This window comes from Pinus tabuliformis, chromosome Q (genome assembly GCF_031772625.1).
Source record: "Pinus tabuliformis cultivar Carrire ecotype Pingquan chromosome Q, CPIR1, whole genome shotgun sequence".
In the NCBI taxonomy this organism is placed as follows: Eukaryota; Viridiplantae; Streptophyta; class Pinopsida; order Pinales; family Pinaceae; genus Pinus; species Pinus tabuliformis.
Genome location: NC_142296.1, coordinates 1,377,428,545 through 1,377,572,723, shown reverse-complemented (window position 1 = coordinate 1,377,572,723; position 144,179 = coordinate 1,377,428,545).

The window sequence follows — 144,179 nt, the reverse complement described above, 5'->3', positions numbered from 1 at the left end:
AGGTATGCGGCGCATTTAAAGGAACAGTGCATGGATACGCAGTGCAGTTCAAGGCTCTCTGCGGGGATACGCAGAGGTGCAGAAGGTGAAGTGCGTAGCAACACATGCCAGATAAAGAAAAACTGTGGATCTGTATTAAGGAATTTATTTGACTGACTTTTCTCTGTTGATAAGGTGTTCTGGGTTTAGTTTACTGTTACTATTGATCTGGTTACTACAGTTGACTGGGTGATTTACTTGTACTTGATGATCATTTGATGTTCATGGATCCAGTTTGAAAATTTATGAAAAGTGGTCCTTGAAAGAAAAGAAGTAGGGGGTTGTAGCTCCCTTCCAGGAGAGACTGGAAAACGAGAGAGAGAGTTATAGCTCTCTGCAGGTTGTAGCCTGCGTACTGGTAAAGGACTGCACCAGTACAAAATCATTATAAAATACGTTTCTAATTGAAAGAAGATAGAGACATATTGCAGCAGGTGGTTTTCACCCACATTGGGTTTCCACCTTACATCTGGTGTTCTTTGGTGTGACTATCTATTTTTCTTGTTCATGCTCATTGTTTTATGGTACTAACATACAAGAATAACTCAAAGTATAAATAAGGAAGATTTATTAAAAAGAACTTGATGATACTGATTCACCCCCCCTCTCAGTATTATTTCCAACAATTGGTACCAGAGCAGGTCCTTCAGAGAAGCTTGATCGCTTGAAGGAAGATCATTCATCATGAGCAATTACGAGAGGGAAGCATCAATCAAGCCACCAATTTTTGATGGGACAAACTTCAATTATTGGAAGGTAAGAGTTACTGCCTATCTTCAATCTCTTGGTACAGAAGTTTGGGATATCATAGATACAGGCTACACTTTTCCTTCAGCTACTCCTACAGATTCGGCCGAGAAGAAGAAATATGAAACAAATGCTAAAGCAGTCAATACTCTGCTCGGATGCTTATCTCAAACAGAATTCGTGAAGGTTATGCAATATAAATCCACAAAGGAAATATGGGACAAGATTGTCTTGAGCTACGAAGGAGATGAACAGGTAAAGCGTGCTAAACTTCAAACCCTCAGGATTCAGTATGAGAATCTCAGAATGTATAATGATGAAAGCGTGGCTAACTATTTCCTTCCGGTAGATGAGATTGTTAATTGCATGAAAAACTTGGGTGAAGAAATAAAAGAGGTTATTGTGGTTGAAAAAGTTTTAAGATCATTGGCCCCCAAGTTTGAATCTAAAGTGCCTGCAATAGAAGAAAAGGAAAATCTACGAACTCTTACTATGTCTCAGCTACACGGAATTCTAACTGCTTATGAAATGAGAAAAGGAGGTCCATCAGACAGGAGAGAGGTTGCTTTCAAGGCTTCAGGCAAAGGAGACTACTATGAAGCAAGTCACGCGCCAGAAGAAGAAGAAGAATCAAATTTTGTCAGAAATCTTCAACGGGGTACTGGAAGGTTCAGAGGTAAGTTACCTTTTAAATGTTTTGCTTGTGGAAGAGTAGGTCATTATGCTGCGAAATGTCCTCATAAGGATAAGATTGACAAAGGAAAGGAACTTGCTAGATGGAACAAGAAACAGAATGAAAATAATAAAAGCTACTACACCCATGAAGATAGTGATGGTCTATCAAATAGTGATGAAGATGAACGAGGTAATGACTATAAACTTTTAATGGCATTTGAAGATGATGATTACATGGATGCTATAGATGTGGATAGCCTTTATGAAGAAATTTCTAGACTCAAGAGATGTATAGAATAAAAGAATATGATCATTGATACTCTACAATTTCAAATTGATGAAAAGGAAAAATATCTTGAAAAATTAGAAGGTGAAATTGTTGGTCTTAGAAAAGAGATTGAGAAAACAAAGGCTATTAATCTTAAGTTTGTCAAAGGATCTGAAACTCTGGATGAGATCATAAATGTACAATGTTCTCCACTAAACAAGACAGGTCTGGGCTATAATGGAGAAACTTCTCAAGCATCCACCTCAAGAAGTTATCTTGATGCAGCAAGAAGGAATGAGAAAAAGCACAATGGAGATCACCAGGTAAAGCAGGGACGAATTGCAAACAAAGAATATCAGGGGCAATCCATCTTAAGGGTGAACAAAAGATACAATCAGCCACAGGTAAAATCTTCTCAATTTGGTTCAAGAATGGATGACAATAGAAATTACAATCATTTGACTGGTAGATTTGATAACCGCAGAAGTTTCTTCAATGGACAATGTTTCTCTTGCCATAACTTTGGTCACAAAGCAGCTCAATGTGTTGCATATAAAACAATCATGACAAGAGAAGCTCAAAAACAAAGAAGTATGACCTGGATTACAAAAAGGACCTATAACAACTTTTCGGCTCTTGAAAATGAATTTGAATGTTCTATTTGCAATAACTTTGGTCATGAAGATTCTGAATGCAGGAGCAGGTTTCAGCAGACAAAGGAACAAGCCTCAAGCACCAAAACATGGAGAATAAAGGAACCACAAACAGAAAGATGTGGGATAGCATTTTATGCAGAGGGACAGGAAAATCTATGGTACATTGACAGTGGATGTTCGAAGCATATGACAGGTGATAAAGAAAAACTTGAATCATATTCTGCTTTAGAAAAGGGAAAGAAAGTTTCTTTTGGAAATGATACTCCTGCAGCTATAAAAGGAAAAGGCACTGCTCAGGTAAAAGAAAAGGTCAAAGCTAGAAATGTTTTGTATGTTGATGGATTGAAGCATAATCTTTTGAGTGTCAGCCAGATGTGTGATCAAGGAACCGAGGTGATATTTAGATCAAATGGATGTCTTGTTCGTGATCTTGATACAGGTAAAATAGTGATCAAAGGTGAAAGAACTCCAAATAATTTATACATATTTGAAGAAGGACAACAACAATGCTATCTAAGCAAGGATGATGAACACTGGTTATGGCACCGGAGGTTGGGGCATCTAAGCTTTTCACAAATAAGGAAAGCATGCAAATATCAGGCAGTTCGCGGTCTTCCAGATATCAAAATTCCAGACAACACCATATGCAAATCATGTCAGTTTGGAAAGCAAACCTGAACTAACTTTCCAGAGAAGGAAGGATCAGCTAGCATGCCTCTTGAGCTAGTACATACAGATGTATGTGGTCCATTCAGGAAAAGGACACCTCGAGGAGAAGAATACTTGATATTGTTCATTGACGATTTCTCCAGGTTTGTCTAGTTAGGACTTATGAAGCACAAAGATGAAGCATTCGAAAAATTCAAATCCTTTAAAGCCTTGGTTGAAAATGAATCAAGATACCAAATTAAGTGCCTCAGATCCGACAGAGGTGGGGATTTTACCTCAAATGAATTTTTCGATTTCTGTGAAGAACATGGGATAAGAAGAGAATTCTCTACAGCTAGAACTCCTCAGCAAAATGGAGTGGTGGAAAGAATGAACAGAACAGTCCAACAAATGGCTCGTGCTATTCTTGATGAGTCTGGAACTCCCGCAACTTTCTGGGGTGAAGCAGCATATGCTGTGGTTGTTATTCTCAACAAAACAAATGTCCGGGTGAATAGCACTCAAACCCCTCATGAGCTCTGGTATGGTGAGACTCCTTCGGTAAAGCACTTCAAAATCATTGGGAGCAAATGCTATATTAAGAATACTGATGAGCAACTTGGCAAACTTGAACCTAGAGCAGATGAAGGCATTATTCTTGGTTATTCTCCACACAGCAAAGCATACAAGTGCTACAATAAAAGACTTGGAAGAATTGTTGATAGCATTGATGTAGTGGTTGATGAGAAGGGATACATTCCTAGGCAAGTAAATCATGAAGATATCGAAGAAGATGAAGACTACCCTCAAAGACAGAATGATGAAGAAAAAGAACCTCAAGAAGAACCAGAGGAGCAGATAAGGATAGAAGAGAAGACTCCATCCAGATATGTTCAGAAGAATCATCCAGAATCTCAGATTTTGGGGCAGAAAGAAGCAGGTGTACAAACAAGAACAACAATTGCAAAAGCTTCAAGCTATTTGGCATTACTCTCTTCCACTGAACCACAAAATTTGAAAGATGCATGCAAAGATGAATGTTGGGTCAAATCAATGGATGAAGAACTTGAGCAGATCGAAAATAACAACACTTGGGAGTTGGTTCCTAGACCAAAGGATAAGAATGTTATAGGGACAAAATGGGTCTTCAAAAATAAATTGAATGAAAATGGAGAAGTAATTAGAAACAAGGCCAAACTTGTTTGTAAAGGGTATGCGCAACAAGAAGGAATAGATTTTGAAGAAACTTTTGCTCCTGTTGCAAGACTTGAGGCCATCCGAATGTTCCTTGCTCTCTCAAGCTTTCAAAACTTCAAAGTATTTCAAATGGACGTGAAATCAGCCTTTCTGAATGGAGACTTGGAAGAAGAAGTATACATTGAGTAGCCAGATGGTTTCATTCTTGGAAATGATCCAAATCTTGTATGCAGATTGAAAAAGGCTCTCTATGGTCTCAAACAAGCTCCAAGGGCTTGGTACTATCGTTTGGACAAATATCTTCATCAACAAGGTTTTTCAAAAGGATCAGCAGATAGCAATCTTTATATAAAAGTTGAAAATGACAAATTGCTAATACTTGTTGTGTATGTAGATGACATTATCTTTGGCAACAATGAAGAAGCTATGAGTCAAAGCTTTGCCTTGGTAATGCAGAAAGAATTCGAAATGTCCTTACTGGGAGAACTGACATATTTTCTTGGTTTGCAAATCCAACAAAAAGAAGGAGGGATCTTTTTGTCTCAAACCAAGTATCTCAAGTAGATTTTGAAGAAATATGGCATGGAAGATGCAAAACCAGTATGTACACCCATGGTCACAGGATGTAGCCTCAGTGCAAATGATGAATCAGCAGCAGTGCATCAACCAACCTACAGATCTATGATTGGAAGTCTACTTTATTTGACAGGTACCCGACCAGACATAATGCATGCAGTAGGAATAGTTGGAATATTTCAGGCAAATCCAAAGGAAACTCATCTTCAGGCAGTAAAGAGAATCTTCAAATATCTTCAAGGAACTCAAAACTATGGCTTATGGTATCCTAGAAATACAGATCTCACACTTCATGCTTATACAGATGCAGATTGGGCCGAAAGCGTGGATGACAGGAAGAGCACAAGTGGTGGTGCATTCTTTATGGGTTCCAGATTAGTATCTTGGTTCAGCAAGAAACAGAGTTCGATTGCCTTGTCTAAAGCTGAAGCGGAATATGTTGCTGCTGCATCTTGCTGCACTCAACTCCTTTGGATGATGCAGACCTTACAGGATTTTCAAATCACTTGTATACCACCCATCTCCATCTTATGTGATAATACAAGTGCAATCAGCATTTCAAAGAACCCAGTCATGCATTCAAAGACCAAGCACATACCAATCAAGTATCACTTTCTCTGGGAACAAGTGCTTGAACAAAAGGTCAAGTTGGAGTATGTTCCTTCTAAGGAACAAGTTGTTGATATACTCACCAAACCATTGCCCAGGGAGACTTTTGAATACCTCAGGCAAAAGCTGGGGGTTGTTGATGCATCATCATGTTGTTGAATCTCTTCTGATTATTGGTTGTACGCAAGGCTCATCTGGGGTATATGCGTACATGTGCTGGGTTGCGAATTGGTCGAAGATCGAATGGCACAGGTTCAGGGGGAGCATATAATGCATTGTTGGCATTATGAAGGAAGTACAGAAGGAGATCATGGATGCTGGTCTGAATATTGTTGCAATATGTCTCTTTCATGATCATTTATGGTGTTTGGTGGATTATGGTTCTTCTTTGCAGATCTGGTTTATAGTCAGGGGAGGATGTTCTTAGGGGGAGCATAACCCTTTGCCCTTGATGTCAAAGGGGGAGAATGACGTTGAAGATCTTGAGGTTGCCATCAAGTCCAAAGGGGGAGATTGTTGGCATTATGATTCTGGTATGGCTCTATGTTACAGGTGTTGTACTTGATGGCAACTCTCTTATGTGGCAATGCTCTGTTCAGGCTCTCAAAATATTGGAAAATAAGAGGTACGCAGGTACACCGTACAAAAGCTGTGGACCCGCAGGAATATCATAGATAAATCGCGTACATACCTGCAGGTTACCCGTTCATGAGGTGCGGACCCCCAGTTCACTCACTTCAAGGCAAAGAAGCGTGCTCACGTGGGGTTTCTTATGTTTGGACCATGGTATTTAGCCCGTCGTTCTTGATTTTATGGTTTTGGCCTGTGGTATAGGATCTAATTTAGCCCCGGTTTGGATCCCTTGTATTGGTTATTGATGGTTTTGTCCCATGGTGTGAATAAGGGCTTGACTATAAATAGGGAAGGAGATCACTTGGCTAATGTATCTTTTAAAAAAAATGGAATATCTTAAGATCTGAAATATTGGGTTATCGGTTTAAAAGCTTGATCCATATAAACGTGAAGTTGAAAGTGAATCTATGAAGTGTGATCTCTTGGGCGCATGATCAGATCTGGGCATCTTACTATCTGTGGCACATGGTGGACTGCCAATTTGGCCCTAATCAGAGGTTCGCAAGTGATTAACGGTGCAAGTGCAGGGGTACGCAGAGCAGAAGAAGGCGCAGTGCGTGGATACGCACAGCAGAAGAAGGCGCGGTGCATGGGTACGCAGCGCAACAGAAGTCCAGGTGCAGTGGTTCGCAGTGAAGAGAAAGCAGAAGTGCGGAGGTACGCTGTGCGACAGAAGCCGCAAGTGCGGAGGCACAGTGAAAGTACGCGGCGCGATAGAAGCAGTGGGTGCAGGGGCACAGTATAGGTACGCGGCGCATTTAAAGTAACAGTGCGTGGATACGCAGTGCAGTTCAAGGCTCTCTGCGGGGATACGCAGAGGTGCAGAAGGTGAAGTGCGTAGCAACGCATGCCAGATAAAGAAAAACTGCAGATCTGTATTAAGGAATTTATTTGACTGACTTTTCTCTGTTGATAAGGTGTTCTGGGTTTAGTTTACTTTTACTATTGATCTGGTTACTGCAGTTGACTGGGTGATTTACTTGTACTTGATGATCATTTGATGTTCATGGATCCAGTTTGAAAATTTATGAAAAGTGGTCCTTGAAAGAAAAGAAGTAGGGGGTTGTAGCTCCCTTCCAGGAGAGACTGGAAAACGAGAGAGAGAGTTATAGCTCTCTGCAGGTTGTAGCCTGCGTACTGGTAAAGGACTGCACCAGTACAAAATCATTGTAAAAGAAGTTTCTAATTGAAAGAAGATAGAGACATATTGCAGCAGGTGGTTTTCACCCACATTGGGTTTCCACCTTACATCTGGTGTTCTTTGGTGTGACTATCTGTTTTTCTTGTTCATGCTCATTGTTTTATGGTACTGACATACAAGAATAACTCAAAGTATAAATAAGGAAGATTTATTAAAAAGAACTTGATAATACTGATTCACCCCCCCCCCCCTCTCAGTATTATTTCCAACATTCTTCTGGTTCATAGAACAGCAACATTCCTTACATGGGAAGCACTGAGATTCCTTACGAGAGTGTGGGGGCAAGTCTCTTCAAATACTCTGCTTTAATGGGTACCTTTTCTCTCCCACTTGTGAATGTTCATTCGGTTAATATGATCTTAGACTCTATGGATCCTTGGGTTATCCCTACCATTAATCAAATTGACTCATTTGGAAATGTTATGCCTTTACGTCCATTGGATATAAATTATCAAGATGTTTTCTTAGCTTCAATGGCCGCTTCAAAAATTCATACTGTCTTCAGTATGAACTTGGACACTTACATGCCATCTCCTTGGCTGGGTTCTTGGGATTCTCCGGATTCTTTGAATGAGACATTCCCCACTGATGATAGTATCGTTTAGGTCATGTCTCTAGATGAAATTCCATGGAATGGTCTACCTCATCGTTCTTATTTTCTTCCTAGCCTCGATAAAATGTCTTCCTGTCTTGAAGCATCTGTTTCTCATTATCCTACACCTCCACTTCAGACACCTGTCCTGGTGCATGAATTCTTGCCAACGAGTAATATGGGGAACATCACTGCAACCCAGCCATTGACATTTCAGTTCACCCTGAAGTTGTCAAGATCTTTCAACTGCGGGCACCTTTTCCTCATCATGAGTTGAATTTTTTCTTGCCTCTTTTTACTATATGTTTTCACTGAGTCTCTACCATTTTCCCATTATTGCAATGGGGTTTTCATCTTATCACTCGTAACCCTCACTCACCCAGGGGGCATGGGGGCATAGCCTTTTATGAGTTTTACTCTATTGTTTTGATGATTCGATGCTTACATGTCATGTCAATGGTGACACTTCGGTTTTATTCTTTGTTGATTGATTAGCTGAGTCTGAAAATGGACTTCGTCAAGCAGTATTATGCGTGAAATTTGTGTAATAACTTTTTTACGTTAGTGTGTTAATTCATTAGTGTGCGTTTTGATTTTTGGTGTGTTTGTTTGCTTTGCATACATGTTTTTCTGCTTACCATGTGTTCCACTTAGTTTGCAGATGTCATCAAGCCATTGCGTTGGTTTTGCTGATGGTGCTTGTCGTAGCACACAGAACCTCTCTTCCGCAGCATGGGTACTCTATGTCTCTAATGGCAAGCTGATTAAATTACAAGGTATCTACCTTGGTCAAACAACCAATAATATTGCTGAATATAGTGTAGTTATTGAACTCTTGTCAGAAGTAGTTGTTCTTGGCATTAGGGATTTAGTTGTCACGTTAGATTTGTAGCTCGTTGTGTTACAATTAAATAATCATTACTCAGTAAGAAATCCACAAATATTGCATATGTATCTACGTGTTAGATTGTTGGAAAGAAATTTTGATTACATTACATATCAACATATTCCACGTAATTTAAATACATTAACAGATGCATTAGAAAATTTTGTTCTTGATAGGCATTTGCATCATTTATAAAACTGAATCATGTTATGAAAACATAAGTAGGAACAAAACATGCATATATATATATATATATATATAGATATATATATATATATATATATATATATATATATATATATCGCGTCTGTCAAATCAAAATGTCAAAAAATAGAGTGTTCTGAGATGCTTGGCTTTCAAAGCCTACAAATCTGTGAAAGACCTAGATAAACTATCAAATTGCATGGTGCTCATGATAGCACAAGACCAACCTGATCACTTGGCCTAGCATCCGAAGTAGTCTCACAGAGACTCCCACAATGTGTCTCTGCCAATGCAGTGGAACATCATCGATAGTGGCATAATCTAGAACTCCTCGAGTTATTGCCTCCAAATTGTGCTCCATCTCAACTAAGGGGTCAGCCCCTTCTTTGTAGTTCGCACCCACTATTGGATGAGAATCTCATCGTTCTATTGGCGACATGCCTGGTGGTCTCTCTGGTCCCACATCTGCACATTTATCATAAGTTGAGTCTCAATTTACACTTTTACAAAAAATCATAAAACTTGAAAAAATCCAAAAAACAAGTTTTTACCTGCATCAGTCCATTGTTCGCCTGCTGACAAAGGTAGATATGGATCCCACCTAAAAACTATGCTAGCATAAGTGCATTCATCTACCACAAGTATTTGGCTTTCTAGCCAAGAGAAAAATTGAGGTGGATAATGCATATGTTGACCCGTGCCTCCTCGAGGCATGAGCTGGCTCCATCTCATGAGTCTCGGATCTCAGGGGGAAGGATCTGGTACCTCTTCCCACTGATACCGTAATAGGGGCACTCGCTCCAAAAATGAGGTCACCAGTATGGAACTGAACCCAAATTGCTTCAAGTGTCCATGCTTCCCCTTGGTCAATTGATGTTTCATGTTTGCCAAAAGGCCTCCACACCAGTTGAAGATGGTGGGGGTCAAGCATGCGATAACATATTGGAACTGGGATTTTGAAGCCTCATGCAAGGCTTGCATGCTGGATACACATGCCATAGTGAACAAAATCATTCTCGAAATGAGGTTGTTGGTGATTGTCGCAATCTTCACCTTACCTCCATTGGTTATTTTGGCACCAAGACAATACCTCTGGACTAAACCCCTTGTACTCTCACCTCCTTGGCGAGATCCAAAGAGTTGAACTGCTTCCTCTCGTCAGTACAATCCCATGATGAAGTAGATATCCATCTCCTCCAGTTCTTCTTCCTGGCCTTTTATGATGAAGATCTCTCAATCTACATCCCAGAGACTGATTAGATAGGGCAGCGACTCTATCTTAGACCTCAACCCTATGGTCCTAAAAAATTTTAGCAACCCTCAATTCCTCAAAGCATTTATGCATTCCGGATCTTGAGCTTCTTGAAATTCTTTGGCCTCATGGCCTCTTTCTTTCCACTCCAAGACCATATTCTCCTGCAAAACAACATTTAAACACTTATTAATGCCTTTTCCATGGATCAAAATCATCATTTTTTTTCTTAAAAAAGAGTTTTATTTCTTTAAAATCCGCCCTCGGTGCCATCGTCTATTTTTAAAAATAGTGTGATGGCATCGTGCGAGCCTTTAGCCTTGAGTGTGATCATCTTGGGTCTGATGACCATACCCGCGATGGTCATCGGTGCCCTAAATTTTTAAATATCCTTCTTTCTAGCATAAAAATCACCATTTAAAGTGCATAAAAAGATAATAAAATGCAAGAGTAGTGATGAGGCTCTTACCTGTTGCAGATGGTTCATTAAACGATACCCTGGATCTCCCACACCAACCACTGGAAAATCAAGAAAATTAGGGCACAAAAGGACTTTCAGAGCTCAGATTGGTAAAATAGTAAAAAATGAAATTACTTTTACCTATTTATAAGTTTTTAAGTCATTTTGTCAATATTTTTCATAATATTTTAATATTTTCTCTTGATATCAGTGATGTGTGTGTTTCTTGTGTAGTTACAGGTGCCTTCAATGTGAACAGTGATCATTATTGACCGATTCTAGGAGTTTTATTTTATCTCTTTTTCGGACTCATTAAACAAACGAAAAAGGAACCCCCCTGGAGTCATCTTTTAGCTCTTTTTTGACTCTCGAAAACTAAAAATATTTTCGAGTACTTATCATTTTGAACTCATTAAAGTAAATGAATCAACATCACCTTAGTATATGTTTACCCCTTTTTCAGGCTGAGATTGACTATTTACGAAAACAGTACACCTTGGTCAACATGGTCAAGAGGTTACCTCGGATATTGTTTTCTACCTTTTCGGGTTCAAGGGACAAATTACGAAAAGTGACATGTTGGAGTTTTCTTTTCCGTTTCTTTTTCAAACTCTCTAAATGTGAAAAAAGATACTGAGTTATTCTTGTGTCGAGCTTGTTAAACTTTACGACGAAAGATTCGTCACCATGATGAGACTAAGCTTATCCTTCCTAGGGCTCGTAAAACTTACTAGGATGGATTCATTCAAAGAATGAACTTACATGACAAGCATATTTTATCCCCTTCAAGCTTGTGATAAAAATAATTGGGGTACTCACTAGAAATAGTGGGGAAAAATGAAGATGAGACATCCTTTGTATAAGCAGCATGTCGCTCTTGAATATGACACTCTTCTACTCTCGTGTCCGATTTGGGATATCCTCACTGAGTCACTTGTCCTCCTGGGTTTGGGTGATCCATTTTTCCTCTCATTTGACTATTCCACACTATCATCATGACCTTTAGTCCTATGCTGAGTCAAATACTACCACACTCTAGAGTCGTGACACCAATATGTTCAAGAGAAGTCCAATCTGCAGTTATTTACCTATACATTGTTTGAGTCATTTCTACAGTCCTGAATATTATTCCACTTTATTCCTTGTTTCGTGTCAATGATGGGGGATTCATCATTACCCTCCTTCGATGGGTCACTTCCTGTCAACTTCACCTCATTATCCAAGAATATGACTTAGGAACTCCCTTTCAGTACCTTAGAGTTGGAATGCCCTAATGGTCAGTTCTTCGCATCCGACGATAGGTCTTCATTATTGTCTTTCAATCAGGTTATTCCATGAGTGTCTAACCTCAGCTTCATTATCACATTCATGGATTGTACTGTTGTACCATGAGAACCATTTTCATTATTGGTGGTTTCTCTCATACCTATTAACTGTCCACATCATTGGCCGGTAATCAGGTGGTTTTCTAGCATGTTTAACTTCAACATGTTTATTTGCATGTTAGGATTCATACATTGATTGGATCAAGATGGAGGGAAAGACCCTGAGTCTTGTCTATTATGGCTCAAGCTGCATGGACTTATATGTCATTCATGATTGTACACATGTTTCTACTATACAGATGGTTGTGACCATACCATGAGACTTTATATCTATGATGATCCTTGTTATCTAGATGGTTGCGCCCATACCATGGATCTTTTCATATAGTCTTCATCATTCGAATGGTTGTTTCCATGTCATGGATTCATGTCTTGATCTTAGATATGTATATGTATATGCACCCTTTATTTGCAGGTCTCCTGACAGTGCGTGTCATCGTCCTTTCCAAAATCTCATAAAGCATCTCAGCCATCACTCCTCGTTGTGCCTTCATGCTTTAGGGGTCATCTGTTACATAGTAATTTGTCACGCCTCCTGCACTTCCCTCTGACATACCCTAAAGTGCCTGAAACATGATTATTATATAGTATACTCATCCATGTATACAGCTCAGATCCCTCCTTTAACTTTGCTTGGAAAATCTCTAGAGCTTTCTCTGAAGAAATAGCTCTTAAAACACTAAAATGAAGATCATCGCCCTTATGAAGCTCAAAACCATGATGATCTCCTATTGCATCGTGTTAGGCTAGTGATGGCATCACTTTGTTCCCTTGCATGCCCACGATGGTCTCAAAATGGAATTTTTCCTAAGGAGGATGAGAAGCTTCATGATCTAGAAGCTGACAGAGCGGCGAGATGGAGGTGGTTTCGCATAGATGAGGTTGAATCCTCCTAATTTGACCTCTTGGTCTCATCCCTATGAGCTACCTCCTTGAGATGTTGGCATAATCCTATCTTTGGAGGAGTCATAACTCCCTCTCCCAGCCTATAAATTCCTCCTCTCCCATTCCCAAATGGTTTTTCTATGTCCATTTGCACCCCTATGTTGAGCTTGTTCTTAGAGGCCATTCGTTAGACTTGGAGAAGGAGTGTTTGGAGATTTTCTTGGCTTGGATTTGGATTACCACTCAAGGAGAGCCTTTCAACATCAAGGCTATGGTTGTAAGCTTCCCTTTATTCTTTAAATAATATACAATTGTTGGTTCATCTTCCCAAAATATATATGTTCATGTATGTATTATCTTGGCATTCCTTGATTAGTTAAGTAGGTTATTATTGGATTTTCTATTGGTTTTTGGCATGCTTTGTTGTATCTTGATCACTTGTGTAGGTACATAAGCACTGAAAGAAGTAGGAACAAGTCTGTGACATAAGTTGTTTGAGGATCTCAACAAAGGAAATTGGAATAGCATTAGAGCGAGGTAGGTCATCTCTCTCATTCTACTTTTAAATTATAATATAGGAAGATGTCTAGTTGATTTTCACTTCAGTTGCTAGACCCACTCATTGGGCTAGAGCGATTGCCTTTGTCTGCAGAGAGGATTAACCTTGTCAACAGAAGGAAGGTGAAAGGACTCAACATGAGCTCCTGGGGTGAGCCCAAGTGCTTGCGAACATCAAGTAAAAATCCAAGGGAGGCTCCAAAATTGGATGCAGGCCAAAATTTTGGAGGGTGTTGCAATCACTACAACACTTGGCGACACAGTGGTTGAACTCCAGATTCTTTGTTTTTGTTCATTGACAGCATAGGGCCTTGGTCTTTCAAGGAGTACTGAATCATTGTGTGGGTTACTTCGGCTTTCCCACTTACCCCATGGAGAAATATGGTTAACCTTTCGCCAACTCAGTCAAACACAACAAAATGTTTCAGCGTGATCACAGTGTTTCGAAATCAGGAAGGGTAGTTTGGTTCACAAGTTAAAAAAATTCAGAGTATAATTTTTTATCTTTGGTGTTTCTCCGCTGCTAGCAAGCCTGGATAGTACCCCGGCAAAGTCATGTAGGAACACACACATTACTCCAATGCCAGCGAGCTTGGTCAGTACCCTGGTGGAGTTTCATGCTTCACCTCTCTGCGCAGGAAGCCTTTCTCTTCTTTCACCTTTGTATTTTTTAAAGAGGACTGTGCATAGGTACTTATTTATTTTTTGGGGCGGAAGAGGGATCCCGACTTATTGATAGCAGAAGAATTTGTTCCTTCAGAGAAGCATGTAAAACCTCTGACATAGGTTTGCTCGTTTAGATTTTCCCCTTCTCTGTTTCTACTAGTTAGATGAGCTTAAACACACAGTGCAGAAGGTTGAGTACAGGCATGGAGTTTCCCAGTGTGGTCACAGGTTCATGGTTGGACCCAAGCTTCCCTTGTAGACAGCTCGTATTTTTCGTCTAGACTTCATCAGCCAAAGGTTATAACCAAGCACAAGGAAGATGGACACAGGACTGGACAAGTGCTACAGTGTCACAACACTCTTTGGATCTCAGCCACATACTCATTCAAAACCCAGAACTCAATAGAGGGAAACACTTATTTACAAAACTAAAAATAGCATGATACTAGGCAAACAGAACAAAACGAAACAAAAGTAGTAAGCGAAAATGAAAACGCAAAAACAATAAGCAGTAGATAGACTTATGTACATGGCACGGGGCATGGCCCGCCCTACTGAAAATAATGTTTGAGATCTTGGTCGTTGACAGGAAGATTGGAAATCCTCCCGTCAAGTGATTGCAGATGGTGAGTGTAAGGGCCAAGCTTCTCGTGGACTGTGTACGGACCAATCCACAGGGACTGAAACTTCGTATGCTTGCCTTTATCTTCATAGGGTTTATCCCATTTCAATTCTAAGTCACCAACATCGAAGTTAGCTTTCCTCGCAGAATTCTTGTCGAACCATCTCTTGATATGGTTCTGGTGGAGTGTAAACTTTTCTTTTCCTTTCATCCTTTCTTCCTGTAGCTTGTGAAGTGTATCCATCCTACGGTGAACTAGCAAACAAGGCTTGCCTTGGGATTATTGAGACAACTGAAGCGCAGGCAAGTAGATGTTGGGTAGTAGGATGGCTCCTTTACCATAGACTAGGAATTATTGTGAGGTATTCAGAGAGGGCTTGGGTGTTACGTGGTCATCCCTTAAAGAATTCATCAAGGTAGAGTGCCATTTATGCTGCTCAGAGTAAACGACCTTTTTAATTATTTGGATAAGGTTTTTGTTTGTGGATTCTGCGAGATCATTTCCCTGTGGGTAGTAGTTAGATGAATGTTTCAACACAATAGCATTTTTCAATGTAAAATCATAAAGATTTAAAGATGAAAAGTACGTTGCATTTTCAAACACAAGTGATACCGGGACGCCAAAGCGTGAGATGATGTTCTACTGGAGGAAGCTGATGACTTCCTAGTCATTCACTTTCTTGAGTGGAACTGCTTCTATCCACCGTGTGTAGTAATCAATTGTTGTCAGAATGTAGTGGTGTTGTTTCGACGAATGTGGGTAAATTTCCTCGATGATGTCCAGGCCTCATTGTTGGAACAGTTTAGTCACTACAATTGGGTGCAATGGTGCTGCTGACCTTCTTGTTATGTCGTTGCATCACTGACAGACTGGGCACTTACGGGCATAAGCATGTGCATCCTTGAATAATGTGGTCAAGTAGAAATTGGCTCGCATAAATTTTTGTGTTGTGGTATTTCCTGCAAAGTGACCCCCAGCTGGTCCATCATGCAGTTATTGAAAAATATTCTCTGATTCATGTGCCTCCAGGCACCTGAGAAATATTTTGTTACTGTGCTTTCTATAAAGCACTATGTGCATCAACTGATAGGATAAAGCTTAAGGTGCAATGCCCTCTTCTATCTTATGGAGAAGTGAAATGGTATGGTGTCGTGCTCAAGGTACTACTGCATATCTTTGTACCAAGAGTTTTCATTTACAGTGGATGGTGCTCGCACTACATTATACATTTCAATTTCTAGCTCCCATTCAGCGAGATTTGCCTCCTCCTCCTATGTGTGTATTGCCTCAGCTGCTTGTCTACAAATACCATGACCCTTGATAGTGTGAACTGGCTTGACGTCAAGATCATACTCTTGCAAGCCTGCCATCCAGTTCGCACGTCGTTCACCCAACTCTAGTTGTACAAGCCGTGAGCGGATTGTTGGGTGAGGCACATACACTATGCAATGGTTCTTCAACAAGTAGGGTCTGAAGTGTTTCACCACCTTGTATACTGCATATTTTTGTTTTTCAACGACGGGGTAGTTGAGTTTGAGTCCCTGCATTCTTTCACTCATGAAGGAGATGGGACGTTCATCATTCATTCCATCCTTCTGAGTGAGTACTCTAGCGAGTGAGTTGTTGGAGGCAAAGGCATATAGCAAGAATTCTTTGTTGAAATCTTGGCTGTAGAGTGCAGGCACTTCTACAATAGCCTTCCTAATATGGGTGAATGCATACTTTTCCCTCTTTCCCCATCTATAGAATGCATCCTTCTTGATCATGTCTTGCATTGGTTTTACTATTTGCGCATAGTCTGAGATGAACTTCCAGAGGAAGTTTATCTTTCCCAAGAAGGACTGCATTGCTTTCTTGTTGGCTAGGTGAGAGATCTATGTAATAGTCTAGACCTAGTCTGAATCAATCTTGATCCCACTTTTGGCAACGATGTCTCTAAGGAGGTTCCCCTCAGACACTGCAAATATGCTCTTTTTAGTATTCAAGCAAATCCCATATTTCCGGAATCACTCAAATTTTTCTTCAAATGGCATATGTGGTCTTCCCATTTTCTTGAAAACACAGTCACATCATCGAGGTACACCACTATGCTTTGTCTGATGAGTCTGTGGAAGGTGATCTCCATAGCGCATTAAAAGGTCGCACCTGCATTCACAAGCCCAAATGGAATTCGTCTATATGCGAACATACCCCACTTGGTACGGAATGTAGTTTTGAGTATATTAGGTTCCCCTACCAGGACCTAATTATATCCTTAAAACCCGTCAAGTAAAGAAAACATTTGTGCTCTAGATAATGTTTTCAAAATGTGCTCTATAGACGGCACAAGGTAGTTGTCTTTGTCCGAGGTGCGGTTCAAGTTCCGGATATCAACACACAAGTGGATTTCCCCGGACTTCTTACGTACAGGAACAAGGTTTGAAACCCATGGAGAATGACGAAATCTGTATATGATTTGAGCATCCAACAGCTTTGTGAGCTCATTCTATATGAGGGGTTCAAGTGACGATTTTACTTTCCTCGGCTTCTGCTAATATGGCTTGACCCCTAATTTGATTGGAATGATGTGTTAGATTATTTGCATGTCGTAAGTTTTCAAGTCATCATATGTCCATGCAAACACATCCCAGTATTGTTTGAACAAGAGGACAAAGTCTTTCTGCTCCTGTTGTGTGCAACACGTACTGAGGTTGACGAACTTCGAATCTTGTTATGTTCCCAAGTTAATCAGTTTGTGCATCATGGTAGAGTTGTGGGTTTTGTTGTTCCTTAGCCCTTGAAAGTGTTCTTGCAAGTGATAGAGCTTTTCCAAAGATACCACACCCTTGGGGATGAGGTGGCCATTCTTGATATCTGCCCCAGCTTGTGAAGATTGGTCGTGCTCATATTTGTCTATCGCTGCATCCTTGAAGATATCAGTGTTGGCCATGAAATGCAGTATCTGTTGATCATCATCAAACACACGTAAATTATTTATGTTATACGGGATAGACGGTCTATACAAAATTTGAACAGTAAATCTATCCCTAAGTAGTGTGTTAGGCCCCTATACTACTAGTGTAACCCCTTATTATTATTAGTACAACCAACTTATTATATTGATGTACCCATGTAGTGCCCAAATTGTTACTATTATGCCCCATAGAAGCCCACTATTGTTATTATTGTGCCCTTACATTATTATTGTTATGTCAGCTCTGATTATGTTATGACCCCTTAGACTCCTATATATAGAAAGGAGGTCTTTTCATTTGTATCATCCAAGAATTTTTCATTTATGTAATGTAAAGGAGGTTTCCCCCTTGAAGAGGCTGAATTCTAAGGCGTTGATCTATCTTTTCTATCTTTTTGTGAGCTGGTTTCATAACATTTGGGATCAGAGCTTTGGATTCTAGGGTTTCGCTGCTCCAAATAGGTCATCGTGGCATTTTCGCTATAACTTTTTTTCTGCGACGTTTCAGAAGCTAAAAAAAAAAAAACCCATTTGAGAAGAAATCGTGTTGAATCTTGGGTCCGAATTTTAGAGCTTTTTTCCCTATATTTGCGGAGATATGATCTGAGGAAGTTGGTCTTTTTGCAAACTCCTGAATTACATTCCAAACAGGTGACCTGGGGAAAATCGTCATAACTTTCTTTCTGAGCATTGGATTGAAATTTCGTAAAAGAGTATAGAAAGAGGACGGACTTTAGTTTCTTGTATATATTTTTTAGAGCCAAAAGTCGAAACAGTGACTCGTGGCACGTCGTACAAGTTCGCTCTACTGAACTAGTCTATAATCAGGTCACTGTGGGAGATTGTGCATAACTCTTTCTTGGAGAATCCAATTTGGATCAGACTAGTGGCATTGAAAAGAGGGCACAGAGGGCTACTACAGGTCACAATTTTGGAACTTAAAGATCCGAAAGTACAGAGTTATAGTCGTTTCAAGATCGAGCTCCTAAAATCAAGAAAAAGCAAGATGAGGAAGTTTGATGGCAAGGATCCGGTAAATTGGATACTTCAGATGGAACAATATTTTGATCTACATGGTGTACCACTATTACAAAAGGTATGTATTGCATCTTCATATTTAGAACCGGATCAATTTTTATTGTATGAAGGGCTTTGTTTTCGTAAAAAACTTGTTACGTGGTCAATTTTCACGGAGGAAATGATAGCACATTATGAGGTTACAAAGAGAAACACCTTCTTTAGAGCAACACCACAACAATTGGAAAGAGTAAAAGGGCTTTGTGACATAGTGGAAAGAAAAATTATGGAAACCAAGAAGCATACCCCTCACAACTATAAAGATGGAAGTGTTGTTTCTCCTAGCCTTCCACAACCTACAAGGGTTACACCACAACAATTGGAAGAAAAAAGAGAAAAATGGCTTTGTTACAATTGTGATAGCAAATGCACTAAAGGTCATAAGTGTGCTGAGAAGAAATTATTTTACATAGAATATGAAGAGGAGGAAGAAAAGGATCAAGAAACATCAAAAGAAGAAGATATACGCTAGGACCCCACCCCAGAGAAAGAAGAAATGAATCATACCATATCTTGTAAAGCATTGGCAAGAATTACCACTCCTCAAACTCTCAAGATAGAAGGCCATATCAAGAAGAAAAAGTTGCAAGAAGTGAAAGATCACATCGAGAAAGAAGAAATGAATCCAACCATATCTTGTAATTCATTGGTCGAAATTACCACTCCTCAAACTATCAAGATAGAAGGACATATCAAGAAGAAAAATGTTCAAGAAGTGAAATATCACATCGAGCATCAAGAAATGAATCTGACGGTATCTTGTAAAGGATTGGAAGAAATTACCACTCCTCAAACTCTAGAGATAGAAGGACATATCAAGAAGAAAAGGGTTCAAGCAGTGAAAGATCACATCGAGCATCAACAACAAGTTCTCCAAATTTTAAAGGATAATGCCACTTCGGTGAAAAATCAAACGAAACAACAGGTAGATCAACATCGTAGTGAAAAATATTTTGATTTGGTGATTTGGTATTTTTACTACTACATCTCAAGCAAGCTATTTATGAGAAGGAAATGTTGACAATACTACATGCACTTAAAAAATGGCGACCTTCCCGAATGGGAAGACTCTTCAAGGATGAGGATGTGGAAGCATTGTTTTGTGTTATTTCTATTATCCAACCAGATTGGATAAACGAAGCAAGGGATGAATGGAAGAAGGACGAATAAGTATGGCCACTTATTCAAAAGTTGCAAAAGATCCCAATTCAAACAATATTGCCAAAAATTGAAGAGGAAGGAAAAATCATATTGGAACCTGGAGCAATCACAGAAACAAGAACCCGACAGCTACGAAATCGATCAATTTCAAAGTATCTCATCAAGTGGAAGAAATTACCCACTAAAGATTCCACATGGGAGGACAAGAATTTTATACAGAAGCATCAAGAACTACTCAAGCGTTGAGGACAATGCTTTTTGAAGGAGAGGGGCATGTTAGGCCCCTATACTACTAGTGTAACCCCTTATTGTTATTAGTACAACCCACTTATTATATTGATGTACCCATGTAGTGCCCATATTGTTACTATTGTGCCCCATAGAAGCCCACTATTGTTATTATTGTGCCCTTACATTATTATTGTTATGATGGCTCTGATTATGTTATGACCCCTTAAACTCCTATTTATAGAAAGGAGGTCTTTTCATTTGTATCATCCAAGAATTGTTCATTTATGTAATGTAAAGGAGGTTGCCCCCTCGAAGAGGCTAAATTCTAAGGCGTTGATCTATCTTTTCTATCTTTTTGTGAGCTGGTTTCATAACACAGTGACATTCTAGAAGTTGTGTTTTCCAGAGCATTGGCAGCTGCATTACGCATTCTTGGTACATCAGTGATATTAAATGCTTGGAAGTTAGAGATCAGTCGCCATACCTCTTGTTCATAACTTTTTAGATGAGGTGATAAACAGTTAATGGTGTTACGTACCTACCGTGCCACTATTTTTGAATCACCTACCACTTTGAGCACATCCACATTGAGGGTAATGGATTTCTACAAACCTAACACGAGTGCTTCGTATTCACCAATGTTGTTTGTGCAATCGAACTCAAAGCGGCTTGAAATCAAGACACACCCGACTCCAAAGCCATCCTGTGTCTTTGATCCGTCGAAGAACATGGTCCACAACTCATTTGTACACTGATCGTTCGACACACTTGCACTACTGCTAATGCTACTACTACTGCTACTAATGTTACATTGCACTGTACAGGTTTCATTTCCATCAATTAAGTAAGGAAGGAGACCCAACTGCATTTTTGGTGGGGTTGGAGCTGGTCATGAGGGATAACACCCCAGCGTTGTTTGCAAGAGGCAGTTGTCGAACATGAGATCTGCGAAGGCCAACGGTTCATTCTCTCCATTGATGGGAGTGACATTGTGCCTCATGTATCTCTCATATAACACTTGGATTTGATTGCTTTTTCCCTTGTACGAAAGCCACGTTTCCTACCATTTTGTAGCAAAGTATCCATTCAACTTGTTGGACCAATCTCTACTGAGTAGTAATCCATACGCTTCAGTATGTGCACAACAATAATGTTTATGCACTGGTGAACTCAATCGTCATGAGATAGTTGGATGATCACATCCCAAATTTCACCAATGGCTGGTACGAATGTCCGATCGAGTTGGATGATTTGCGTGGATGTCTTGCTCCATTGCGCATTGATATTTTTGGAAATGGAGAGTAGCATGACGTTGGTTGTCGCACCAGAATCAACCAAACAGTTGTGTATATTACAGTTAAATATTTCGAATGAAATAAGGAATGGAGGGAAAACAGAGTTTTCTTCTTCCATCCAAAGTGTGTTTAGCACAGTTGAAAGTGATTTGGGAGGTGTGCTTTCTCCCTTGTTGGTAGAGGTTGCGCTGCCCATTGATGTCTGCCCCAGTGCGTGCAGCAAGATGTCACGATGACTCTGGATCTTAGCCAACTCAAACAAACTGATATTTGCATGATTTTTCTTCATGTCTTCCATAATGTTGTAATCCAGAGTGGGTAAACGCACCGAGATGTCTAGGGTAAGACTGGTGTTCGTGTTGTCCGGTGGAGTGTTCTGTAGTTTGCTGCTCATGGACGTACTCTTGTCAATCATTGTTTTCCCATGCTTTCTTTGTGTTTTCTGATTTTGGACGACTAGTGGATCAACCTTCCTCAGCAGTTAAAGATTTTGTTTCATTCCCCAAGTGTAGGGGGATCCCCCTTACTTCTGAGACTGTAATGATCATTTTTCTTTCGAGGCTACTTCTCAGTGTTTGAATTATGCACTGCTTGTGAGCACTGATACATGTTCACCACTTTCCCAGTGCTTGATGCCTCATCAGGTGCAACATCTTCGTCACCATCCATGTCTCCCAGCTATCCCTATGCACTTCTTGCTATTTCTAGTGCGTGGTTTCATACTGAGCCTACAACTCACTTCCAGTCCGAACAAGACCCATCCAAGATATCATCTTCATGAAACGAACAAAATTCACTGTTTGTGCACTATTCGAGCTAGAACACTAAGCCCTGTGTAGTTTTAGTCGGGAAGCGATTGTTGCCTGATGACATGCCTCCTTGTCTTTGTCTGGTTGGTCGGCTACTCACAGATGTGTCAATTATTCATTTTTTGAAATCGAACACTTTTGTTGTCAGGTTTTTTACTAGACGAGTAAGGGTTTCAATATCACTTGTTTCCTTTTCCTTACCCTTTCTCAACGTAGCCTGGGGCTTCCTGCTCGCATCTCTAGAGTCCTTCGTTGGTTCATCATCCTTGATGACTCCAATTGTGCACAGGTCCTTTTCAATATTGATTTCTTCTTTGTAGTTTTCTAACAGTGTTGGTTTCGTAGCTCATTTGATGAACAGTGCAATGTTGGTTGGCAGTGCATACATGTAGTAATCGATAGTGATGGAGTCATGAGGTTTCGTGTTCGCTGCAAACTTATTCAATATACACAGAAACCTCTAATTGAAATCTTTTACCTTTTCTTTCCCCCTCATCTTTAGGCTTCACAATTCTTTGAGTAACATGGCTGGGGTCTTATCATCAACAAAATTTTCCATAAACATATGTTTGAACGTACCCCAGTTATGGAGGGAGTTGACAGGAAGCTTTTGATACCATGTTGTTTCATGACCATCCAAGGTATGTTGGAATATTCTACATGCAACGTCATCGTATCGTACCTCAAGTGTCTGTAGTCGTTGGTAGAAATTGTCCAAGTGATCTTCTGCCTTCACTGTACTGTCAGGGTCAAACTTTGTAATCATTCTCTTCGATCACTTGGGCATCTTGTGCAAAGCACCCGGGAGAGCCAATGGCCCCTGAGTCATCCATTCTAGATTTTGGTCAGCCATGTCTTCTTCTTCTTCGTCCTCCTCTTCTTCTTCAGAATTTGATGGTTCTGACTCTGAGTCTATTGGTTCATCTTGGCCTTAGCCTCCTCTGTTGCCTTACCCTCTGCCTCTTGTATTGGAGTCTGAGCCCAAGATCACAAGGGTGTTTTATTCTCCCTATTTCAAGACCGGAGGTTCCTTTCCATTCTCAACAGCTTCTTCCAAACCTTCAAGTGTGGCAAGAACTTATTCTTCCACCAATGATACAACAACCCCTGTGGGAGTGGTTTTTGGCTTTTTTGATGTGTATGGATGATGTTGAATTTCTGGGATCAGTCTGACTACTTTCGCAAACTGACGGGTGATGGGACAGATGGAGCAAAGGTGCAGATACGAAATTTCATGTTCACGTCTGGGCAGTGAGAAGTAACCAACTTTAGAGTCACGCGTAGGTGAGTGGGAGTGAGAGTTACTGCCTTGACCAAATGATTGATGAGTGGGCATGAGAGGACATTCAACCATAAACAAATGGTGGCCCTCCTTCTAGCGCGAGAAATGTTGATGGTGTTAGACCCACCAACATTCAAGGGATCTCCTCGGTATGAAGTCCCAACTATACCTCACACCATTTGGTGTAGGAGTCCCATCATGTATGATGGCCCAATTACCATTATCTTAAAAGTTTTCCTTAGCTCTTACTTGTCAACACATGATAGTGGTCTCATTTGTCTTCGAAGTTCGTGTGCCTGGTGAGTGCTAATGTTACTTGTGTCAAGGTTCTTTCACCACAGAGGGAGAGGGTGGAGGTGAGTCTCTAGTCGAAAGGGAAGAAGTCCCAACTCTGTCAGAGACACACAACATGTAGGAATTTACAGGGTAAGTTCCTCAGATAGAACACCAGAGGACACCCTGTTGAAAATAGCAACAAGAAATGATAAAAATAGAATCTAGAATATTCCAATTTTAATTTGTCCTTGAATTAAAATTGTGAATTAAATTCAAATTTATTCTCACCAGCTATTTGGAAATAATTAATTCATTATGGATTAATTAGTTGGAGAAATTCAATTTAGAAGTCTTTTTGAAGTCATGCAACATTTATCCCTTAAATTAAGGAGATTATCCCTTAATTAAGGAGATAAGATTGATTTATATTTGATTTGTAATTAGTTAACTCAGTTTACTGAGTTAAGTCCAGTTAAATTAGTTCCAAATTGTTTGAGGAACTAATTGTGAGTTATCAGTCAGTTGATGCATGCATGCACTCAACCAGTGTACTCCAAATAACTGAAGATTCCCTCATCAGTAACTCATGCATGTCTATTCTAAGAAAGACCCAGTTGAACTAAATGTCAAGGACAGTGTACTATCAGTTGCATGTTTTCTCTTATAAAGGAAACTCATGCATGCAGTAAAGGTAAGGTTCCTTGAGGATTGCGCAGTTCTGACAGGTTGTAGGATCTGTGTGAGTGATCAATCTTCCACTTGGTAACAGGAGGATCACCCAGGAGAAACAACGCAAGGAAATAGGAGCTTGGAGGGCAGAGGAGAAGGTTTATGAGAAATTTTGATTGCCTGTGAGCATCCAAGAGGATTGTATTGAGAGCTAACTAGCTATGAGAGCTAAGGCTTTGTATAATTCTGATGTATTTCTACCTTGTATGATAATACAGATAGTGGGTTTTTTAGCTGGGGCTTTCCCCCTGCGTATTTTGTGTTTCATGTGCATTGATTCTTCTTCTTCTGGTGATATGTGTTCAACTCGATCTTGCTCGATCTTTAAGCTTCCGCAAATTGATAGTAGAAGTAGGTTATAGTATTTTTCTTTGGTTATATTACATTATCGGGTTAATCTACAGTCAGATTTTCTACATGGTCTTAGAATGAGATTTGTAGAGAATTTGCAGAATTTATACATGGTATAAGAGCTATTTGATCTATAGAGAAATTTCTACATGGTATCAGAGCTGAGTTTATTGGAGCTGTGAACAGTATACAGAGAAGAGAATTCGAAGTTTGATGTTCGGGGTTGCAGGTGCAAATCGAATTCTTATCATACTTCAAGGTTTACCAATGGTGTTTTATGGCTTGAGACTTGAGTATTCCTTGGAAGGAAATTCGAATTACATAGCGTGGAAAGATCGCATGGAGGCTGTATTAAAATACAATGACTTGAAGGATTTCATTGATAAAGAAATCTCAAAGCTAGGTTCAACTAATGCACAAGAGTTGGCCGAGTGGAAGAAGTGTGTGGCGAGGGGGAGACGGATCATCCTTGAGGGAGTTTGAGACCATATTGTCTCGAGTCTCCATGGGAAGGATACTCCATATTCAATGTGGAAGACATTGAAGGACCTCTACCAGAATAGTAGCGACCAGAGGAAATTGGCACTCAAGTATAAGCTTCGAATAATCAAGATGGAGAATGGCAATACTTTTTCCACATATCTGAACAAGCTCACCACCTGTAGAGATGAGCTTGGAAGTGTGGGAATAACTACTACCAATGATGATATGGTGAGCCTCGCTCTCCTTGGCCTTCTAAAGAGCTGGAATAGCTACCAGGACTCTGTGAATGGAAGGGAGAAACTACCGAATTTGTAACGACTGTGGTCAGATCTCATGCAGGAGGAGATCAGGAGGAGCACATGAGATGGTTCTTCATCCAAGGATGATGATGAATAAAATTTGGCCTTAGCAAGTAAGGCAAGGAAATGGAAGGGGAAGGCGTCCCATTCAAAATTGAATTCTTCTCAAGAAGGGAAGAAGGGTGACAAGTCTAAAGTGAGATGCTTTAATTGTCATGAGATGGGACATTATGCGACTAATTTCCCATCGAAGAAGTCCAAGAAGGGATCCTCGGATGGATCGGAAGGTGAGGCATTAGCCTCTCAGTTCAAAATGGACTTTACCCTCATTGCATGCATGGTGTCATCGATGATGGGTTGTGGTTGGTATCTTGATAGTGGAGCCTCATTCCACATGACCAGCGATAAAAGTTTATTCAGTACCTTGGAGGAGAAAGACCTAAAGATGCACATAGAGATGGGTGAAAATGAAAGGTATAGTGTTTCAAGAGTGGGCACGGTTGCTTTTTAGAGGGAGCATGGACCTCCTATCACCCTAACCGATGTGAAGTATGTTCCTGGACTGAAGAAGAACTTGGTATCAGTCGCGATGTTAGATGACAAAGGCTACAATGTTGCCTTCAGTAAGGGAAAGGTTTTCCTTAGACACATCACCATGAGATAGGTGAAATAGATTGGTTCATGAGTCAAGAACCTGTATGCTCTTGAGATTCAAGATGCATGAAAAGCCTTGAGGAGCAAGGAAAATGTTGGAGACTTGGTGGTTGAGAGGGAGAGTAAATTGCCTCTCAATATGTAGTCCCAGAAGAAGTATCAGACAATTGTGGAGGAGCCATAATTGGAGAAGTGGGCAGAGGGATCACATCCAGCCATACCTCGAAGTGTGAGGTGGGGCGATGTGAAGTGATAGTCTCAAGAATGATGAAATATGGGTAGGATCCTTGAGGTACCCAGCCTCTTTTATGAGACCTTGCTACGGGAGGCCCAACAAGGAGTAGCAGGATTGGCTAAGTGGGTAGAGACAGCTGCGAATGGAGTGGCAGAGGGAGCTTCAGCATCAGACGGTGTTTCTAGCACAACACGGAGGTCAATTGGGAGATCAGTTACTTGCTTCTCAGTAACTGAGTTGCAATGCAACAATGGGTAGCACGATGCAACATGATGAGAGGAGGTGTAGTGTGGATGCAATGTTGGGTGAAAGGACCAGCAGCAACATGGATGCAGCGGGAGGAATCAATGGGATTGATGTAGTCAGAGATCAAAGTGCAAAGGCTAGAGTAGTCAGATAGTGAAGAGTGCAAAGAAGGATTGACAATAGTGCAGAAAGGCTGAGTCAGCAGAAGCACAAAGTTTTCAGTTGATAGAGGCAATAGCAGTCAGAGACTTTGATGACAGATGCATCATACTGATTTAGGTTGGATGTTTTTTTGTTTTTGAAATTGTTGTAGCAACAACACTAGAGAGAAGTGTTGCATGCAGAACATTCCAAAGGTTAAAGATTAGGATCGATTTGAATTCCTTTCTTGTTGAAAGGGAGTGTTGAAAATAGCAACAATAAATGATAAAAATAGAATCCAGAATATTCCAATTTTAATTTGTCCTTGAATTAAAATTGTGAGTTAAATTCGAATTTAGTCTCACCAACTACTTGGAAATAGTTAATTAATTCATTATGGATTAATTAGTTGGATAAATTTAAGTTAGAAGTCTTTCTAAAGTCATGTAATAGTTATCTCTTAAATTAAGGAGATTATCCCTTAATTAAGGAGATAAGATTGAGTTATGTTTGAGTTGTAATTAGTTAACTTAGTTTACTGAGTTAAGTCCAGTTAAATTAGTTCCAAACTATATGAGGAACTAATTGTGAGTTATCAGTCAGTTGATGCATGCATGCACTCAACCAGTGTGTTAGCGCTTGAAATTTCACCTCAGGCTGAAAAAGGTAAACTCCAAGGCAACATCAAACCACTTAGCCTCGTAGCTAGCCCTACGGGGCAGGAGAGGGCTCTCTCCGGTCTATCTCGGCAAAGAACTTCAACGGGCAGAGATAACCAATAAAGAACACTGAATTTAGGCTAGTAAACGGATAAAAAGGTTTGATTTGGGATTTTTAGGGTTTTGGTGGAAAACTGGGGAAAGGCAATTTTGGGTGCGGGGATTGGACACAGTTTTCGCAGGGGGTTCTTTGGGACAAGGTAGGAGACTGTATTGATGCCTTTGAAAGATTTGTATGGATGAGAATTACTGGTGAGGAGCTAAGGAGAGCAAGCAATCACCTTGAATTCTCCTTAAACAGCTGAAAACATTGATATTAAGCAAACTTAAAGGCAGAGCATAGCAACCATGAATTCTACCTTAACACTTCATTTGCCTAATTTGCAGAAGATAAAGTAAGAAGATGATTCACATAAAAAATTTACAAGTACAAAGAGAAACACACCATCAATACATGTAACCACAGGAATCCCAAAAAGGACTGCAAAACCCTGGTCTTCCTTTGCCAAAAATTGCAGAGATACAATGAGTAATACAATAGAAGCTTTCTCCCTCAAGAGTCCAACCATGAAAATGACCAAGAAAGTACATAATATAGGAAATCTAACATCTTTTCTTGCCTCTAGGGGTCGAGCTCACTATCCTTGGAGCTGTTTCAACCAATTCCAAACTGAGCACTAAAATCTAGGCAGTCAAAACAACTTGCCTCTATAAGCTAGGAAACCAATTCATTCATTAAATTTTTGCATATTTCATGAATGAATCTTCTAGAAGAGATAAATAAGTGTCAAAGTATCAGAAAATTACATTATTTACATCAAGGAGGATCAAAATCCACTCCAAAAATTCAAACCTAGTCAAAACTGCGTTTTGTTGAGCTGTAGGTGCATTTCTGTGAAAATAGCCTGATGCGTAGCGCCCTGAATCTCAACGCGTAGCGCGCCTTTGGGCTTGCGTTTGAGGCACTTCTCGGAGTCAAAATGAGGCAAAAGTGGGCTTGTTGGAAAGGTTGGGATGTCTACTTTCCAACCCAAGTCGAATTTCTGAATTTGGTGACCATTTGCCCCTTCAAAATTGCAATCTCCCAAGACTGCTTCCTGTGTGTCAAAAAAGTGGCAGAAAGTCATTTTTTGCATCTTTTTTGACCTTCTGGAGGCTCAAAACTTGGTGAAATTTCTTGGAAATTGCTGAGAAAATGTGTTTTTGCATGAAAAATCCAAAAATGCTAAGTTTTCATGAAAAGGAGTTGCCCATCTTCAGGGTAGCGCGCGGCGCGCTACGCGTTGGGGAAGAAAACCTATTTTTTGCCCAAGAAATTCACAAATGACCAAAAATGCTCAAAATTTTTTGAAATTTGTGCAAAAGGTAAGTCATTTAGCAGCATGCTCCTTCAAGGAAGCCTCAGCCAAGATGTGGAGGGGATCGGGCCTTTTTCTTCGTTTTAGTGCCTTGGCCAACCGTCCTTTGAGCACCTTCATTTTTGCCTTACATACGTGCATTCGAGCCCAATAATGGTTTTTCATGTTCCGGAGCATGTCCTTATCTTTGTTAGCCTTGGCCAGAAACCTCTCCAAATGAGCATTGACCCGGAGAAGCATAGCCTCTCGCTCAATGGGTACCAAATCAGCGGGTCTCTTACGAGCCAAGTTGCGGTCTTCATGGATCCTCCGCAACTCATCGAGAGTGTGCTCATCCTCTAATTGCTTGTTGCGCTGCTCTAAATATGTGATTTTCCATTGTGCCCTCTCTAATTTTTCTTGCAACAAGCGATTTTCAGCCTCCCGTTGCTGAATGATCTCCTTAAGCTCCGAGCTAGGAGAACAGGTGTCAAGATCAATGATGTCAATATCTGGATCACCTGACAATCCCTCCTCAATCATGGGTTGCTTTCCCCTCTCTGATACCTGTGCTGCTGTCGAAAACGACGCCCCTTCCACCTGGTGTGGAGATAACACTCGTGGTGCTGATGAAGAAGGCGAGACCCCTTCCACCTGATGTGGAGAAAATACTCACCGAGCTGATGCAAATAAGGCCCTGTGGCCTCTCTGATATGTGACCAATGGAGGGGAGCTGACATGTCTAGGCTCAGGGATGTCATACTGCTGTGAAGGTCCTCCCTCCTCATGAACAACCTCAGGGGGTGGTGGCGATGTGAAGAAATCTGGAGAGATGAAATCCTCCCATGGAATACCCTGCTGGGCCAACTGATGCATGACCACAATCTTGATCAAAGCATAATGGTAGATGCTCCTGTGTTGCTGTGCTGGGCTCTTTCTCTGCACCAAGGGCACCATCCTCTCAATATTCCGGCACATGAAGAAAGGAATGTTCATCATCCGTACCCGTGTGAAATGCATCAACAAGCGGATATGATACGAATACAAACCTGAAAATCTGCCCTCACAGGTGAAATAGCAAATGATGAGCCTCATCAAGGGCGCATACTCATCCCTCAAGAATCTGAAAGGAAACACACCAGTTAGGTGCCTCATATATACAAGTTTAATGTAGGGCTCATACTCGAATCTGTCCAACAGCTGGCGCTTATTCCACTCTTCTCCAACATTGGGTATCCCTGTTGCTTGAGCAACAATCTCGGGTGACAATGTAAAATCCACCCCTGCAAGATTCACATGCCCGTTGTGCAAGAAAATCCAAAACAAACAAGCGGACCAATTCTCTGTGGTGCTGAATTTGGGAAATTCTCTCGCAATATCCATAGCATGATTGATGACGGAAACATGTGACTGCAAGTGGACAAGCTTGCAAATAGGCCAAAGAGGTGGGCTCCTCTCTCACATGCTGACCACCCTTACCACCCCTGTGAGGCCTCCTTGGCACCTCAACCTCCGGTGTTGACTCACGGTCATCACTTTGCTCATAGTCTGTTTCGGTTTCTGACATGGTTTCAAGAGCAAAATGGCTGAAATGTACTGCTGCTTCTGCACAAATGACCTGCTGTTTTGACTGTTTGAATGCTGCTCCAAGGGGACAAAAAACACAAGGGAGATGTTAGGGAGGGGGACTTTTGAGGGGATTTAGGGAAAATATATAAAAAAGGGAATTTAGGGAAGGAATTATGACACATACATCATCACATAATCATAATTTGTAGGGGTTTGATAGGAGGTAGGATTTAGGGAGATTTTATTGAATTTTAGGGATAGGGGTAGGGTTTTAGGGCTTTTGATATTTTTGTTAGGGAAATTGTGTGAAAGTGACAAGGGAAGTGATAATGGGAATGTGGGGAAATGAGGGAGTGAAAAAGATGACCTTGGGCAGCGAACTCAAAACCCTAGCTTCACTTGCAATTTGAAATTTTTAAACATAATATATATGAATTTCATGCTTCACACTTGATGGCATTTGACACATTTTCCATGCTTATTTTTCTTTAGCAAGCAAAAAACATTGATGATTTGAGGCCTACCTGTAAAACTTAAGAGATTTTAGGTCGTTTTGAAGCTTGTTGGCAATGTGCTGTAGGTGAAACCCAATGCGTAGCGTGCGGGCCCTGACGCGTAGCGCGCGCCCAACGCGTAGCACCCGGCCAATTCTTCCACTGCAGAGTGTGCCCTGACGCGTAGCGCACAGGCTCTGTTTCTCAATTCGCCCAGTTTCACACTAAATCGCCTTTCACACTTGCTCTTGGAGTCTTGGAGGCAAATGAATGACAAAATGAAGAGAGAGGGGCTTTTATAAGCTTGATTTAAATTTATTTCCCCTCAAACTCACTTTATAATGTTTATAAAATGACACTTTTTGAAACTAATTGCTGCTAACTTGTGGTTTCCTTTTTGACATGAAATTGGTTGAAATGATGCTTTTTCTTGCAAATTTTTGCAGGGATAGATTCTGAAGAGTCTTGGCAAAGGAGACCAAGGCTGCATGCCAACTTCTGGAGAGTTTGAATTTTTTACACATTTTTACAAAAAATGAGAAAATGACCTTGCCTTCAAAAACAGGGTTTTTGAACTCAAGGTAAAAATTAGTTGTACAATATGAAATCATTTGAAGTGATGCTTTGTTGGACATCCCTCTGGCCTGCTGGGCATTTATTGACCTCAAAAGACATGACCTCAAAAGACAAAATTGGACTAAACCCTAGACCTAGGACCTTGATTTCAAGACAAGACCAATGACCTTGTAAGGAATTTATTGACTGAAACAAACTTGATCCAGCAATGACACAAGCCCCTCCATTAGGGTTATGGCATTCCTAATGGAATGCAATAAGATGACACTGATGAGACACCTACTTATGCAAATTCAAAGAGCTTTGATCGCTGATGGAGGGCTACTAGACCGACTCTAACATTGGCTCCAATGGGGATGGTAGCTCCTTGGAGGTGCCAAGAACCTTAGACCTCTGGGAGAGCAGACCAGTTCCTTTTCCATTGGGCAATGGAGTCAAAAACTCAAACTAAAATTCATGATTGAAAACTGGCACAAACTAACTTAACAACAAGACTAAAAATTGACTCACAAAGGACTCATGACTCAACTAAGAACTCACTCGATACTTAAACACAATCGACCAACTGAAAATGATGCTCAAAGTGGAGATTATTCATCACAACCTACTCTAACAGTTTCATTCATCACCTGATCAAGTGAAATGAAACAACCAATGCAACCAAGTAAGTATTTCGTTTGCTGTTCGAATTCTCCGCAAGTGCTCACTTATGAACAACAAGAGAGAACTACTGAAACGAAACTCCCATGACAACTTAGAAACAAATCCGTTGAATGATATGAATTCTCTCTCCACCTCCAAAAATGCTGCATAAGGATCTTGAAATTCAAGCACACTGAAACTTAGCTCATCCAATGGATTACTTCTCTTTTCCTCATACCATGTATGCAAACTTTGATCTAAGCCTTGTGATGAGACCTCTGCTGAAAATGAGAAAGAAACTGGCTACCGGATCAAATTCATATCAGCACATGTTTCAAGCTCACATGTAATCAATGGAGAAAGACTTTGACTGCAAACCTCATCCAAAACATCAGCTATTGGATCATGAAAAACTTGAAAGGACTGCTATAATGTATCCATTGAAAATGTATGACATCCTTCTAGCTGTTCATCTTTTTGTTGAGAGATTTTACGAATATTCTGCCTTATAAACTGAAATGCTTCGAAACAAAAGGGTATAGAATCTTCCTGCATCATCAAATCATGTATTTCGTCTTCCACAGCTTCATCTGTAATCTGCCCTTCAATTTCATTTGTTGGCTGCAAATCTGATGCTACAAGCTGCTCAAGAATTTTGTTATCTGTCTCATCCTCAACATTAACACTGAGAGATTTTTGATTTGTTATAGGCTGTTCATTTGAAGATTTACTATGCAATCTACCCTTAAAAAACTGAAATGATTCAAAAAAGAATGGTACAGAGTCACCTTGAATCATTAAATCATGTGTTTCCACTTCCAAGTCTTCAACTGCAACTTGACAATCAATGGCTTTCGGGGGTTGCAAATCTGAATATGAGAAGTCTTGAACAAAATTTTCATTGCTCTCAAGATGATTCAAATCAAGACTTGTTGACATTTGATTTCTGATTGCATGGTAGTTATCTCTGATGAACTGAAACGAATCAAAACAAAAAGGCAAAGATCCTTCACTTACTTCAAACTTTGCTGCACTTTCCTCATCATTGTCATAGCTCATATGAATCATTTGATCATTGCACTCGAGCTGCTGTAAGTGAACTTCTTCCTCCCACAAACTAGATGCTTGTTTGATTGCAAGATTAGCTTCTGTTTGGAGAACATAATCATCATCATACTGATCAAACTGAGGCAAATCATCAGTATAAAACATATCATCAAGCATGCAGGTCATATCAACAGTTCTTTCTTCGCCAAGGTGATCTACAAAACAATCATTATCAGATCTATGACAACTAGGATAAGAAACAAAATGTTTTGGATCAGCAACTTGTTCTTCTTCAATCAACGAGCCATGAGCTTGAACATCATAATCATTCCTTGCGTTGATCTTGTCCATCATCTTTTCCACTGCACTTACCAAAATGTCAAGCTTTACCTCTAGAGATGTTGATTTTTCCGGATCTATGTTTTTCATCTCTTCTTCCTTCAACCTTGCCCTTCGGATCAGCAGATGAGCCTCTACATTTACTGCACTGTTTTGCATCTCGTGAAGTGTTGCAATATCCCTTTCTCTCAGCTGAAACTCCATCTCCGGATCAAAGGCACCTGGATAGTGCAAGAGAGCCGATCTAGGAGTAGGTCTTATATCAACTGGCATCGAATAATAAACTTGATTAAATCTGGCATAAAATTGTTGTACTGTCTCCCCTGGTAGTCTTTTCAGCTGGTTGTACTCTTCTACAATCAAGAAAAGGTTCTGCCTGATCATCCACCTGCCGAGAAAAAATTTGATGAACTGCCGGAAATCTGAGATGCTCGCATCAGGCAGGGCTTTGAACCAACTCTTCACTTTGGCTTGCAAAGAAAAAGCAAAAAGCCTTATACTAACATCTTCGCTATCAACTTCAAAAAGGTCTAGAAAAGACTCAAAATTCTGCACATGTTGCTCAGCGTTGACATTCTTACTTTCACCATCAAACCTCGGCAAGTATAGATCATAGTTTTTGGGGAAAGCATGAAGAACAGAAGGTAAAACAAGAGGTTTATACCGATCTGGAATTTTACAAGGTGTAGGGGTATGTACAACAGGTATAGAATTAGTCTTGGTTGCTTGGGGCTCATCAATTTGAAGATGGTCATCACAAAATTTGGAAAAAGGATCTTGATCAAGCTCAAAGGTATGCAAATCTTTGGTATTCACAATCTTCAAAGGGAAAGAATCAACTGCAGGTCGAGGATCTCTTCTCAAATACAGTATACTTTGCAAAGCCTTCTTTACATTCTCAGGAAAAGAGAAGAAATAATTTAGAACAAAGAACAAAATGTCTTGGATGAAATTCCAACTTGAGTACCTGATCTGTCCATGTTGTCCTTTCATGTTTTTGCTGGTCGGGATCATCCTCCAGTGGAGTCTTTGGATCTGATCTCGAAAATGATTTAGAGTCGCTAGGTGAATGATTTCAGCCTTGCCAGTGTCTGATCATTGTCCACCATCAACAATCAGATCTGAACTTGATACATGTACTGGGGTAATTCACAAGTTAAATGTCACATTTACAAGCTAGACCGGAGATTGACTGAAGCAGCATTTATCTACTTTCGCTAATGCAAAGCAAAATCGTTTTGAAGGCTACCTGGCATAACTTCAGGCTCCGTATGTAGCTTATAAAACAAATGACATTAACCAGCAAACCATTTTTTCATCCCCAGTATGGTCTCCAGTATGTTAGCGCTTGAAATTTCACCTCAGGCTGAAAAAGGTAAACTCCAAGGCAACATCAAACCACTTAGCCTCGTAGCTAGCCCTACGGGGCAGGAGAGGGCTATCTCCGGTCTATCTCGGCAAAGAACTTCAACGGGAAGAGATAACCAATAAAGAACATTGATTTTAGGCTAGTAAACTGATAAAAAGGTTTGATTTGGGATTTTTAGGGTTTTGGTGGAAAATTGGGGAAAGGCAATTTTGGGTGCGGGGATTGGACACAGTTTTCGCAGGGGGTTCTTTGGGGCAAGGTAGGAGACTGTATTGATTCCTTTGAAAGATTTGGATGGATGAGAATGACTCGTGAGGAGCTAAGGAGAGCAAGCAATCACCTTGAATTCTCCTTAAACATCTGAAAACATTGATATTAAGCAAACTTAAAGGCAGAGCATAGCAACCATGAATTCTACCTTAACACTTCATTTGCCTAATTTGCAGAAGATAAAGTAAGAAGATGATTCACATAAAAAACTTACAAGTACAAATAGAAACACACCATCAATACATGTAACCACAGGAATCCCAAAAAGGACTGCAAAACCCTGGTCTTCCTTTGCCAAAAATTGCAGAGATACAATGAGTAATACAATAGAAGCTTTCTCCCTCAAGAGTCCAACCATGAAAATGACCAAGAAAGTACATAATATAGGCAATCTAACATCTTTCCTTGCCTCTAGGGGTCGAGCTCACTATCCTAGGAGCTGTTTCAACCAATTCCAAACTGAGCACTAAAATCTAGGCAGTCAAAACAACTTGCCTCTATAAGCTAGGAAACCAATTCATTCATTAAATTTTTGCCTATTTCATGAATGAATCTTCTAGAAGAGATAAATAAGTGTCAAAGTATCATAAAATTACATTATTTACATCAAGGAGGATCAAAATCCACTCCAAAAAGTAAAACCTAGTCAAAACTGCGTTTTGCTGAGCTGTAGATGCATTTCTGCGAAAATAGCCTGATGCGTAGCGCCCTGAATCTCAACGCATAGCGCGCCTTTGGGCTTGCTTTTGAGGCACTTATTGGAGTCCAAATGAGGCAAAAGTGGGCTTGTTGGAACAGTCTGGATGTCTACTTTCCAACCCAAGTGGAATTTTTAAATTTGGTGACCATTTGCCCCTTCAAAATTGCAATCTCCCAAGACTGCTTCCTGTGTGTCAAAAAAGTGGCAGAAAGTCATTTTTTGCATTTTTTTTGACCTTCTGGAGGCTCAAAACTTGGTGAAATTTCTTGACAATTGCTGAGAAAATGTGTTTTTGCATGAAAAATCCAAAAATCCTGAGTTTTCATGAAAAGGAGTTGCCCATCTTTAGGGTAGCGCGCGGCGCGCTACGCGTTGGGGAAGAAAACCTGTTTTTTGCCCAAGAAATTCACAAATGACCAAAAATGCTCAAAATTTTTTGAAATTTGTGCAGAAGGTAAGTCATTTAGCACCATGCTCCTTCAAGGAAGCCTCAGCTAAGATGTGGAGGGGATCGGGCCTTTTTCTTCGTTTTAGTGCCTTGGCCAACCGTCCTTTGAGCACCTTCATTTTTGCCTTACATACGTGCATTCGAGCCCAATAATGGTTTTTCATGTTCCGGAGCATGTCCTTATCTTTGTTAGCCTTGGCCAGAAACCTCTCCAAATGAGCATTGACCCGGAGAAGCATAGCCTCTCACTCAATGGGTACCAAATCAGCGGGTCTCTTACGAGCCAAGTTGCGGTCTTCATGGATCCTCCGCAACTCATCGAGAGTGTGCTCATCCTCTAATTGCTTGTTGCGCTGCTCTAAATATGTGATTTTCCATTGTGCCCTCTCTAATTTTTCTTGCAACAAGCGATTTTCAGCCTCCCGTTGCTGAATGATCTCCTTAAGCTCCGAGCTAGGAGAACGGGTGTCAAGATCAATGATGTCAATATCTGGATCACCTGACAATCCCTCCTCAATCATGGGTTGCTTTCCCCTCTCTGATACCTGTGCTGCTGTCGAAAACAACGCCCCTTCCACCTGGTGTGGAGATAACACTCGCGGTGCTGATGAAGAAGGCGAGACCCCTTCCACCTGATGTGGAGAAAATACTCACCGAGCTGATGCAAATAAGGCCCTGTGGCCTCTCTGATATGTGACCAATGGAGGGGAGCTGACATGTCTAGGCTCAGGGATGTCATACTGCTGTGAAGGTCCTCCCTCCTCATGAACAACCTTAGGGGGTGGTGGCGATGTGAAGAAATCTTGAGAGATGAAATCCTCCCATGGAATACCCTGCTGGGCCAACTGATGCATGACCACAATCTTGATCAAAGCATAATGGTAGATGCTCCTGTGTTGCTGTGCTGGGCTCTTTCTCTGCACCAAGGGCACCATCCTCTCAATATTCCGGCACATGAAGAAAGGAATGTTCATCATCCGTACCCGTGTGAAATGCATCAACAAGTGGATATGATACGAATACAAACCTAAAAATCTGCCCTCACAGGTGAAATAGCAAATGATGAGCCTCATCAAGGGCGCATACTCATCCCTCAAGAATCTGAAAGGAAACACACCAGTTAGGTGCCTCATATATACAAGTTTAATGTAGGGCTCATACTCGAATTTGTCCAACAGCTGGCGCTTATTCCACTCTTCTCCAACATTGGGTATCCCTGTTGCTTGAGCAACAATCTCGGGTGACAATGTAAAATCCACCCCTGCAAGATTCACATGCCCGTTGTGCAAATGCAAAACAAACAAGTGGACCAATTCTCTGTGGTGCTAAATTTGGGAAATTCTCTCGCAATATCCATAGCATGATTGATGACGGAAACATGTGACTGCAAGTGGACAAGCTTGCAAATAGGCCAAAGAGGTGGGCTCCTCTCTCAAATGCTAACCACCCTTACCACCCCTGTGAGGCCTCCTTGGCACCTCAACCTCCGGTGTTGACTCACGGTCATCACTTTGCTCATAGTCTGTTTCGGTTTCTGACATGGTTTCAAGAGCAAAACGGCTAAAATGTACTGCTGCTTCTGCACAAATGACCTGTTGTTTTGACTGTTTGAATGCTGCTCCAAGGGGACAAAAAACACAAGGGATATGTTAGGGAGGGAGACTTTTGAGGGGATTTAGGGAAAATATATAAAAATGGGAATTTAGGGAAGGAATTATGACACATACATCATCACATAATCATAATTTGTAGGGGTTTGATAGGAGGTAGGATTTAGGGAGATTTTATTGAATTTTAGGGATAGGGGTAGGGTTTTAGGGCTTTTGATATTTTTGTTAGGGAAATTGTGTGAAAGTGATAAGGGAAGTGATAATGGGAATGTGGGGAAATGAGGGAGTGAAAAAGATGACCTTGGGCAGCAAACTCAAAACCCTAGCTTCACTTGCAATTTGAAATTTTTAAACATAATATATATGAATTTCATGCTTCACACTTGATGGCATTTGACACATTTTCCATGCTCATTTTTCTTTAGCAAGCAAAAAACATTGATGATTTGAGGCCTACCTGTAAAACTTAAGAGATTTGAGGTCGTTTTGAAGCTTGTTGGCAATGTGTTGTAGGTGAAACCCAACGCGTATCGCGTGGGCCCTGACGCGTAGCGCCCGACCAATTCTTCCACTGCAGAGTGTGCCCTGACACGTAGCGCGCGCCCAACGTGTAGCGCGCGGGCTTTGATGCGTAGCGCGCAGGCTCTATTTCTCAATTCGCCCAGTTTCACACTAAATCGCCTTTCACACTTGCTCTTGGAGTCTTGGAGGCAAATGAATGACAAAATGAAGAGAGAGGGGCTTTTATAAGCTTGATTTAAATTTATTTCCCCTCAAACTCACTTTATAATGTTTATAAAATGACACTTTTTGAAACTAATTGCTGCTGACTTGTGGTTTCCTTTTTGACATGAAATTGGTTGAAATGATGCTTTTTCTTGCAAATTTTTGCAGGGATAGCTTCTAAAGAGTCTTGGCAAAGGAGACCAAGGCTGCATGCCAACTTCTGGAGAGTTTGAATTTTTTACACATTTTTACAAAAAATGAGAAAATGACCTTGCCTTCAAAAACAGGGTTTTTGAACTCAAGGTAAAAATTAGATGTACAATATGAAATCATTTGAAGTGATGCTTTGCTGGACATCCCTCTGGCCTGCTGGGCATTTATTGACCTCAAAAGACATGACCTCAAAAGACAAAATTGGACTAAACCCTAGACCTAGGACCTTGATTTCAAGACAAGACCAATGACCCTGTAAGGAATTTATTGACTGAAACAAACTTGATCCAGCAATGCCAAGAGGGGAATAAATGACACAAGCCCTTCCATCAGGGTTATGGCATGCCTAATGGAATGCAATAAGATGACACTGATGAGACACCTACTTATGCAAATGCAAAGAGCTTTGATCGCTGATGGAGGGTTACTAGACCGACTCTAACACAGTGTACTCTAGATAACTGAGGATTCCCTCATTAGTAACTCATGCATGTCTGTTTTGAGAAAGACCCAGTTGAACTAAATGTCAAGGACAATGTACTATCAGTTTCATTTTTTCTCCTATAAAGGAAACTCATACATGCAGTCAAGGTAAGATTCCTTGAGGATTGCACAGTTCTAACTGAGTGTAGGATCAGTGTGAGTGATTAGTCTTCCACTTGGTAACAGGAGGATCACCCAGGAGAAACAATGCAAGGAAATAGGATTTGGAGGGCAGAGGAGAAATCTTGTGAGAAGCTTTGATTGCCCGTGAGCATCCAGGAGAATTGTACTGAGAGCTGGCTAGTTGTGAGAGTTAAGAATTTTTATAATTATGATGTATTTCCACCTTGTATGATAATACAGATAGTGGGGTTTTTAGCTGAGGCTTTCCCCTTAGTATTTTCTATGTTTCATGTGCATTGATTCTTCTTCTTTTGGTTATATGTGTTCAGGTCGATCTTGCTCAATCTTTAAGCTTCTGTAAATTGATAGTAGAAGTAGGTTATAGTATTTTTCTTTGGTTATATTGCATTATCGAGTTAATCTACAGTCAGATTTTCTACATGGTCTTAGAACGAGATTTGTAGAGAATTTGCAGAATTTCTACACACCGCTCACAAACATCTCACAAATCGATACACCAGTATTCTTGACGTGGATAAAACCCTGCAAGAGGGAAACAGTCCATAGCCAGAGCCAACACGACCACTTCAGGAAATTTATTAATAAGAGAATGAAAATTTACATAAGCTTCTCCCATGAACGGTCACCTTACAAATGACCCTCCATGCTCTTTAAATAGAGATCATGGACCAAGCGGGTGTTAAGCCATAGATCAAGTGTCGGTAATACCAAGGAGAGAATGAACCATCGAATCACTTCATGTCTAGAACATATCATGACCGTCGGATTGTAAGTTACAAAAGTACATAGTAAAGAAACACACTTTACCTAACTCTATACTAGACCAAGTTATACTTAACTATTTCTTGTGTGTTGGAATATCCTAACATCCCCCTTAAGAACAACTTGGGATAGGATTGAAGGATGTACAAATATGACACAATAGGAGAAGGAAGGAGGCGTTAGAGCCTATCCCCCCTTAGTGACAACTTCCTGAACTCCAACCATAAATCGAAGTTTAGTAAACTTCACCCCTGTGAGAGCCTTTGTAAATATGTCTGCAACTTGATCATTGGTTGAACAATACTACACTTCAAGAACATGGTCATGAATAAGCTTTCTGATGAAGTGCATGTGTAGTTCAATGTGTTTTCTGTGTTGATGTTGGACTAGATCTTTGCATAGTTGAATGGAACTTTTATTATCACACCAAAGTGAATTCGGATGTTGCTGCTAAAAGCCAAACTATGATAGGATCTGATGAAGCCACAGGGCTTCCGTACTAGCTTCTGCAGTGCCACAATACTCTGCTTCTACTAAAGAAAGAGAAATGACACTTTGTTTCTTACAAGCCCATGTAATAGGTCCAGAACCAAGAGTGAAGAGATAACCTGCAGTAGACTTTCGATAGTCAGGGTCACCAGCCCAATCAGAATCAATGAAACCAACCAATAGAGGAGATGCTTCTGCACTGTAATGAATCCCAAATTGAACTGTACCTCGAACATAATGAAGTATTCTTTTAGTTGCTTTCCAATGACTTTCATGTGGGTTTTGCATAAACCAATAAATAATGCCAATAGCAAAGGAAAGGTGAGGACGAGTATGGGTCAGATACAAAATTTTTCCTACAAGTTGATGGTATAAGGTAGCATCAACTTCATGGAAAGTACAAGTGACTGAAATTTTGGCTCCAAACTAAAAGGGAGAAGGGGCTAGCTTACAGTCTTCCATGTGAAAGTGGCATAGAAGATCATAGGCATACTTGGACTAGGAAAGGGAAATACCTTCCTTGGATTGCAAGACCAAGAAAATAATGCAAGTGTCCTAATTTTGTCATTTCAAACTACTTTTTAAGGTTGGACTTCACATGGTTTATAAGGTTAGGATCACTACCAGTAAGGATAAGATCATCAACATAAAGAACAAGAATGATAAGAGACTTACACACTTTCTTGGTGTAGACAGTATTATTAGAATGACACCTAGAAAATCCAGTATCTAAAAGAAAGCTATCCATTTTGGCATACCAAGCCTGAGGGGCTTGCTTGAGACCATAAAGGGATTTCTTAAGCTGACATACAAGGTTAGAGTCTATTTGTATAAATCCGGGAGGTTGTTCCATATAGATTTCTTCATGAAAGTCCCAATGCAAGAAGGTGGATTTAACATCCATCTAATGGACTTCCCATTTGAAAGAGGCAGCAAGGGAAAGAACAAGGCAGATAGAGTTCATTTTTGCAATAGGGGAAAAGGTTTTAGTATAGTCAATGCATTCAACTTGTGAAAAATACTTAGCAACAAGATAAGCTTTATGTTTATCAACTTTTCCATCTGGTCCAAACTTGGTTCTGTAAACCCATTTGCATCTAATAAGTCTTCGTCCCTTTGGAAGAGGAACAAGATCCCATGTATAATTTGCCAATAATGAACGATATTCTTCATTCATAGCTATGTCCCAATCTAGATGGCCTGAAGCTTCTGCAAAGGTGTCAGGATCATAATTCGTTGAATCTTTAGCCAGTAAAGAATAGGCTCTATCAAACTGAGAACGTGTACATTTTTTATCTGTAGGATCACCTGCAAGAGCACCTGCTGCACCTCGAGTAGCATAGACCCATTTTGAATGCTGAGGAGTTGAAGGAGGATCCTAAGAAGGTGGGGGAGGATTGTCATCCTCGTTGTCATGATATGAAGAAGATTCTGTAGATTCTTATCACATGGCCAAAAACAGGACATGCACAGCTTCCGGAGGAGCATTCCACACAGATGCGGCAGTCACAACACACGAGAGAAGATAGCATGTACAACACCTGGCAGGGTAGCCCGTGCTAGTGTGATGATCATTATAATAAGTTTATGGGAAAGGTTTTGTCTGATGTCTGGTGAGGCAACCCATGCGAGCAAGACAATGTTAACAACTTATACAACAAATTTTCATCAATATATGTTTTAGAACAACCGAAAGATTTCAATTGTTTAACACAGGTTAAAGCAACATGCATTACAAGGGTTCAAGATTAGTCTTACAAATAGTCACAATACATGTGTGAAAACGTGTTGGCCTGTTATCAGGATTTTGAATTAAGCGAATGTTCCAAGACACATTGGTACACCATACGTCACTGACCCCGTGAAAGGGGTGTTGGAGCCACTACTCACTCCTCAAAGAAAACACTACAGACTCTCAAGGCTATGTTGGAGGAGCCAAGGTGAAAATTCCCTTGCATGTACAAATGAGGGGATATTTATAGCCAAGGGTGAAACTGGCCCTTGTGACCATTTGACTTCCCTCATGATTGTTTGACTTATTTGACTCTTCATCTATACATGACTCTTCATATGACATGTGTGTCTCTTGGACTTCCACGTTACATTACATTGATTTACACAATATGGCCCACAGTAGTGATGTGGTCGACATGACTCATGACATGACTTGAAATGATAGTGTTGGTATGTCCATGCTGTTGCTGGTGTGCATGTCGAGTTGTAGTGCTGCTGAGTGATGGGTGTGCTCTTGGTGTATCACAGCTTCACCTCCACATAGCAAGGTGTGTGAATCCTTCGATGGTCTTGGTGTTTTCTTGATGTTGCATGTGCATGTCACTCCTTTGCTTGTTCTTTGGCATGCTTCACATGTTCATCCATTCGTGAAAAAACCCCTTGCATACATCGTTTGTTCCCAAAAAAATATCCTTGCATGCGTCATCTATTCACGATAAAACCTCCTCACATGCATCGTCCCTAACTTGTCCCACAAAGCCTTCGCCGTGGCTTCCCCTGATACAATCAACAATACTAAATCTGAGACACACAATCGTATTGTGCTCTTTGTCTTCTGATCTAACTTCTTCCATTCTTCATCGAACACTCTCATTGGTTTATGACCTAGATCTACCATGATCCACTGATCTTTATCCACCAACAGATCCTCCATCTTGAGTTTCCACAACTCAAAACTCTTACCATTAAATTTCTCGATCTCTATCTTTCCACTGCTCACCATCTTCTTTCACCACCAGAATCAATCTCGCAGATCTCCCACTGAACAGGGTCTACCATAGGCCCAAGCGAAACCTCTCAACAACAAATACATCCCCTTGAAGCCAAAACAGCTCTGATACGAAATGTAGGTTTTAACCCCATACAGAAATTACCTGCATATGGTTTCTAAACCACAGAAAATAAACAATGCAAGAGTATAACACATAAAACACATATACAAAGAGATTTCCCCTGGATCCCAAAACCGGGACTATCAGCTTGATTTTTCATTATATTCCTTTCAATATTACAATACATATTTATACATGCTGAAGCATCTAATACCATGGACCCAAAACCATCGCGTCCAAAACCATGTGCAAAAATCATGCACAAAACCATATGTAGGTTTTCCCAACCTAACATAGGGTCCAAAACCAAAATTTTCCAGGGAGCTGCCCTGGACCCCATAGAGTGGGGTTACCTGCACCCCTCAAACCCCCTGGTTAACTACGTGGGCTAGTCATGGAAAGAATATAACACAACCCAACATTCTCCCACTTGTTGTTTTCTTTCCACAGGGGGTCAGAAGAGAGCTTAGTCATTTATCCATCCCTGCAACACCCATTGTTTCTCTACACCAAGAGAGATTCTCAGAGCTCACAGATTTTGTCAATGCATCTGCATTATTCTTCAAAGTGTCCACCTTTACCAGTAACACCTTTTTATCTTCTATCATATCCCTCACAAAGTGATAGTGAACATCAATGTACTTTGTCTTTGAATGATCTGCAGGGTTCTTTGCCAAGAAAATTGCACTTTGGTTGTCACAATCTATCCTTATAGCTCCCTGTACTAACCCCATATTTTAACACAATCTCTGCAACCAAACTACTTCCTTGCTTGCATGAGTGGTTGCCATGTATTATGCCTATGTAGTTGATAGTGCCATTACAGATTGTTTCTTACTCATCCAATTGACTACACCTCCAAATAGTTTAAACACATACCGACTTGTAGATCTTCTTTGATCCAGATCTCCAACCAGTCTGCATCAATAAATCCATGAATATCCAACTCTCTGTCCAATCCTGGTCTTCCTTGGTAGCACAAACCATAATCACTAGTGCCATGCAAATACTTGAAAACCTGCTTCACTGTTGTCTAGTGCTCCTTCCCTGGTTTTGACATAAACCTGCTCAATACTCCCACCGCATGTGCAATGTCTGGTCTAGTACATACCATCACATACATCAGGCTACCGACTACACTTGCATATGGAACACAGGACATTTCCTCTTCCTCTTCTTGTGTCTTGGGACACTATTCAGCAAATAACTTTACACCTACAAGAATAGGAACCTTTGTCGGTTTACTATCCTGCATATTAAACCTCTGCAATATTGTCTCGACATACTTCCTTTATTTTAACCAGAGCTTCCTCTTTGCCTGATCTCTTTTAATTTCCATGCCCAAAATATAGTTTGCAGCACCAAGATCTTTCATGTTAAATTTGGAGGACAAATGGGTCTTCAAATCCTGGATAATTTCTTTGTCATTTCCAACCAACAACATATCATCCACATACAATACCAGATAAATAACACGGTCACCAATTAATTTAAAATACACACAATGATCTGCTTTGCTTCTGGTGAAGCCAAGTCCCCATATAAATGTATTAAATTTCTAATATCACGTCCTTGGTGACTGTTTTAACCAATACAAAGACTTCTTTAACTTGCATGCCAGTTCTTTCTTACCTTTCACTGCAAATCCTTCAGGTTGCTTCATGTAGATCTCCTCTTCCAGATCCCCGTGAAGAAATGATGTCTTCACATCCATCTGTTCTACCTCAAAATCAATAGCAACAACAATAAATAAAAGTAATCTAATAGAAGTTACCTTGGCAACAGGAGAAAAAATATCACCAAAATCAATTCTTAGCACCTGGGAATAACCTTTTGCTACCAACCGAGCTTTGTATTTCTCCACCTTTCCTTTTGCATTTGTCTTCTTCTTGAACACCCATTTGCTACCAATGGGTTTCCTTCCAGCCGGAAACTCCACCAGATCCCAAGCCTCACTTTTGTGCAAAGATGCCATTTCATCAACCGTGGCCTCTTTCCAGAGTTTTCCATCCTCTGAATCTACTGCTTCCTTCACAATTCTATGATCATCATCAGTAATAGATAAAGCAAAATTTGAACAGAAAGCAGATGGACTGTACCTTTTTGGCTACCTTCTTTCTCGAACTGATCTTCTCACACCCGGAGTTTGTGGCTCTTCATCTTCTAATTCCTCCTCTGCTGTAGGGTCTAATTTTTCCTCCTTTAGATCAAACTCTATCTTCTCAGGTTCCTTTAGTTGGACTTCATGTTTAATAACATCTTTCACCTCTCTGAACACCACATCTCAGCTGTACACAACCTTCCTTATTACTGGGTTCCAAAGCTTATAACCCTTTAAACCATCCTTATACCCAATAAATATGCACTTTTTAGATTTACTATCCAACTTGGTTCATTTCTCCTTTGGAACATGTACATATGCATCACATCCAAATACCCTCAGATGTGAAAGAGAGGGTTTCTTACCAGTCCATACCTCTTGTGGATTCTTATCCTCCAATGCTGATGAAGGTGATCTATTGACCAGGTAACATGCTGTCTCCACCGCTTCTCCCCAGAATTCTTGTCCTAACCCAGCACCACTGAGCACGCTTCTTGCCCTTTCCATCAACATCTTGTTCATTCTTTCTACAACTCCATTTTGCTGAGGTGTATATGGAGCAGTCTTCTGTCGTGCTATACCACACTTCTTATAGAATTCTTCAAATTCCTTACTGCAAAACTCCCCACCGTTATCTGTCCTCAGCACCTTTATTTTCTTCTCTGTCTGGTTTTCAACCAGAGCCTTAAATTCTTTAACCCTGTCAAAGACTTCAGATTTCTTCTTAAGGAAATATATCAATGTATTCCTTGAGAAGTCATCTATAAATGATACATAGTACACATACTTACCCAGTGATGGAACCTTCACAGGTCCAAACACATCACTGTGCACAAGCTCTAATATCTGTTTCACCCTCTTACCACCAGAGGGGAAACTCACCCAATTCTGCTTCCCATATACACAATTTTCACATAAATCAAAACATAGAGAGCTATTACTCATACCTTATACCATATCTTTACCATGCAATATTCGAAGGCCTTTCTCTTCAGTATGTCTAAGCCTTTGATGCCATAGCATGGTCTTCTCTCCAAAGACCACTAGATTTTCTGCTCCACTTTCAGGAACCACAGAACTGTTGCACCCATCAACAACATTGCTAACTTACATCTTGTACAGAGTTCCAATCCAAACTCCCCACATCAACATCAGTGCTCCCTAAACCATCTTGCAGGTATCCTTCTCGAACATTGTTTTTACACCTACATCATCGAGCTTTCTTACAGAAATTAGATTTCTGGCCAATGCAAGAATATGTAGGACACCCGGAAGTGTTCTAACCCTTCCAACTTGCAACTTCAACTTTACTTTTCTGCGACCAATGATTCTAGCCTTCCTATCATCCCCTAAGAAGACATCACCACCATCGTATTTCTCATACTTGCATAACCACTCTCTATGGGGAGTGAAGTGAAAGGATGCAGCTGAGTCAATCAACCATGCCTCATGATCTACATGTGTACTTGAAGAAGCCAAGTACACATCCTCACCTTCATCTGAGGTGGTTTTCACCTCTGTAGAAGGAGCATCATCAAATCCCTTTACTTTGTCAGGAGCTTTAGATTTACAGTCCCTTTTGTAGTGCCCTTCCTTTCCACACTTCCAGTACACCACCTTTACAGGTTTTCCTAGAGATTTAGATCTCCCTCTAGATTTAGATCTCCCACTCGATGACTTATTTTTGTTTCTATTCTAAGACCGTCCTTGTATAGACAAGGCATCACCATTCTGGCTCTCCATATTTTTCCGTCTCATCTCCTCCGTCAGCAAGGATGAGACTATTTCAACAAACTGGAAGGAAGTTGCATTGCTACCTATTGCAATAACCAGACTATCCCACGAATCTTGTAGAGAACACAACAAACTAATGCACTTATCTTCATCTGAAATTTTGATATCAACAAACGATAACTGACTTACCACAGTATTAAACGCATTCAGATGATCTGTCATCGAGTCTCCATCTTTCATCCTCAAGTTATACAGCTTTTTCTGTAGGAACAATTTATTCACTAGAGACTTAGATTGGTACAAAGTCCCTAACTTGTCCCACAAAGCCTTCGACGTAGCTTCTCCTAATACATTCAACAATACTGAATCTGAGACATGCAATCGTATATTGCTCTTTGCCTTCCTATCCAACTTCTTCCATTCTTCATCGGACACTCCTGTTGGTTTAGTACCTGGATCTATCACGATCCACTGATCTTTATCCACCAACAGATCATCCATCTTGAGTTTCCACAACTCAAAACTCTGACCATTAAATTTCTCGATCTCTATCTTTCCACTGCTCATCATCTTCTTTCACCACCAGAATAGATCTCGCAGATCTCCCACTGAACAGGGTCTACCACAGGCTCGAGCGAAACCCCTCAGCAACAAAGGCGTCCCCTTGAAGCCAAAACAACTCTGATACCAAATGTAGGTTTTAACCCCATACGGAAATTACCTACATACGATTTCTAAACCATAAAAAATAAACAATGCGAGAGAATAACACATAAAACACATATACATAGAGATTTCCCCTGGATCCCAAAACCTGGACTACCAGCTTGATTTTTCATTATATTCCTTTCAATGTTACAATACATATTTATACATGTTGAAACATCCAATACCATGGATCGAAAACCATCGCATCCAAAATCATGGACCGAAAACCATCGCGTCCAAAACCATGTGCAAAAATCATGCACAAAACCATAGGTAGGCCTGCCCAACCTAACATAGGGTCCAAAACCAAAATTTTCCATAGTGTTGCCCCGAACCCCATAGAGTGGGGTTACCTACACCCCTCAAACCCCCTGTGACTCCCCCCGCTACGCAATCAGCGCAACGAAGGGGGGGTTCCGCCCCCCTTCTATCCCCCTGGTTAACTACATGGGCTAGTCATGGAAAGAATATAGCACAACCCAACACTATTCATGATGATAAAACCTCCTCACATGCATCTTTCATTCATCTGTTCATGAACAAATCTCCTTACATGTGCTCTCTTTGTTTATCTCGTCCATCGTCGCGTCATGTCTTATCTATGTACCTGTATCTATAATCACTCATGATGAGACGACATCAAATCCATAAACCTCCTAGTCTACCATGATGCATGGTCATTCTTTTTCAGATGCAGGTGATCGGGAAAGTGGACAAGCCTATGAAACTACACAAGGCAAGTTTCAAGATGGGATGCGGGCTCCAGGAACTACTGGTGAAAATTGTGCAAAAGTCACTAGGAGACTAATATGGACAATTCGTATCAGCAGAGACTGTCCACAGGATTTGACTTGGCTGGAGGAAAAATCTACGTAATTTCTTGAGGGAAGCAATGCAGGCAGTAAAGGGGTTTGGTGGCAAAAATTGTGCTATTCCTCCAAGGAGCTAGCCACAGGCTGCGGGATTGCTGGTGACAAAAATTATCTAATTTCTAGGAAGCTGACCTACTGAACACTTCTGCATAGTTTCTGAGCTGAGTGGTTTGCCGGGAAACTAAGGGACTACTCATGAAATCTGTGCGATTTTCTGGGTGAGCAGCTAGTCGGATGACTGGTTGGTTGGCTGGAAAAACTGCGCAAATTTTGTAGGGAGACAGGGATGGACACTGGGTGTCTGTTTGGCCTATCTACGTAGTTTCCTCAGTCAGTGGAGTGAGAAAGTTCTATAACTTTTGCACAATTTTTTAGGGGAGTGAGTCCCGAGGTCACTGCCCATTCAAACTCTTCGGTTGACCAGCGGGAGGGTTGGTTGTTTTTCTTGTGGGCAACGCAGATTGAAATGGCTTGTTGGACACTTCTGCATTGTTCTAGGTGACAATCGGTCGAGTCGATTCTCAGGTGGAGGTTCGAATGTTAGAGGGTGATCTGGTCATTGGAATTTCAACAAAAATGACTAAGTGTATGAGCGAGTGAATTTGTGCATACACGACCTTGCGAACACGCACTCAACATGACTTGACGACAAGATGCCTCAAACCATCAAGATAACATATAGTCATCATGACTGACTGACGATGCGAGTGACAAGCGCAACGCTTTTAATAGATTGTTGAATAACCGCAACGATGTTTGTGGAGCAGTTCATACAACTGCGTGTGTGAGTGTGTCGAAAGTTTACATAGCGAATACTACTTATCTACACGAAGCGGGGCCTTGTGCATGACCAAAACATGGATGCAAGCGTGACATTGTGACCAACATGCAAAAAGATGTTTGTTGAATGGTCAAGCAAGGAGGGTGAAAAGACTCAACACAAGCTCATGGGGTGAGCCTGAGTGCTTGCAAACATCAAGTAAAAACCCAAGGGAGGCTCTGAAATTAGATGCAAACCAAAATTTTGGAGGGTGTTGTAGCCACTACAACAGTATGAAAAATATTTTTTTAATATGAAAAACTTAGTTCTCTTTGTGTAGATCATGCTTATATATATATATATATATATATCTTACACACTTTAGACTAAGTTATGCTACGTGAACACAAGCATACCTCTTAAGATATGCCAAAAGTTGCAAGGACAAGCATTTCATTGAATGAAAAATTGGCAAATTATATGACACTAAATATTTTTGTAAAAAATATCATTAGGACAACAACATAATTCTCCACAAATTGTATTTTTACTCTGAATCAAAATTAACAATGTTTATATGAATTTTGAGGGCTTCAATTTGATAAAAGAGTATAGTTTTCAAATTTTATCGCCACATTTGGCCCAAAAGTGTGATCCATCTTCATGCATTAACCCAGAAGTATTTCTACACTTGAGGAAAGGTTTTATTTCCCCATAAGAGTAGGATAATATTCATATATATATCATGTATGCATATACATACATACAAACAGACATATACTAAAGATAAAAATAGCATTCAATTGTGAAGACCAAGATCTCAGCACAACAACTTTGTTTGAAAACTAGGTCTCTAACAGGGAATGTTCAAATAAAAGGATTTTTTTTCCAACATTTTTAGGACCTTAATCCTATAACTTGTTCAACATATCATTTGTTTTAATATTCAAGGTTTATTTTCATGATCCTATGTTGTAGAAGTTATATTTCTAGATCAAATCCAATAAATTAGGTTCCTTCCTACAACCTAAGATCAAATGTTGGTTGTTAGATTAGACGTCTTTCATTTTCCATCTTTCAATTCTAAAAATTTATAGCACTAATTTTCCAAGGGATTTAAATTCAATTTGTATATTTCATGCTCAACATTAGTCAATATTTCATATCTCATTAATAAAGAAGGTCTAGAGGATTTCAAAGTAGTCTAATCTAAACTTTCAGCATGAGGATTGTGGTATGACCATAGTGAACATCAAATACATAAGTCTCTTATTTTCTTGTAATCAAGAGAAGATAAGCACATCAACACTCAAAATTTGTGTCCCACAAATGATCACGCCTTCATGTTAACTCAGCAGTAGCTTCAACATTTATTGTTTTCATGATTCTCATAGTTGCAAGTGTTCCAATAATGAAAATGAAATATTGTAACCACTACTTTTCAGCAGCTACCAAATCTCATGGTGATTAACGTAATTTCTGTAGCAAGACATTTGTTTCCTTCATAATTTCCATTTGATTGTATTTAGTTCTAGAATGAAAAATCTAAGGTTCCCAAGCAATCAACTTAATACTTCAGCCATCCAAACTAATGTCTTTAGCACCAGAAGTTTTGTTCCAATTCATTCAATTTTCTTTATTTAGTTCTATAAATTAACATCATTAGTGATCATTTCCAGCAATAGAAGACCTTTTCAACATCATATTTCTTTTAACATAATTTAGTGCTCTAGTTCGCAAGGTTCTTTCAAGTTGCATTCCTTCAACTGGAATATAGTTAACTCTGTGGGTACCAATCAAAACTTAGTTATATGTAACTTGAGGTAAAAAATATTTTAAATCTCTTTTGTTTCTTAAAAATATGGGAAATCTATAACGAAAAACACTATGAGCTTTTGCACTTCCTATGTTCATATCTTTCTTATTACATGATATGGCATAATCACTTATCCACATTATAATTTTATTACCATTTCATTACCATATCTCTACATTATAAGATTCTCCTTACCAAATAATCATTACCTTTTGGTCAATGATTTTTCATTAAATTCTCAATGCATTTGCGCATGAATAATCATGATTTTTTTGTAACCTCAAATCTAGCCACCCTATAATAATATATTTTTCATAATTCATTTTGAATCCTCATGTCATTTGAATTGGGTGACAAGATTGAACTATAATTTCATTATATAATAATATCATCACCTTATCTCATACCCAAACTCCTCACTAACAATGTCAATTGGCTAAAAAAAGCTCAAGCAAACCCTCCATGTTATGGGTATTTCATTATGGATAAGCATAGTCTCATCAGGAAGGATTCCATAGGAATGTAGATCCTAGAATCCTCCCTAGGATTGCAAACACGTAAGCATATATTTCAATTGTCCAAATGGTTTTTGTTATTTCAAAAATTCTAGGGTTATAGTAACAATGTGACACTATCATTTTTAGATGGTTTTGATGAATTTTTTTCTCGTCTAGGAGATTTGGTGTTTGAAGTCTCAGAATATTCGATTTCATATGCTAATGAATTTCCTCAATATTATGCATGGTGATTCAAAATCAAATAGATAGAAAAATGGGTTTGGACCCAATTCTTCTTTCCATCAGAAAAGCCCCAATTGGGGAAAGCGATTTATAAGATCATGGTTAATATAAGACTAGAAAACATCATGTTTGTAATTTAAAAGTGTATAGCATGCAAGGGTAGGTATGTAATTACATTTAAATATCATATATCTTTCATATTTCACTTTGAAGCTAATGAAAAGATTAGTTTTCCTTTCTACTTTCAGAAAAGCCTCTCTAATATGGCTAAGCATATTCAAATAAACCCTAGGAATATGGACTGAAGTTTATATCACCACAAGTTAGTTAAAATAATCATGGAGAAACTAAAGAAACAAAATGACACATGGGTTTATTTTCTGAGTAAAAATGGTTTTATGGTGATGTTATTATAGACACTCAAGAGAATACTAGTGAAGACTTCAACTCTTAAAGCGTTGAGGAATTCATTGTGAAAAATTTGTTAAGAAGAAACAAAGATCATAGCACTAAGACGTCCCTTCCTATCATTTGACAATGTGCAAGGAGAATGAGAAAATAAAAACACATCGATATAGAGTAAAATCATGACACAAAGCATTGAGAGGAAGTAGTAACTGTTGAAATTGTGCCTAAAAAGAACATAATCAAATTCTTTGATATGGATTATCCTATATGTGTAGAATCAGAAGCTATCAAAGTAGCATTTGATGATCTTAAATATGAAATAGAGTTTTTAGAACCAATAAAGGAGGTGGTATCTTCCATCCCTTTAGATACATATGGTTCTTCAAAGCTAAGGAGAAAGAATAATAAAATCTAGAAGTTAAAGGGAGAAATTAAGGGCCTTAAAGTCTTTGATCAGTATATCAAGAATGAGAATGAATCTCTGAAGAGTCGAAGTAAAAAGTTGGTATTAAAAAGAAAAAGGTCGCTCATGATAGCAAGGAAATGGTATAGAAAGAGACAACACCTTAAATGGAAGAATAGAAGGTTGAGGATTAAACTTTAAATAAAACAAAATAAGAAGAATCCCTATAAGACCTCAGCCTCCAATGAAAAATTTCATAGATGTAGTGGCATGCTTCTGAAGAAGTTTTGAGGCTGACATAATTTTGGAAATTTTTGAAATCGGTATTTAAGTCAAGGTCACCTATCTCGTTCAATCACGTAAGAACATGTGATACCTAAGGTGTAAAGGAGATGTTAGGCCCTAGTTTTGATGCATTTTTCACTATCATTGGTTCCGTTTTTGACCTATTATTCCTCCATATTACCTCCTTAATATCTCATTTAACTATATTATTCATGATCTTCAAGGAATACATGGAAACAAGCTTTACAAGATAGCAAATTGTAAATTTGCATGATTTTCCCTATTTTTAAGTAATCAGTTAAGTTAGAATTTATTTTTCTAATGACAGTCATAAAACTCTAGGATCTTGTAACCATAGTGCAAATCTAGTAACCATTCAATGACTGGAATACCAGCACCTCTTGAGGAGTAAATCTACCACATGCGCTTTGTTCCTAGATACCATGATATGGTTTTGTGTTGATCAAATTGGTTCCAAGCTAAATAAGGATGGCACCACCTCTTAGACAAAATTTCAGGTCAAGTTTACATCTAAACATGGTATTCCAATGATTTTTTATTTTAATGAGTGGATGAAGGGAATATTTTCGTGCATTTTGTGTCATGAAAATATCTAATTAAAAGGATAAGCATTCCATCCTACATCAATGCAAAGCTAAAAAATAGCCTAGAAGATCTATTTTATGTTTTGTATTTAGCATCAAATTGGTATATTTGTTTAGAAGATCCACAAAATAGGGGAATGGTTGAAGCATCTTTCCTTGATTTAGATATGTAATATGTATAAAGCATTAGGAAGTTCAAACAAATGGTATATATATTAGATTATGAGTAAAACCATTGTACACTAGTTAACTTAAATTTTTAATAAAAGGAAGTTGATGATTTAAATTTTTGTGTGATTATTTCATAGTACTGTATATATTTTTTAGAATGTAACCCAGTTAGGAAGGGCCTCCAATCTAGTCTACACTACATTGCATCTTTTTTAGTTAAGATAATATATTATATTTATTGTTTAGATTTGAATTACTTTTTATGTTTATTAGTATAGAATTTCAATTATTTCTATGACGTAATTGATAAGTGTGTTGATCATCTACAACAATAATTTACTCACTGATTGGTATTTGAATTAATTGCTTAAGAATATTGTTACATGGACACTCTAGTCTCTTGAACTAAATGAAGGACTAGTCACCTTTTAGTAGATGTCAATTGAATGCTTGAATATATTTATGTGGTGTATTTTTGTATTTGTTTCCATGTAATTTATATATTAGTTATCTTTTATTTGCAGTGATTCTTGGAAAGAGGAATTTCCTAAATAAATCTAGCAGATAACTTGGTGACAACATGATCTTAGTAGCTTCATCAACACTTAAGTACACAATCATTGTCAAACAACATTAACTAAACTTTTGATTTATGAAGTGTGATGAGTGATGCAATTTTCTTTGTCTTATAAGCATATTAGAATGTAAGGTAGGAAACTATAATCCTACACATATAGTTCATGAAATCTCACAAGTTTATGGAACTTCAATTTGTTAATTTAATTAACAAGATTTAGACATATAATTTTCCTAATGAAGACAAAAATTGTTTTTGGAATGTTATCATCATGAGCTCATTATATTTCATGACTAAATATGGAATCCCAATCCATTAGTATGGGATTCAATTAATAACTCTCACATAATACATATGAAACTAGATCTAGCGGCCTTATGCACAAAAAATAGTAATAGAAATTGCATGAAAGATTAATCTTTGGATTCAAGAAAAATGCAACAAGAAAATGTTTATTTTTGGGACACACTGGAAACATATATATTCACCCAAAATGCAACATATGAATATCCATTTGGATTCTTGAAACTTAATGAGAGGTCATTTTCATAGTGTACTCTCAAGATCAACAACATTCGGATGGAAGCACTCCTACATTGTAAAATAGAATGGGTATGTTTGTAAAATGCATTGAAGTATAACCTTTTGGTTATGAAAATTCCCTGGAAGCTAAAGAGTATATAAATATGTACGATGTATGGAAAAATGTAGTGAGATATGTATGAGACTTCATTTCCATTTTCCTTTAATTTGGCATCCTACACTAGTTATCAATCTCTACAAATGGGATGCACACAAGGATAGGAATCATTATAACCACATCCTAAAAGACTATGGTACTACACAAGGGAAGAACTTGAAAATACCACTTATATTTTAAATAATATTTATTCATTATCAATAAAATTCAACTTGGATTGACTAGTTTGGTTTCATAAGGATGTGCAATGCCTTTTATTGGGGGAAGATGATGGGATCCAAGATTTCCATCTTTAAATTAATTTTTTCCTCATTCATATACATTCATTTTTTCCATTATATACCCTTATTCTCAATATACCATTCCTTATTGATAGCTTGCAACAAAGGTACTTTTCTCCTTCCTGACGTGGCATTTTATTCAAAATGATTAATGCATTTAATGGAATTTATATGCTTTGTGACTAACTTGCAGAGTGAGAGTTTCTACAATACAAGTCATATGATACAAGTATTTCATTCTATTTTTGAGCTAGTTGGTATGTATCTATTACACCCTTTTCTACAAATCTATAAGTCATGATTACTACATATCCTATCCTACCAAAGAATGAGTTGGTACTACAAATGCATGTTATAATCACCTCAAAGGATACTTACTGATTTCCACTATTATTATCGCTATAGTAACATGGGCTTGGGATGTTGAACACCTACTTGCTACAAAACTATAGGGTTATTTACATAATAAGTTCAATGGGAGTTACGAGATTATTCCACTTAACAATTGGAAGATAACAAGTGGTTACAAGGTAGTGTCACCACTTAGATCATCAATGAGTTGTTCATTGTAGATACTCTACATCATTAAAAGTTATCGCTATATTTTGGACCAATTATGAGAAATTCACTCTACTCGCACTTTTTTATTGTATTTGTTTTATAGATTATGGTTTCTAAATGCTCAAGGAATATTTGATTCTAAAGTAGTTGTCATTAATATCTATTACAAATTGTTAAGATGCCACACTTATATAAGTTATTCCTCTCTCTTATTAAACAAAGATGATCATACCAACAATAGATATGAGATATTGACATTTCCTTTTGTAATTTTTGTTTAATTTTGTCTTTTGCAATTCTTTTATGAACATGTGAGTTTTTGTATTAGTGCAAGTGATCGTTAATCATTGAATTTTCATATTAGCGCAAGTGATCGTTAATCGTTGAATTTTCTTCAGCACATAACTCTGTAGAGATCAAGCCCACTCTAGAGAGGTATGTTTTGAAATTGTTAGTTTAGTTTATTTTAATGTTGTTTATTTTAATTCCTTGCACTGATAGCCATAGGTTGTTGTTCGTTAGTTACTACAATTTATTTCCAAATTGCTACAAATCATGTCTTTTTTAATTTCTATGCTATAAATTCTATGTGATTTAGTTATATATTGCTACACATGTAGATTATAAAACTTAAATAATAAATTCATTGCTATAGAATGTTGAATGTATCAATATGATATCATTTGATAGAATAAGTAATTGATTATCAAAATATGGCTTACTATTCCGAGTTATATATCTATGTTGAACTTTTTTATTTCTTGTAGTCTAAATTAGTTTCATTTCATTATAAGTAGAATTGGATTTATAGGTAATGGATAAATCACAAACTAGGAATTAGTCCCAAATATTTCTAAGCTCTTGCATATATTTTGCACATCATCTCATAAGCATTCCAATATTGGGTTGACAAGTAAATGTACAAGTAGGTTACATACATGTTCAAATATTTGGTTTGCAAGTAAATGTACAAGTAGTTTAAATACCTGTTGATCAACATATGTTGATAAATATGTACATCCCTATAATTATTTCTCTTCACTAAATTCCCACTCCTTCTTCCCCTTGATTTCTCTCAAAATTTATTAAATGCATAAAATAAGAAAAATGACAAATTCTTTGTATTCACCTCTTCCATATTAACATATCTTCACAGCCCTTAATACTTATTCATATTATGAATTGTGGAATATGGAACTCCATTCACTTATCCTAACACGTATTCATTCCTTCTACTTTGCAAAATTTGGAACACTCACTGCTAAACTTCTACTCACTCCTCCACATTCCTACATTCCACAATATCCATATTGAACTCTCCATATTTCAAATTTCACCTTTCAAACTAAGTCACTTTTATAGTCCCAACATTGTATAAAGCACTATTTTCATAAAGGAAACAAATTTTTACTATTATCATATACTCTACATTAATAAGAAGATATTGTCATGTTATTAATAAGTTCTTAGTAGTTGAATTACACTAATAGCATAAAACCTATGAAAAATTGTTTGATAAGAAAAGAAAGAGATAATTTATTTCACTTCCTTTATGTTATGATCCTTACATGTGTATACCTTCCAAAAAAAAAGTATCCACTTGTCATAGTATTTCGATCTCTACCAAGAATAATTGAAGAATTTCTTACTGACATTTCCATAACTTGGATGTTACGGGTTGTCTGAATTTCAGGATGAGCACATAATACTGATGTAACATCTTTAATATTACCTATGGTTGTTTGTTGGGAATTATTATAAGCCACCATTTTCTTGTGTTCCTCTTTAGAATGTTGTAGAACTAAATCCTCCATAGCCACCTTAGGCATGACATTTGGTCCATAGCCACCTTAGGTGTGACATTTGATCCTAACCCACCATCAACCAAATAGTAATGAGTGATTTTATCACATAATTTCATAGAGACATAAGAACGAGGATTTTTAACTAAATTTTGAGAATTATTTACAGTGAAGGCTCTTTATCTTTGGGAGGATCCTCTTAGGATGGCTCTCAAGAAAATTAATAAGGGCATGTCTTTTTCCTTCTAGAAAATTTTTGAAATGTTGTTAATTTTTTAGCATAGTAGTCATATCAAGTAATGTGGCATCAATATTGATGTTGGACATCTACTTCAAATATTAAATAAAAAATAAATGGAAGAGGAAGAGGTAGAATAATTTACATTCACATGTGATGAGGCGACACTTGTGCTTTTTCAGCTATTAGCCTCCTGGATGGCTAATTTATGGCATTATGAGCTCTGAAAGTGTTCCTTGTTTCAACCGTCATGACTTTGTTGTCATCTACCCAATCCAAGGTTGCAACTATGGGATCGGTTCTTTTTCCAAAGATTCTCTCTTAGATTCTCTTCGTAACCTCGCCTGTCTTTTATTCATGGTACTCTTCATATAATTTGCACCATGGTCATGAAATAAGGGCATTAGGATGATATGTTTGGGAGGGGTTTCTAATAAGAGCTAAAGTAGAAGCTTCAACATGGATTTTCTCTATGAATTTCTTCCAAAATAAATCAATCGATTAGTCATGTCTTGCATGATTTCGAGAATAGAAGATAGGTCAAATATATTTACTAAGTCTTCAAGTGGAAGGCTAGTACGATGTAATTTATCTTCGTATTCCAATCATATATGTAAGATAAATCCTAGGTTATTGGCATTTTTCTCCTCTAACCTACGATAGTAAGTGTGAAGCAAGGTACTACAATAATGCATCATGGTTGTTATAGAGTTCTGAACAAGGATCCTAGCAGCAAAATCCTGCTCCAAGTAAGTAACAAAATTAAAAACTCCTCTCTTGATGCTACTATTAAGAACAGATTAATTCCTAATAATGCCATTATCCCTAGAATTTACAGAGTGCCTAAAATCCACAAAACTGGTGTTCCATTAAGACCTATAGTAAACACTATAGGATCACCCACTTACTGGTTAGGAAAATATCTTGCGAACAAGCTTAGACCTTTATCTCGTAACACTCCCTCTTACATCAAAGATTCTGCTTCCTTCATAGAATGGATTAAAAACCTAGAAATTAGTGACAATGACCTAATGGTTAGCTTTGATGTAGTGTCTCTCTACACTATGATTCCGGTGGATGAAACCTTAGAAGTATTGAAGAAAATCACAGGCCTTGAAACGGTGGAACTAATAGGCATTTGTCTTAAATCTTCATACTTCAGTTTCAAAGATAAAATCTATGAGCAAACACATGGTGTTGCAATGGGCTCTCCATTATCACCATTGATTGCCAACTTATACATGGAACACTTTGAGCAAATGGACCTTAGGTCTTTCCCCTTTACCCCTGAAGAATGGAAAAGATATGTAGATGACATTTTTGCTATATGGAGCCATGGTTTGGATAAACTGAAGGAATTTTTATCTCATATAAATAGCCTCTCTAAACACATAAAATTCACTATTGAAATTGAAAAAGACAACCAGCTCCCCTTCTTAGATGTCCTCCTTACCAAGAAAAATGGCAAGCTAAGCCACCAAGTCTTCAGAAAGCAGACACACTCTGACAGATATCTTCATTCAAACTCCCACCACCAACCGAAAAAAAAAGTTGGTGTCATCAAAACCCTAGCCACCAAAGCATCCAGAATCTCTGACCCTGAACATCTAGAGGAAGAACTTAACCATCTCCACAAGGTCTTCTTAAACAATGGCTATCAAAAACACATTATCCAAAAAATAATTAAAGATTCCATAACCAATAAACAAAAAAGAAAAACTTTTGAAAACCCTAGAATCTCCTTACCCTATGTTAAAGGAACCACTGATAAAATTGCCAGAGTTCTCGCCAAGCATAACATTATGGTTGCATTCACGCCCCCTAACACCCTAAAAGACATGCTTGAGTCTGCTAAGGACTTAATAGACCCAAAAAATCACAAAGGAGTATACTCTATTCCCTGCTCTTGCGATAAAGTTTATATAGGTGAAACATAGAGATCCTTTGGAATTAGATTAAAAGAACACATTAATGATATTACAAGAAACAGGTCGGAAAAATCAGGTCTAGCAGAGCACACATGTTCCTCCACACACTATATACGTATGGAACAAGCAAAATTAATCCACAAGGAAGACCATTATTTAAAAAGAAGGGTGAAAGAGGCAATTGAAATTGAGAAATCCTCCAATAACATGAATAGGGATGACGGTCTTAAATTAAGTAGCACCTGGAAACCTTTATTCAATAAAATGAAAAAGCATTAATTTAATCCAATAATATAACAAATAAATCAATCTATTTAATTCCCTATTAATAATTTGACAAGTCATAAAAATAAAAAAATAAAATTACTTCAATTCAAACTAATACATAACAAGTAACTTATTTATATAACATAGGATATAATTAACTATAAATAAAAGAAAAAGAATATTTCATAATAATAATAATAATATTAATAATAATCGGATGCGGGTGTTAATAAATGATATTTATGAGGGGCCGCACAAAGCAGGCAGCTGGCCCTGCACCTGGCTGGCAGACGACCTCCATGGCATGCGCATCTGGCTGGCGGACAATTTCAATGGCATGCGCATTTAATCATCTGCAAAACGGAATGTTGGTCGCACAAATCGGCATTTATGAGCGCCTGGTTCAAGAGCTCTTGCTTAAGGTTTTATGTATGGATCCATATCTGATTCACGCCATTGTCACTGGTTCGTTTTACCTCCGCTCGGGGTTCTTCCCGCACCCCTGCCTGGCTCAACTTGTTTGGAAGCTCGCCTGGTTAACTGGTGTTGTTGGGCTCCTCTGCGCTCAGATTCTCTCCCGTCAGCTCCGCCATCTTCCCTTTCTCAGTTGGTCTGTCATTCTGAGAATGCCTCGCCGTCGAGGAGTCCCGCGCCGAGGAGGTAACACTGGGAACAGAGGAAGAACCTCTCGGCCTGCTCCGCAGAATGTCATACCCATTGCGTCGGCCTCCCCATCCTCACCGCCCTCGGGTCAAGCTGGGCCTCTTCCGCACAATTCCTTTCAGACTACCAGGTTCACCTTCCACAGCAGGCTCAACAGGCCTGTGTTGTCTGCCAGCATCACAGTCATTCTTGCTGAGGAAGAGAGTAATCCTACCAGCTCGGCCCACACTACCTCCTCTCAATCTCAGGAAGATAGTGTCCTTCAGGGGGAAATGGCTGGGGTGGTGTCTAACGCTGACAACATGCAGGATGACACCCCTGTTTCTGAAGCGCCTCTGCATCCGGCCGACTCAACACAGAACGAGATTCTTGCCTGTGGACCGACTCATCGTGCAGGCAGCATTCTCAACCTGGTAACTACTCCTGAAGGCGGCATTGAAGGAATTGATGACAATGGTTTCGTCACCTGGGTCGCTTCGTCTAGCCAGGTGGATAAGGACATGCCCGACTCTCCGCAGCATGCAGACTAAGGCTGGTTCATCACCGACGGGTGGCACTCTTGCCTTCGCTCTGTGTATTTTTTGCTATGTGTCTTCGTTTCTAGGTCTCTGGTCCTGTGTCTGGTTTAAGTTCTTGTTTAAGCTCGTGGCGCTAGCCAACCTGCTCTCTGTTTGCAGTTACAACTATGGGTTTGATGGGTACTATTTTGTCATTTTTGTTCATGGCGGGCATGATAGCATGCGTCTTAGTAAAACCTCTGAAGGTGTTAGCTATGTCATGTTAGAATCAGAACAGAAATATTTCAGTGGGTCATGGTCTAACACAAAATCTTTTGAAGTCTGTAATCTGAAAACGGCAGAAAGCATGAAATGTATGTCTCTGAATCTCTGGCTGAGGGCTGGCATCTGCCCCCTCTGAGGTCTCGACCTCTATGTACATAATTTTCTCTTTTTAATAGAATTAGTATTTACGCAGAAAATAAATAAATAAATAAATAAAAAATAAATAAAATAAAAATAAAATAAAATAAATAAAATAAAATAAAATAAAATAAAATAAAATATAAAATAAAATAAAATAAATAAATAAAAATAAAAATAAATAAATAAAAAATAAAAATAAATAAATAAATAAATAATAAATAATAAATAATAAATAATAAAAAATAAATAATAAGAATAAGAATAATATGGATAATAATAATATTAATAGATAACAACTAATAATAATAAGAATAATAAATAAATGTATTAAATTAAAAAAATTAAAAAAAAAAAAAAAATTAAAAATAATAAGAATAATAATAACAAATATTAATAATAAACATCAATAAATAAATTAACTGAAAATAAATTAATTAATTAATAATAAAAAATAAATTAAATAAATAATAAATAAAATAAATAAATATAAGAAAAAAAAATAAAAAAATAAAATAAAATAAAAATAAAAATTCATAAAATACAATAAATAAAATAATATAAAACAAATAAATAAATAAACACATAAAATAAAATAATTAAATATATAACAAATAAACACTTTCAGATATATTCAATTATTAAAACCTGTCACTCAAAATTTAAAATTATAATAACAATATTAATAATATTAAATAAATATTTAAATAAAATTAATTAAATAATTATATATATATATATATATATATATATATATATATATATATATATATATATATGATGATGATGATGGTTAACGTCCACTGAGACCAAATAATGGTCTATCGGACCTAAAGAAACAAATTATCTATTTTGATTTAAGATTTTATTCCTATATATATATATATATATATATATATATATATATATATATATATATATTAAAAAATAAAAAAAAATAAAAATAATAATAATAATAATAATAATTAATAATTATGAATCAATTAGGCCGACATTAAAATAAAAATAAAAAAGATATCAAATATTTTTCTAAACAACTATTAATAGCTCCATAATTTTCACGAATCTCTCTTCTCAAATACAAATCTCATTGCCCTGATGATGGACTCACCTAGCTAGTCCGAAACGTTGGTTTCATAAATTGTTCACAGGTTTTTCCATTAGCATAAAATTCTGCCAGCCTGTATGGATTCTCTCTTTAACACCATTAAGTCCCACCATGGAAGGGACATAATGAACAATGCTTTAAATTTTGAGAAGATGAGAATTTCAAGAGCTAGAAACCTATCCAATCTCATATTTCTAAAGCAATGTAGAGATGAAAACCTCACTCCAAATTTCGCCAAATGCAGCCATCCGCTTAAACGGGGTCGAAACATTTCTCTTTTCAATAAACTTAGTAAAACCCTCATCAAACATGAAATCAAATTTGCCAGATTTCGATTAATTAAAGTATCTGAAAATCTTCTGGGCTTGCACCTTCGGCTGTCATCAACTCTCAGCTCTGATCTTTGGCAGTACTTAGACGCCCTCACTTTCGCCAAAGCTGAGAGATTTTGTTAGGCCCCTATACTACTAGTGTAACCCCTTATTGTTATTAGTATAACCCACTTATTATATTGATGTACCCATGTAGTGCCCATATTGTTACTATTGTGCCCCATAGAAGCCCACTATTGTTATTATTATGCCCTTACATTATTATTGTTATGTCGCCTCTGATTATGTTATAACCCCTTAGACTCCTATATATAGAAAGGAGGTCTTTTCATTTGTATCATCCAAGAATTGTTCATTTATGTAATGTAAAGGAGGTTTCCCCCTCGAAGAGGCTGAATTCTAAGGCGTTGATCTATATTTTCTATCTTTTCTTGAGCTGGTTTCATAACATTTGGTATCAGAGCTTTGGATTCTAGGGTTTCGCTGCTCCAAACAAGTCATCGTGGAATTTTCGCTATAACTTTGTTTCTGTGACGTTACAGAAGTCGCAAAAAAACCCCATTTGAGAAGAATTGATGCTGAACCTTGGGTCCGAATTTTAGAGATTTTTACGCGATAATTTCGGAGATATGATCTGAGGAAGTTGGTCTTTTTGCAGACTCCTGAATTACACTCAAAACAGGTGACCTAGGGAAAATCGTCATAACTTTCTTTCTGAGCATCGGATTGAAATTTCGTAAGAAGTTACAGAAAGAGGACGGACTTTAGTTTTTGTTTATATATTTTTCAGAGTCGAAGGTTGAAACAGTGACACGTGGCACTTCATACAAGTTCGCTCTACTGAACTAGTCTATAATCAGGTCACTGCGGGAGATTGTGCATAACTCTTTCTTGGAGAATCCAATTTGGATCAGACTTGTGGCATTGGAAAGAGGACACAGAGGGCTACTACAGGTCACAATTTCAGAACTTAAAGATCTGAAAGTACAGAGTTACAGTGGTTTCAAGGTAGAGCTCCTAAAATCAAGAAAAAGCAAGATGAGGAAGTTTGATGGCAAGGATCCGGTAAATTGGATACTTCAGATGGAGCAATATTTTGATATACATGGTGTACAACGGTTACAAAAGGTATGTAATGCATCTTCATATTTAGAACCAGATCAATTTTTATGGTACAAAGGGCTTTATTCTCGTAAAAAACTTGTTACGTGGTCAATTTTCACGGAGGAAATGATAGCACATTATGAGGATACAAAGAGCAACACCTTCTTTAGAGCAACACCACAACAATTGGAAAGAGTAAAAGGGCTTTGTGACATAATGGAAAGAAAAATTATGGAAACCAGGAAGCATACCCCTCACAACTATAAAGATGGGAGTGTTATTTCTCCCAGCGTTCCACAACCTACAAAGGTTACACCACAACAATTGGAAGAAAAAAGAGAAAAAGGGCTTTGTTACAATTGTGATAGCAAATGCACTAAAGGTCATAGGTGTGCTTAGAAGAAATTATTTTACATAGAATATGAAGAGGAGGAAGAAAAGGATCAAGAAACATCAAAAGAAGAGGATATACGTCAGGACACCACCCCAGAGAAAGAAGAAATGAATCAGACCATATCTTGTAAAGCATTGGCAAGAATTACCACTCCTCAAACTCTCAAGATAGAAGGAAATATCAAGAAGAAAAAGGTGCAAGAAGTGAAAGATCACATCGAGAAAGAAGAAATGAATCCAACCATATCTTGTAATTCAATGGATGAAATTACCACTCCTCAAACTATCAAGATAGAAGGACACATCAGGAAGAAAAATGTTCAAGAAGTGAAAGATCACATCGAGCATCAAGAAATGAATCCGACCATATCTTGTAAAGGACTGGAAGAAATTACCACTCCTCAAAAGATAGAAGGACATATCAAGAAGAAAAAGGTTCAAGCAGAGAAAGATCATATCGAGCATCAACAGCAAGTTCTCCAACTTTTAAAGGATAACGCCACTTCGGTGCAAAATCAAATGAAACAACAGGTAGATCAACATCGTAGTGAAAAATGTTTTGATGTAAGTGATTGGGTATTTTTATTGCTACATCTCAAGCAAGCTATTTATGAGAAGGAAATGTTGGCAATACTACATGCACTTAAAAAATGGCGACCTTACCGAATGGGAAGACGCTTCAAGGATGAGGATATGGAAGCATTGTTTTGTGCTATTTATATTATCCAACCAAATTGGATAAACGAAGCAACAGATGAACGGAAGAAGAACGAAGAAGTATGGCCACTTATTCAAAAGTTGCAAAAGATCCCAATTCAAGCAATATTGCCAGAAATTGAAGAGGAAGGAAAAATCATTTTGGAACCTGGAGTAGTCATAGAAACAAGAACCCGACAGCTACGAAATCGATCAATTTCAGAGTATCTCATCAAGTGGAAGAACTTACCCGCTGAATATTCCACATGGGAGGACAAGAATTTTATATAGAAGCATCAAGAACTACTCAAGCGTTGAGGACAACGCTTTTTGAAGGAGAGGGGCATGTTAGGCCCCTATACTACTAGTGTAACCCCTTATTGTTATTAGTATAACCCACTTATTATATTGATGTACCCATGTAGTGCCCATATTGTTACTATTGTGCCCCATAGAAGCCCACTATTGTTATTATTATGCCCTTACATTATTATTGTTATGTCGCCTCTGATTATGTTATAACCCCTTAGACTCCTATATATAGAAAGGAGGTCTTTTCATTTGTATCATCCAAGAATTGTTCATTTATGTAATGTAAAGGAGGTTGCCCCCTCGAAGAGGCTGAATTCTAAGGAGTTGATCTATCTTTTCTATCTTTCTTGAGCTGGTTTCATAACAGATTTCTTGATTACACTCTTACCAAAAAAACCAAAAAACTTAATGCGCTAAGAAACATTGACTTCAAGAGTAACTCAGAAGATTCTCTCTTAAATCGGAAAAAACCTAACTGGTATTCCAACTCTAAGTCACTCCTGGCCATGCCCAGCCCCTCCCATCATCATTCTCCCCCCACTGTGTACCCAGGTTGCGCTCTTCCCAATCCTCTAATTGGTGGTATTCAGAATACGCAGGACTTTATTGTTCCCCTCACGCAATGGGACAGGAATACGTACCTAGGTAGCACTCTCACCAACAACCTACGCAGAAGGAATTCAACGATCCTCAAAAGTCAAACGATGTCACCACGCAGTAGCAGCAGGATCCCAGGTATATGCCAAACAAGGGGCAGTTGGAGCCTCTTGGGACAGCGCAGGCTGTATCAGCAGCACGCAGCTCCTCCTTCGTTGCTACTTATAGTAATTCCAGCGCCCATCTAAATAGCTCAAAGCAGCAATCTAACGATGCTCCTCATGCAGCTACCTACGGCTATATCAAGAACTCGACGAATTCTTTCAACAACTTAATTAGTAAATCAACGGTAATTAATCTCTCACAGCTAGTATTAGATGATAACTTGAAACTGCTTCTAGAAAAAGGTTTAAATTTCGCGTTATCTCCAGCCAAAATTCCTATAAATGACATCATAAGCAACATTGAAGTCATTATCAAAAACATTGATCAAAATGCAGCAGAAGAAATAAGACAGGATGTTTCCAAAATTCTCAGAAATGCCAGACCTCCGCCCAGCAACATATCCAAAGAAGAAGCCATAGCTTTAAAAAACATCAAGAATAACAATAACATTATAATCTTAAAAGCTGACAAAGGAAATGCCACTGTTATCATGGATAGGACAGACTATGATCATAAAATGGAAGAACACCTAAACAAGAGTTGTTGTTACAGAGTTCTGAACAAGGATCCTAGCAGCAAAATCCTGCGCCAAGTAAGTAACAAAATTAAAAACTCCTCTCTTGATGCTACTATTAAGAACAGATTAATTCCTAATAATGCCATTATCCCTAGAATTTACGGAGTGCCTAAAATCCACAAAATTGGTGTTCTATTAAGACCTATAGTAAACACTATAGGATCACCCACTTACTGGTTAGCAAAATATCTTGCGAACAAGCTTAGACCTTTATCAAGTAACACTCCCTCTTACATCAAAGATTCTGCTTCCTCCATAGAATGGATTAAAAACCTAGAAATTAGTGACAATGACCTAATGGTTAGCTTTGATGTAGTGTCTCTCTACACTATGATTCCGGTGGATGAAGCCTTAAAAGTATTGAAAAAAATCACAGACCATGAAACAGTGGAACTAATAGGCATTTGTCTTAAATCTTCATACTTCAGTTTCAAAGGTAAAATCTATGAGCAAACACATAGTGTTGCAATGGGCTCTCCATTATCACCATTGATTGCCAACTTATACATGGAACACTTTGAGCAAATGGCCCTTAGGTCTTTCCCTTTACCCCTGAAGAATGGAAAAGATATGTAGATGACATTTTTGCTAAATGGAGCCATGGTTTGGATAAACTGAAGGAATTTTTATCTCATATAAATAGCCTCTCTAAACACATAAAATTCACTATTGAAATTGAAAAAGACAACCAGCTCCCCTTTTTAGATGTCCTCCTTACCAAGAAAAATGGCAAGCTAAGCCACCAGGTCTTCAGAAAGCAAACACACACTAACAGATATCTTCATTCAAACTCCCACCACCATCCGAAACAAAAATTTGGTGCCATAAAAACCCTAGCCACCAGAGCATCCAAAATCTCTGACCCTGAACATCTAGAGGAAGAACTTAACCATCTCCACAAGGTCTTCTTAAACAATGGCTATCAAAAACACATTATCCAAAAAATAATTAAAGATTCCATAACCATTAAACAAAAAAGAAAAACTTTTGAAAACCCTAGAATCTCCTTACCCTATATTAAAGGAACCACTGATAAAATTGCCAGAGTTCTCACCAAGCATAACATTATGGTTGCATTCACACCCCCTAACACCCTAAAAAACATGCTTGAGTCTGCTAAGAACTTAATAGACCCAAAAAATCACAAAGGAGTATACTCAATTCCCTGCTCTTGCGGTAAAGTTTATATAGGTGAAACAAGGAGATCCTTTGGAATTAGATTAAAAGAACACATTAATGATATTACAAGAAACAGGTCGGAAAAATCAGGTCTAGCAGAGCACGCATGTTCCTCCTCACACTATATCTGTATGGAACAAGCAAAATTAATCCACAAGGAAGACCATTATTTAAAAAGAAGGGTGAAAGAGGCAATTGAAATTGAGAAATCCTCCAATAACATGAATAGGGATGACGGTCTCAAATTAAGTAGCACCTGGAAACCCTTATTCAATAAAATGAAAAAGCATTAAATTAATCCAATAATATAACAAATAAATCAATCTATTTAATTCCCTATTAATAATTTGATAAGTCATAAAAATAAAAAAAATAAAATTACTTCAATTCAAACTAATACATAACAAGTAACTTATTTATATAACATAGGATATAATTAACTATAAATAAAAGAAAAAGAATACTTCATAATAATAATAATATTAATAATAATATGGATAATAATAATATTAATAGATAACTAACTAATAATAAGAATAATAAATAAATGTATTAAATTAAAAAATAATAATAATAAGAATAATAATAACAAATATTAATAATAAACATAAATAAATAAATAAATTGAAAATAAATAAATAAATTAATAATAGTAAATTAATTAAATAAATAAATAATAAATAATAAATAAAATAAATAAATAGATATATAAATAAATAAATATAAAAAAAAAAAAAAATATAAAAAAAAATTAAAATAAAAAAAATAAATAAATAAAAATAAAAATAAAAATAAAATAAAATAAAATAAAATAAAATAAAAAATAAAATAAAATAAAAATAAAAATTAATAAAATACAATAAAATAAATTAAAATAAAATAAAAAATAAAATAAAAATAAAAATTAATAAAATACAATAAAATAAAATAATATAAAACAAATAAATAAATAAACACATAAAATAAAGTAATTAAATATATAACAAATAAACACATTCAGATATAGTCAATTATTAAAACCTGTCACTCACAATTTAAAATTATAATAACAATATTAATAATATTAAATAAATATTTAAATAAAATTAAGTAAATAATTAAATATATATATATATATATATGATAAAAAAAAAAAATTAATTAATAATTATGAATCAATTAGGCCGACATTAAAATAAAAATAAAAAAGATATCAAATATTTTTCTAAACAACTATTAATAGCTCCATAATTTTCACGAATCTCTCTTCTCAAATACAAATCTCATTGCCCTGATGATAGACTCACCTAGCTAGTCTGAAACGTTGGCTTCATAAATTGTTCACAAGTTTTTCCATTAGCATAAAATTTTATTATATAATTTAGTGAAGTGAATTTAATGGCTTCATCTTTGGCATTGGAAACATTATTGTATTCACGAAGGAGATCCATAGCACTTTGAGCTTGGCCATAAGTGGATTTAAACCAATATAAAATATTTTTCTAAGTGGAGAATGATTTTGGAGGGAGTTTGAAAAAATTACTTACTGCTTTTCCTTCCAAGGAATTCACAAAATGCTGCATCCAAGTATCATTATCATTAGCACCAATGCTATGGCATGCATTGAAAAATACAATTAAGTGCTCATTAGTCGTGATGGTGCCATTAGCTAAAAATTTAGGGAGGTTACCTTTAAATTTTTTCGAAGGAGTATTTGATGGAGTTAAATTTAAAGGAGAAGCCACATGCCAAGAAGTGGCATTCAGGTCCTCCTCAAATTGAAACAACCCGTATTTTTTTATTACTTTGGCGAGGTTTTTTGTAGATTGAACAAGATTAAATAAAGAGAAAACACTGCCATTTTGAATATAACATGATGCAGTCGATGAAGACTATGAGGAGGAGGGAGTAGATTGAGAGGACTCTCGCATTATTGACATAATTATTTGAGGGGGGGAAGTGGTCCTAGAAGAACAAACAAATTCTTGATAAAATTGAAGCCAAGATTGAGCAGCAAGGATTGTCTTTCACCTTTCAACCTCATCCAAGGGTTTATATTCAAGGCTTAATCCACAAATTATCCTAGAAGCACGAGTCTCACTGATCATAAGCCAACTACTTGTGATTGGAACAGTCTCTGAGATGCCTTTCTAGGGCTTCTCTTCTTTCCTACAATTCAATGTCTCAAGCTATTGTTGAACCTCATAATTACCCTCTCCTTGACATTTTTTCTCACCTTTTTCTCTTACTTTCTCATAGGATTACAAACCCAATCAATGATAAATGCTAGGTTTTGTCTTAGGGAAAGCATTAAAATGATCACCATATTATATTTTTGTTATGCTCTTAACCTGCAAAATGATACCCAAATACAGGATATGTGAAGAAAAGATACCCAAAACACAGAATAGCAATGATTTTATTATTCAGAGAGTAATGTTCACTTGCCTCTTCGAGGGGGCAACCTCCAATAGAGCAGAGCTCGACTACAAAATAAGACACGATGCTCCTCACAGGGAGTCTCTATCCTTTATATATGACTCATACATGTAATACCACGGGCCAATACCATGGGTTTTATTAATACCATCTATCTAATACTACGGCCCATTTGCAACTAACTGTGGTTTCGTCATTAATTGCGGATTAACCACTTACAATTATTAATATGGGCTTTATTGACTCTTGACTATGACGTGATCCCATTACATAAATAAGGGGGTTAGGGTGGGACCCTAACATGCCGTCCCCCTTAAGACTAGCCTTGTCCCCAAGGCTGAAGCTGCGGAAACTGCTGAAGAATAGTGGCTGGTTCCCAAGTTGCATCTTCCGGAGAGGTGTCTTTCCATTTGACGAGGACTTCCTTAATCATGCGGCCGCGCAGTTGCTTGTCCTGTGTGTCTAGGACCTGTTCGGGTTGAAGCCAGATGGACCCTTCTTCGTCCAATTCAGGTAGACTGGTCTGAATTCTGCAATTGTTCCCAATCACTTTCTTGAGGCATGAGACATGGAAAACTGGATGGATTTTTGCAGTAGGTGGCAAGGCCAACTTGTAGGCCACTTCTCCAATGCGTTGAAGTATTTGATATGGTCCGTAGAATTTGGGCGAGAGTTTCTGACACCCCTTGTCTTTGAGTGATGTTTGCTTATATGGTTGTAGCCGTAAAAAGACCTGATCCCCTTCTTGAAATTGGCGCTCTGAGCGATGCTGGTCTACCTGTTGCTTCATGCAGTTCTGAGCTTGATGAAGATTCTCTCGAAGATGGGCGAGCATGGTTGCGCGGTGTTGTAGGAGTTGATCCACTGCTTGTACTTTTGAGCATCCCTTGAGATACGAAGTAGGTGAAGGCGGGAGTTGACCATATACTGCTTCATAGGGAGTCATTTTGGTGGTGGAATGATAGTTGGTGTTATACCACCATTCAGCCAGAGGTAACCACTGTACCCAAAGGTGTTGCTTTTCTGAAGTGAAACACCTAAGGTAGGTTTCTAGACATTTGTTGACGGCTTCGATTTGACCATCTGTTTGTAGATGATAGGAAGTACTGAGTTTTAGTTGAGTTCCTTGTATTCTGAAGAGTTCCTGCCAAAAATTACTGGTGAAGATCGGGTCGCGATCGGACACAATAGAAGTGGGCATGCCATGCAATTTGAAGATCTGATCCATGAAAGATTGAGCAACCAAAGTTGGTGTAAACGGGTGGGGTAGGGTGCAGAAATGAGCATACTTCGACAGTCAGTCCACAACCACCATGATGACTGACTTGTTCCCTAAATTTGGAAGACCTGTAATGAAATCCATAGAAACCTCGGTCCAAATTGATGCCGGAATGGGGAATGGTTGTAATGTGCCTAGTGTGTTGACGGTTTCCCCTTTGTGGCATTGACAGACATCGCATTCTGCTACGAAAGTAAGGATGTCCTTTTTCATGCCTGTCCAAAAACATGATCTTCTGGTGCGAGCATACGTCTTCTGAAAGCCCAAATGTCCTGCAATTGGAGATGAGTGCAATTCTGCCAAAATGCGACTTTTGAGGGTGGATGTTGGTGATATTACGACTCTGTCCTTGTAGCGAAGAATATCATCCTGCCACGAGTAGCCCTTGGTGGAATTTGGATTTACCTGCAATTGAGAAATGAGTTGGGAGAGCCCGGGGTGTGAAAACCATTCCCTGCGAGCCTCTTCAATCCATTCTGGAATGGGGAGGGAAATTGCTAGCAGAGTACTTTCCTCCTAAAATTGGCGAGATAATGCATCTGCTACACTATTGTCTTTCCCTTTCTTGTAAATGATCTCATAATCATATCCCAGCATTTTGGCTAGCCGTTTATTTTGTTGTGGGGAGGATAGGCGTTGCTCCAAAAAATATTTAAGACTGTGATGATCTGTGCGGATTTGGAAACGTCGCCCCAATAAGTAAGGTCGCCAGGTCTCGACTGCATGTAAGATGGCCATCATTTCCTTCTCGTAGGTAGATTGGCCCAGATTCCTCCCACTGAGTTGTTGGCTTGTGAAGTCCAACGGTCGCCCTTCCTACATTAAGACGCCCTAATACCTGTACCCGAAGCATCACATCCAATGACAAAGGATTTGGTGAAGTCAGGTAGTGCTAAGACTGGAGTGGAACACATGGCATTTTTTAGAGCTGTAAAGGCCTGTTGTGCTTCCTCATTCCAGAAGAATGAATTTTTCTTTAGGAATTGGGTGAGGGGCTTTGCTATGCGACCATAGTTGCGGACAAATTTACGATAATAGCCTGTGAGACCCAAAAATCCTCTCAATCTCTTCAAGGTCTTAGGTTGAGGCCATTCCTGCATTGCCTGGATCTTTTTGGGGTCCACCTTGACACCTTCACGCCCCACAATGTGGCCCAAATACTCTACTTCTGCCATGCCAAACGAACACTTGGACATCTTGACAAATAATTTATGCTTGCGGAGCAGTTGCAAGAGTAGATCTACATGCTGAAGATGTGTGGCCCAAGTGCAACTATAGATGAGGATGTCATCGAAGAAGACAAGGACAAATTTCCTGAGATATGGTTTGAGAATGTGGTTCATAAGGCTCTGAAAAGTAGAGGGGGCATTACAAAGACCAAATTGCATGACCAGGAATTCATAATGGCCTGCATGAGTTCTGAAAGCAGTCTTGGGGATGTCGACTTCCTTCATGCGAATTTGGTGGTAGCCTGAGCGAAGATCCAGCTTAGTGAAGAATTGAGCCCCATTGAGTTCATCTAGCAAATCATCAACCACCGGGATGGGAAATTTATCTTTGACTGTCAACTTATTGAGGGCCTTGAAGTCGGGACACATCCGCCACTCCCCATCTTTCTTGAGCACCATGACCACTGGGGATGAATAAGGACTAATGCTGGGATGAATGACACCTGCTTCCAAAAGTTCCTTGATGATTTTTTCTATTTCATTCTTTTGGGTGAACGGATATCTGTATGGGCGCACATTTGGGGGTTGGGCCCCTGGAACCAAGCTGATGCTATGATCATGTTCCCCTCGCGAGGGTGGAAGCTCATGAGGCTTGTCAAAGACCGGCAGATGGTTATTTAAAATCTGTTGCATCTTAGGATGAATTGGCAGAGGCTTGGTTTTGACTGCCTGGATGGCATTAAATTGAGCTACAACTCCATGATTGCCCTTTTTTAACAATTTTTCCATCCTATGCGAGCTGATGATAGAGGGGGCTCCCGCCTGGAGTCCACGGAGGGTATGTGTGTAGTTGTTCTGCTTAAAACTCATATATAACTCCTAGAAATCCATTGTGATTGGCCCAAGAGTGTGGAGCCATTCAGCGCCGGGACAATGTCGCAACCCCCCATGTGTAGGGCAAACATGTGGGTTTTCAACTGATAATCCCCCATTTGAAGTTTGACATTTTCACAGCGGCCTTCACATTTCATTGTGCCTCGATCCGCAATTTGAACTTGGAAGTTAGAAACTGCTCGTACAAAACAATGCACTGCTTCTGCGACTTTTTGATGGGTGAAATTATGTGTACTTCCACTATCAATCAAGACTACTACTGGGCGATGTTTAATAAAACCTCTGATTTTGAGAGTTTGAGGGGAAGAAATTCCTGCCAAAGCATGCAACGAAATAACTGGTTCATCAGAGACATTGTCCTTTTGGTTGTCTTCTTCTAGCGACTCATGTTCCTCCAGTGGTGGATCTTCCTTTGTTGAGCTGTAGTCAGTGGCATCAATTTGAAAAAAATTGGGCTCCTTGCATTTATGACCTGGGGAGTATTTTTCATCACAGTAGTAACATAGGCCTTGCTTTCTTCTTTCAGCCATTTCCGCAGGTGACACCTTTTGGACCTTAAGTGTTTGAGTCATGTTGTGAGCCTGTGGGGGGCGACCTTTAGCGGAGAAATTTGGGCGACTGTATTGGGCTGCTAATGCACGTTCCACGTTACGAGCTACCTTGCAAGCCTCCGTCCATGTGGGAGGGGGGTGCAGTAGGACTTGGGCTTTGATAGCTTCTTTAAGACCACTGATAAAGCATTCCGTGTAGAACACATCTGAGAGACCCCAAGTGCGGAAGGCTAAGGCTTCAAAAGTTGTAATATATTCATCCACTGTACCAGTCTGTCGGAGCTTAGTAAGACGACCCAAAAAATATGATTCCTGGTCAAAGCGGTCTTGAAGAGCTTTGGTGAATTTGGTCCAAGTCCTAAAAGGTCCAGTGCAACGTTGATGCCATTCCCACCATTGCCACCTTTCATTGTCCAAGTACATGCTCCCCAACATAAGCTGAGTCGCATCATCGAAGATGTGATTCAGTTTGAAATACTGCTCCATTTGTGCTATCCATGCCGACGGGTGAGAACCGTTAAATTTATGCATATCCAACTTGGGAGGTCGCTGATTGGGTTGTTGGTGGGTGTGCCAGACGTGAGGAGAGTCGCTAGACTCACCCTCATTGTGTTCATTGCCATTATACGCCTCCTCGTGGGCTTGCTCCTTGCCCTTCGGGACTATTTTCTCGACCATGCTACATAGTCTGCTAAGCTGAATGTGGAGGGATTGCACTGATTCTTCAAGTTTGTCCATCCTTTCATTGGCCATCGCTTGAGCTCTAGTTTCTACCATACACCAACCTGATTTTTTTTTTAAATTGGGAACGCCTAAAAAATTTTCACTAAGTGAATGGTACCATTGTGCTCAGCTCGTCGTCCTGATTCTGATGGGCTAGATCACCAATAAGCGCCCCGAAAGATCTCAGACTCTTTTTTTTTTTTTTGAAAACTCCTAACGGAGTTTTACTCCTTCCTTATCAATACTGCAGTGGCCAATTCCTCAAAATGTCAATGCGGCCAAAAGTCCTGCGAAACTTATGCCCCGATATAGGAACCCTTCACAACGACTCCGATTTGGTGGATCTGAGAGATCTGAATGGAGGATCTGATAGCTCTGGGCGATAGAACACACTGCTTCTGCGGATCTGATGGATCTAATAGATCGGAATGGCTGATCTGCGAACTCGAGACTGCGGGACTAATGTCTGCTGCTGCTGCACTCCTTTGCACAAGCGGATCTGGAAGAGATGATGTGTGATCCCCCGATAGAAAAGGGAACTATGGTCTTGAGGAGTGTCAGGTGCTACAGATCGCAATATACATAAGGGTCTGGCAGTAGTACTCGGCCCAATGTTTCAGGGCTCTAACTAAGGAGGATCGACCGTACCCTTAGTCGTACAACCCGACTACCCTATCGTACGGGCGAGTAATCTCTCCGAGTACTGTTCTCGGTGTACTGTAGCCGCAAGACGGCCGACAGTTTATCTATGGCGAGGTTTCAAGGGAGCCTAGGGAGCTTCCGATATACCCAGAGGGTACGTGGAAGACAATCCGTGCGCGGTTCTGTCTAATGCGCTACTACTCGAAGGGGTACCCATAGGGGTTACAAGGGAGTCCAATAGACGTGACCACCTCTTGTATTTCCTGCGTGCATGCCTCCCCAAATCCGCAGGTTTATGCGCTCAATGACAGATCCCGTGGTTTAAAGATGCCGGAACACGTCTCTAGCCAAAAAAAAAAATTGCTAAGAAATGGAGATCCCACCGGCCCTGGAAAGTACTTTGATACCACTTGTTATGCTCTTAACTTGCAAAATGATACCCAAATACAGAATATGCGAAGAAAAGATACCCAGAACACAGAATAGCAATGATTTTATTATTCAGAGAGTAATGTTCACTTGCCTCTTCGAGGGGGCAACCTCCAATAGAGCAGAGCTCGACTACAAAATAAGACACGATGCTCCTCGCAGGGAGTCTCTATCCTTTATATATGACTCATACATGCAATACCACGGGCCAATACCGTGGGTTTTACTAATACCATCTATCTAATACTACGGCCCATTTGCAACTAACTGTGGTTCCGTCATTAATTGCGGATTAACCACTTACAATTATTAATATGGGCTTTATTGACTCTTGACTATGACGTGATCCCATTACATAAATAAGGGGGTTAGGGTGGGACCCTAACAATTTTCATGTCCTTGCTATTTGAATAGATTTTTGCAAATTAACTACAAAACGCAGCCTATTCTACAACTAACTGTGGATTCAGTAGCTACTTTCATGGTTTGGCAGGTTCCAGGTGTCAAATGAATAATTGGGCCACATGGGCATTTCTAGAATCATCTCCACATGGATTCTATCCTATTCACTTGGTCCATATTGATGAAAAAGCAAGCCTAAGGTCATGGTCAAAGATGGAGTCAAAATACATTATCCGGAAGCAGTAGGACTCTTGATTTTCTCTTTCGTAGCAAATCAAGAGTCTAACAGTTCTCATGTAGATTTAGTTCGAATTAGCCACCTGTAGCTGATCAGAAGTTTAAACAGTCCTATTACAATCGAATTAAGCCACCCATAGCAAGTTTTTCTCATAAACAGTCATGTTAGATTTAATTTGAATTAGCCACCTGTAGCAGGCTTATCTCGTAAACAATTATGTTATTTTTCTATAAATATCAGTTGCATGGAATCGAGAAGTAGTTATAAGTTAGAAGGAATTACGTTAAGTTTAGGCTTTTTGTTTATACTCTGTATTCAGACTTCATTTTATTCATAACACAAACTTCGTGTTGTCAATGATCGTTTAGAGTGCATCCTTAACTAGCTAGCATTCTAGGCACATCAGTTGCAGAGGACCCCTGCACTGAAGGAGGTTTTTCATTTGTTGTTTTCAGTTTAATTTCTATTACTCTGTTTTCAGCAAATCCGTTTTCTAATTTAGAATGATATTTCATTTCAATTTTTAACCAATAGTGTAAGGATAAAATCACAATTGTGTAACCTCGTTCTTCTAAGATATTTCATGGAGAAAAATGACTTTGTTTCCAAACAGAATTAAGATTGAAGTAATAAGAATACACAATTGCTTTGTTTTCTTACTGTTTTGTCATTCATTCTCTTAGAACAGAATTGTCAATTAACTATGTTAATGGATGTTTTCAAAAGCCATTTCAAGATGATGATGATCCTCAACTAAATGATTAAATGACTAATTCATACAGTGATTGAATTTACTCAGTACATTGTTATTTTTACATGCCTTTACCTTTTTCCTTTCAGATCCTTACTTAGTTGCATCAATGATATTCCAAAAATATCATTTCAAGGAGATTGATTTAATCATATTCCAAAATTGAATGGTTGAATTTTTAATGAATGCAATTACTTAGTTACCTTCTGCATCAATTTCACTCTTGGTTTTAAGAATTAGATCCATGGATTAGGACCAATGATAAGATAAGATAGATGCTCTATTTTCTTATTAGGTTCTAACTAGCCAACAGTTCTTAGTCCATTTTTAGGAAATTATATTAACTTAGGAACATTTCCTTTCCTTTAAAAATTGTTAGATCCACTTAAAGTTTCTCATGGTTTCAGGTTGTACATTCTTAGACATCAAAGAGCAGAAACCCCCAAAAACAAACATGAAGTACAAAACAACGAAGTAAGAGAAACGCTAGCTAAACACATATAGTGCACCACACTTCATCAGTTTAGAAACCTTAGTTGATAATTGATGCAAGCAATTTAGGACACTAAATTGACTAAACATTTTGGCGCCATTGTCGGGGAAGTGTAATTAGGTAACCTCATCTCTTACATCCAAAAAAAATGATATGCGTAGAGAAAGAAACTCTAGGGGTAGATTCATAGCTAGAGGCGGGGGTTTAATTCCTACAACACCACTTACTCCACCAAGACTAAGAAGAGATATACCTCCATATAAAACTCATATTCCTAGCCATAGACTTCCTGAAGTTCTAAGGTCAGAAATCCAATTAAGAGGATCTCCTACTTCATCTACAGAGGCAGTCATAGAGGAAGAAAATCTTGGATCTCCAACAAAAGGAGTAGCCTTTTTCACCTCTACAGGGGAACATATTTTAGTTGAAGAATTAAGAATTCCTAGTGGAGAGGGAGAAGTAGAACCTTTCTTCCACATACTATTGATAGAGGAACCAGAGGAAGAGAAATTAACCTTGCAAGTTAAATCTTATATTAACTCTAAAGAAACTATAATGGCAGGAAGAGAAGAAGAAGGAGAGGATGGAGAATTTTCACTATTTGGAGGAGGAAGAGGTAGAGGAAATAATGGAGAAGGTAGAGGAAATAGGGAAGTTGATAATTCTTTTGGATTCCCTGTAGTTGATGAAGAAACAGATGCCACAATGAAAAATATCTCACCTTCTATCCTTCCAAATTTTTATGGATTAAAAAGTGAAGATCCTGAAACCTTTTTATTTGAATTTGAAGTCTTGTGTAGAACTTATGATTATTTACAAGACTCTCAAAAACTCAAATTTTTTCCTTCAACATTGAAAGGAGTTGCTTTAAAATGGTTCATGGGGTTGGTCACTCAGTCTATTAGAACATGGAATGACATGAAGAAAGTATTTTTGGACAGGTATTTGGATTATTGCATGCCTATCAATCACAAAGATGAAGTGTTTAAAATGATGCAAAGAGAGGATGAAAATTTGGACGATTTAATTGAAAAATTCAACTATAACTTAAAAAGAACAAAAATGGATAACTTAGATCAAGATACTTTAAAAGCTCTTTTATTAAAAGTAATTAGAGATGGGTGGATATACATCCTTAACATGATGGGGAAGGGAGATATCTCTCAACTCCCATTAAGTGACATTGGAGAATTATGTGTTCATATCTCAAGGGGAAAATCCAAAACTGGGAAAGGTCCAAGAGATCCTTCTCTTGTTAGAGTGTATAAATTTGCAAATGGATGAGTGAGTAGGGCAGAAATTGGAAACATGCTTGACGAATTTAAAATAGATATTCTAGGGAGCCTTAGTGAATAGATAGACACCCTTAAGTTACAAAACAAGCAGAAAGCCAAGACTGATGCTTTAGCTATTTTCTATCCCAAATGTAGAAAGAGCATGCCTTAAGAGAATGCCCTTTAGATGCAAAAATCATAGAGACTTGTGTGATTTGTTCAGAAAACCACGACACCAAGAGTTTTCCTTCAATTCCTGGTCTTAAGGTTGTTTTTCAAGAAGAAACAATTTCAAATCCAATAGAATATCTTTGCTTTGTCTCTAGAAGACCTTGGCAGGGGCCACAAAACTAGTGTTTTCACAACCAAATGTATATTCAGCCCCCACCAGATTGGAATTCTTGGCAGCAACCTTGGCCTCAATCTCAATCTCAACCTTGGGCTCAAGGAATGCAAAATACCTATGGAAGATTCTCTCAATACTATCAATATCCTCCATCATATCCAAACTATCCTCCCCAACAAATTCCTCAACAAATTCAACAATCCCAACTTCAAAACCAAAATCTTCAACTTTCACTGCCATTCCCACAGAGACCAAATCAGTTACCTGTGCAACCATTACCAAACCCCAACAATAAAAATCCTCAGAATACCTATATGGTGGAAGGATAGAAATTTCCAACTTATATGATCACTCCTTTAGATCTCAATGATATCCAACTGAGATCTGGTAGGATATTAGAAAAGAAAAATCCTTCTGTAGTTATTCAAGAACAAGACAATTCTGAGGAAGATTCTCTACAGCCAAATAAAAGTTTTGAAGGAACATCTCTTCAAAACCAAAATACTAAAAATGAAAAACAAAAAGAACCATTAAACTCAACTCCTATCATAGAGCAACCACTAGTATCCACTTCTACAACTCCTATTCCTGAAAGATTACAAGTTGATAGAGGGGTAGAAAAGCATATTATGTTGCCTAATTATGTTTTTCTAGATGAATTGAAAAATGTCTGTATCAAAATCCCTTTGTTACAAGCCATTAAGGAAATTTCAATTCTAGCTAGAACAATAAAGGAATTGAGCATGAAGAAACCAGGAAGAAAAGAAAAAGAAGTAAAAATAATTCAATTGGCGAGAAAAATAGCAGACATAATGATGGGAAAAATTGTCATACAAAAATATGTAGATCCAGTAAGTGCAGTTGTAAAAACACATATCAATGGAGTTGAAATTCTGAATACATTGATTGATTTAGGAGCAGCAATAAACATCATGAGCAAACAAACCATGGAAGAGATCAATCTTCCTAATCTTCTTTATACACCTACATTACTGCAACTGGCAGATAGATCTATAATCAAACCAGATGGTGTGTTAGAAGATATTTCAATGTCCTTAGACTCTTGGGAGTACCTTGTTGATTCTATGATCTTAACCCCAAATAACAATCTAGGAGGACATCCACTTATATTAGGAAGATCTTGGTTGGCTACAACCGATGCTTTCATTAGCTGTAGATCTCTCTGATGGTAACTCAACTAAGAAATTAACTTTATATCCTCCAGCAAGAAAAATCACAAAGATAGATGACAAAGAATGGATTGATGATGAAAATGATATTCAGCCTCTCTTTACTATTTCAACCATTAGTGAAGATAGTCAAACCTTAAATATAATGGAAAATTTTGAATCATATCCAAAATATGAATATGATCAATTTCAAGAAAAATCTAATATTGAATATTTTTCATCTAGGAAGATGTCTCTTTATTCTATGGAAGAATTTGGTAGCTCTATAGTTGAATTATTTCCATGAAAAACATTGAACATAAACAATAACTTGGAAAAATTACAACAGGAAAAGCTAATCAAAACATTAGAACAACATTCTTCTGCATATGCATGGGAATACATTGACATGAAAGGAATTAGTCCTAAGACTTGTATACATCACTTCTACATTGAGGAAAGTTTTAAACCTATCAGACAACTTCAAAGAAGTATGAATCAAAATCTTAGGGAAATTCTGAAGAGGAGTTGCAAAAATTGTTGAAAGTAAACTTCATTTACCCAATTTCAGACAAATAGTGGGTTTCTCCTCTAGTGATTGTGCCTAAAAAGAATGGTAAATGGAGGGTATGTATTGGTTATCGATAATTGAATAAAGATACCCTAAAATATCATTTTCCTTTACCCTTTATAGATCAAGTGTTAGATACATTAGCAAGTAAGAAGTATTTCTCATTTTTGGATGGTTTTAGTGGTTACAACCAAATTCAGGTAGGCTCACCTGAAGATAAAGATAAATCACATTCACCTGTCCATGGGGAACTTATGCCTACCAAGTACTCCCTTTTGGATTGTGCAATGCACCTGCAACATTCCAAAGAGCAGTACTAGGAATTTTTTCTAATCTAATACATGATTGTGTAGAGGTGTATATGGATGACTTTACAGTTTATGGGAATACATTTGAAGAAGCTTTAGAAAATTTGGAAAAAGTTCTTAAAAGATGTAAGGAAACAAACCTTTCACTAAGCCATGAAAAAAAATTTATGATGTTTACATAAGGGATTGTTGTAGGACATCACATTTCAGGAGATGGAATTAAAGTTGATAAATCTAAAGTTGAAGTCATCTCTAAACTATCAATTCCAAGTTGTCAAAAGGATGTTAGAAGTTTTCTAGGATTCACGGGATACTATAGAAGGTTTATAGAAAATTTCACTAAACTAGCATCCCCACTCTTCAAATTACTCACCAAAGATTGTGAATTCAATTGGAATCCTGATTGCCAGTTGGCATTTGAGACTTTAAAAGAAAAAATTTCTGAAGCACCCATCTTAAGAGGTCCAAATTGGAAACTACCTTTTCACATTTCAACAGATGCTTCAGATACAACTCTGGGAGCTGTATTAGGACAAAAAGATTTGATCCCCTATGCCATCTATTACACAAGCAAGAATTTGACTCCCACTGAGTTAAATTACATTGTAACTGAAAAGGAATTCTTAGTTGTTGTTCATGCTATCAACAAGTTCAGACATTACATAACAGGCTATGAAACCTTTGTTCATACAGATCACTCTGCAATTAGGTACTTAATGAATAAACCTATTACTAATGGCAGAGTTACAAGATGGTTATTACTCCTGCAAGAATTCAACATCATTGTCCTAGATATACCTGGAAAACAAAAAACAGTTGTTGATTTCTTGTCTAGAATTCAAAATGTCAAAGATGACACTCCAGTTTAAGATAAATTTCCTGATGAATATCTTTTTGCAGTAACTACTCAGACCCCTTGGTTTGCAGATATTTCAAATTACTTATTCACAGGGAAATTACCTTCGCATTTGTTTCCTAAGGAGAAAAGAAAAATAATTCAAACAAGTGAAAATTACTCATGGATTACTAATGAATTGTATAAAACAGGTCCAAATCTCATGATCAGAAGATGTGTTAGAGAAGATGAAATGCCTGAAATTCTTAAGGCATGTCATGATGAACCTTGTGGTGGACACTTTGCTGACAAGAGGACAGCCTATAAAATCCTTCATTTAGGATATTATTGGCCCTCCATATTTAGAGATGCCAAAGAATATGTCAAAAGGTGTGATAGTTTCCAAAATGTAAGAAAACCTGCTCCTTCAAATGAAATGCCACTACAAACTCAGGTACTCATTAAAACTTTTGAAAAATGGGCCTTGGATTTTGTTGGACCAATTAATTCTCCATCTAAATAAAAGAAGTATATTTTTGGTATGCATTGATTATGTCACTAAATGGGTAGAGGCTAAAGCATTACCTTTTTCTAATGAAAAATCTGTAGTTAATTTCCTTTTTGAGGACATCTTCACTCGTTTTTGTGTTCCAATAGATATTGTGAAAGATCAGGGATCTCTATTTACATCTAAAATGGTGGAAAAGCTTGTGGAATATTACAAGATCAAACACAGGAATTCTACTCCTTATCATCCACAAGCAAACAGTAAAGTCGAATCTACCAATAAGGTGATTGAAGAAATTCTCACTAAGACTATACATCTACACAGAAGAGATTGGGCAAAAAGGATTCATGAAGCCTTATGGGCCTACAAAACTGCATGGAAGAACACAACAGGACATACTCCCTATGAGCTTGTTTATTGGAAGCAAGTCTTGTTTCCTATAGAGTTTCAAATCAAAACCTTCAAGATGGAAATCTAATTGGGCCTCGATTTATTAGAAGCACATAAACATAGATTGGAGCAACTAAATGAGATTGATGAAAGCAAGCAAGGTGCAGTTCAAAGAACCAGTTTAGTCTAGCTGCAAAGGGCTAAATGGCATGATAAGTATATCAAGGAGAAGAAGTTTCAAGAAGGGGATTGGGCACTTTTGTTTGATTCAAAATTCAAATATTTTCAAGGAAAGTTTCAGACTCATTGGCTTGGGCCATATGAGATTGAAGAAGTCTTTAATAATGGAGCAGTGAGAATAAGGACAATAGATGAAAGAAAGGTACCTATTCTTGTGAATGGCCATCAGTTGAAGATATATCATAAGCCCATTTCAAGAGAGGATTTTGTCAAGATTTTCCAAGATAACACTGAAATGAAGTTGGTGAAGAAGAATTCTTCTTCTCCACTAACTTAGCTTTTATTTTTCATGTATATATATATATATATATATATATATATATATATATATATATATATATATATATATATATATATATATATATATATATATATATATATATATATATATATACATATAACATTAAAAAAAGAAAAGTGTATAAGTATGAAAACCAATTATTAATTGGCATACTTATATAGGAAATACAGGGTGAAAATCAGAGATTTCTGACATCCTATATTTTCCATTTTCTTTCTGTAATAAGTAGCGACATAAAGTTACATTCATTTGCAGTTCCTAATCTGAAAATTCATTTCATTTCATTCCGTCTCACCCCATTTTCATTTTATTTTACAATTTCATTCCATCTCACTTCACTTTCATTCCCTTTCACTGTCATATTCCATTTCCATTTCATTTCACATTCATGTTCCATAGCCATACTTCATTTTTATCATGTTCCATAGTTGATTCCATTCTGCAACTAATTTAATTCTACAACCATATCTCATTCAGCAGCTCTGACATAATTATACAACTTCCAAACAAATGATGATTGCAGGGAATTGAAGAATCTTGTTTTGAAGACCAATATGCTAAAAGGGTACCTACGGATCAACATCAAAGAAAACAACAAACAAAAAGGTTAAGTTCTAAAAGGTAAAGTGCAAAAAATTATTTTAAATAGCAAGGTTAAAACATAAAGCATATATAATATGGATATTCATATGTTTCCTTGACAAATCATCATTTGATTTGATTGCAATCTCCATCATACTACATATCCACCACATCCTCCATATTTTGTCACATAACAGTCCATAATTAACTCCCTCGTTGTTATTAACAGTCATGACTATGACGTGACATACTTGTCTACATTTCTCCAAAACCCCTACCATCTACTTATTTCATAAAAACCCACGGTTCCTTTCACCATATTCGCAGTCAATCCATTTCGTAAAACCAGGAAGGGTAATTCTGAAGGTTGAGAATTCTACATAGTAGAAGGCATGGGGCTAATTGTCAGATCAAAACCAGTAGGAGCAAAGTACATGGAAGGATACCCACAGCTCAAAGAAATGTTGCAAAAAGCTGGATGGCTTAAATTCATCGAGAAATTTGATGGTTTTCATAAGGAGATTACAAAATCCTTTGCTCGATCTTTTGATGGCACAGAGGCCAAAATTGGAGTTATTAAGTTTGCAGTAACTGAGTCATTCATAACTGAGGCTACAGAACTTCCAAGGTATGGTGAAATATGGTTCAAGAACAAGGAGTTCCATAATGAATCATGGAAAGTAATACTCAAAAACCTAGGTATGGATGTCTTTGTTTTTAGAACAAGAATTTCCATTTCAGCTCTTAAAAGTAAGTGGAGGAACACGCTCTTGATATTACAGAAATTTATCACCTGTGAGGGGAGATTTGGTTGCATGTATGTCTACCATATCCGTTTACTGATGAATTTCTTAGAAAATGGAGAAATCAATCTTCATTTCTTCCTACTAAATAGTTTAAGAAGGATGGCCTCAAATGTGCAAAAGAAAATAGAGTTCATAGATACAACCATGTATCATCATGGGCTAATAAAGGTATTGATTGAGTTTCATTTAAAAAGCATAGGACATACTTGGGAGAATTTCCTTATTAGAAACCATTTCCAAGAAGCACCAAAGTCACCTAAAGAAGATAATGTCAAAAGAAGTATAAGAAATAATACTGGCATAACTATTGAAAATAGACTTAAGTCTTCATTACAGAAAGATGATGAAAAGTTAATCTCTGAAGAACTAACAGAAATTAGGAATAAAATCAAGACAAGAGGGAATATAAGAAAGGAGAAATAGGTCACAAAGGAGGAGAATGTAAGTCCTCCACAACTTAGAAGAAGCTCTAAACTCTGAGGTTTGGTAAAGAAAACATCATCAAAAGAGACAGAGTTTATAAATTTAGAAGAGGAAACCCCATAAACATCTCTTGTTAACATCTCTTCTGCATACAGTCCTCAAAATTCTCCTGTTCAGCATTTTGAAGGTAGCCCAAGCAGAAGATCTCCAGGCATAAACCCAATGCAGCAACAAATATATGATTATATAGAATCAATGGAGAATAGAAGTGTCCCAATGAACCTAGAACCTTCTATCAATCCACAAGAACCTCTTATTGATACTCTCAAACAGAAAATTTATGAATTAGAGATATTGAACAGACATATCAAATAGGAGAATGAAACCTTGAAGCAACAAAATAAATTGGAAAAGGAAATTCACGATAATACCATTCTGCATCTAGGATTGTGGTATAAGTAAAACAGGAAACTGAAAAGAAAGAATAAGATTTTGAACAGAGCATTCATTAACCTTAACTACAAGATTCTTATGAGAAAGCCCAAAATGACAGTCACTTTGAAGAAGAGAAAAAGAAGGAAATTGTATGTACTAGCAGAGGTGTCTAAGAAAATGCATTAGGGAGGAAGAACTCACATTTTTGGAAAATTGCAGGAGTACATGCAATGATTTTGCAGTGGGGGTATGTTGAACCTCATAATTACCCTCTCCTTGACATTTTTTCTCACCTTTTTCTCTCACTTTCTCATAGCATTACAAACCCAATCAATGATAAATGTTAGGTTTTGTCTTAGGGAAAGCATTAAAATGATCACCATATTATATTTTCATGTTCTTGTTATTTGAATATATTTTTTCAAATTAGCTACAGAACGCAGCCTATTTTGTAGCTAACTGTGGATTTTGTAGCTACACTCATGGTTTTGCAGGTTCCATGTGTTAAATGAAGAATTGAGCCACATGGGAATTTCTAGAATCATCTCCACATGGATTCTATCTTATTCACTTGGTGCAGATCAACGAAAAATCAAGCCTAAGGTCATGGTCAAAGATGGAGTCAAAATACTTTATCCGAAAGTAGTAGGACTCTTGATTTGCTCTTTCATAGCAAATCAAGAGTCTAACAGATCTGTTGTAGATTTAATTCGAATTAGCCACTTGTAGCTGATCAGAAGTTTAAACAGTCCTATACAATTCGAATTAAGCCACCTGTAGCAATTTTTTCTCATAAACAGTCATGTTAGATTTAATTCGAATAAGCCACCTGTAGTAAGTTTATATCATAAACAATTATGTTATTTTCTTATAAATATCGGTTGCATGGAATCGAGAAGTAGCTATAAGTTAGAAGGAATTACATTAAGTTCAGGCTTTTTGTTGATACTTTGTATTCAAACTTTGTTTTGTTTATAATACAAACTTCGTGTTGTCAATGATTGTTTAAAGTGCATCCTTAACTAGCTAACATTCTAGCCACATCGGTTGCAGAGGGCCCTTGCACTAAAGGAGGTTTTTCATTTGTTATTTTCAGTTTAATTTCTATTACTATGTTATCAGCAAATCTAGTTTCTAATTTAGAATGATATTTCATTTCAGTTTTTAATCAATAGTGTAAGGATAAAATCACAACTGTGCATCCTTGTTCTTCTAAGATATTTCGTGGAGAAAAATGACTTTTTTTCCAAACTTAATTAAGATTGAAATAATAAGAATACTCAGTTGCTTAGTTTTCTTACTATTTTTTCATTCATTCGCTTAGAACATAATTTTCAATTAACTGTGTTAATGGATGTTTTCAAAAGCCATTCCAAGATGATGATTATCCTCAACTAAATGGTTAAATGTCTAATTCATACAGTGATTGAATTTACCCAGTACATTGTTAGTTCTACATGCCTTTACCTTTTTTCTTTCAGATCCTTACTTAGTTGCATCACTGATATTCAAAAAATATCATTTCAAGGATATTGATTTAATCATATTCCAAAATTGAATGGTTGAATTTTTAATGAATGCAATTACTGAGTTACCTTCTACATCAATTTCACTATTGGTTTTAAGAATTAGATCCATGGATTAGGACTAATGATAAGATAAGATAGATGCTCTATTTTCTTATTAGGTTCTAACTAGCCAACACTTCTTGGTCCATTTTTAGGAAATTAGATTAACTTAGGAACATTTCCTTTCCTTTAAAATCCATTAGCTCCACTTAAAGTTTCTCATAGTTTCAGGTTGTACATTCTTAGACATCAAAGAACAGAAACCCCCAAAAACAAACATAAAGTACAAAACAACGAAGTAAGAGAAGGTTAACTAAGCAGATATAGTGCACCACACTTCATCAGTGTACAAACCTCAGTTGATAATTTATGCAAGCAATTTAGGACATGTTGTGCCCTACAACAACCCCCCATTTCATATCATATTTATTTTACTAAATCAATATATGAAATGGGTCCCTTTAGAAGTTAGTTGGTATCAATACTTCATTATCTGAAAAAGGTCCGCAAACCAAATGAAGACATTATATAAAACCTTTTAAAAACCCATTTTTGATCAAATAAAACAATCTTTTATCATTGCGATAAAGCGATCGCATATCGCAATGGCATAGAAAAGACAAATAAGTGGCACATTGGTCTCAGCCGATGCGATATCGCTATCGGCTATCGGCAATACTCCATGCACATTTTAAAGCACCCCATACCATTAGCCCTGACGCGATGCGCAATCGGCGATCGGATATCGGCGGTAATCTTTACACAGTCTTAAAACACCCCAACCCATTCACCCCGATGCGATAGAATATCGCAATCGGCAATCGGCAATATCCCATGCACAATAATAAGGTGCCCAGGTCATACCCCCGATGCGATGCGATATCACAATCGGCAATCGGCGATACGCTATTTATGCACATTATGATGCCCATTCACCCCGATGCGATGCGATTTCGCTATCGGCGATCGGGATTTCAAAATTGTCAACGTAAGGATTTAAGTGTTCCCGACGCCCGATTACTATATAGCGCGGATTTCAAAAAAGCCGTTAAATGGAGGGATATTATGATTCATTCATATTTAAAGCTTGATCTTTTAAGCAATCATTCACCCGCGCTCAACCGCCAAAACGTCCACAGCACGCTTAAACGGGCCATTCAGCCGAATAATGGTATAATGAGCATTTAAGGGGTGGCAGGTCTTAAACGGCCATTTAATGTAATTGTAAGATCCTCCCATGGATTGTGTCTGCGCCCATTTTTAAAGCTAATCCCTTATTACGCATTTCTCAATATTTCTCATCACTTGCAAGTTTTCATTGCTATTTCTCTGTGTTACGTATATTTGGGCCTCTCCGCAGAATTCATCCAAAGGAGAAAGCTCAAGCAAGATGGGGAAGAAATCCAAGAAGACCACAGGCACTTCCACTACACCAGCTGCAGGACAAGCTCTCGTGGACAAAAAGAAGGGCTTGATATCTGATACTACATGTACAGGTCTCGTCAGAGTTACTTGGCAAGGCACCTATAACCTTATTGAAGCCGAAGAACCAACAAGGACAATAGTTGAAGCTACTGTGGATCCTACTCAGAAGTCTGAATGTACTCTCAAGGATTTAGCCGACTCTTTCCTTCACAGAATAGCGGCCAGGGAGAAAATTCTCCCATACACAGACGTAGTGCGGTGGGCGATTCAAGAAATCCCAATCTTGGATAGAACTTTCAGCACTAGAGACGGAAGAATCTTTGGATCGTTCAGGGTGGATGATCTAAGGCAAATGTATCATTTGCCCGAGCCAGAGAAGATATATAATAAGGCGTTCCTGGAGAAATTCGCAAATGAAAATGAAGTTGAATCCGAACCCATCCGGGATTGGAGACAAAATCCGGCCAAGCACAAACACGAATCTTCCGGTAAGTACTCGGTTGATTCTCTGGCTTCTCCTTATTGCTATGCTGGAATAATGATGTGTAGATTATGGGGATTGCATGACTCTGCTAATTTTACCATAGAAATGGTACCTCTAATGGAAGCAGCATGCAACAGTATAATCATGGATTGGGCCACCATCCTTTCTGAAAAATTAGCACAAGCTGTGCGTGATTTTAGAAATCAGACTGTCGTCTCTGAAAGGAAAATTCCCCCATTCTATTACAGTGCATATATCTTAGATACATTATGTTTCAATTCTGAACTTCCCGTGCTCGGCTGGAGGTGGACGCCACAAGATCCCACAGCTATCCACATATACCATCAGAAATTATGGAAGTCCTCTTACAAGCACCATCTGTACCAAATCTGCAATGGCTTTATGGTGCCTATTCATTATTCTATTTTTGATAAACCCATTCCCAAGATTTCCTATCAAGCTTTGTTTGATATAACAGCGGTAGGGAGTTGGTTTGGAGAGGAGAGATTTACCTACATAAGAGTTTTCGGCAGCCAAGCCAACCCACATGTTCTCCCTTTGTACATACCAGATAAACTGCTAGCAAGAGAAATCGCTTATCAGATTACGGCTGAGAGTGTTACACAAACCCTCAAGAAAGAAAACAAGATGGGCTGGCCCTCTTTTCCCTTGAGGTGTGGTGTCTATACTCTGCACGATCTCAAACATGCAGAAAAGGAAGCCACAAAGATTCAATCCTTAACTCTGGCGACTATCCCAAATAGGCCATATGATCCAAAGAAAGTTGCCTACAATGCACTAGAACAGGCCAAATTGACAAAATTTGAGCACAAAGAAGATATGTTTGACGACCTATTCGTTTCAGCCGAATCAATAGGCCAGGCTAAAGAATTCACTCGAATGAAATATAATGATGAAGGGTTGACTGAGTTTAATAAGCTTAGAGAACAGAGGTTGCAAACTCTGCCTCTAGATTTACTAGCAACAACCCCGGCGACATCATCAAGCGAGCCTGGTCGGCAACAGTCAAAGGAACCTCCGGTTGTAACAAAGGATCATAAGAAAGAGCAAGAGGAAAGGCAAAAGAAAGAAAAAGAAGAACAGCAGAAGAGAGCACAGGAGGAGAAACAGAGGAAAGAGAAAGAGGAGCAACAAAAGAAAGGACAAGAGGAAAGGCAAAAGAAAGAACAGAAGGAACAGCAGAAGAGAGAGCAGGAAAAAGTGTGGAAGGAGTCCCAAGCTGAAAAGGAAAAACAAACCACCATTGATGTCAATATAGATACTCATATTGACCCTAAATTGCTTCAGGAGTGGAAGCAATTTGACTCTATCATCAGTGGGTTGGAATGTTCCAAGGATACAAACACTTCCAAGACAAACGATACACAGGACATCGATTCCCCTCAGGTTCTAAGTGGAACCAGCGGCCCACCCATTTCCAAGGATGTTGAGGTAATACCAAAAGACCCCTCCAACCAAATCATTCTCCAGGTAGAAGATATTCCTCCCCTGGATGTTTTCTACAGCCCGAGGCATAAAGCAGTGTTAAAACGACAAAGGAAAAGAAGGAAGATTGATCAACCTCCCCTTTTCCCAGAACAAACTGTTACGGGCAGCGTGATTTGGAAGGAGGAATTCAACCCCTCCGATGACCTAACAAAACTGTCACAGTATGCGGGAGCCTATTCAGCAGCCACAATCGATAAGGCATCGGAGGTAAGTCTTCTATTGAAAACTAAGGATCAAGAAATTTTTGCATTACAGGCAGAGTTGGCTGAGACAAAGCAGAAGGCAGAACAGGCAGAGCAACAATTGTTGACACAACAGCAAATGAACAGTCAACTAACTCAGCAATTGCAGGCAGAAAAGAAAAGGGTCGACCAAAGCGCGATCCAGAAACAGAAAGAATTATCAGAGGCATTGGCACAACTAAAAGTAGCAAACGAGCAAATGATGAAAACAAAGGATGAGCAAATCGCTCAATTGTCATCGCAGCTCGAAAAGATAAAGGGCGCTCAACAAGTGGGTGAATTCAGAGTAGAAGCATTACAAATAAACACTGCATTAATATCTCAAATTAGGCTTCTGTGTCAACAAATCTCTCAGGCAGAGCCACTCTGTGAATTAACGACATCCATAAATCAGCAGGTAGAAAAGGCCAGAAATGAATTAGATCAAGCCGAAGAGATCATAACTGCATTTCTTGACTGTCAAGATTCTGATCAAGGGAGAGATGCAAATTTGCCCAAGATTTCAGAAACACATAAAGATATACTTTTCACAGAATGGCATTCTCAGATGATGAAAGCAGAAAGGGCAGCTTCAAGATGTAAATCAACTTCCAACAATTTGGTTGAACTAGTCAACAACACTCTCTACTTATCAAATATGATTTCCCAATGTACACCAGGAAAGATGACAACAACAAACACATTGGAACAATCATGCTATCCTGATTTAGAGGAAAAGGGGAGATTAATCACTGGGATTAATAGTTTAACTATGGAAGCATATTGGCTCTTCCTGGTAAAGCCGCATACACAGAGAGCCGCCCTTAAGTGCCTAACGGATGCGATCGGGTATATAATTCCCGATATTTAGGATGCCACCTATGCCGCCCAGCTCAGTTCGCGCCTCAACAAACCTCCTGAAGTAGAGCCAATTCTTGCGATAAGTCAGCTTAGATTTAAAGGCAAGCAACCTACCTGATGAATCATGTCGCCGATTGCCAGATCGCTGAGAAAAATAGGATCAAAATTTATTGATACCGATTTAGTTGCATTTCAGTTAATAGATATTTAGATTAATTTAGTATTTATAGACCCTTTCATTGTTTTGGAAAGGGTCGTAAAGTTTTGTACTAGACTTAAAGACTGAAGTTTGCACTATTGTGCTTCAGTCAATATTCTTTTATGAAACTGGACCAGTTTTTCTTAATTCAACAAGGAGGCTTTTTATGCAATTGTGCACTATTGTCTTTGTTGTGAATGTTTCTACGTTGAAGAAAGAATTACAAGTAGCGATTGATATCGGGAGTGTCAAAGCAGCTCATATGGTATTCCTATCTATGTCTGAATTCATTCCTGTTATGTGAATTCTTATTTGATTATCCTTGTTATTATTGATTATATGCATGCGCTGTAACAGCAGATCTATATTCATACCACTATTGGATGTTTTATGATATGCTTTCCTTTTAATCATGTATATGTCAATAACATAAATGATGAGTGTAGTAATATCGCTGTAATCGCTGGGCTTAACTATTTAGGCACAGTAATCTTGAATGAATTAATATCTATGTCTGATCGATGGAGTCATCTATATGCCTGTCTTTAGACACAGACCATTAAACGCTGCACTTTAAAGTTCAATAGATTCCCGGGATAGGTTATAATTCTTGTATTCTTGTTAATAGTTTAGTTATTCGCTTACCGCTAGCTTAGTTTATAAATCATACATTCATCCCGTTTATCCACTTTTGGGAAACTAGTCCCATTATCCCCAGTCGAAGCCACTATTCCAAACGGAAAAGGAGTTGTACTAAGGTCCGGACCGGGTGGTTATCCCCGATATTGTTGCAGCGATTTTCGAGGCTTCAACATTTTTGGCGCTAGAAGGAGGGCCATCAACTGCGAATGGCACATAAGCCAAAACCTATAAGCCATTCTAAGAGTAATCCTCCCTCTGAATCCCCTCGATCTTCCTATTTGCATACTGGTTCGCCGGTATCCAAACAAGAAGAAGAGGAATCAACTACCACTGCTCAAACTCATCATACTACAGAAAAATTAAGTCTTGAATCACCTGAAGTCCAGTCCCTTATCCACAAACTTCAGAGCTTCTCGATTTCACCACAGAAATCTGAGGTATCACAAAGCAGTGCGACTTCGCAGTTCAATTTACCTCACCCTCTCACCAGACTTCAGAGCGAAAAGCTCGGTATTGAACCCACTGAGTTCCCTTTACCCAAAAGGAAAAAGGCGAAGAAAAATACTGAAGGATCTGATAGTGAAGAGCTTTCATCCATATCCTCCATTGCATCTTCCCCTCTGCAAAGTCAACCATCCACTCCCCCATTACATATTGTTGTTCACTAGGGATTAGAAGCTTCAACATCCCAACCTGCCCACTCCTCAGCATTATTTCCTTCCCATACATCTGGAATTCCAACAGTAGTATCAACCACTGTTGCTATTACAATGGCAGATCCATGGACCAGACCTGGTGCAGTCAATATGCCTGCGCCATTGCATCCATTACCAGATTATCCTGAAAAATGGCTACCCAAGTTTAATCCAGATGATGGAACCCAAGCTGAGGAACAAATCAATAATTTCATGTTAGCAGTCAACTTGAAAGGAGTAACAGAACAAGAGGGTATTTCTCTTTACCCTCTGGTTCCATTACCAGTTGGAACACTTGCCAAGAGCAGTTTCTTACCAAATATGGAGATGATAGGTCTTTGGCAACTTTAATAAATGATCTCTCCAATCTAAGAATAGAGCATAGAGAACCAATAAAGGAATTTAATGCTCGCTTTAATAAACTCCTAAAAAAAATCCCTACAGCTTCCGAACCAAGCGAACAAATTTGAAGCGAATGGTATATCACCGCCCTACCTGCCAATATAGCCATTTTTGTAGACAGGGCTGGGAAGCCTACCTTAGCTGAAAATATGAGAGAAGCACTCGCTGTGGAAAAACGCATCAATGCTCTAGAGAAGAAAGCTGCTCTGGAAGACAGAAAAGCCAAAAAAGTCTCTTTCAAAGATGACTCAAGAAAGAAAACCCCAAAGGACCCATACGACATGGAAGGTTTGCAAAAGGTCTTAAAAACGTTATCAAATGAAATGGTCGAAATAAAGAAGCAGGTAGCCGAAACCTCAACCAAAAGACCCTTTAGAACTTTTAAGAGAAATGAGTCAAAGCCCCCAAATGTCATATCTAACGCAGACTCAGAGCAAGAAGAAGAAGAGGAAGAGGAAACAATCACACCGACTGATGATGAAGAAGAAGTAGTAGAATGTCATGGAATGTGGGATTTTATACTCCCCAACTCCGATACTGATAATGAAGAAGAGGCATTCCCGGTCACTACTAGGAGCAAAAGTACTTCTGAACCTGTTCAGGTATCATCAAAGAAGAGGAATGCAGGTGCCGCTACAACCAAAGAAAAAACACCTGCAAAGAAATCACCTACAACAGTTCCCCAAAACCAGCCTTCAACTTCTAATACTCCTTCAACATCCAAAACATTAGTCGTATCCGATTCAATGGAGTATAACATTGTTGATGACATGAAGAAAACTAAAGCAAATATTACTATGTTTGAGCTTAGTAAATTAAAGCATCAGCAGAAATTACTTCTTAAGGAACTGAATGTTGTTCCCTCTGCACCACTTCCCAGTGCAAAAGCCGCTAATGATTCAGGCCAACCTCCTCCAGGTATGGTTGAAGCTACTGATTCAGTTCTAATTGGAGATAGATCAAATTCTCATACTCCACCCTTCCTGCTAACCTATGAGATTTACAACAGGAACCTGCACAACTGTTTAATTGACTCAGGGGCATCATCTAACATAATGCCAGCTTCAGTTTGCTCTAAACTGAACATTGAACCCCAGAAGTCTGCTATCCATATTGTACAGTTGGACGGAACCAAAGTGCAGGTTGTGGGAGAAATTAATTCCGTAACTATCAGGTTGTCTGCTGATCCCAGAGTAGTACAAAGGATTGATATACTAATAGCCGATATACCGGAATTTTACGGTTTAATTCTGAGTAGGGATTGGTCCGAAAAATTGCATGGGTATATTTCCACTGATTGGTCACATATGTGGCTTCCCTACAAAGGCAAGCCAAATCAAATAAGGATCGATCGAGAGAAACATATAACCCACACAGTTACTGAATTTGAGCAAGAAAACCAACCCGTAGCGTTCAACAACAACATTTTGGGGAATTATTCGTCAGAGTCATTCTTTGGCAACTTTGTTGCCCAACCATCTCCTTTTTCAGTCAATCATTTTACATCTCAGATTGAAAATTTTTCACAAACTGATAAGTCTAGATGTTTCAATGATGCTGAGAAAACTGTAAATACATTTGTTAATACCTCTTTATTTTGGTCTTTATATTTTGATGGCTCTAAGTCAAACGAGGGCTCAGGAGCAGGTTGCATTTTGGTTAGTCCACAAGGAGAAAAGACAATGCTGTCCTGTAGGCTGGAATTTGAATGCACTAACAATACAGCCGAATATGAAGCCTTAGTCCAGGGACTTTAAAAAGCGATCGGTCTTAAAGTGCAATATTTGAAAGTATTCGGCGATTCTGAAATTATTGTTAAACAGGTGAGGAATGCAATCCATTGTCTTTCAAATCACCTCAAGCACTATCAATCGCTAGTACAAGAACTTACTTTGCACTTTTTCGCATTCAACATTTCCTCCATCCCTAGGTCTCAAAACTCAGCAGTCGATCTCCTAGCCAATGTAGCTTCCAAGCTTCTACCTTCTGAAGACTACAGCCTAAATAGATTTTCCGTAGAATTACTTTTTAGGCCTTCAATTCCTGACAATGTCACTAATTGGAGAGTATTCAATCATGATGAGGATATTTTACAATTTCTAACTTCTGAAAAGTCCTATGACGATCAAATTATTGAGGAAAATGACCATGATCTACAAATGAAAGAAACACCTCAGGAAAATTCAATTCCTAAGCCAGTGGTAAAGCTCGAAGATCTTTATGATATCAAAGACAGGTTTAAACCTATAGTTAATGCAAAGCTCCAAAGTTCTACCCTTAGGTTCGAATTGATAAATCTAGGTACTGAGCATGCTCCTCAAAATATTAATTTAGGATTAGGACTTCCCTTGGAAGAGAAGGAGGCATTTATTAAACTGTTAAGGAAAAATAAACAGGTTTTTTCTTGGAAATATGATGATTTGAAGACTTATGATACATCCATTATCCAGCATACCATTCCTATGCTTCCCGATCAGAAACCGATTCAGCAGAAGTTAAGAAAAATACATCCAAATTTGGAGAGCCAGATAAAATCGGAACTTAACAAACTCTTGAAAGCCAAGATTATTTTTCCTGTTCGACACTCAAACTGGGTCTCTAATATGGTGCCAGTCAGAAAGAAAAATGGCGACATTCGAATTTGTATTGATTTCAGAAATTTGAACAAAGCAAGCTTGAAAGACAATTTCCCATTACCTACTATGGAGCAAATACTCCAATCAGTAGCAGGCTCTGAATTGATGTCCTTTCTTGATGGTTTCTCAGGATATAACCAAGTTCTGGTTCATCCTGATGACCAGCTTAAAACCACATTCAGGACGAAATGGGGAACATATGCGTATCAGAAAATGCCTTTTGGACTTATAAATGCAGGAGCGACATTCCAAAGAGCTATGGATATAGATTTTAGAGGGTTGATTAATAGAACAGTAGTCGTCTATCTAGACGATATTACTGTATTCTCTAAGGAGAGGTATAATCATTTGCATGATCTAAATCAAATCTTTCAGCGTTGCAAAAGATATGGTATTTCTCTTAACCCTAAAAAGTCTTTCTTTGCTCTTGATCAAGGAAAACTCTTGGGTTTTATTGTATCCAAAGATGGCATTTATATTGATCCTGATCGGATCAAAGAAATCTCTGAAATCCCTTTCCCACACAATAAAAAATCGATGCAGTCATTTTTAGGCCAGATCAATTTTGTTAAAAGATTTGTCCCAGATTTTTCTCAAATTATTTTGCCACTTCAAACAATGATTAAGAAAAATTTAGTCTTTAAGTGGGGATTAGCAGAAAAGGAAGCTTTTGATCTAATCAAGCAATCAATAATCAATGCCCCAGCTTTAAATACTCCAAATTTTTCTAATCATTTTACATTGTATACCATCGCATCCAACTTGTCTTATGCTGCAGTACTTACGCAACTAAATGATCACAATTTGGAAGCACCCATCTCATTTTTTAGATCAAATCTTCAAGGTGCTGAATTGAATTACTTCGATGTAGAAAAACAAGCCTTTGTTGTATTTAAAGCAGTCAAGCATTATAGACCCTTCCTTTTGAAAACTCACACAAAAGTTATAGTTCCTTTCCCAGCAGTTAGGCAACTATTAATCCAAAAAGAACTAGGTGAAAAAAGGGCAAATTGGGTCACAGCGCTTCAAGAGTATGACTTAGAAATTAGGCCAGCAAAGATTGTTAGGGGCCAAGGTTTTTGCAGGATATTGGTAGGAGCATCCAACATTCCAGAATCAAGCGATACAGAGCAAACTGAAGAAATCAATCAGATAAGTGTTACTGATTCTGAATCTCAATATGCAGATTTAATCTTTTATTTAAAGAATGGTTATGCACCTCCAAACTTATCTTACAAGAACAAAAGGGCCATTAGGTTGAAAGCAAAGAATTTTACAATTATTGATGATGTCCTTTTTAAGCAGAATTATGATTCCATCTTATTGAGATGCCTTGATAAAACTGAAGCACAAAAGGTTTTGCAGGAGTTACATGATGGACCAGCGGGAGGACATTTTGGAGCTAATACAACAGCTCACAAAATTATTCATGCTGGTTACTATTGGCCTGCTCTGTTTAAAGATGCCCACGAGTATGTAAGGAAATGCCTCAATTGTCAAACTTCTAGTGGAAGACAATGTAAATCACCTTTCCCTCTGCAACCAGTCAACATTGAACAACCATTTGAGCAATGGGGATTGGACATCATTGGGGAGATTACTCCACCATCTTCCAAACAGCATAAGTATATCCTTACTGCTACCGATTATTTTACTAAGTGGGTTGAGGCAATCCCTTTAAAGACAGCAAATTCTGAAGCAATCATTGAATTCATAAATCAATTCATCATTACCAGGTTTGGTGTCCCAAATGCTCTTGTTTTTTATAATGCATCTTACTTTTCAGGCAATTCTATGTTTGATTTCGCTATTAAAAGAGGATTTAAATTAAAATATTCTACTAATTACTATCCCTAGGGTAATGGTTTAGCAGAGTCTACTAATAAAAATCTGATCAAAATCATTAAGCGAACTATCGAATAGAATCATAAAAACTGGCACAAATCTTTAGTGTTTGCATTATGGGCTGATAGGATAACACAGAAAGCTTCTATAGGATCTTCTCCGTTCAATCTTGTGTATGGAAAAGAAGCACTACTACCCACAAATCTTGTTCTTCCTTCTTTAGCCCTAGTGCAGTTCATTGAGGAAAGTCCTTCCTCTTCTATTCAGCTTAGACATGACCAAATTCTAAAATTAGAAGAGGAAAGAGAAAAAGCCAGGGTTATTCATGCCAAACATTAGCAAGTCATTAAGGCAGCTTTTGATTCAGTCTCATCCGGTTCAAAACAATTCCAAGTCGGTGATTTAGTTCTGAAATGGGACAAAGCCCATGAGGATAAGGGTAAACATACCAAGTTCCAGAAGATGTGGCTTGGACCGTTTCAGATCTGTGAAAAGATAGGCCATTCGACCTTTATATTGCAAGACTTATCAGGGTTGAGAGATTCTCTCCCTGTTAATGGCCTTATCTTGAAGAAATTCTTTAATTGAGGAGGTAACCCCTTCTCCTTCTAGTTTGATAGATTTTTGTAGCTTGTAGGATTTGCAGAAAATAATGTTGTAAGGTATCTACTATTGACCTTTGCTGTGTTTGAAAATTTGATCTACAGGAGTGCGGCGATATTTGCTTTTAAAATAATAGAACTCTTAACCAAAAGGGATAATTTCTAGGAAATTAGGTATCATTGTATTCTGAAACTACAGTTCAAGTTTTGTGAACTCCTTTCAAAGTTTAAAAGTATTGTAAATCATTCTCTGTTTTCAAATTGGTCTCAAAAGGTTATCAATATCAAGATAGAAGCCAATCCAATTTCAGCATCTTCAACTCTTACCCTGTCATCCATTAACTCTTAAGGAGAAGATTGTTCATCCCATTCACTAAAGTTTATGATTACTCGGAGTGTAATTCTAAAATATTTGATATTAAAGATAAGAGGTCTTATTACAAGCCTGCTTACCATGTTCATAGGGAAATAGTTTAACCGACATTACCAATACTACATACCAAAATAGGGTAATGGCTTGAAATTATAAGACAAGGGGTCTCATTAAGAGCCAGCTTGTTCGGTTAGATTACTACCAGTGAATGGCATTGTCAATAGCTGGCTACCAAACCAGGACAATGGCTTTTTATCTTATCAATAACAAAAAAAGGAAATGAAATACAAAATATGAAAACATGTTTTGAATTCATTCTGTTAATCACACTCTTAATTGGATGGAACAATGGACAATAGCATGGTTAAAAGGTATCCCTGTCGAAACTATGAACGTTTGCTGGCAGCAGAGGCCCTACCTATGACGGAGGAGTTCACTTTAAAAGCTGATTTGGAAAGGTTTTCTGTTTTATCATTAAAAACCAATAAAGGCCTATTTAAAACTTAGAATGTATTTATTTTCTAAAAAAAGAAAGGAAGTTAGCAAAATAGTTTCATCTTACTCGGAGTGCATATATACCTAGTTATATTAGAATCTTCCCCTTTGACTAGAACTCTATTGTGGAAAAAGTTTAAGTATTTTTATTCTTTCCAGAGATAACTAGTTCTTCCAGCGAATCGCCAATTGTTGTGCCCTACAACAACCCCCCATTTCATATCATATTTATTTACTAAATCAATATATGAAATGGGTCCCTTTAGAAGTTAGTTGGTATCAATACTTCATTATCTGAAAAAGGTCCGCAAACCAAATGAAGACATTATATAAAACCTTTTAAAAACCCATTTTTGATCAAATAAAACAATCTTTTATCATTGCGATAAAGCGATCGCAAGATCGCATATCGCAATGGCATAGAAAAGACAAATAAGTGGCACATTGGTCTCCGCCGATGCGATATCGCTATCGGCTATCGGCAATACTCCATGCACATTTTAAAGCACCCCATGCCATTAGCCCCGACGCGATGCGCAATCGGCGATCGGATATCGGCGGTAATCTTTACACAGTCTTAAAACACCCCAACCCATTCACCCCGATGCGATAGAATATCGCAATCGGCAATCGGCAGTATCCCATGCACAATAATAAGGCGCCCAGGTCATACCCCGATGCGATGCGATATCGCAATCGGCAATCGGCGATACGCTATTTATGCACATTATGATGCCCATTCACCCCGATGCGATGCGATTTCGCTATCGGCGATCGGGATTTCAAAATTGTCAACGTAAGGATTTAAGTGTTCCCGACGCCCGATTACTATATAGCGCGGATTTCAAAAAAGCCGTTAAATGGAGGGATATTATGATTCATTCATATTTAAAGCTTGATCTTTTAAGCAATCATTCACCCGCGCTCAACCGCCAAAACGTCCACAGCACGCTTAAACGGGCCATTCAGTCGAATAATGGTATAATGAGCATTTAAGGGGTGGCAGGTCTTAAACGGCCATTTAATGTAATTGTAAGATCCTCCCATGGATTGTGTATGCGTCCATTTTTAAAGCTAATCCATTATTACGCATTTCTCAATATTTCTCATCACTTGCAAGTTTTCATTGCTATTTCTCTGTGTTACGTATATTTGCGCCTCTGTGCAGAATTCATCCAAAGGAGAAAGCTCAAGCAAGATGGGGAAGAAATCCAAGAAGACCATAGGCGCTTCCACTACAGCAGCTGCAGGACAAGATCTCGTGGACAAAAAGAAGGGCTTGATATCTGATACTACATGTACAGGTCTCGTCAGAGTTACTTGGCAAGGCACCTATAACCTGATTGAAGCCGAAGAACCAACAAGGACAATAGTTGAAGCTACTGTGGATCCTACTCGGAAGTCTGAATGTACTCTCAAGGATTTAGCCGACTCTTTCCTTCACAGAATAGCGGCCAGGGAGCAAATTCTCCCATACACAGACGTAGTGCGGTGGGCGATTCAAGAAATCCCAATCTTGGATAGAACTTTCAGCACTAGAGACGGAAGAATCTTCGGATCGTTCAGGGCGGATGATCTAAGGCAAATGTATCATTTGCCCGAGCCAGAGAAGATATATAATAAGGCATTCCTGGAGAAATTCGCAAATGAAAATGAAGTTGAATCCGAACCCATCTGGGATTGGAGACAAAATCCGGCCAAGCACAAACACGAATCTTCCGGTAAGTACTCGGTTGATTCTTTGGCTTCTCCTTATTGCTATGCTGGAATAATAATGTGTAGATTATGGGGATTGCATGACTATGCTAATTTTACCATAGAAATGGTACCTCTAATGGAAGCAGCATGCAACAGTATAATCATGGATTGGGCCACCATCCTTTCTGACAAATTAGCACAAGTTGTGCGTGATTTTAGAAATCAGACTGTCGTCTCTGAAAGGAAAATTCCCCCATTCTATTACAGTGCATATATCTTAGATACATTATGTTTCAATTCTAAATTTCCCATGCTCAGCTGGAGGTGGACGCCACAAGATCCCACGGCTATCCACATATACCATCAGAAATTATGGAAGTCCTCTTACAAGCACCATCTGTACCAAATCTGCAATGGCTTTATGGTGCCTATTCATTATTCTATTTTTGATAAACCCATTCCCAAGATTTCCTATCAAGCTTCGTTTGATATAACAACGGTAGGGAGTTGGTTTGGAGAGGATAGATTTACCTAAATAAGAGTTTTCGACAGCCAAGCCAACCCACATGTTCTCCCTTTGTACATACCAGATAAACTGCTAGCAAGAGAAATCGCTTATCATATTACGGCTGAGAGTGTTCCACAGACTCTCAAGAAAGAAAAGAAGAGGGGTTGGCCCTCTTTTCCCTTGAGGTGTGGTGTCTATACTCTGCATGATCTCAAACATGCAGAAAAGGAAGCCACAAAGATTCAATCCTTAACTCTGGCGACTATCCCAAATAGGCCATATGATCTAAAGAAAGTTGCCTACAATGCACTAGAACAGGCCAAATTGACAAAATTTGAGCACAAAGAAGATATGTTTGATGACCTATGGTTTCATCTGAATCAATAGGTCAGGCTAAAGAATTCGCTCGAATGAAATATAATGATGAAGTGCTGACTGAGTTTAATAAGCTTAGAGAACAGAGGTTGCAAACTCTACCTCTAGATTTACTAGCAACAACCCCGGCGACATCATCAAGCGAGCCTGGTCGGCAACAGTCAAAGGAACCTCCGATTGTAACAAAGGATCATAAGAAAGAGCAAGAGGAAAGGCAAAAGAAATAAAAAGAAGAACAGCAGAAGAGAGCACAAGAGGAGAAACAGAGGAAAGAGAAAGAGGAACAGCAAAAGAAAGGACAAGAGGAAAGGCAAAAGAAAGAACAGGAGGAACAGTAGAAGAGAGAGCAGGAAAAAGTGCAGAAGGAGTCCCAAGCTGAAAAGGAAAAACAAACCACCATTGATGTCAATATAGATACTCATATTGACCCTAAATTGCTTCAGGAGTGGAAGCAATTTGACTCTATCATCAGTGGGTTGGAATGTTCCAAGGATACAGACACTTCCAAGACAAACGATACACAGGACATCACTTCCCCTCAGGTTCTAAGTGGAACCAGCGGCCCACCCATTTCCAAGGATGTTGAGGTAATACCAAAAGACCCCTCCGACCAAATCATTCTCCAGGTAGAAGATATTCCTCCCCTAGATGTTTTCTACAGCCCGAGGCATAAAGCAGTGTTAAAACGACAAAGGAAAAGAAGGAAGATTGATCAACCTCCCCTTTTCCCAGAACAAACTGTTACGGGCAGCGTGGTTTGGAAGGAGGAATTCAACCCCTCCGATGACCTAACAAAACTGTCACAGTATGCGGGAGCCTATTCGGCAGCGACAATCGATAAGGCATCGGAGGTAAGTCTTCTACTGAAAACTAAGGATCAAGAAATTTTTGCATTACAGGCAGAGTTGGCTGAGACAAAGCAGAAGGCAGAACAGGCAGAGCAACAATTGTTGACACAACAGCAAATGAACAGTCAACTAACTCAGCAATTGCAGGCAGAAAAGCAAAGGGTCGACCAAAGCGCGATCCAGAAACAGAAGGAATTATCAGAGGCATTGGCACAACTAAAAGCAGCAAACGAGCAAATGATGAAAACAAAGGATGAGCAAATCGCTCAATTGTCATCGCAGCTCGAAAAGATAAAGGGCGCTCAACAAGTGGGTGAATTCAGAGCAGAAGCATTACAAATAAACACTGCATTAATATCTCAAATTAGGCTTCTGTGTCAACAAATCGCTCAGGCAGAGCCACTCTGTGAATTAACGACATCCATAAATCAGCAGGTAGAAAAGGCCAGAAATGAATTAGATCAAGCCGAAGAGATCATAACTGCATTTCTTGACTGGCAAGATTCTAATCAAGGGAGAGATGCAAATTTGCCCAAGATTTCAGAAATACATAAAGATATACTTTTCACAGAATGGCACTCTCAGATGATGAAAGCAGAAAGGGCAGCTTCAAGATGTAAATCAACTTCCAGCAATTTGGTTGAACTAGTCAACAACACTCTCTACTTATCAAATATGATTTCCCAATGTACACCAGGAAAGATGACAACAACAAACACATTGGAACAATCATGCTATCCTGATTTAGAGGAAAAGGGGAGATTAATTGCTGGGATTAATAGTTTAACTATGGAAGCATATTGGCTCTTCCTGGTAAAGCCGCATACACAGAGAGCCGCCCTTAAGTGCCTAACAGATGCGATCGGGTATATAATTCCCGATATTCAGGATGCCACCTATGCCGCCCAGCTCAGTTCGCGCCTCAACAAACCTCCTGAAGTAGAGCCAATGCTTGCGATAAGTCAGCTCAGATTTAAAGGCAAGCAGCCTACCTGATGAATCATGCCGCCGATTGCCAGATCGCTGAGAAAAATAGGATCAAAATTTATTGATACCGATTTAGTTGCATTTCAGTTTAATAGATATTTAGATTAATTTAGTATTTATAGACCCTTTCATTGTTTTGGAAAGGGTCGTAAAGTTTTGTACCAGACTTAAAGACTGAAGTTTGCACTATTGTGCTTCAGTCAATATTCTTTTATGAAACTAGACCAGTTTTTCTTAATTCAACAAGGAGGCTTTTTATGCAATTGTGCACTATTGTCTTTGTTGTGAATGTTTCTGCGTTGAAGAAAGAATTACAAGTAGCGATTGATATCGGGACTGTCAAAGCAGCTCATATGGTATTCCTATCTATGTCTGAATTCATTCCGGTTATGTGAATTGTTATTTGATTATCCTTGTTATTATTGATTATATGCATGCGCTGTAACAGCAGATCTATATTCATACCACTATTGGATGTTTTATGATATGCTTTCCTTTTAATCATGTATATGTCAATAACATAAATGATGAGTGTAGTAATATCGCTGTAATCGCTGGGCTTAACTATTTAGGCACAGCAATCTTGAATGAATTAATATCTGTGTCTGATCGATGGAGTCATCTATATGCCTGTCTTTAGACACAGACCATTAAACGTTGCACTTTAAAGTTCAATAGATTCCCGGGATAGGTTATAATTCTTGTATTCTTGTTAATAGTTTAGTTATTCGCTTACCGCTAGCTTAGTTTATAAATCATACATTCATCCCATTTATCCACTTTTAGGAAACTGGTCCCATTATCCCCAGTCGGAGCCACTATTCCAAACGGAAAAGGAGTTGTACTAAGGTCCGGACCAGGTGGTTATCCCCGATGTTGTTGCAGCGATTTTCGAGGCTTCAACAGGACACTAAATTTACTAAATAGCTATAACATCCCAAGACTATTTTAATAAAGAAAGAGTCTGTTTTTTATCAAGGATGAAATTGAGTAATGGATGTGAAATACTTCTTTGATCATTCAATTGATTTTTAACATTTGGTTGATTGGGATATTCAATGGTCATGTAAAAAAAAAGATTCATATAACTAGGGATCTGTGAGACGACACCCCAGTATGGCCGCCAAAAGTAGTTGATGAGCATAGCTTTTATGCTTTTCTTTTACACCCTCGAAACTCATTGGGATGGAGAGATAACAAGACTAGGCACGACGTTTAATGCCCAAGATTTGGATACAACTATTTACAACATATCCTTAAAATGGAGTAAAAGAAAATGTCATATCACATATTTGTACAACAAAATCTAAGGGAATTGATTACATAAGCATAATAAAAGAAAGTAAATTAGGTAAAATATTATATATATTATTATGCATTAATAAATTGAAATTAAAGTGAAATAACAGTAACCAAATGAGTCACTTTGCAGGCAGATTTATTTAAAATCATACCCTATCTGCCATAAGATTGTACAAGTATGTATTCAAGATCTGATATAAAAAATTAATAATAAATGTATGCCATAAGTATCAGAGAAATCTGACTCAAAAGTCAGAAAACATATAATAAACTCATCGGAAAAGGTATCCTAAAAATATCAGTTGTAAATAATACTAACTTTATTGACAAAATGAGAGTACAACTTGTTGTTTCAACTAATTTCTGTGAAAATCAAGACCAAATATCACTTAAAAATGTGTAAGATGTAACATAATTCATAAAATAGACATTAGAATGTTAAACAATAAAGCAGGATATGGTGTTGGATAGCATGGGCTCTTTTTTAAGATTAGAACTAATATAAGAGAAATATTAGACCTTCTAACATCAATAATTGATGCAAGAAATAATAGCAACCTTCAAAAAAGGAACCAGAACCCAGATGAGCTCACTTTACTCCTTATTACTCCTGAAATTATTTATATTTTCCCCAAAACATCTAAGATTTAGTACTTAAGAAATAAATAACTAGAGGAAAAAATGACAATTTTTAGAATTTATGCATACCTCTCCTCACTAGAATTTTCCATCCTTCCTTCCTTGCCTTCAATTTAGTTTTATACCTCCCTTAGGTAGTTAGAGGGAAAAAAAAAATTTAACTAATTGTACGTTATGATAAATGTTTTTTTTCTTTTCTTTTTAATCGAGAAAAAGCATTTAGAACTAATTTTAATTAATTTAATTTTATAAAGTAGGTGGTGTCCCCTACAATGCTCATAAAAAATTTATATTAACCTTGTAATTGCATAATAATCATATAAAATATGGCATCATCACTAACACCACCATCATGATAATCATGTGCATAAAGTGAGTCATCATTTGCAAACATGTATATAATCAAGCATATAAAAATAACTTGTTTCTCCCATATGACATCATCATAAAAAATATGTACCATGAACATGATAAAGTGTTGTCCCAAAATATACCTATGTATAAGTATGAAATATTGTAAATGAAATAAAGTAAGTGACCATAATATCAAAGAAAAACTCAAGTAAGCTCTAGGTCTCTTGTTGGACCAACCATGTAAGAGGGTATCTTCTCCTCTTTCTTTCTCTCTCCTTGTATCTAAGGGTTCATATCAATGAAATAAATTTTTCTCCTCCCTCCTCCTTCCATTGTAGTGATAGCAAAGTGAGTATGAGAGGAGGTAGCATCGAAAGGAGAATGTGCAAGATGTTTTCGCTACTACAACACCCTCCAAAATTTTGTCCTATTCTCAATTTCAGAGCCTTCCTTGGTATTGTACATTGTCGTCGCAAACATTCAAACTCATTCCATGTGTTTCCTTGAGGTGTTTTGGTACCTTTTGCAAGATAAGAAAAATGTGTTTTCGCATGTTAGTTGTCACACAAATGTGTTTAATCCTATTATGATGATTTCAAGGGGATACCTTTATGTAAATGAGTTAATCTAACCATGTAAGCATTTTTCACACTCATTTCCAAAGTTTTGAGTTTTGTTGCACAAGTGTCGTCACGGTTGTCGTAAAGTGTATCTTTAGTATCACACTCGTCATAAGTTATCGTAAAGTTGTCACACTAAGGGAAATGCATTTTTCATGTATCCTAGATGATCTATGTTATTGTGTTTCTGAGTATTCTAATTGTGTGATCACAGTCAAAGTATTATCACTATTCACATCAGCCTCACTGATCCCGCACTTAGCCATTTTCTGAAAAGCTTCTCGACCAAGAAACCTAGCCTCTCCTAGCCTCCCTGAACTATGCATCATGCAGTATCAGTACTCTAGTTGTGACATTGCCTCTTGACACTACCCAATGTGTAGTTCCTGCCTCCTAGGGCTATTTTACTACGTAGTTCCAGTGCTCGAGCCCCAACCTTGGCTCCAAAAATTACGCAATCCATCTACCCATCCTAGCCTCAAATATGCATTTTGAAATATCTAGCCTCAATCTCATCCCTTAGGCCTCTAATATGTGCAATTGTGCAATGGCTTTGCATCCTCTATCTCCTGGAATTTTGCAATATGTTGATCTAGTGCTCATCCACTCAGCCTGCCACACTGACCTCTAGAATTGCGCAGTTTTATTCCTCACCCTAGCCTGGACTGCGCATTTCATAGTATCAAGGCTCAAGGTTCACCCCTGAATGCTTGAACTTCACAACTACATAATAACAGAGCCCTTCTCCCAGCTTGCCACCCAGTTTCATCTCATCCAATAGATCCATATGCATTATCTAAGACTAGGGGTTTTCAGACTAATTTCATCTCCTCATGAGTGAATTGCAGATACAAGTACCTTATCATACCATGGAAAGATGATGAAGAAGTAGAAGAAGAAGGGAAACATGCTGAAAGACATCGTTGTAGTCGAGTATGCAAGCTAATCAACTGAGAGAAAGTAAAGGGACACCAATTTGCGATCACAACTCAAGACTTGACATCATTGAAGATTCCCTATCACCAAGCCATGTGGAGGTGGAAAGAAAAGAATTGTCAAGTAGACACTCAACACACAGTAGCAAAAGTGGCTTGACATTGCCACATCATCAAGAAATCCATGTCAGTAGTGTCATGTCATGAGTTGTCACATGCCACACCATTATGGTGGATTATGTAATTCATTTTTCAAAAATGTATTGTAAAGTGAAAGTCCAAAGGACATGTATGGAATATGAAGAGTCATGTAAAGTTGAAAAGTCATGGGAAGTCAAAGAGTCATGAGGGTAGTCAAAGATTCACAAGGAAGGTGAAGCATCACCTCCTCATTATTATATATACACCCTCATTGTAAGAGAAAAGGACTTTTCACCTTGGCTCCTCCCACAAGGCATTAAAGAGATAAGCTAGTTCTTTTGAGGAGCAAGGAGTGGCTCCAACTCTCCACTATTGGAGCTAGTGGTGTTCATTGTATACATGTTCCTTAGAAATTTTACTTAATGTAAGAAGTCTTGTGGCCAGCACGTTATTCTTGCATGGATTATGGATATTTGTAAGACTATTCTGTGAATGTTTGTAATTCATGTTTGCTTTCATCTGCATTGAAGTAGTTGAACTATTTCAGTTATTTTGGTACTTATCATATTGATAATGTGTTGTAATTTCTATTATCATTGTCGAATCCTTATGGACCATTCCACTTGATATTAGATAGATCTTCCTTGTTACATTGGTTGCAATGACGGTCGCATCTTTGTGGACTATTCTTCTTGATGTTGTACGGATTATTCTTTTTTATGTGTGTCTCTACTAGGGTGGTATTACTACCTCTCTCTTAGAGGCTCACTTCTCCGACCCCTCTCCATAGTGAAAGAACTTTGACACACATATGACCAAACACTCACCAGGCACACCCCCTTGATTTCCAAAGGCACATTTTCACTCCTCTCTCTTGCTAACAATTAGAGGTAAGGCATATCTTGAAGATAACCGACAACTAGGCCATATTATGGATGGGATTCCTATCCCAAACGATGTGAGGTCTAATTGGGACCACATATCAGGGAGACCCCTTGAATGTGGCAGGTCCAACATCGTCAACATTTCGGGCACTAGAAGGAGGGATGATAAATTTTCATGGTTGATAACCTCACCAACCCCAACCTTACATCTTCTAATCAAGGTAGCAACATTCTCAGCACCTCCCCTGCACATATTATTGAAGTTTGTAATCCTTCTCAGCTGAGATTATACAAACTTGTGAAATCTCTTATAACCAGATCCAGGCCATCCACCCTATCACCCACAAGTTTTCAAGAGTTATTGGATTGATACCTGGAGTGCATAATCTTCCATATTTTCCACATAAAAACCAAACCACCCCCACTGCGATAGTGGCCTCAATAGTTAAAGATTTGGTTCTCACCACCCTTTGAAGAGTTGCTAGAGTCTAAAGAGAACGTATAAAAACCAAAGTAGCCTCCAACCTTCGATGGTGATGAAGGTGCTAACGTGGTACTCTCGGACGATACTTTCCGTGGGTTAGGCAGTGAAGAAGAAGAAGAATAAAACCAATCATATTGTAACGAAGAAGGGGAAAATAGTGATAAAGACATGGTAGACCAAGATCTGTACTGGATGTCTCAGGGCCCACTTGCACTATCAATTGTTCTACATAAGATTCCAAGATATACAAAAAATATGTTAACGAAGTATGACTTTGATAAAGCAATAAAAGTGGAGGACCATCTAGAAAAATTATACCTACATCTACAAATGCTAAAGGTACGTTATGATGATGTTGCATGTAGACTTTTTCCATGCACCTTAGATGGAAAAGCAGATGTATGGTATCATAGTCTTCCTCTGAATTCCATCTAGAGTTGGAAGGGGTTTAAGAAGATTTTTCTTGAAAAAATTGTTGATGAAAAAACCCCCACCATGTTGTTGAAAGAGCTGGGCAATCTCAAGATGGAGCACAAAGAGAAAGTGAAAGATTTCAATCAAAGGTTTAACCGTATCTTGAATTGATTTCGAGAAGACACAAAAACCCATGACTCCATCACTATCTGTTAGGTCTCTATACTACTAGTGTAACCCCTTATCGTTATTAGTACAACCCTTTTATTATATTGTTGTGCCCATGTAGTCCCCATATTGTTATTATTGTGCCCTTACATTATTATTGTTATGTCGACTATGGTTATTTTATGACCCCTTAGACTCCTATATATAGAAAGGAGGTCTTGTCATTTGTATCATCAAATAATTGTTCATTTGTGTAATGCAAAGGAGGTGGCTCCCTCGAAGAGGCTTATTTTGAAGGCGTTGATCTCTCTTTTCTATCTTTTTGTGAGCTGGTTTCATAACATTTCGTATCAGAGCTTTGGATTCTAGGGTTTCACCACAACAAATAGGTCTTCATGGAATTTTCGCTATAACTTTGTTTCTATGACGTTTCAGAAGATAACAAAAAAATCCGATTGCAACGAAATCATTCTGAACCTCAGTTCTAAATTTCAGATCTTGTCTCGCTATATTTTTAGAGATATGATCTGAGGAAGTTAGGGTTTTTGCAAGCTCCAAAATTCAATCTCAAACATGTCATCATGGAATTTTCATTATAAGTTGTTTTCTACGAAGGTTCCTACTCTGAAATTAAGACCCATTTGAGCCGAAATTGTGGGGATGCTCGGGCCCGAATTTCAGAGCTTGTTTCGCTATATTGTTAGATATATAATCCAAGTAATTTAAGGTTTTTACATGCTCCCAAATTACATCCCAAACAGGTGACCTTGGGAAGGTCGTCATAACTTTCTCTCTGAGCATCAAATAGAAATTTCATTAGAAGTTACAGACAAAAGACGAACTGTAGTTTTTTGTATATCAATTTTAAGTCCTAAGATTGAAATAGTGACATGTGGTACTTTTTACAAGTTCGCTAAACTAAACGAGTCTATAATCAGGTCATCGTGGGAGATTTAACATAACTATTCCTTTTAGAATCCAATCTTGATCAGACTTGCAGAGTTAGAAAGAGGACTCAGAGGGATATTGTAGGATGAAATTTCAGAACTTGGAGATCTGAAATTACAGAGTTACAGTCGTTTCAATATCGAGTTCCTATAATCAAGAAAAGAGGATATGAGGAAGTTTGATGGCAAGGATATGTTAAATTTGATACTACATATGGAGAAATATTTTGAACTACATGAGGTGCAACTATTACAAAAGGTACATATTGAATCTTTATATTTAGAACCAAATCAATTTTTATGGTATGAAGGGCTTTGTTCTCGTAAACCAATTGTCACGTGGTCAATTTTCATGGAGGAAATGATAGCTCATTATGAGGATACAAAAAGAAACACCTTCTTTAGCCAATTGATAAATCTCAAACAAAAGGTTTTAATGGCAGAGCACATTGAGGACTTTCAAAAATTGAATATAAGGGTAAATGATATTCCATAGAAGCAAAGGATTAATGTCTTCATAGGGACTTTAAAGGATAGCATTCAACATGAGGTTCATCTTTTGGAACCTGATTCATTGGAGAAGGCATTCGGGTTGGAAAAATTGAAAGCGAAATTATGGAAACAAGGAATCCCTCCTCTCATGACTATAATTATGGAAGTGTTTTTTCTCCTAGCCTTCCACAACCTACAAACTTTACATCACAACAATTGAAAGAAAAAAGAGAAAAAGGGCTTTGTTACAATTGTGATAGAAAATACACGAAAGGTCATAAGTGTTCTAAGAAGAAATTATTTTACATAGATTATGAAGGGGAGGAAGAAAAGGATCAAGAAACATAAAAAGAAGAGGATATACACCAGGAACCTACCTGAGATAAAGAAGAAATGAATTCGACCATATCTTGTAAAGGATTGGAAAGAATTACCACTCCTCAAACTCTCAAGATAGAAGGACATATCAAGAAGAAAAAGGTTCAAGAAGTGAAAGATGACATCGAGAAAGAAGAAATGAATCCAACCATATCTTGTAATGCATTGGCCGGAATTACCACTCCTTAAACTATCAAGATAGAAGGACATATCAAGAAGAAAAATGTTGAAGAAGTGAAAGATCACATCAAGCAACAAGAAATGAATCCGACCATATCTTGTAATGCATTGGAAGAAATTACCACTCCTCAAACTCTCAAGATAGAAGGACATATCAAGAAGAAAAAGATTCAAGCAGTGAAAGATCACATCAAGCATCAACAACAACTTCTCCAACTTTTAAAGGATAACGCCACTTTGGTGCAGAATCAAATGAAACAACAGGAAGATAAACATTGCAGTGAAAGAAGTTTTGATGTAGGCAATTGGGTATTTTTATGGCTACATCTCGAGCAAGCTATTTATGAGAAGGAAATGTTCGCAATACTACATGCACTTAAGAAATGGCGACCTTACCTAACGGGAATACACTTCAAGGTAAAAATGGATCATGATAGTCTAAAATACTTTTTACAACAAAGATTATCTTTAGAAGAATAGAAAAAATGGGTCACAAATATGTTGGGTTATGACTTTGAAATCATATACAAAAAAGGGAAGTAAAATTTTGTTGCAGATGCACTCTCAAGAAAGGATGAGGATGTGGAAACATTATCTATTTCTATTATCCAACCAGATTGGATAAACGAAGCAAGGGATGAATGGAAGAAGGATGAAGAAGTGTGGCCACTCATTCAAAAGTTGCAAAAGATCCCAATTTAAACAATATTGCAAGAACTTGACGAGGAAGGAAAAATCATATTGGAACCTGGAGCAATCACAGAAACAAGAACCCGACAACTACGAAATCGATCAATTTCAAAGTATCTCATCAAGTGGAAGAACTTACCCACTGAAGATTCCACGTGGGAGGACAAGAATTTTATATAGAAGCATCAAGAACTACTCAAGCATTGAGGACAACACTTTTTGAAGGAGAGGGGCATGTTAGGTCCCTATACTACTAGTGTAACCCCTTATTGTTATTAGTACAACCCCCTTATTATATTTTTGTTCCCATGTAGTCCCCATATTGTTATTATTGTGCCCCATAGAAGCCCACTATTGTTATTATTTTGCCCTTACATTATTATTGTTATGTCAGCTCTGATTATATTATGACCCCTTATACTCCTATATATAGAAAGGAGGTCTTGTCATTTGTATCATCGAAGAATTGTTCATTTGTGTAATGTAAAGGAGGTGGCCCCCTCGAAGAGGCTTATTTTGAAGGCATTGATCTCTTTTTTCTATCTTTTTGTGAGTTGGTTTCATAACACTATAGATTATTTCACATCTGTGTTACCAACAAGCATTGCGCAGTTCATGAAAGGAGCTGTGAAACCATCTTTGGCTGAGAATTTTGAAGTGGTGATTGCAATTGAAAAAGACTTGCGTGCAATCAAAGTCATTGAAGATGATGAATCAACAAAGGATTCCAAATACATGGGAAAAAAGGTCTCAAGCCTCCGTAATCAAGGCCAAGGAGAAAGAAGCAATTGATATCGAGAGCTTAACCCGCACTATCAAGTCTTTGTCCAATGAGTTGGCAAAATTGAAACAACTGTCAAGCAAGACCACCGTGAGCATCAAGCCTCCCAAGTTCAACTTTTTGAGAAGGACTGCAAACTCTAGCCACAGCAACAACTAGCCAGCCAAGTCTACGCAAATCTCAAACATTGTGTTGAATGTTGAAAATATGGGCATGGATTTGTGTTGTTCATTTCATTGACAAGAGTAGCATTTAGGAAAGGCATGCTCACAATGGAACCATAGCATGAATGCTCTTGTTGCACACATTATTAATACAGTGCTTTCAAATGAGAAGACTGACCCTGTGGAATATAAGGAAGAGAATGTTGCAGCTGAGGAAACTACAAGTGTCAGATACACGTGAAAACACTCAATTGTGTTTTCACAGTCGAGACGAAGAGTGTTGAAGAGAATCCAATGAGTGAGGCCCCAGATCAACAACAGAACATTCGATACAACTTGAGGAGCCAAGGGCCAACCTCCGCTCAGGAGTTAACAAAGCAAAAGTTGATAGATCATTTTTTGAGAAAGATCACACCGCCTATTAACTCATCTTAGAACACTCACAACAAGTCTGGAAACGTGGCCACAACAAAAAGTACTTTCGAAAACAATAAAAGTAAGCCAATCACTCCGGAAGTAAAAGATAATCCAACTCTACCAGACACTTTGGCAAGTCTCCCACACTGGATTATAACATAGTTGAAGATATGAATACAACTCGCACGAATGTGTTACTTTTTGAACTAACTAAGATTGTGAGCCAACGGGAACTGCTTGCCTATGCACTTGAATAGTATACCTTAGGTAACGGTGCTTCTTCACAAAAGGTGTCTGGTACATCCTCTAGTTCTCTTGAATATGTACTTAATGCTTTAATGTTAGAAGAAAACACACTCTTCCCTCCATTTGTGTTAACGTTTGAAATTTTCAATTATAATGTACACAATTTCTTAGTTGATTCGGATGCATTGGTAAACATAATTCCTTTATCTATCGCAAAGAAAATCAATACAAAATGGGATAAAACATATGCACATATTATTCAACTCGACATGACTCTTACCCATGCAATTGTTGAACTCAAAAATGTGTTAATATGCTTATCATCTAACCAATGAGTTCACCAATGTATAAACATAGTAATTGTCGACATTCCAAAAGCATATGGTGTATTGTTGAGAAGACACTAGTCCAACAAGTTACATGGGTATTTTGCGATGGACTGGTCACATTTGTGGCTTCCATACAAGGGCAGAAACAATTAGATCTGGGTGAACTCATAGTGGTACATGAAACACATGGTAACTCCCTTAGAATGAAAGAATGAGCCAATGGATTTTGCAGATCTCATCTTTGGCAATTGCTTCTTGGAAACTGATCTAGGTTGTTATCTTGCTTAGCCATCCCCAATTTCGCCAAACACAAAGTTGGAGCTCCTTCCTAGTCCAACTGGTGAAAATGACATATGTACAGTTAGTAGTATTAGTAATAGTAGTACTAGTGTAGCACATAGTCCTTGTACATATGATTTTTGGACATTGTATTTTGATGGTTCCAAAACATAGGAGGGCTCTAGAGATGGTTGTGTTTTAGTAGACCTGCAACAGAGGAAACCTTTAATCTCTAGTCGCTTTGGATTTGAGTGCACAAACAACACCGTGGAATATGAAGCACTCATCTTGGGTTTGCAAAGAGCCATTGACCTCAATGTTGCAGTTCTTAAAGCAGTAGGTGACTCAGAAATTATCATACAACAGGTACGTGATATTATACATTGTGTGTCACCTCATCTGAAAATTTATCAAATAAGAGGTATGGTGTTTGATTTCACATTTACAAACTTTTAACATTTTTTATGTTCCTAGAATACACAACACAGTTGCGGATGCATTGGAAAATGTTGCTGCTAGGTTATCACCACTTAGGGACATTTTTTCTATAGAAATTATTTGTAAACCATTTATCCCTAACAGTATTACTAATTTATGCATTTTCAATGATGACCAATAGATATTTCACTTTATGGTGAATGTTGATGTATTCAAGGATTTAGTTATCCATAAAAACGATCACGAGAAAGAATTACAGGATGAATTTTGCACAAGCAAAGAGAACCCCGTGCTAAAAGGTGTGGTATCATTGGAAAAGATGTAAGACTTGCAAAATCTCTTCTGAGGGCTAGTCAATGCGAAAATCCATAGCTCAACGTTTTCTATGAGAAAATGAATTTGGGAACAGAAAATAATCTAAAGTTTTTTAATCTTGGTACTTGTTGCACACCACGGGAATGGCAAGTTTTCATCCACTTATTCAAGAACTACTGATATGTATTTGTGTGGACATACGATGAGCTCAAAAATTATGACACGTGAATAATCTAGCATGTGATTCCAATTAAAGAAGGGACCAAGCATTTTCAACAAAAGTTATGGAAGGTACAACCGACACTTGAGCCTCTGATTCAAAAGGAGTTGAGGAAATTTTTGGATGCTCGGATCATATACAAAGTGTGACATTCTACCTGGGTATCGAACTTGGTCCCGGTTAGAAAGAAGTCCGTGAAATTTGTTTGTGTGTTGACTTCTGCAACTTGAAGCACGCCTCAGAAAAAGACAATTACCTTGTGTCATCTATGGAAGAAATACTAAAAATAGTATTGGAGTCAGAGATGTTATCTTTGTTGGATGGGTATTCCAGTTATAACTAGGTTCTTTTCTCATAAACTGGCAGACTAAAGACAACATTACGCACGAAGTGGGGTATGTTTGTATATGAAAGAATGCCATTTGGGCTGATCAATGACAGTGCAACATTTAAATGTGCCATGGAAATTGAATTTTGTGGGCTGATTAGACAGAGCATAGTGGCTTATCTGGATGATGTCACAATGTGTTCCAAAAATAGATCCGACTACATATGTCATTTGAAGAAAAAATTTGAGCAATTTCGTAAGTACGGGATATCTCTTAATCCCAAATGGAGTATTTTCACAATGTCTTAGGGGAACTTCTTGGGCTATATCATTTTAAAAAGTGGGTTTAAAGTAGACTCAAAGAGGGTCAAAGCAATTATGCAGATTCCTTTCCCTGTGAACAAAAAAGTTATGCAGTCTTTCCTAGCAAGAATTAACTTCCTCCACAAATTCATCTCTAATTATGCTCATATTGTGAAACTAATATAGGAGATGATAAAGAAGGATGCGATATATAGTTGGGAAAAAATGGAAAAGGACATGTTTTCCCATATTAAGCAAGCCATTGGAAAGGCACCTGCTTTGTATAGCCTAGATTTAAAAAAATATTTCCTACTCTACATTTTCGCTTCTGACACTTCTCTCGTTGTTGTGCTTCCGCAAAAGAGTGATAAAAAAATGAGTGGCCAATATATTTCATGAGCACTAGCCTCCAGGAACTTGAACTTAACTATCCTTCCATCAACAAACAAGCTTATGAAGTATATAAGGTGGTGAAGAATTTCTGGCCCTGTCTCTTGAAAAATTATTGTATCATCTTTGTTCTGCACCTGAAAGTTAGATCATTGTTCCTTCAGCAAGAGCTGGGTGAAATAAGAGTGAACTAGATGACCAGTTATAGGAGTATGACTTGGATTTTAAACTAGGTCACACAATCAAGGGCCATGATCTTTGTCATCTAGCAGCAGCAGCATTGGATGTAATAGAAGAAGGTCCTTCTGGATGGGAGTAGGAGATTGAAATGTATAATGTTGAGTGAGCTCCTCCCACTACCATCACAAACTCTTGGTATGTTGATGTGTGCCAATACCTTGAGCACAGCACCGTTCCCTTCCATTTATCCGCATGGAAGAAGAGGGCACTCCAACTTAAATCATTACTTTATAAGTTGGTGCATGGGGTGTTTCTCAGAAAGTATCATAATGGAGTATTGCTCAGGTGCCTTGAAGCACACAATTCAGAGAAAGTATTGTGTGATCTCCATGACGAACTAGTCGGGGGGCACTTTGTAGGTAACAAAAATGCTCATAAAGTTATTCGAGCTAGTTTTTATTGGCCTACATTATTTAAATATTCTCACGCTTATGCCCGCAAGTGTCTGATCTATCAAAGGTGCGTCGGCTGAAAAAATAATTTATCCACCCCATTGCATCCTATCGCAGTGGAAGAACCATTTCAACAGTGGGGCTTAAATTTCATTGGAGAAATATTTCTACATTCATCAAAGAAACACCACTACATATCACTACTATAGACTACTTCACGTGGTGGACAAAAGCAGTTCCGCTTAAATAGGTGAATAATCAGGAAGTCATCAACTTCCTTAAGCAGAACATCATTTCCAAGTTTTTCATTCCGACTTCACTTGTTTTCGATAATGCAACATATTCTTCATCGTTAAAATTATATGAATTTGCATTAGAAAATGGAATTGTATTTATCTATGTAAACTTTGAAATGGGAACTGATACTGTTACCTGTTTCATAGAGATAGCAAAAAAGTGACCTGATTTTGAAAAGGGGTGATGCAGAACGCACATGTTTTTTTTAGAGCATAGTTTTTGGCACTTTAATTTTTTTTACGTACATTACGTTTTAGAATGGTAGTGATTTTCATGCCGATTTAAAAAAGTGAGTATTCTGCTTCACAACCTTTTTTTAAAAGACCTGTTTTTTGGCTTTAAATTTTCTAATGTATAAAATGTAAATAATTATTTTGTAAATTTGATAATTTTTGAAGTGGTCGTTTTCTTCACATTTTCTTGTTTTTTATTTTAATTTTAATTTTTTTTTAGTGAGGTTTTTATTGTTTTGCATTTTTAAATTAGAAGGTCGATATTTAGAATTTTCGATATTCTACATATTTATACATCCTTAATTAATTTTTCAATACACATGAAATAATTGTTTTTAAAAAACAATATTTTTTAACAATGGACATAAAAATAAACATTTTAAACATAAATATAACTAAAAACTACACGTTTTGATAATTTTTTGCTAGAATTGACATGTCAAAATCACAATTTTTATACGATAATTTTAACTAAAAATGGTTAAATAATAGTTTTTTTATGAATTTCATATCAAAAAATAATAATAATCACTTTTTTTTCAAAAAAAAAAGTGATTAACTTAAAAATCAATGTGAAAATCACATATTACAAATATTGAACGTATAACAACCCTAATTGAGTGTTTATTCTTCTCATAAAATGTCAAAGACAAAACATTGCAAAGCTTGATTTACAAGCATAACTTAAATTTATTCAACAATGTCACGTAATCCAAACCCTTCGTCCTCTAGAGTTTCATCATTGTCTTCTTCCACAATATTTTTTGTTTCCTTTTGCTCATTTTCCTCTTCTAATGGATCTTTGATGTCTTCGAATCTCCCAATGTATGTCTTTCCAAACATTCCATGTAATGGTGATTGGGGTTCCTTTTCCTTTTTTGCCACACATGATTCACTAAAGTCCCCTTTCTCCAACCCAATTTCTTGCATTGCATCTGGAAGAAATTGAATAGCATTAATTCTTTGCTGAATGGAATTTCACTGTACTCGATCTTTTTCAATTGCAATGCAATTTCTTCCTTTTTGAAGACAACATGCTAGTGTTGTACCTAATTATCAAGCACAAAAGAAATAATGAACTAAATTAGTACAATGACATATTAATTAAAAAATAACATATTGAAATTCAATTCCATATAATAAAACTTACCTGAGCCAGAAAATAAATCCAGAACCCAATCTCCTTCATTTGAACAAATGTCTACAAGATAGTTAATCAATAATTGTGGTTTTTGATAAATGTTAACTATCTCTCCTTTTTCTTCTTTCTCTTCATATGTTAGTTTTCTCACAACAGCATCATAAGTCAGTATTTAGCTATGACTCTTTCCGTCTACCCGATTAAAAATCATAGACATATGGCTATCATATTTTGCCCAACTATCAATATGAATGAACTCGCAATCATTTATAAATTGTTGATCTTCATTGTTAAGAAGATTTGATTTTTTCCTGTAACATGAAATAGTAAAAGTTCAATTAACTTGTACATAAATAAATTTTTCAACATTAATCAAATATACATTTTAAACGTCTTACCATGTAAGATGCATCCTTGAATTTTTTTTCCCCTTGAAGCTTGACAATATCATTGCCAATTGTGTGTCTAAATGAAATGTCACAAATCTCCATAATGGTGATGATGTGACTTCTACAAATCCCGCAACCACTTTACTAAGAGCTTGATAAGTATAAGGGTCACTATCATAGTCAATGTTTGGAATATTGAAACCATGGGGAATATCTACAATGACTAGGGCATAATCCCTTTTAGGTATGAGTTTAGAAATGTCTTCATAGTCGCCTTGTATTACTTGATCTTGAATAATGTCTAGCCCATTCCAAATGAAATGATTAAGAGTTGGATCAAGTTGAACATTCTTAATACATTGCTTCCTCAGTCTTTCAGTCTTTATTTTTTCAATAAAGGTTTTGAAACTATCTGGCGCTCCATTATCATCCTTCCTCATCTTTTATAAAATAAACAAATATATGTGTAAGTTATAAATTAAAAAGAGTACATAGGTGAATAAAAATGAATGTATAAATCAAGATACCTTTTTAAATGCAAGATAAAAAGCTTTTAATGTTGATGTAAAACTTGAATCTGGATAGATGCATACAACATCATTCCAACTATCTTCATTCAACAATCTAACCATTTGTTCTTGAATTTTCATATAAACTTTGTGACTGCATAGATAAAGTAACAAAAAGTGAATATAATGATATGTATAACAAATACTACCAAGAACAACATGTTTTATTTAAAATATAATTATAATCTAGAAATAAATAAAAATAATTCAACAAACTTACTTTTGAAATTCTTCAGACATTTCTTCCAATGATAATTCCCTTGACCTCACACGAGATAATATTGCTTTGACAATTTTTTCATATTTCACTCCTTGCATCGCCCTCCAAGGTGTGATAGTCATATCGGGAATCTGCTTCATTTCAGGAGCTAATTTACTGTTGCCACATATCAATGGCTTAGACTTTTTGACCTTCTAGTTTTTAATGGCAATGTCTTCCCACATGCTAAAAATCTCATCAATCAACTTCCAAAAATCTCCAGTTCTAAATGCCAATTGGAAAATGTTATCAACACCTCTGAATAAATCACTATTTTTGTAGCCTTTCCACCTTTTGAATTGGTTTTCTCTTCAATTTGATATTCTATTTCCATACAACATTCCTTTCGGAAATCTGCAGTAGCATTTATCTTATCCCCACCACATTTTTCTTCAAATTCACTATGAATAGATCTAACCCTTTGGATGAAAGTCATAGACATCCTATATTCATTATCTGAATTATGATCCCATGCCACTAACTTTGCTTCTGTATCTGATAAACCAGCGTAAATGATACATTTCATTGTTGCAAAACGTGGGTTATTAGGATATTCCTCCATCAATTGTCTTTGAGCTTCTACAGAATGGTTCCCCCCAACAGGGAAAATTTTAAGAACCCCCCCAAATTTATATGTATAATAAATGGGCGAATCTCCATGGCATATAGGAAAAATGGAAGGCGATTTTATCAATAATATGATATGTATATATAAATTTTTGGCGAATCTCTCACCAGGCATGGCGAATATTTTACTCAATTATAAAATCTTGTGTTTATTGAATACACAAATGAAATCATTGCATTTCTTTAAAATATCTTTTGAAATCAAAATTACCGAAATTACATATGATAACCTAATGGGTGTAGGATAAAATTCACCCGTGCCATTCACAAAAAGCATGAGAAAAAACCTAATACTATATATAAAACCAAGAAAAATTCAAATTCATCACTTCTAAGGACCTCGTAACCACCCTGCCAATACACAAGTATGTTCCTGTTTGCAATTAGAAAAATTACCCAAATTACAATTTGTTTACTCCAGCATATGTTGGAAAGTTATAGAAGGATGACTAGTGCAATCAATCCATTCTTTTTAGCCCTGGATTTGTTTCAGTTTAAAACAGAAGTATACAAATATACTTGTCCAATGTCTATGCTTTAACCATTCACCTTAAGATGTTTTTACAATATAATTTCCTAAGTCTATTTAATATCTTCATTATCATAAAAACCAACTTATATCCATGTTAACTCCACATCTACCACTCTTAGGGGGATGAAATCTATTTATCCCTCTGAGCACTTGGTAGACCCAAAATTAAGATGGATTTAAGATGATAGAATTTCCCCTTTAAATAGTCTATGCTCACATGAATACCATGGTATTACCATGGGTCAATACCATGGGTTATCATAAACCTGGAGCTTAAAAATTACTATTAGTAATTTATAAAAATTAATAAAATTAATAGTTGATTTTTATTTTATTTTTTATTTTAACCAAGCTAAAATGTTTAACATACATTAAATTACAACATCCATTTTTACTCTTGATCGGATCAAATATTTTTTCACTCTATGCTAGTTTGCATATCATGATATTTGATACCTCTCGGGGGTTAGTAGATCCAGAGTAAAGATGGATCTATGCTGGTTTAATTCCCCCATTTAAATAGGCTACATTCTAGGTGAATACCATGGGTCAATACCATGTGCCATTTTGGTGAATACCATGGGTCAATACCATGTGCCATTTTTATTTTTATTAATACTAATATTAGGGTTAATAATGTTTTTTTGCATGGTATTAATAACAATCTAGTCCATGGTATTTGTCCCATAGTATTTTGCCCATAGGTTTCACCTAAATATAACGCATTTTTTTAGTGTTCGTAAATATAAGGTGACTTATGGAGTAAATATAAAAAAATATTTTATTTGTTTACCATACCTCTCGTTTATTTATATTTTTATTAATTTACCATACCTCTTTTATAAATATGGTATTTGGCCCATAGGATTCACTTAAATAAAACCTCTTTCTTGAGCCTTCATAAATAGAACGAGGGTTATGGACTAAATATAAAAAGAGGTTTTATTTATTTACCATGCGTCTAGTTTATTTATATTTTTATTTATTTACCATACCTTTTGATTAAGTATAAAAAGACGTTTTATTTATTTACGATACCTCCACTTTACTTATATTTTTATTTGTTTACACCCTTGCATGTATATAAGGGGGTTATGGACTAAATATAAAAAGAGGTTTTATTTATTTACTATGCGTCTAGTTTATTTATATTTTTATTTATTTACCATACCTTTTGATTAAGTATAAAAAGACGTTTTATTTATTTACGATACCTCCACTTTACTTATATTTTTATTTGTTTACACCCTTGCATGTATATAAGGTGACTTATGGAGTAAATATAAAAAATGTTTTATTTATTTACCATACCTCTCATTTATTTATATTTTTATTAATTTACCATACCTCTTTTATAAATATGGTATTTGGGCCTTTGGCCCATAGGATTCACTTAAATAAAACCTATTCTTGAAAATGGGCGAATGCAAGGTTGTAACTCCTAATTTCAAGGGCTAAATTTACCTTTTTTACCCTCTATCTTAAAATAAGGTGGGCTATTTGAGGTGATTTGTAAAAATGTACTATGATACAAAATATTTGTCCACTAAAAATTTAAAACCCCTTAATTTCGCCAAAGAGCGAACATTCGCCCCTAAAATTTTCTATGCCCCCCAAGCACATAATAATTGTATTCAAAACATTTTGACTTATCAAATGCTTCTTTGTTGGGAACTTGAAGTGGATCAACAAGAAGCACATAACTAACCACATGAGCATATGGATTGTACCTCATCAATGTCTTCAAGTTGTGAACATGCAGATGATGTGGCTTTCTAACTTGATATTGACATTGTCCTTCACTCGCTTTATAGGTTTGCCTGACATTAAGATGAAATATGCAACCACCATCAATTAAGTTTCTCTTTGTCAAATTCTCTCGAATAGCATTTTGTTTTGTTTTGATAATTCCATCCTCTAAATCAGCTCCTGGTGTAATGATTTCTCTGCTTTCTTTTGAAGTTTCACTAGGTTCTTGACTGCTGGTAATGACTGCTTCAAAATCTTCAACTTTACTTTTCTTGGTCATAACATTCCCAACAGATTTATTCTTGGGCATTGTTACTTTTGGTTTTTTATGGCTCTTCTCAGTTCCAATGTCATCTTCAGTAATGGCAACATATGCTTCACTGTCAATTTCAACTTCATCATTCTCAAAAGTAACTTGTTTACCCTTGCTATATTTATCCACCAGCGGCATTTTTTTCTAATTCTTTGGATGTAGTTTTGTAGCATCATCAATTACTACATTTTGCTTATTTTCCATATCTTTTTCTGACACTGAGTAAAAGCTGCTGATAACTTTCATGATATCATGCTCTATGAAATGAATGCCTCCCAACCTAATTGAACGACTTTCAACAAAATTCTGCCAAACAAAATATCATATGTCAATAAAAAATAAAGTTAAAAAAAATAGCGAGACACTTTCAAGAACGCAAAATACAAATATAAAAAACAATACTTACGATGTTTTGTGTCATCTCATTTACGATTTGTTTACACAACTTTGTAGATACCTCTCTTGTGTCATACGATGAATATGATAGTCGGTATTTAATCCTTTCATGTGACTTGGGAGCTTTTGTAAGTACGTAAACAAATTCAGTGTCCGGTACCGAACACATATCTATGACTCTTCCAATCACCTCAAAATTTTCATTATCATTTGGTATATTATATCAACATATAGATATATATTCACATTTGTGCTTTCTCTTTCTTTCACATTCCAGATTCTTGATGGAAATTTCACCTCTTGCGAATTCTTCCAGACTGAAATCATCTTCTTATCACTTGAGGCACTTGAAATATTTGTAGTCATGAGCTCAGGTGGAGTTCGTTCACCAATGTTTCTTAAAGATTCACCTTTAAGAGTCTTTGGTCCAGAAAGATTCATTGAAATTTTCTTTGATGCCATTTTCCTGAAAGCTCACCCACCCACCGCGAGGGGAGGGTAGGGCGGGGCGCGCCCACCCTGGAAGCTCACCCACCCACCGCGAGGATTGGGCGATTCTGAGAATCGTCCAACCCCACGACAGGCGGGCGAGCCGCTGGGCCCCCCCACACCCCCTACCGCCCCCCACGCCCTCACACCCCGCCTGCTCGCCCGACCTCCCAGCCCACCCCGCGACACCACGACAGTCCACCCATGGGTTTTGGGCGATTGAGTTTGATCGGGCCCACCATGCTCACGACGAATGTAATTGTTATTTTGGTTCAGAAAAATTATTAATTTAAAAAAAGGAATTCTTTTTCATTAAACTAATTTAATATAAAAATTTCAAGGAAAAAAATTTAACTTACCTTTCAATTGTGAGAATTCTTCGTTGAATATATTGAAACTTGATAGCGATGTAGCGGCTCCACAAATTCACAAGTCTTTCAACGATTTTCAAAAAGCCTGAATGTGATGTGATTAATAGTGATAATGAAATTTTAATGTATAAGTGAAATTATGGAGATGTTTTATTGTACGGTTAATGTGGGATAATTTGTTTTAAAATATTATAAAGCGAATATTGTAGAATTGTTTTACAATGCATTGAATGTGGGATAATTTGTTTTAGAATATATTAAAAAAAAATCAATTGTTTAGTAAATATTATATACTTTAACTATTAAAATAATCAATGTAGAAGTTGTAGTTTACAATTTTAATTTTAATGATTCATTTCATAAAAAAATTTACTTTACATTTTTCAATAAATTGTAGAACAAAATAATGAAGGTAAATAAATTTAACAGACTTTTTGGAGGGAAATATTTTCGCGAAAGTTTTTGGAGGGAAAAAGTTTGGAGGGAAAATTTCATTCTTTAAGCTATATAATATCTTTAGGAGACTCTCCATTTGTATCATTCAACATCTTCTATTTGAAAGGGATGGATTGTTCTGATAGTGAAGTTTCGATTTATACACCATCAACATCTTCATCGCGTAATAACTCTATTCATATTGATGAATATAGCGGGAATTCTTCCACTATGGATAGAAAGTCAATTCTTCCACTTAGTCTTGATTTTAAGGACTATGAGAGCAGCACTGATGAAAGAGGGGATGGAGAATTTCAAATAAATAAAGAGTCACAGATTCCACTTAGTCCTACTTCTAAGGACTATGAAAGCCGCAGTGATGAAGAGCATGATGGTGAAGTTCAAAAGAACGGAGTGTCACGATGTCCACTTAGTCCTAATTCTGAGGACTATGAGAGCAGCGGTTTTGAAGAGCATGATGGTGAAGTTCAAAAGAATGGAGTGTCACGGTGTCCACTTAGTCCTTATTCTGAGGACTATGAGAGCAACAGTTTTGAAGAGCATGATGGAAAATTTCAAAAGAATGGAGTGTCACGGTGTCCACTTAGTCCTAATTCTGAGGACTATGAGAGAAGCAGTTTTGAAGAGCATGATGGAAAATTTCAAAAGAATGGACTGTCACAGTATGAGAGCAGCAGTTTTGAAGAGCATAATGGTGAAGTTCAAAAAAATGGAGTGTCATAGTGTCCACTTAGTCCTAATTCTGAGGACTATGAGAGCAGCAGTTTTGAAGAGCATGATGGCAAATTTCAAAAGAATGGAGTGTCACAGTATGAGAGCAGCAGTTTTGAAGAGCATGATGGTGAAGTTCAAAAGAATGGAGTGTCACGGTGTCCACTTAGTCCTAATTCTGAGGACTATGAGAGCAGTAGTTTTGAAGAGCATGATGGCAAATTTCAAAAGAATGGAGTGTCACAGTGTCCACTTAGTCCAAATTCTAAGGACTATGAGAGCAACAGTGATGAATAGCGTGATGTTGAATTTCAAAAGTATGGAGTGTCACGGTATCCAGTTAGTCATAATTCTAAGGACTATGAGAGAACCAGTGATGAAGAGTGGGATGATGAATTTCAAAAGATTGGAGTGTCACAGTGTCCACTTAGTCCTAATTCTGCGGACTATGAGAGCAATAGTTATGAAGAGCGTGATGATGAATTTCAAAAGAATGGAGTGTTACCGTGTCCTCTTAGTCCTAATTCTAAGGACTATGAGAGCAATAGTGATGAAGGACAGGATGATGCACTTAGTCCTAATTCTAATGAGCATAAAGGTAGCAGTGACAAAGGATAGGATGTAGCATCTTTAATAAGTAAACAATCACATTTTCGACGTAGTCCTAATTCTATGGACTATGAGAGTAGCACTGACAATGCACATGAGGAAGAATATCCATTAAACATTGAGTCAGATTTTCCATTCAGTCTGAATTCTAAGGACTACGACAGTAGCACTGAAGAAGAGGAAGATGAATAATATCCTCCAAGTCAATATTTGAAAAGCAGAACTAATCATAGTGTGGATAACATTCATCTTAATGATGATGAAAAGCCTTATACAAATGATGATCCAATGATGGAGATGTTGCCAAGAAATATTGTATCGAGGAGTAGGAGCAGACCTTTTTGTATCAATGCAAGATGTTCTAGTTATACAAGGGGTAGAGAAGAATATCTGACAAGAATAAGTTCTATCAGTGCTCTCATTTCAAGTGAATGTTGCCAAAAATATTGCTTGAAACATATGGATTTCAAATTTGCATTAGAAAGCAGGAAGAGATATTTGTCAATGAATAAAAGCATGCAAAATTCATATTTAGTTGGGTACATGCAATCTACATTGTCAGGTTATGATTATCATATTGGGACTTTATTTATCTGTAGAAAGGCTTTCAAAATGTTTCATTCGATTAGGATTTTTCGTCTCTCGAGAATTCAAGAAAATTTGGAAAAGGATCCCACATTTTATTCAGAAGTACGTCATAAAAGACAGTTTGGGCCATTATCAAATACTGCAATGTCATGGATGAAAGATTTCTTTTCAAAGCATGGAGAGTGTATGCCAAATAGAGAGGCAATACATATTCCAAATAATTTTTCGAGACAAGAAATCTACAACTTATACAGATAATATGCAGAAGGTGCTGAGGGACATGGCCAGTTTATTACATATCAATATTTTGTGAAAGTATGGAAGAAAGAATTCAACAATGTCCGTATTCCTAAGAAGACAAGGATGGGGATTTGCAGTACATGTGCTTCTCTAAAATCAAAAGGGACAAACGTGAAGGGTCAGAAAGAGGTAAGCATTCATAACTTTAACTTTTAAAATTGTATAGTCATCAACTATGAAAACATATTTCTTAATGAATTTCTTTTATGTTGTGTATATTTAATTGTCAAAGAACTTCAGGATCATCGTGAACAACAAACAAACGAAAGGAAGAAGTTGTACAAGCATCGAAAGAAGTGTTATGATAATCCAAATAAATATTTGGGTTTGATAATTGATGGTATGGACCAAAAGAAAACACTTTTACCACATTTTGTTCGCACACCCAAAAATTTACAGGAGGAAAATTTTATTCAGTTTCACTTGGTCGGTTGTATGGTCTTCAATGGGAAAATGTTGCCAAGGGTGTACTTCACAGCTCCAAATATTCATAATGATGCAAATCTGACCATAACCATAATTCATGATGTGATTTCTCATTGGTCTGGTACTCTTCCTGAAGTTTTGTATCTACAATTGGACAACACTTGCCGTGAAAACAAAAATCAAGTTGTTTTTGGATATCTAAACATGCTTGTTGAATTGAGAATTTTTCAAAAGGTAAAGGTTGGTTTCCTTCTTGTTGGGCACACTCATGACCATATTGATCAGATGTTCAGTCGTTTTTCAGTCATATTGAGGAGGAAGCAAGTTGGGAGCTTGCCATCACTAATTGAATGTCTTAAGAAATCATACATGCCAGAGCCTACTTTTGATGTGTTGGAAGAAACTGTTGACATGTGAAGGTTTATTCTGGGATCATATGGTGAGGGGAAATGCATTGAACAACTTAATGACATTAGCTTCCGAAATCAATTTCGTATCAAAAAAATTGATGGGAAAACACTAATATGGGGCAAGAAGTATTCAACTACTGCAGAATGGGCACCATCATCAGGTTTGTAATTTTTGAAGTTCATTCTAGATCATCCAATATTTGCATCAAAAATATTTTTATTACAATCAGTTGGTGAAGTTCAGAATGCACGCAGACAAAATAGAGATATAAATTATTCTGATTGCCTGGAAGAAATTAAAAAATGTATTAGATATACATATGAGTACTTTGACATTGCTGATTCAGTTTGGTGGGAGTCATTTTTCAATAATCAAAGTGATATCATTTCAACAACAACAAATGAAGATATACCTTTGAAAAATCCATTTATTTGGCCACAAAATGTGTCAAATGAACATGAGGAAATAAACATTGTTGAACAACAACAATCTCAAGGTATTATTAATTCTTCACAGGCAGAGGAAAGAGAGATGTATATTGGCTCCAAAAGATCTCATTCACGGCGTGAAGCCATGGAAGACCTTTACAGGGGTTCAGTACATGATATTAAGGAGGTTTCCATGATTGTAGTGCTAGCAGATTGAGATCCCAATGGCTATCCATTCTAGGTTGCTAAAGTTATAAAGGTATTTACAGAAAATGAGGATGTTACAAGTGTTGAAGTACATTGGTATGCCACAAATACACACCCATTCAATGGTGTGTATAAGCCAGAGATGGTAGTTGACAAAAAAAATGGCAGAAAGAGAAAAAGAAAGGGTACAAATATAAATCGTCGCCGCACAGACATATTAAAATTGGAGGATGTTGACATACTTGTTTATGACTTCAATTTAACAAAGAGAGGAACTCTTCGCTTCAAGACGATAGAGATTCTGAAAAGGTTGTTACCAGAAGGAACAGTGTTGAGATGGGAGTCTGCTGAAACCAGTCGTAGATCTAGAAGAATTTTGAAACCTGAAGTGTTGGGCATGCATGTGGACTCAGATGGGGCACTAGTTGATGAAAGAGAAGAATATGGAACATCTTTGTCAGCATCCAGTCACTCATCTGAAGATGTGAATTCTGATGGTGTGCAAGAAAATATGAGTGATTTTGAATAATTTTTTAAGACAGTTTATATAACTGATGTATGCGTCGTATCTTGAAATAAAATTAATGATTTCTGTTATCACTCAGGTTGTCCTTAAGCTCCTGAAAGGATACGGCCGAGGTAACCACAAACCAACTTTGGACTGCAGGTTCTAGCCCACCTGCAGTCAGAGAGGGCTCTCTCTTTCTGATTTAGCTTCGTTGATAATGATCTTAGGCTAGTTATAGAGTTCAAGGGGTTTTGTTTTGATTTTGGTGGGAAGGATGATGCTTCAAGTAGAGAGGCAATGCATATTGTGGTAAGTTTCAAACCATTGGGCATGGAGTCATGGAGTAAGACTGCTGGTGCGTTCTCTTGGTCACAAGAAAAATGAGGAGCAAGGTAGCTGCTCATGAATCAATATTTAAGCTTAAGGATGGAAAGAGGGCTAAGGAATGAGAGGCAACAAAGAATCTCTCAAACAGGTTAGCAAAAAGAAGATGAATAAACTCTATCTGGGAGCAGCTAAGAATTCCTAGATGACAGTCATTCACATGTGAAATAGATCAAACATGAGCCATAACAGAATTCACATTTATGTCTAGATCAAGAGGAAAACATTAAGAAGCCACAGAATCTGAGTATAGAGTGCAGCTAAGCAAATTCTAAACCAATCCTTTGTTCTGGGACTTGAGCATATATGAAATTGAAATGACAGAGGTGAGGAACACTTATTGATTCATATTGCAGCACAAGAGTTCCACATTCAATTCTTCAGAAACCATTAACAGCACATCAAATAGTCCATTCTCCAAGCTTGTAAGCAGTATTTGATTATAGAAAAATATCAGACATACAGTGTGAGTGTCTCTTGGAATACATTAGCCGGCCAACCCCTTTTACAATGCAGGAGGTCGTATATATACAAAAAAGAAGTTTACAAAATATCTACGTGATGACTCTTCAAGCAATAAATTACATCACCAACTCCTACCAGGGAGTAAATGAAACATTAAACAAGGCAGTTAATATTGGCTTGCTAGCTGTCTATTTTTGTCAGAAAACTTTTGACTTTGTGGGCTGAATGAGTCGGCTGCTTGTTACGTATTTATTTCGCATGTGTTGCCCTGATATTGGTACGTTGTCTGCTGCTATCTGGACCTTCATCCTATGTGCTCGGCTTCTTAGTATTTGATGAGCTGTAATTATCATTTCAATTTTTCTCTATGCCGATTTACCTTTGACAGATGTATCTTGCCATCTGTATATGCCGAACTGGAGCCTGATCAAAAATAATTAAAAAACAAAATCACCTGAGCAATATCTCTTTTATCCCTTTCCACCAGTCCTCCGTAGGCAACTGATGCCTTTGTATCTTTATCAGTGTTTCCTCAGCTTCTGTGTACCTATGGAAGGTGGGTTGGAATTCGAACAGGTGATTTATCTCATGTGCAATGTAGAATAGATTTTCTAATTTATCAAAAACACTCTGTCCTGACGGAGGCCTTGTTCCTTCTGAAGTGCTGGAGGAGGCTATGATTTGGTTGGCAGCAAAATTATTGACTCTGTTAGCATAAAGGTCATGTGACAGCAGTCTTCCGGCACTGGTTAATAAACTTGGCAATCCTCTGCTATGTAATGCCATGATCTTTGTCTTGAACTCATCCACCTCAGCTTGCATCTCTTGGCATTTTCTGTCCAATGCCTACACAAAGTTCCTAAGGGTTAACACCCTTTTAATTAGCAAGATAGTTTTAGTCCTGTCACTGATTCCTAATGCTGCCAGCTGCCCTTTGGTGCGAGTATTCAGGAATTGGATCATCCTGTTAGCCTGCTCAGGCATATTCCCCAAAGATGCTCTAGCCTTCCAATTTTCCAATTGGGCTATGGCTATCAAATCCATTTGCTCATGAATAGTTTCAATGGATTGCCATTGGTCTGTAATGGATTGACTGATTTTGGCCCACAGAATTTTCTTTATATCAGCTAGAGTTCCATCAAAAGTGAGCTCTTTCTCCAGCTCCTTTATTCTTTTTTCCAAGGCTTTGATTTCTCTTGTCTTCTCAGCTACTTCTTGCTTTGATTTTTCATATTTTGTCTCAATTGTAGCCAGCGTTTCCTGGTTTGTCTCAATTGTAGCCAGCTTTTCCTGGTTTGTCTCAATTCTGTCATTTGCAATTCTAGAGCTTCTATTTCCTTCATCATATTGTCCATTTTCAAGCTGGTGTCTTTCTCTGTAGGTGTTGAGGTAGTTGTTGTAGTTGGTGCTGAACTTGAGGTACCTGCTTCTGCTACTGGAGTAATAGGAGGGACTGTTGTGCTGGCCGTGGGAGGAGCGGCTGTGAGAATCTGAGCTGTTTGAATTGGCTGAGAGGCCAACTCTCCCTGTCTTCCCTGTAATGCTGCCTCCAAGGCACTCTCTATTTCTACCAACCTTTTATGCAAGGTCGTGAGTAAAGCTACTACATCCCTTTCCTCTTTTTGTTGTGCTACCTTTGTAGTCTGAGGATGCAACGTAGATGACAGCTTGATTTGTTTCCTAAGGGCAGCTATGTCTTCATCCCTCTTTTTTAATAGAGCTTGCACGCCCTTGGGATTAAAGGGATAATGTCCCATCTCTATGATAATCTCCTCCAAGGACTTGATTCTATTGTCCTTGGCCTGTGACGAAGCCTTCTCCAACTCAAGTTGGGCAACAGTGTTGTGCAAAGAGTTTTGCAATTTGTGGGCTAACAGTGTCTTATCTGCTAGAGTAGAATATAGCATTTCCCCTGTCTGCTTGTGCAATTCAATTTGGTCCATTGGATGTATATCCTTGGCAAACACCTCCAAATTGGTTCTAATGTAATCAGCAGCTGATTGGGGTTGTTGAGTTGTAGGCCAGAAGTGACCAAGGGTCATCTTGCCTTCTTGGATGTCATAGCCTGCCATTAGTCTTTGCTGATTGATGGGAGCCATCCTTATTAACTGATTATACAGTTGGATTCTCACTGGCTCATTCATAGCCTTGATATCAGTAAATGCTTTTTTGATGTCAGGGCCCTGTCAGCTCTATTGCCTGGTGGATGATACATCCATGCCACGTTGTCTCTCATGCTCCTGCTGAAATGAGCTGGCCGATGTCTCCATGCTAGGAGGAACCTGCTATTCTGTGGGCGCCTCTGGAATTTCTTCCTCTGAAAAAGGATTTAACCTTTGTCTCTTCTCTCCTTGCTGCTCTATGGATATGCCTGGAGGTGTTTCCTGTTGTCTGTCCCTTTTCTTTGATCTCTCTTCATTGAGAGGTGTCTGCAACACCGGAATTTCTGTTACCTTTGTTTGTGTAGAAAAGTCTTGCCCTTGACTTTGTTCATCAGTGGAAACCGGTTGATCCGCCATTTTTTCTTGCTGTCCCAAATTCTACACTTGCTCTTCTGAATTCTCTTCTGAATGCTGCACCTCTTTACCTTTGTATGTTGTTGCTGGTGGGACAGTTTCTTGGGCTGGTTGCTGGGAAGCCGTGGTAGATGAGGTGCCTTCTCCAAGGTGCCGAGGAGCTGTAAAAAACACCTGTCCAAAGGATTCCAAGTCAACCACTTTTTCAAGGTTTTTGATTGCTTTTCAACCGCTTTTTCAAGGTTTTTGATTGCTTTTTCTGCTATTTCTACCCTCTACCCATTCTTGTTGGTTGGCAAATTGTTCAATTTGGGGGATATCACAGTGTTCATATGTTGCAAGCCTGTACTTGATTCTTCTAAGGCTTATAAAGTGATTGGGGTCATATGGTGTCCAATAAAAACTTGTTTTCAATAACAAAAAGTCTTTCAACATCTTGTCTGCCTCCTTCCAGGCTTCTTCTCTTTTATTGAAAATAAATGGGCCCAATTGACGTCTGATTTTCAGCTGTGCCTTTTTGCTTTTGCCATAGAAGTGAAGCATGTCTGCATTACCAAATTGCCGGAAGTATTCCAAGGCAAATAGTCTCATGGGGACATATTTGGGTAGTATGTAAGGGGCCAATTCACAGCCATAAATCCTGATTACTGTGTGGTTTTGGTAAAAGTACTAGTCTCCAATACTGTAGGTTTTGGAAAGTTGCAGGATATTTTTCATTTCATCAGTGAGTCTAGGGAGAGGGGTGCTCACCAGTAAGGAGGAAGCTGGGTATATAAATAGGTCAATGAACTCACAGTAGGTATATGGAGAGTAATATACATGGTGGCAAACTGATGACCAAAATATTACAGACCTTCGCTTGCCCTTAGCATCCAATTTTCTGAAGAAGACTGGGAAACTATTAGGCTGATAGTACAACAACAAGTGATATATGTAGGAGGTATATTTGAACACCCTTTCTCTCTCCAGGTTCATGAATTGCTCATGAATTTTGTTAGCTATCAAAGTAGCATAATCATACTGGACAGCAGGGGGCTACCCTGGAGTAAACATGGATAGCATTACCAAGATTACCTCATCAACAAACTCACTGGTATTGAATCCTAAGATGCAGGATATCATGTCTACTAGCAGTCTCCCTGTTTCATTGAACCAGACATGTAGATAAGGAGGAGGTTGCCGGGGCTGATAATTTGGGTCCATGAATAATTGGCCAATTCTCGTGACCTCTGAGCTGGGCAGTTTGGTACCTTGGTTGAGTAGGAAATTCATAGAGAGAGGCACCAGAGGCTTTGTTGGCTCAAAGTTTAGCATCTCATTTATGGATTGAGGGGTGATGTGAAACAAAACAGCCCCAGATGGAGCCAAAACTGCTCTTTGAGTGGGTTCATAATGCTCACAACACTGATGGATGAAGTCTGGGAATACATTCACTTGTGGAAGATAATAGATGGGCAAGTTGGACTCGCAGATACCCATGTCATCCATACCGCTTCCGTGTTTCCTCCTTATCTCACAGAAGGTTTCAATGTGATATTTGTTGCTTATTTCAACTGTTTCCTTCATTTGATAATCCCTGTCAGCAAGGGGCAGCCATTCCAAGTCCCTATGTGGAGCATTCAGTGGTGCAATATTAAGGGCAACTGGGGTCTCCATGTTTCGACAATGATTACAGCTGGATTAGGCTAGTACTTCAGCAAAAACCGGAATTCTGATAATGGTTTTCCGGGCCAGGAACTCAGAGTTTTAAGCTTTGTGCAGATATGTTTTGATGAACAGAATCCAATGAAATGATGAGTGTGCAAGGTTCTGCAATAAATACACTGAAAGGGAGGAAACTAGAGAGCTTTAGTAGACTGTCTTTAGCGGTTCTTCAGATAAATTGGAGCTGGATTTTGAAGCTATAGATGGCAGCTTTATCAGAGAAAACAGAGACACCGGGCTTTGGCCACAACTGAGTTATATGGTGAGGCAGGGAGGAAAAGGTTGTAGGTGTCGATGTATTCCAGGTGAATTTTTGGTCTATTGGCAAATTTTTGCAGAGAAAGCATAAAAAACAGGGTTACAGGCGTTTCTTCGGGTAAATACCTGGATTTAAGGCGCTGGTAGCGGATGAGCAGGTGCAATGGAGAGCAATGGTGACAAATTTGCAGGCGGCAGCAGCTCGTTTGATCGAATTTTTCACTTGGGAAGAAAAACAACGTAAAATAACATGCAGAGAGCTCCCACAACTGAGCAGTGAAAATGACATAAAACGGTCGATTTGCGCGTTTTTATGAAAATTTGGCATTTTTGGCGCTTTTTACTATGACGTCAGCATGACGTCATTGGTGGGCTGGGTACCGAGGGTGACGTGGCAGTCGATTGGGCCGGTGACATGGCGCGGTGACGAGGCAGACACGTAGAATGGGATAGGTGACAGGGGTCGCGCGTACAGAAGGCTAAAAGTGATTTCATCGGATCGCTTTCTGTACGGGAGTGGTATCCGTCAAAACCCTTCTGATGCAATAGAAAGTGGACAGGTGTCTTTTGTACGGCGGAGAAACCGCCTCGCCATCGGAAGCTAACGGCCGAGCAGCGGGGTGCCTCCGAAATCGCCGAGAGCCGTCGGATGGGGAGGGCCCGATCCGACGGTGGACGGAACAACGATTTGACGGGATGTTAACGCACTGGGCCCACCCGAATGTTGAATCTTTATACAGTGCTACGGGGGTTTAAACTTTGGGTTATATGGGTTTAGTGGGTTTGCAAATGGGCGCGGGTGGTTATTAATTTGATCGAATATCAAATTAATTCCAAATGGAATGTATGCGCAGAAGAACTTAGTGTAAAGTTTATGTGTGGGGGGGGATGGTGGTTGTTGATTTAACCGAACGTCATATTAACCCCGGTTTAGGACATGGAAGGGTTAATGCCAGGCCCCAAATGAACTTAGCATTTCCCGGACTTAGGAAATATGGCTATAGTGCCAAGGGGAGGGGCTATTTTAATATCTTGTTGGGGATTTTACATAGTTTTAGTAGTGAATAGGGATAAGGAAGAAGTTAGGGAGCTACATAGTAGAATTAGGGGTTAATATGACAATGGTGGAGTGGAAATGGAAAGAAAACAATGATAAGTCTATGAAGTGAAGATAGATATAGATATTGTGTAGAAGATGAAAACATGATTTTTACACAAGAAATGTGGCTTCTTTTCATGAAGACAGCCAAAACCTTGACTTAAATATTTTTCAAAAATGAGGTAAGACTAGGACTTGTTGGGCAGATCCCAATGTCCTTCAGGGGTGTTAGTAAGAAATTTTGAGGGGGAGTGAAGGGAAATTAGACATGCTTTTCAGAACTCTCCCAGTAAAACACTGCTTTGATACCTCTGCCACTGATGAGATGAGCTTTCTTTATCAAGGCCAACACTGAAGATGATCTTACTTCTGCAACCCCAGGCTACCTACCCAGCCTAATATACCTAGCATTTTTTGTTACTTTAGGAAGGGTGCACTTAGACTTGCAAACCCTGGTTGCTCTTTTCTTTTAAATTGTCCTCCTATCTAAAACTACCCTTATTGCTCCCAATGGCCCATATTAGACAGTTGGGTTCCTTCATTCTCTACCTAGCTACTAACCTACCAAGCATAAACTGTTTGGGCAGATTTTCTTTCTCTATTTTCTAAGACAAGCAATTTAAACCTGAGGAAACCAAGTTTAGACTGTTTGGCCTTCCTTTAACTGAGAAAACTTCAAAAATGGAACTTTTGCAGCATGAAAAAGGTGAACATTTTTGGCACTTCCACTGTCAATCATGAAATATGAAACCTGTTGCAACAAGAGGCTAACAGTGGCTCCACTTGGGGATGACTTTTCCTTGTGAAAATTCAAGAACAGCAGGTCAGGATGCCTTAGACTTGGACTGTTTGCTGTACTCCAAAAATTTTCCCTTTACTGGCTGCTTTATTTATGAACATGACAGCATACTTGAGGAGCTTAGGGCCTTCACTTCGGGCTTCAACTACAACGAGCTACTATCCAAATAGAAAACTGAAATCCTACCTACCTACCCTAATCAGCACCTGTATGCTGGTTAGGTAAAATGAAACAACCAGTGCAACCATTTGAGCACTTGTAAAAAGAAACTAACTGTTTGACTGACAGTTGGTGAAATGAGAAACATTGTTGGGTCATGTGCCCCCATGATCAAAATTGTGACATATAAAGGCCACTGCTGAAATACTTGGTCCTCATAGAGAAAACATGTTACAAATTTTGAGTTTAGAAAGGCCTCCATGTAATCTTCTACAGCATCAACAAAAGCATCATGTGGGATGGTTCTATCTGAGCTTTCTTGGTTTGATGGAACAGTTGTATCCTTTGTAACAAATTCTCCAACCAATCCTTCAGCCTTTGTCTTGAAAGCATAGTTATCCTTAATTTGTAAGTCAGAAGGTAGTACAATTTCCCCATGACTTGGAGAAGGAAGTCCTTGGAAAAAAAAATTAGGATCTTGAAAATCATATGACTGGATTTGAGAATGCAAAAGTTCAATCTCATTTTCATGTTCTTCCTCAACTAAATCAAGAAGACACATTTTGATTTGAGGTTGTTGTATTGCATTGATCTTAATCAACAACAGTCTAAAGAAATTTTCATCAAGCTCATATTCTGATAACAACTTTCTGAATTCATTTACAGCTTGTTCAACTTCATCTTCCACACACCCGGTCATCCTATCTGACTATTACCACTGTGAAATGGGATTACCTGGCTGTAAAACTGCTCAAAATTTTGAAAATTTCTCTTTCAGATTCGCTCCTCCAGTGGAGTCTTGATTGTGAAGATGGTGTGGAGTCGCCAGGTGGATGATTCAACTTTGGAGTATCTGATCTTTGTCCACCATCACGGATCAGAACTAGACTTTGTAAAAGTGGTTCTGAAGGGAAAGATGACCTTCTCCAGAAACTAGAAAGAAACTTTTGGTCTGGTTCTCCCCCAGTGGAGCTTTCCAACTTGATTTATGAAATTATCTGAGAATGGTCCCCAGCGGAGTCGCCATTATGTTATCACTCAGGTTGTCCTTAAGCTCCTGAAAGGATACGGCTGAGGTAACCACAAACCAACTTTGGACTGCAGGTTCTAGCCCACCTACAGTTAGAGAGGGCTCTCTCTTTCTGATTTAGCTTTGTTGATAATGATTTTAGGCTAGTTATAGAGTTCAAGGGGTTTTGTTTTGATTTTGGTGGGAAGGATGATGCTTCAAGTAGAGAGGAAATGCATATTGTGGTAAGTTTCAAACCATTGGGCATGGAGTCATTGAGTAAGACTGCTGGTGCGTTCTCTTGGTCACAAGAAAAATGAGGAGCAAGGTAGCTGCTCATGAATCAATATTTAAGCTTAAGGATGGAAAGAGGGCTAAGGAATGAGAGGCAACAAAGAATCTCTCAAACAGGTTAGCAAAAAGAAGTTGAATAAACTCTATCTGGGAGTAGCTAAGAATTCCTAGATGACAGTCATTCACATGTGAAATAGATCAAACATGAGCCATAACAGAATTCATATTTATGTCTAGATCAAGAGGAAAACATTAAGAAGACACAGAATCTGAGTATAGAGTGCAGCTAAGAAAATTCTAAACCAATCCTTTGTTCTAGGACTTGAGCATATATGAAATAGAAATGACAGAGGTGAGGAACAGTTATTGATTCATATTGCAGCACAAGATTTCCACATTCAATTCTTCAGAAACTATTAATAGCACATCAAACAGTCCATTCTCCAAGCTTGTAAGCAGTCTTTGATTATAGAAAAATATCAGACATACAGTGCGAGTCTCTCTTGGAATACATTAGCCGGCCAACCCCTTTTACAATGCAGGAGGTCGTATATATACAAAAAAGAAGTTTACAAAATACCTACGTGATGACTCTTCAAGCAATAAATTACATCACCAACTCCTGCCAGGGAGTAAATGAAACATTAAACACGGCAGTTAATATTGGCTTGCTATCTACCTATTTTTGTCAGAAAACTTTTGACTTTGTGGGCTGAATGAGTCGGCTGCTTGTTACGTATTTATTTCGCGTGTGTTGCCCTGATATTGGTACGTTGCTTGCTGCTATCTGGACCTTCATCCTGTGTGCTCGGCTTCTTAGTATTTGATGAGCTGTAATTATCATTTCAATTTTGCTCTATGTCGATTTACCTTTGACAGGTGTATCTTGCCATCTGTATATGTCGAACTGGAGCCTGATCAAAAATAATTAAAAAACAAAATCACCTGAGCAATATCTCTTTTATCCCTTTCCACCAGTCCTCTGTAGGAAACTGATGCCTTTGTGTCTTTATTATTGTTTCCTCAGCTTTTGTATACCTATGGAAGGTGGGTTGGAATTCGAACAAGTGATTTATTTCATGTGCAATGCAGAATAGATTTTCTAATTTATCAAAAACACTCTGTCCTAACGGAGGCCTTGTTCCTTCTGAAGTGCTGGAGGAGGCTGTGATTTGGTTGGCAGCAAAATTATTAACTCTGTTAGCATAAAGGTCATGTGACAGCAGTCTTCCGGCACTGGTTAATAAACTTGGCAATCCTCTGCTATGTAATGCCATGATCTTTGTCTTGAACTCATCCACCTCAGCTTGCATCTCTTGGCATTTTCTGTCCAATTCCTGCACAAAGTTCCTAAGGGTTAACACCCTTTTAATTAGCAAGATAGTTTCAGTCCTATTACTGATTCCTAATGCTACCAGCTGCCCTTTGGTGCGAGTATTCAGGAATTGGATCATCCTGTTAGCCTGCTCAAGCATATTCCCCAAAGATGCTCTAGCCTTCCGATTTTCCAATTGGGCTATGGCTATCAAATCCATTTGCTCATGAATAGTTTCAATGGATTGCCATTGGTCTGTAATGGATTGACCGATTTTGGCCCACAGAATTTTCTTTATATCAGCTAGAGTTCCATCAAAAGTGAGCTCTTTCTCCAGCTCCTTTATTCTTTTTTCCAAGGCTTTGATTTCTCTTGTCTTCTCAGCTACTTCTTGCTTTGATTTGTCATATTTTGTCTCAATTGCAGCCATCTTTTCCCTGGTTTGTCTCAATTCTGTCATTTGCAATTCCAGAGCTTCTATTTCCTTCATCATATTGTCCATTTTCAAGCTGGTTTCTTTCTCTGTAGGTGTTGAGGTAGTTGATGTAGTTGGTGCTAAACTTGAGGTACCTGCTTCTGCTGCTGGAGTAATAGGAGGGACTGTTGTGCTGGCCGTGGGAGGAGCGGTTGTGAGAATCTGAGCTGTTTGAATTGGCTGAGAGGCCAACTCTCCCTGTCTTCCTTGTAATGCTGCCTCCAAGGCACTCTCTGTTTCTACCAACCTTTTATGCAAGGTCATGAGTAAAGCTACTACATCCCTTTCTTCTTTCTGTTGTGCTACCTCTGTAGTCTGAGGATGCAACGTAGATGACAGCTTGATTTGTTTCCTAAGGGCAGCTATGTCTTCATCCCTCTTTTTTAATAGAGCTTGCACGCCCTTGGGATTAGAGGGATCATGTCCCATCTCTATGATAATCTCCTCCAAGGACTTGATTCTATTGTCCTTGGCCTGTGACGAAGCCTTCTCCAACTCAAGTTGGGCAGCAGTGTTGTGCAAAGAGTTTTGCAATTTGTGGGCTAACAATGTCTTATCTGCTAGAGTAGAATATAGCATTTCCCCTATCTGCTTGTGCAATTCAATCTGGTCCATTGGATGTATATCCTTGGCAAACACCTCCAGATTGGTTCTAATGTAATCAGCAGCTGATTGGGGTTGCTGAGTTGTAGGCCAGAAGTGACCAAGGGTCATCTCTCCTTCCTGGATGTCATAGGTTGCCATTAGTCTTTGCTGATTGGTGGGAGCCATCCTTATTAACTGATTATACAGTTGGATTCTCACTGGCTCATTCCTAGCCTTGATATCAGTAAATGCTTTTTTGATGTCAGGGCCCTGTCGGCTCTGTTGCCTGGTGGATGATACTTCCACACCACATTGTCTCTCATGATCCTGTTGAAACGAGATGGCCGATGTCTCCATGCTAGGAGGAACCTGCTATTCTGTGGGCGCCTCTGGCATTTCTTCTTCTGAAAAAGGATTTAACCTTTGTCTCTTCTCTCCTTGCTGCTCTGTGGATGTGCCTGGAGGTGTTTCCTGCTATCTGTCCCTTTTCTTTGATCTCTCTTCATTGAGAGGTGTCTGCAACACCGGAATTTCTGTTACCTTTGTTTGTGTAGAAAAGTCTTGCCCTTGACTTTGTTCATCAGTGGAAACCGGTTGATCCACCATTTTTTCTTGTTGTCCCAAATTCTGCACTTGCTCTTCTGAATGCTCTTCTGAATGTTGCACCTCTTTACCTTTGTCTGTTGCTGCTGGTGGGACAGTTTCTTGGGCTGGTTGCTGGGGAGCCGTGGCAGATGAGGTGCCTTCTCCAAGGTGCCGAGGAGCTGTAAAAAACACTTGTCCAAAAGATTCCAAGTCAACCGCTTTTTCAAGGTTTTTGATTGTTTTTTCTGCTATTTCTTCCTCAGATAGTTCTTCAACTAGTGTGCCCTCTACCCATTCTTGTTGGTTGGCAAATTGTTCAATTTGGGGGATATCACAGTGTTCATATGCTGCAAGCCTGTACATGATTCTTCGAAGGCATATAAAGTGATTGGGGTCATATGGTGCCCAATAAAAACTTGTTTATAATAACAGAAAGTCTTTCAACATCTTGTCTGCCTCCTTCCCGGCTTCTTCTCTTTTATTGAAAATAAATGGGCCCAATTGATGTCTAATTTTCAGCTGTGCCTTTTTGCTTTTGCCATAGAAGTGAAGCATGTCTGCATTACCAAATTGTCGGAAGTATTCCAAGGCAAATAGTCTCATGGGGACATATTTGGGCAGTCTGTAAGGGGCCAATTCACGGCCATAAATCCTGATTACTTTGTGGTTTTGGTAAAAACACCAGTCTCCAATACTGTAGGTTTTGGAAAGTTGCAGGATCTTTTTCATTTCATCAGTGAGTCTAGGGAGAGGGGTGCTCACCAGTAAGGAGGAAGTTGGGTATATAAATAGGTCAATGAACTCACAGTAGGTATATGGAGAGTAATATACATGGTGGCAAACTGATGACCAAAATATTACAGACCTTTGCTTGCCCTTAGCATCCAATTTTCTGAGGAAGACTGGGAAACTATCAGGCTGATAGTATAACAACAATTGATATATGTAGGAGGTATATTTGAACACCCTTTCTCTCTCCAGGTTCATGAATTGCTCATGAATTTTGTCAGCTATGAAAGTAGCATAATCATACTAGACAGCGGGGGGCTGCCCTGGAGTAAACATGGATAACATTACCAAGATTACCTCATCAACAAACTCATTGGTATTGAATCCTAAGATGCAGGATATCATGTCTACTAGCAGTCTCCCTGTTTCATTGAACCAGACATGTAGATAAGGAGGAGGTTGTCGGGGCTGATAATTTGGGTCCATGAATAATTGGCCAATTCTCGTGACCTCTGAGCTGGGCAGTTTGGTACCTTGGTTGAGTAGGAAATTCATAGAGAGAGGCACCAAAGGCTTTGTTGGTTCAAACTTTAGCATCTCATTTATGGATTGAGGGGTGATGTGAAACAAAACAGCCCCAGATGGAGCCAAAACTGCTCTTTGAGTGGATTCATAATGCTCACAACACTGATGGATGAAGTCTGGGAATACATTCACTTGTGGAAGATAAAAGATGGGCAAGTTGGACTCCCAGATACCCATGTCATCCATACCGCTTCCTTGTTTCCTCCTTATCTCACAGAAGGTTTCAATGTGATATTTTTTGCTTATTTCAACTGTTTCCTTCATTTGATAATCCCTGTCAGCAAGGAGCAGCCATTCCAAGTCCCTATGTGGAGCATTCAGTGGTGCAATATTAAGGGCAACTGGGGTCTCCATGTTTCGACAATGATTACAGCTGGATTAGGCCAGTACTTCAGCAAAAACCGGAATTCTGATAATGGTT